This window comes from Rhea pennata, chromosome Z (assembly GCF_028389875.1).
Source record: "Rhea pennata isolate bPtePen1 chromosome Z, bPtePen1.pri, whole genome shotgun sequence".
NCBI lineage: Eukaryota > Metazoa > Chordata > Aves > Rheiformes > Rheidae > Rhea > Rhea pennata.
This window is the reverse complement of record NC_084702.1, coordinates 35,258,319-35,397,413: the sequence shown is the minus strand read 5'-3', so window position 1 is coordinate 35,397,413 and position 139,095 is coordinate 35,258,319. Positions and strand designations below refer to the sequence as shown.

At 36.7% G+C, this 139,095-nt stretch overlaps 3 protein-coding genes and 1 long non-coding RNA gene across 5 annotated transcripts; 3 read left to right on the top strand and 1 right to left on the bottom strand.

The window, feature by feature from the left end:
- The first annotated feature begins 29,310 nt into the window (after window positions 1-29,310).
- LOC134153554 (long-chain fatty acid transport protein 6-like) lies at window positions 29,311-47,009 on the top strand. Its single transcript, XM_062599832.1, has 10 exons — window positions 29,311-29,788; window positions 30,526-30,738; window positions 31,529-31,687; window positions 33,675-33,799; window positions 36,981-37,175; window positions 38,574-38,664; window positions 41,135-41,333; window positions 41,741-41,838; window positions 44,032-44,162; window positions 46,833-47,009. Exons 1-10 carry the CDS (start codon window positions 29,311-29,313, stop codon window positions 47,007-47,009), a joined length of 1,866 nt encoding a protein of 621 aa, XP_062455816.1.
- A 23,623-nt stretch (window positions 47,010-70,632) lies between these two features.
- Window positions 70,633-107,060, top strand: LOC134153359 (long-chain fatty acid transport protein 6-like). Its single transcript, XM_062599490.1, has 10 exons — window positions 70,633-71,113; window positions 78,023-78,229; window positions 80,398-80,556; window positions 81,569-81,693; window positions 91,865-92,059; window positions 100,592-100,682; window positions 102,241-102,439; window positions 103,045-103,142; window positions 104,600-104,730; window positions 106,817-107,060. Exons 1-10 carry the CDS (start codon window positions 70,633-70,635, stop codon window positions 106,991-106,993), a joined length of 1,863 nt encoding a protein of 620 aa, XP_062455474.1. The 3' UTR covers window positions 106,994-107,060.
- LOC134153360 (uncharacterized) lies at window positions 81,766-96,818 on the bottom strand. The gene is made up of 4 exons (XR_009961151.1): window positions 96,737-96,818; window positions 95,500-95,707; window positions 88,466-88,547; window positions 81,766-81,846 (listed from the first exon to the last, which is right to left on the bottom strand). It is a non-coding gene; the product is annotated as an uncharacterized LOC134153360 (long non-coding RNA).
- Window positions 107,061-122,527: 15,467 nt separating the features above from the next.
- On the top strand, window positions 122,528-137,811 carry ISOC1 (isochorismatase domain containing 1). Of its 2 annotated transcripts, none has more exons than XM_062599468.1 (5): window positions 122,528-122,836; window positions 131,331-131,450; window positions 131,605-131,808; window positions 132,219-132,335; window positions 136,317-137,811. In XM_062599468.1, the coding sequence occupies exons 1-5, from the start codon at window positions 122,528-122,530 to the stop codon at window positions 136,461-136,463; spliced, it is 897 nt and encodes a 298-aa protein (XP_062455452.1). In that variant the 3' UTR covers window positions 136,464-137,811. The 2 variants fall into 2 exon arrangements, with proteins under 2 accessions (XP_062455452.1, XP_062455453.1); XM_062599469.1 differs by having other exon boundaries at window positions 122,647-122,809.
- Window positions 137,812-139,095: the final 1,284 nt, after the last annotated feature.

The following is a 139,095-nucleotide window of genomic DNA, read 5'->3' as shown; positions in this document are numbered from 1 at the left end:
TCCACAATAAAGGATAGCTGTCATTGTTGCCTGATTACATGTATTCATAAATCTAATATTCTTGATAAAATCAACTGGAATTTTTTCTTACAGATGGCTCAGAGAAGCTGCAGCTCCTTAGAGAAGGTGAAAGTTGTGGCTCTAAGCCATCATCACACCCTTGTGAATCACAGTGTTTCAGCAGCTGAGCTAGTTTCCTACACAGTTTAATAACATATGATGGGTCATCAACATTGTAACAGCCTTGTCAAGCAAGCTGCCCTATGGATTTCATGGCTACTTGAAACTTTGACAGCTCTATGTAATTGCGTAGTCTCTGATCCTGTCTAATCTGTCACCAATCTAATGAAGAGACTCTAATTTCTGACTAGTCATGGATGGTTTCTCAATTCAGCTATCTAGTACAGCCACTTCTTTCCGTGTGGGAAACTCAGTGGATGCTGCTGAATATAATGTATTTTGGATACCTTCTCACCTTCTGATAACCGACTAGATTTTCTGATTCCTTGCTCAGTTGCAGTCTTCTGCTTATGGCTCCTTACCTGCAAGTCATGTGTCTGTTCCTAAGGTCTGAACAGGACTGGGAGTAAAGAGGCAGTGTGTATACATTGCCAGATGAAAGAAGATGAAAAGAAGGCATAGGAGACCTCAACATCTGGAATTTGTTTTTGTGATATTTGACTTCCCTGCATGCAACCATCCACCTGCAACAGAATTTTTCTGCTTGCTGATATCATGTATTTTAGGAAAATACTTTTTAGTTAGTGGTATTTATTTAATTACTGATCTGTTATTTTAGAATACAGAATCTCAAAAAGTTGGTTTTATTTCCTAGGGTGTTTCTAACAGTGAATTTCTAAGATAAATCAGAATTGGTAAAAGAATACCTGCTATAACTGTGTTCTTAGTTATTCTACTTGGCTCACAATTTGACAAGAACTCCATAGTAAATATACAGTGGAGATATCAGCAGGGACAGTCCCTGAAACCCAGGACCACACAGCAGCACAGGATTAGAAAAGAGGGAAGAAATGCTGAGAATCAAGCAAGCCCAAGGAAGCTATGCTGTGTAGCAGAAAAGAACAAGAGTGGGAGAAGAACAGGGAAAGTGTGATTAATATCATATGAAGCAGTACAATGTTCAGAGTAAACCAATTCTACCAAAGTAAATTTCTGGCAATGTATGCATAGTATGTTAGGTCTCATTTGCACATAATGAACTGCCTATGCACTCACTGCATAGCCAGGAATTGGGATAAATCAGATCAGATTTTCATTTGTCCAGGGGAGACTTGAAAATGGGTTCGTAAGGTGCTAAGAAGTCAAAAGATACTCAGCAGGTAAGAAGATTTGTGGGACTACTTGCCAAAGTACATTGTGGTTGCAATAAAGACATGTACCCTTGAGCATTTGAAGGTGAGATCTATTAGGGATTACTAACAGAGAAACTCATCAGATTCAGAAAATCACCTAAACTGAAAATAGTTATAGGCCGGGAAAGGGGTAATGCCATATATAATTACTCTCTTCCTACTCTTCTGTAGACCGCATATGGTTAATGTTTTACTTTATTTTTAATGAAACTCGCAAATTATATCTATTTATTCTGTCTCACGGGATAATATTTCTCAAGACTGAGTAAACAAATTAACATGGCAAAATACCAGATGCTCATCAGATGCCCAATTATTCTTGAACACAGAGATGTGCAAAGACATCATAATACATTAATAAAATATTTTGCATTGTCTGCTATTTCATCTTCCATTTCCCTATTTGAACTGTCAAGGTTTATGAGCAAACTCTCCCTGGCTGAAGTTCAAAAAATTTGCTCAGTGTAGCATGTGTAGACTAAGTGCATCTACACTGGCAGTGATCTGTTCATTAAGCAGAGTATATTCAGCATTGCTGTCCTTGTCTTGATTAAACATTCTCCTTCTGCCACGTAATCACAACAATTTTTAGAGAGTTCCAGCATTCAATCTTTTCTTTAAAGGTAGAAAAAGTTTGAACATTGTTTCAGGTGCAGCTACGGAAAAGTTTGCTTAGATTTCATCATTCCAAATCCTTCAGATTAATTTAGCCTCTCCCAGAAAGGCAGCTTTATTTTTGTGCATTATCTCAACTTCTCCTTTTCTATGAATATCAAATTCTTATTTATTTTGTCTGTAAAACAATATGGAAGAGAAAGGGTGTTCACAAATGGATCTACTTTACTCTTCCTCTCTAATGAGAGGAATACTCCTCCTCTGTCTATTGATGATTATTTTGATATACATTTCTCAGATAAGTGAAGTCCATTTCTTTAAAGTTCTTCAACATGTGCAGAGCCCCGTCTATATCACAGACAGGCCACACCACATAAAATATACCATCATCCACTTAGTTTGCTTATTTGCTTCCTCCTGTAAGTGCTCTATTTCTTTTCTGTTTCAATTTGATTGGATATTTTTTTTCCTCCACATTTTGCAGTAGCAGTGAAAGATTTGCCAGGCAATTGTATGAAGTGAGCAATAGATTTATTGATCAGTCCTAGGAATAACAGATCTGGGCACTGAGCCAGAATTTTCCACAGGCAATATCAGATGGACGCCGCCATCTCATGGTCATTGCTGGAGACAGAACACCAGGCCGAGTCTGAACATCACATCCTTAGTCTGAACCAGTACAATCACTCTCGTGTGTGCTAATTATCTAGTGCAGTGATCTTAAATGCATATATAGATAAAAACTTAAATGGTAGTCAAATCCCTTTTAATGATAGATGTGCATGCAGTATTTTAATGAAACCAGCCAAGAAGCTGGAATGCTCTCTGAATGTTACACATTTTCAAGGACATATTTTCATCCCAACTTGTTTCCAGGTATATAACTCACTGTAACTGAGAAGCTAAATATACAATGTCTGTTAGCACACAGCAGAAGTGAAATTCCAGAATCCTGGAATTTAATTAAAAAGGAAGGTGCCGCCTCTATATTTGTAATGAAGTGTACACCCTTACTTGGACTTCTCAGGAAAATCACCCTTTTTCTAAAAGAAAGAAACAATCCACAGACAGCATTTTCGAGCATTCTGACTATGCCAGTGTGTTCCTTACTGCTTGCACTGTGGCTCACACAGCTCTCCTGTTTTCATTCTGCTCCTCCACTGTGAAAGCCAGAACATGTGTGGCCACTCCTAGGGTGTGCTTGGCAAGCATCGGAGCACAGACGCCAAGCTCCGGAATGCATTTTTTCCAGCATTGATATGTGGGACTGTAGCTGTCTTCCTGGCTGGATTTCTTCTTGCTGCTGGCTGGCTCCACATTTGGCTGCTGAAACTACTGAAGGAGTTGCCAACAGGACTGGTGTGAGGATTAGTCTGGTTTAGCTGTCCTAACCTTCAGGATGCCATGATCCCTCAATTTCCTCGTCACGAAGAAAAGAAAATCTTTTTTATGTTTAAGAGCAAGTTTCTAGAAACATTTTTTCTTTCCAGAGATCCATTTTCAAGGGACTTTTGTGGTAAAGGAAGAGGAAGTGCCGTATTTATTTGAACTGTTAAAGCACATACAGCAAACAGACTCCAGTACAAATTCTGCCCATATTTTTGTGTAGGCCACAGATTTATCAAGTTCCTTCCCGGACTTGTTGATAGCGAAATGGGAGAACCACTATGTTGCTTTCCATAATTCTTCAACACTGGGTATCTTGAATATTTCTTAGTTGGCAAAAGACAAAATAACTTATTCACATCTCTTAAAAACTGTATGTAAGAAAATTAGACAGATTACATTGTCTAGATTATGGGTAAGGCAACAAAGAATATGGAGACAGTGACCTCTGTTGGCATTTTCAACAAAGGCACCAATCTAAACTTTTTTTTTCTGAATGTCTTATATCCATTGGAAGTAGGTGATAGACAGAATATCAAGCCCTGCTTGAGTTGCCAGATAAATATCATAACCCAAAAGCAGATTGAAGATGTTGGCAAGGATAGGAAAGTGACACTTCTCTTTCATTGAATTTTAGATGGCTGCCTGAAAAGAGTGTGTATGATGTACATCCTGAAAAGGGGTTAGTAGTCAGTGACCTCCCCATTGCCCCTGCGAGGTCTGAAAAGCATTGTAGCTCACTGAGGCACAAGATCTCACAGTGTTCCTTTAGAGAGGATGCAGTTCCACACTGCTTCAATTTAGGGCTGTGGTTACAAGCCACAAGAGAATCCATAATGGGTTCACTTGAATATCTCATTTTAGTTTCCAGCTAAGAAGTATCTTGTATACTACTTTCCATAAGAACAACCATTGCTGACCATAGACATGAGCTGCAGAGGTGAATACCCTTGGCTCTTGGTCTGCACTTAGTAAAGTTCTCACGCATTTGGTAGCTTCAGTCCTTCTTGGAGCACTGCCTGCGGTGGTGTTGCTCCACTCCCAATGTGAAACAGACTGTAATTTGCACAAACTGTTCCTCAATATTTTTCAGAAGAATACATGTTGGGAAATATTTCCATCAGTGGAAGTGCCTGGAAAAAAGAAGGGGAAAGAGATTAAGAAACCCAAATGCTCAAAAGAAAAAAGAGAAAGAAAAAAAAAAAAAGAAAAACAGGGAAAGAGATGGAGGAAACAGAGAAAAAGGAAATAGCAGAGACTGGAACAGAGAAGGCAGTATTTAGAGCCTACAAGTTTTAAATGTTTTAGGCTTATGTGCAAATTAGGCTGCGAGAACCTTTCAAAAATAGGGCCTGTGCTTTGGGCCCTACAGACCTTAAGACAGCACAAGAATGATGTACTACTTGACAAGCATTAGAGGGAAATGTAAATAGCTAGTGATTTTCCAGAGAAAATGGCAAGGGAAAATATTGAAAAGTATTAAAAAAGAGCTCTAAAATTCATGTAAGACTATAAATCTTCATCTATTTTTATTAAGATAAAAGATTGTTCCTAGGAAAAAGAAAGGCTCAACTGGGATAAACATTATAGAAAGATTTTTTTTCTTGTCTGGAGGGGAAAAGGAAAACAATTGAGTATTATTGACTAAAAAGGATTTTAAATAAGAAACTGAATGGAAAAAAATGAGGGAAGTCTCTTTGGCATGAGAAAGGGCTTCAATAATAGATTAAAAGAATGCAAGAAACTGTAAAGAAGACAGAGGTGACATTTTATTTTATGGGGCATTCATTGTCATGTCTTTGTGGCTGCGGGCATGAAAAGTGGGTGTATACTTTTGGATAAACATCAAAAGTCTGGGAAGTTCTATTGGATAATTCCAAATGCTGCTTATCCAAACCAGTCTGGTTTGGAGAGGATAGCTTTTCTCGCAGTTCATTTCTGTTTCTTGTTGCGGCCAAAAACAGGAAGCAGAGAGACAAAAAGGAAAAAAAAAGAAAAAAGAAGAAGAAGAAGAAGAAGGGATTACCAAATGTTTTAACAACCTAAGAAATTTGGGTTTGATTTGCCTTTTGAGGTAAAGGTTCAAATCAGTTCTTTCTCCAGGTTAGTCTGTTCAACCAAGATACAAACCTAGTGAATCTGCTGGCTGTTGATGAGAGTCTGCCTGGCTCAAGTGCTGCAGTAGCTGTTTTTGGTCCACAGTGCTTACAAATCATTGGCAAACAAAGAGTCATAGTAACTGTTCTTTTCATCAGATATATTTCACATATCTTCCCCGTAATCACAGTAAATATTCAAATAACTTATTAGGGCAAATGTCAATAAAATGCCATCCAGCCGCAGGCTGTGAATTTGTCACAAAACTGTCAAAAATCTTTCCACAGAGTTCAAATACTGTTTCTGTTTCTGTGATCTGGTGAAGGCTCTATGACCACAAACACAGGCAGAAAATTACTAGTCTGTTTTTAGTGTTACACTTGAATTTACCAAATAATTCTAGAGATATCCTTACAGATTTATAGATTTTCTAATTTAAAAGAAAAACATAACTACAAAATTAGCCCTGCTATTTATTGTCATGTGACCAATTGTATTGCAGTTAGCTAGTCAAAAATTAAAAAGCAGGTATACAGTTGCATAAATTACGAAAATTTTAAACACACGTACTCATATTTACAAAAGTAGTAAGAAGCTTTAAAAGAGGTTTTAAAATTTTCTGGCCCTCTTGCAGTTATGACAAGCAGAGGGAATACAGAGAGTGGAGAAAGGAAGAAAAGACAAGATGAAGATGCCAAGGAAAGGAATCAGACAAAAGTAGGTCAGTTTTCCTGACATCCTGATCATACGCTGCTCAACTCTACATGTAGAGAAGATAGATAAGCACAGCTTTGAGTATCTTTTTTCCTGTTGTCCAAAGAATAAGTGAACGGGAAAGTGGTAAAGAAACTTCCTCCAAAATAAGTATTAAGAAGCATGGAAGATGAAATGCACATGTCTGAGTCTTGCTAATTATAGCCTAACAGGAGATCTTTCTCCTTAAGTTACTGAATGTGTACTCTTAGTCCTCTCCTCTGAATTATCCGGGGAATATACAAAATGCCTCTCACTAGAGATCACTGATTAACTTGCAAAGAGCTTGATGTTGCATGATTCAAACTGACTCAAACCTTGTGTATACAGGCAAAAATATCTGACAGAGTTTACTGCTTTTTTTTTTTCTTTTTTTCTGTAACTGTAGCAAGCAAGCAAATCCACATCAGTTTGCTTATGCAATTGTAAGGACCGCAGCGAGCTCTTTGGAAACAATCCCTGGACATGCATGGTGTAACATGCCTGTTTGTTGCTGGGCTTTATGCAGTCTGGGCTCTCCTCCTGGAACACTAACAGTTGTGGTTAAATCTGGTAACTTTCAAGACTTCTTTTGTGATAATACATAACTCAAATGGTTTAAATGAACCCGTGACATTTTGAAACTGTGTGGTAGTAGTACTGCCAAGTATGGCAGTCCTCACTGTTATTAAAATGAATTAATGTACTTCAGGTGCATTGGCAATCACATAGACAAGCATCTTTGGATGAGTGGGAGGAAAGGCAGCCAGACACTTGCTTTATTGCTGCAGTGCTACAACAATTAAGCTTGAAAAGGAGGAGCAGGTAAATAGCCAATTAACCAGCTTACATTAAATTTGCTAGGGTTGCTTAACTTATTTAAATGTGATGCTGCTGGGATACATTATAGAATGTATAAGTAGGATGCCCAAAGTGATGTCAAAACTTCAAGGCTTCTGTGGCAAAGAAGGGAATTAACTGTGTGCTGTTGACATTTATGAAAAAGAATTGTAGCTGGCCTCTTTCATCTCTTACCTTAAATCAGAGGGTGCTCTTGTGGGATGAACCCATCAGCAAATGAACAATGAGTAATGACCATGACAAAACAAAAGATTGACAGCTAAGAATACCAAACATCTTGGAGAGAGCAGAGGGGATACTAGTAAACGGCCATTCATTCTTCCTAACCTAACTTCAAAAAGACTAGTAAAGTTTATTCTTCTCCATTCCTGGCCCTAGGAAGAAAAGAAATCTAAAGGCAAAGGGGACAGAAGGGCTGTCAATGCCTTGAGGCATGTTAATGCCTTCCCCAGCAGGGAGATGTGAGGGTGACATATGGAAGAAACACACTAAAACTACGGCAAGCCTAGAAATGGGTTGAGAGCTCACTTTTGTACAAAATTAAAACATGGTAGAGCAGAAGCAGTTAGTGTGGGTAACAACAGAGATTTGGTGGTGCATATTATTTAGCATGCACCAACAGCCGGGCTCCAGTGTTAGGCTGATCCAAAATCCATGCCCTGAGGTCTTCACTGCTATCACCTTACTAGCTAGTCAGGCTCACACAGGTATGCTAGCTTTTGCTACAGTCACACCTTCATTCTGTTGCCAGATATCCCTAGAAATCTCGTCTTTAATCACAACAGTCTTTACTATCTTTGTGCAAGTCACCCTGGAGCTGCACCCTGGAATACCAACTCAAGAAGTGCCCACACCATTTGGCTGCCATCTTTTTTTGCTGCTGCTGAATATCTAATGTTGAAAATCATCTCTCAGGACAGCCATTGAAAGAGGACAAGGATGAAGATAAAGTTTTGATCTTGAGAGAGGTATACAGTCCATTTTGAGCCGAGCAGGAAAAAGGATTGACACACCTGGAGGGAGGAGTCCCTCGCATAGTCATAGCCACGAAATGTGGTGGCACTAAGCTGCAGCCTGAAACAAAATTGCTTCTGTTTCCCTACAAGGCAGTCCAATATAATCCTGTTTGATTGAGACAGAGACATAGGCTGTGGCTACAATAGTTGACTTCTAATAGATTTTGTTTCAATCAAAATTTTGATGAAAGAGAGTACACAGAATTGCTGTGTTGAGTGCACGGCACTAAAGATTGTGAAGTAGTCAGAAAGAGGTGAAGAATCTGAACAGAAAGGTGACATCTGGTCTAAGGAGCACCTGACAAGCTACAAGTTAAAGGAACTGGCTCAACCAGAGGTGAACATCGCAGTGAGACTGATGTGAGAATTAAGGTATCAAAAAAAGTTAGTTTGAACCGGGATTACATGCACATACATGGCTGCATATACATGTACACACCTACAGAGTATAAACAGTACATTTCACTGTCGTATTAAGGAGGCTTAACATGACACCTAACTTTTAGATAACTAAGCTGAGATAAAACCCTTTGTGCTAAAAATGAAGAGAAATTCTAATAAACAAGGAAAACAAACAAGAACTCTTTATGTAGCCCAAATGAAAGCCAAGAACAACTCAAAAGTACAAAAATAAGTACACGTATAAATCTTTCTTTGCTTAGGGTTCTAATTTCTGCATCCTCACAGAACCTGAATATTAAATAGACTTCGAGCCACTAAGCACAATCTATGTATGTAAAGACAACATAGATTTTTCCTATTACAGATAATCAAATGTCACTCTGGTATGTATTTGTAATCATAATTTACAATAACAACTAAAATGATACAAATTTTTCTTTAAATAGATTGTGCTGTGTATGATACCTTCAAATGAAAGAAATAAAGTTCCTTTGAAAATTGCTTTTAAGAGAAAGTATCCATTATATTCAACAAGTTATGAAAAAATACCTCACTATATGTACATGTATTTATTTTCAATATAACACATTTCTCCTAAAAGACAATGTGCTTATTCATTGGGAACTGTATGCTGTACCAAAGCTTTTAAAATCTTGGACTAACGTCAGAGTGCATGACAAAACATAAGCATAAAGAAAATGATATCCTTCTATTTTATGCAAACAGGTCAACTTTTGAAAAAGCAGAAGAAATAATACACATTTTTCTGATATTCAAACAACTTGTCAAAAATTTTCATGCTGTTTTGAGTTCTGTTGAAACTGCATCACAACATTTACATCACACTTCAAAATTGTTAGCAGTACTGGTAGAAGGATGAAAGTCAACATGTATAGGAATACATGATTAAAATTAATAAAAAATTGTATTTATAGCTTATAGTCTTCTAACTTCAGTTAAAATGACTGCTGTAAGAGAGAGGTCAGAGTCTGCTGAAAGGAAATTCACTTGATGGTAACAGTTGCGACCATATGCTATTCATGTACACTATCACAAGACAGAAGATAAAATATCACTAAATAGAAATACAGAGATAGACTATATATATATATATAAATGTAAAATTAGACATGCTGAATTATTTGCCTGTTCTGCATACTACTGAATAAATGGTACCAGTATTCCTGCTGATACTATAACTGATACACAAAATCTGTAAGAATTCATATTTTCTTTCCAGAGTGTGAAGCATGGTGGGCTTTTAGAATACCTAATTCAGCTAGGTTTTACTTTTACTTTACTTTACTTTTACTTACACTTACCTTGAAAGTGCCTCAACACTGCATAATTACAGCTTGATGTGGCCCAAAATACATTACATCCTTACTTCCCTGAGTTGTGGACCAGATGGGATACATTCTCCTTAGGCATCCAGACAGTTTCTATTTAAAGGAAAATGTAACTATTTAAATTTTTTCACAGGACAGCAACTGTCTGATTTTAGTACTCAGTGTTCACAGGATACATTTTAGGCCAAGTCATAAATCTTAAATCATAATGCTATCTTTGGTATGAAGTTGTGAGTTTTTGTTTTAATTTCAGTTTTGTATTTTTTTCCCTTTTTTGCTAGCTCGGCTTGTTCACACAGAAAATTTTGTTCAAAAGAGTGTACTTTACATAGGATTTTCTACAAACTGCAGCCTCATAACCAAAATAGCTGTTAACTAAATTCTAAGGGAGATAAAGGTAGGTATTTCTCATAGCATTTTCTATATCATGTATGCTAGAAATAAACCTAAACTGCCATGACTGCATCTCTTTCTCTTCCTGGAAGTTTCCTACACTTAAAAGAGGAATGAGTCCTGGGAGCTAATTCAGAAGGATTTATATCAGCACAGTAACGGATTTCTGGGGGCGCTTTCAACTTCTGTTTGCAAATGGAATAGGGAATTTTAGGAAACCCGGTTGTCATTATTAGGCTGTTCATGGTGTCAAATTATTAGGGAAAATGTAAACAAAGGTAGTGAATTCATAACCACAAGCTGGACAAAGAAACCAATCTTTGTGTCTTTATTTTCACAGGTTATGCAAAACTGGAAAGTTTTTTTTCTTTCTTCTCCTTCAAACTAGGAGGCAAAACATTGTCCAGAATCAGTACTGCAATCTTTTGAGTCTGCCACTGTAGAATTAGAGCAAGGCAGGAAAGCCACCACACATTCTTCAAAACCATAAAGATTTAGGTCAAGGAAATAGTCTTAATCTGCCACCAGATGTCCCTAGAAAAGGCAAATGGCTGTTTTGTGCAAGCTTTGTGAGAAATCAAACCAATAATCAAAGTGTTTCTCTAATAGTTTTGGAGCATGCAGTTCAGTCTATTTCCAAATGCGTGTCCATGAAACTGATTTCCTCTTACAGTATTGACCATAATCTGATCATGCAGATTAAAACAAAGATGGACAGATAAAATGAATTTCGTTTATAATCTAAAATAATTACAGATTATAATAAGGAATATAGATTATAATAAGGTTGCATATAATCTACAAAGAATGTACAGATTATAGATCACAGATAATAAATAAGGATTTTTGTGATTAATCCTGAGGAAGACTATTTTGGTTTTTTTTCCAACTAGGTGAACAGGCAGCTGAACACAGATGGCTGATGGAGAGAAGTGAGAGTTATCTCACCTTTCCATTCCTGTATCTTTAATAGCCAGCAGCAAAGAAAAATGAGAACGCGAGATGCCAGATGTGTGTCCTAGCATGCTGACGTGAAGGAAACTTTACAAAGACTGTTGACATTCTGGCATTCAGGACATTGTTCTGACTGGGGTCTAAGTGGTGAAATGTCAACATTCTTTGCTTCCTCCTAGTAAAATATTTGCTATAAAGTGTAAATAAAGACTAGAGTTTTTCTTCACATTAACTTGCTGAAACATCTGGATTTGTGTTTACATTAGTCTGCACCACAGGCTTATCCTTCAAAGTAACCTGCTTTTATTTTCTGTTTTTTAATGGAACCTCTCAAACATACAATGTTTTTATAAGTAAGACAATATTGTTTGGCTACAGGAATAATCTTAAATATAATGTCAAAAAATGCTAGGAAAAGGCCTTTCTGAATCTGTAGGATGCTTTTGTGAAAGCAGGTGAAATATTGTATATTGTGGTATGTACAAAAGATGTTTACACTGTTTTTTATGGAGGAAGAACCTTTTGGCTACAGTTGCTTGACTCATGCAGCCTCAATCATATTAAACTATTATTTGTGAAAACATCTTTGGCATATATATCCAATCCTTGCTGTCTAATAATGACACTGTTGAAAAACTAATAGCTCTGTAACATATAATGCTGACTACGACCATGATTTAGAACTGTACAAAGTCTTCAGACTTCAGAAGGTGAGAAGTGATTGGGGCATATTTTTTAAATAAGCAGGAATTTCCAATTCTCCTAAATTTACAATGGGAGGAAAATATCATATGCTGAAATGATACAAAGAAGAGTGTGTAATGGTTAAAGCAAAAGTAACAAAGTAACAAAACAGCTCCTGGGATCCAAAATATACTGGTGCTCTCCAGAGGATAAAAGTGTTCACCAAAATGCAGACAGAAAACACAGTTCCAAGCATTAAGACAAGCTGTAAATATTAGTCATTTGGCCTCAGTAAATAAGAATAGGTTTCTATCTCCTTTTTTTCTACAGTCAATAATAGTCCTCTAACCTAGGCTGGCTGGTGGAAAAAATCCATACAAATATATCACATAATACACTAATGACACCATGTCTCTAAATCTCACAACACATTGACAGGAGTTTACAAACAGCAATTCTTTTTTATCCAATTAACATTACACCGAAATAACAGTAAGAGGCTTCATGAAACAACCATTTCATAACAGATAATCGGGACACAGTAAATCATAAAAGCTACCACTAGCAGATCAAAGGCTGCTTCCACTACAAGTAATACCCACAAATTCTACTCTGCTGGAGGACCAGTGATCATCCATGCCACAGCAGTTTGAAATATTTTTAATAAGTTTGTCAAGGATTCAAGTTCTGGTTTTAAATTTGCCCCAGAAGCCCTGTCCTTCAAAGTGTTAACCACCATGAGCCTTCAACGGTTCTGGGCCAAGTCAGCGCAGTCAGTATTTCACTTTGTAGGGTCAGGAACACGGACTGCCAAGCCTTTTCTACTTCTCTGTTGGCAGGTTGGTTATCATAATCAAATTGGTAGTGTCTGAGTTGAAAGTTTTTAGATCTATTTTCCTCCCATAATAAATGTACTTATCTATAGTCTATGATTTTACCTAGTCGTGCTTCTGTGAACTATGCATGTTATGCATGCACATGAACAAAGCAGAAACTAAACTTGCTAAACAGAAGCTCACACAAACTCTAGTGAAGTACTGCTACTAATTCACTATGAAATCAAGTAATTAAAAATAAAAACACCAATATGAGGTCATGCATGACTGAATTTAGAGCCTGCTTAATGTTGTGGTTTTGGAGCCACTATATGTATGTTGAACAAGAATGGGTTAGCCTGACATGAGAAAGAAGGACAAGCGTAAACCATATTTTCCAGTACACCAATATCCACCTATTGCTTTGATAAATTATTTCACGTAAAGCAAAATACAAACCAACCACTCTGAGCTACTGTAAATAACATAATGAAAACAAACAGCATGTTTCTGGACTGCTAATTCAAGCTGGATAAAATATGTCTAAAGCATTCAAGGTTTTAAGAGATAATGACTCTCCTACAAATTTTATCTGTGTTTTATCTTTCAATGCTTCTCTTTTAGTTATAACCAGTAAACTAGGGAATCAAAATACTTCTTTTACAATTATTTTGTACCAAAACCCGAGATAACCCAAAACAGAAACTCTAAAAAAGAAGCTTGAATTTCAGAGAATCCAAATGAAGTTTTAACAGATTTATGTTAGTAAATACTCTAGGAGTATTTTAAAAAGTCAAAGTTAAACAAAGAGAAAGACAACAACTGTTTCATATAAGAGTAAAATTGTGTCTGGTCATATGAAAGCTCTGCCCTGCCCAATGAACCTCTTCCTAACCTGAATGACACAACAGAAATATTGAAGGAATTTAAAACCTATGTTTCTACAAACTAAATAGTGACAAATTTGTTTCCATGTTTTTCATCTAATGCCTATCCTACTGGGTAACATTTTGCTATATAGCCATTATAAAGACCAGTGACATCACTGAACGAGAGGAAAGTCCTTTGTTACCTTCACTTCTACTAAATATATTTTGAGAGAATCAGTAAATAATTAAAATAATAAAGTGACAGAAATTCATAGCTAGTTTTAAATATGATAGCATGTGCTTAAATGGAATGATTATTTTGTTGTTTTATTCAGTGGTACTTCAACTGATATTTGAATTTGAGAAGTGAAGAAGCCACCTAATCTTAGTCCACACTGAACGTGTCCATAAGGGCTCAGACCTGTGGCTTTTATTTGAGCTTATTAAGTTCTGTTGTTACAGCAGATTTCTTATTCCCTAGGAAATTACGAAAAAGTGTTAACAAATTTTATGGCTGTCTAGCTCCAAATATTAGGACATGCAAATGCAGAAGAGTAGACACGTTTGAACTATCCACAGAATCATTTAGAAGCCATAATTTACTGCTTTATATAGATTTCCAGATCTTCTTTTAAGAAAAAGCTCATAATTTAGACATAATTACAGCTTCTCATACCATCTTCTTTCTCATCATGGACTGAAACAAGCCTCTGTTACTTGTCCTGGCACAAACTAAGCTTTGTCTCAAGCTGCTGCTGCTCACTGTCCTTCAGTTTGATCTAAATGTATCTTCAGAGTGAAACAAGCATCAAGAAAATCCCTTACATATAGCAAGGCTTGCACTGTCAGCAGCTCTAATGTTTTAATGTCAGAGCAACAAGGTATTACTGAATTTGTATCTTTTTATCATAAGGGATATACTTCTTGAGGCACTGGTTAATTTTATGTTAAAAATGATTAATTCTGGTATTAAATTTCAAGCTTATGTCAGCCACACTACTGAGCTTTTCACAGCTCTTGTTTTTCCTTTTACTACAAAAAACAAATTCTAGCACCTGTTCCTCTTTTCTTTTAATCTTCTAAGATGTGTTTTCAAGAAAGCAAAGAAGGATTTGCACAACTAAAATCTACGTATTGACAACTGAATTTCTGTGATTATAAAAGCTCTGGGTTAAAAGCTGTACGTTTGGCACATGTTTACATACAAGGTAGCATTATTGAAAATTGCTACTGGACAGGACCTTCCAAGACAGGATCTTCCAAGCCACCATCCAAAATAATTTAGAAAAGCCAAAATTTCCTCGGTGATTTTCAGCCTCACTCCAAGTTATATTTGCCTCCAGAATTAACTTAACGTAAAGCTATCAACTTATTTGAGCTTACTCTTTCTTAGCGTCTTTACATTTATTATAGCTTAATCCAACCAAATACTTTTCCTTCATGGCTAGGTTCTCTTGGTAAGTAAGGGCAAAAAGCCCTGTAATGGTGGGAAAAGAAGGTGATTACTAATCTGTTTGTTAAAACTTGGACCCTCATAACAAATTCATGCAATATTTAAACCAAAAAGTAAAACTGTATCTGTAATTCCTCTTTGAAATAAAATCTATTGAGAAGAAAAATATGCAATAGGAAAAACCTCTTCTAGTAAAGACAGTAGTATTATTGTTTTACTCACTTGCTGACTACAAATGGTCAGCTGACTACAAGTGTTTTTTTCTTCTCTATTCCTAAGATACTTTTTATGGCATTGCAATGCACTTAATGTACATGTGTATACATTTTTGTATAAAAATTAGCAATATGCTGCTGGGGTCTGTTGGTCTCTCTGTTTATTTTACATCTGTATATTTATATGAAAAATATTTTAGTTATTAAACTTCATGTCAATGAAAAATTAACTTCCCAACACATTTTTATACAGTAGATTTTATATTATTGTTATAGTTAGAAAAGTAGCTCTGTAAAAACGGTTCTGTTTATCAGCATACTGGTTCCTGTGTGTCTTCAAGTCAATGGGAAGATAAAGTAATGACTCTGTAGTTAGGGAAAATATTTGCAGACTTTACTCTAGTGACATTAGCATCTATTTTCCAGCTTTTAAAAATGCTTTAGCTTAAAAGAATTCCAGCTTAACATAAACCTACATTCGATTTATTAGCAGTACTCTAGTCGTCAATGAAAGACACTTAAGACCTTGATCAACTTGTTTCAAAGCCACTGAGATTCATTACATCTGCTAATTATGTAGCAGCAGAATAGGCTCCAGATTTTTAAAGGAAAGGATGTTAGGAGTTTATTTCTCTTCCTATGGAGAAGTCAACATGGCATGTGGGAGATATGCCATAGCAGGACATGCAGAGAGACTTTTCTGATTTTCCTGTCTTGATTTGAGGCAAACAAAAGGAATTCAAAATAAATCAGAGAAACCTCAGACTCAAACAAAGGGAAAAATGAGAACTGTTTGGATTCGGCTGTGCAGCAGGGTGCCAAAGGAAGAAAACTTCGCTGCCAGTCACAGTGAATGATAACTGGCTGTTGGCTTTACTTCTAGTCAGATACAAAGTTTTCAGGGAGTAGAAAGCAAATATAATTATTTTTTTCTGGCATATATATCTTTTTCTGCCATAACACATAACCAGTCTGAGCACCTACCTGAGCTAAATTATTAGTTACATGTAATGGAGTAGCTATTGTAGCAAAGAATGAGATTTTTGGCATGCATGATTGAGGGATTTGTATGGTCTTTGATACTCCTTAAGTTGCATTCCCTAGGAAAGCCACAGATCTTTTTTCTTGCTTAATTCTCATTTTGGCTTTTGTATATTGGTTTGTTTCTCCTTGTAATTGCCACCACATAACTGGTGAACATAACAAGCAAAACTTTCAAATATAGCCTTTCCTTGAATGCGTGTTTTCTTTCATACATGTGACTGCAGCTGCATGTTTTGGAAATGATCACAAAGGGTAAGTGACATATTTGTCATGTAGAGATACAGAGATGCAGCTATACGCATATGTATGTGTGGCTTTTCTACTCATGGTACTTAAAAACACCGTGTCAGAAATCACAGTTGAAGACCTTTTAATAGTTGCTGAGCATCCCAACTCTTTCAGGCTCTGCTCACGAAGACCAGTTAGGGCCAGTATTTTGGCCAAGTCCATGTCTGCCTTGGAGACCACAGAATGTGCTGAAGGCAGATAACTGTCTCTGCAACTTGCCGTTCTAGCTCTATCTCACTGGCTGACTGGCTCTCTTATTTTGATGCTTAAAGTGAAAAAGTTCATTCAGATTTTGCTGGAATATTGTTGCTGTCACTAGAACTGGAATAGAAAATAGGCCGAAGTAGACACAAAAAAATCACCAGTGGCAAAAGTAGAAATAGGTGATGCTAGGGCACTTGCAAACTACAGAGATTACAAAACTGCAAAAAAATAAAAAAGAAAAAGGGAGGGAAAAAAGATGTTAAGGAAAGTAGGGAGAACTGTATTTCTCATATTGTGCCGGCAGTAACTTACTTCACAGCTGTATGCAAAATCGGCATGCTTTATGCAATGCTTCACATGTGCTTCTGAACATCCAGGATATCCACTATAATACTGCTATTCAGAAAAGCGCTATGTTTAAACTAAAAAAGCATAGGGGTGAGCAGAGTCTCTTGCGACCAGTGCCGGCCAATCTCATTTTCGTGATGAGGCAACAGACAGTCTGTACTCTGAAAATGTACTGAAGGGGCCAAGGGAGAAAAAGTGGTTCAACCCATTTACAGTATATCCACACGGTCTCCAGCAGACAAACCGAGTCTCTCTGCCTGTGCTTCTATTCAACTGGATGCCAGCCAGCTCTGAAATGGAAACTGCTGTCAATACAGTGCTGCGCCCAAGCTAATAAGCCTTGCTGAGAGACTGACTTCAAGTTCAGAGCTGGATCACAACTGGCAGACAGAGCAAGTTTACATCTGTCTGCAAAAGACTGAGTAGACATAGCTTTAGGATAAAGGAAATCCGAGATTATACAAAACCGATGGATTAGGATTTTGCATAGCACAGCTCCCTCATGGCAGCTCCAGGTAGGGGGAGCACTACCCAGACGGACATAAACTCACCAAACCTTGCTAAGAACAAGACAGGCTTATAAAATCATTGGGAGAGCTGAACCGGGACTTCTCTAACTGCATCTGCTTCTACAGACCGATTGATTGTATCTATTTTGGGGACATATTTCCCTACTTAAAACAGATTTAGAATAGATACTAGAGTATATATTTAAGATGAATCTTTCAACCCGTTTTTATTATTTATACATTCCTGTGTGCATACGGTGCTCCTCAGATCATGCAGTTTATTTCCTAAACTATGAATATTTATTACAATACTATATTTATGAACAAACAACAATAAAATAAGAATACTAAACAAAATTCCATTGATTTCAAAAAATTATGAACAACTAATTTTATCTAAGCATGTTTTAAACCTTTTAAAAATCACATTAAAAGCAAAACATAATTGAAAAGTAAATGCAGTTATAGAAAAATGCCTGATCTTATTCTTGCCCCATATAAATTGCTTGTCTGTGCCTAACAGTGAATTGTCATGCCTGCTTTGAATGTTCTTCTCACTGCATTATTTTATTTAAGACTGTATTAAGAAGATTTTTTTCTCTGCATTTTTCATGCTGAAGTCTGTAGCTGTCTTATAAACTACACCTTTTCATCTCCAAGCACTTCACTTCTGAAGCATGTTCAGTGTGCTTGATAAGTATACAATCTCAATTTACCGTGCTGTTCACTTTCTTATAATCAGTTAGATGGTGAAATGGCAAATCAATCTCTCTTTTTTTTATTATTATTTTTTTTTCCATGGAGGAATCCAGTTGGTTCATGCAAAGGTCAATTTTTCCTTAAGGAAATAACAGAAATGCTACTGAGTGCCAGAAGGGAGAATATCAAATGATGGGTTGGAAGAAAGTTCTTTGAGGTCCAGAAAGACTGAAGAGAAATCCTTTCAAGCTCATCGTAGCTATGGGAGCAAGAGAAAACAGAAGTCAACTTTACATGTAGATCCTATGGGGGCAAGACATAGGATAAAGAAGAAAACAAGACTGTAGATTCTAAGTCTGTGAGCATTGTGTAGCTACGAGGTGTCTATAGATCTTTTTTTTTTTTTTTTTTTTTTTAATTTCTGCACTTTCTTATTCCAGAAACAATGGATTTTATTTTTGTATCTGATGCAGAACCATCTATTTCAAAGACGTACTGTTTTAGTCTAGAGTGAGTAAAGCACAACTAATATGGCACATCCAAATAGATCAATTTAAAGATCAGCACAGCTATAACTGATACCAGAAAGTGGAAAAAAAGGCTATGTAAGGAAATGTCCCAAAAGTTAAATGATACAATTTAGGTTTTTTAACATTAGAATTGATCCCATATTAATCAATATGGTAGTCTCCTCAACTTAGTTAAATGACTCAACAATAATGTCATAACTGTAGTGTTGTCTCTCTGGACAGTTTAGGGCTAATATTGCACATTATATGTCTATGGAAAACCAAGCTGTTCTTTCAGCCTTATTGATGACCCAAAGTAAAGACTCAATTTTTTACTGAAGTAAGGAAAACTAAAGTTTGGGTTGAATTAAATATCTGAGTTGTCTGAAGAGTTTATTCTAATAGTTTCATTTGGGGGTATGTAGAGTAAATAAATGGAAGAAAGGAAAGCAGCAAAGTTTTATGAATTTTGAGTACTTCCTAGACTCCTCCTTGGCTTCCAGGATAAAACAAAGTTTAAAACAAACTATTCACAGGGAAACCAACAACAGAAAAATCACACAGTGCTACTTCCATTATTAGAAGGTTTCAATTTATAGCCAATAAAAAGTTTCCAGATACTCCGCATTAAACTACTGGATGGTTCTACTAAGAACAGTATATAATGGCCAGCTTGTAGGAGCTGGGAAGAAGGCTTTTTGTACAGAAGATAGAAATAATTCTCTGGTATGCATTACTGACAACTTGTTCCAAGAGGGGGAAAAAAAAAAAAAAAAAAAAAAAAAAGAATCAATTTCTTTTTCTCTCCCTTTTCGTTCAGAATAATAATTATACATTAAATGTTGGGTTTTCTGTGTCTCTATCTTGTAGAATTTTGGATTATATTTTGCTTTATGTTTTCAAACTATCCTCTGCAGCCATAAGGACATGAAATTCACTTTTACAAAGTACTTAAAAAAGAATTGCTAGGCTCTAGTAGCTGGGACTTTAATAAAAACTCAAGCAACAAAGAAAGAAGTTTTTTTAAAAAATAGATGGGTAGATGGATATTGAGCTAGACAGATTATGTGTGGATTAACTGAAAATTTACAGATGATGGCACGTAATAATTGTTCTCTTCTTCATCATCCATCGTTTTGTTTACAGGTATTCATACATGTCCTCCTATCCAAAAAGAAATTACATTCAGTGGTTCATAGTTAGGGATTCATAAGCAGGGATTCAACATAAATTCTACAGTTATGATTGTATATATCTCTAACTGTAATCCCCCCAGGAATGCTACTGAGACACTAAAATTACATGCAATTTCTAAAGTACTGAAATCTTACTTTCTCCTTCTGTACTCCTGATAGACTGTGGATCTTGGAACACTGCTGTGCTTTTTTAGAAACTAGCACAATAATTCCATTGTCATACATACCTGGCATATTCTCTTTGTTCTCATTCGAAGAGGACTTACCATGTGGATAGACCCCTTAGTCTTTTCTAAATGTTCCAGACTATGCCTGCCATAGACTCTTGGTTGTGTCTGTTTTTCAGCATTAATGGATTATATATTTCAATCATCAGTGTGACTCGGGGCAAGAAGCACTTGATCTAGATTCATATTCAGCAGACCTATATGCTGGCAGCATTTGTCAGTATTTTACTCTCAGTTTGTCAGATTTTATTTCTAATGTGATGTTCAGTAATAGTTGACTACGTTTTTCACATGCATTGTTGTTACTAGCTGTCTGGCATGCACAGAATTGAACACAGTATTAAAGGAGGTAGGTATGTTTTCACTTTAAATAGGGTGTCACTTTTCTCAGCTGGAGATTTTAAAATTTTAAAGATGGAAGAACAATACTAAGTAAGGAGGCTGTCTTGTTAGTCCTTTGAAAATGCTCCTAAGCTTTAAAAACAAAGTAATACCATCCAGAATTCAGAAATAAATGGATAAATACCACAGAAATACCTTACTTCATGCACCTTAAGAGATTGACTTGTGAGGTTTTTCTGTACTGTGAGATTTAGAATGGGTATCAGAACACTATCCCCTCCTTCAGATCTGGCATTGTGTTCAACTGCTTTCTCTAATGATCTCACATTACTACATTGATGTTCAAATATGCTGTGATCTAATACATATAGCTCCATTGTGAGTATACATGATTCCGCAGTTTTTAGCTGAGGACTGAACTAACAAAACTTAGAAGGCTAGCAAATCACCCAGTCGAGCAAATGTGTTTCTTGCAGTGCTGGATAAATTCCAGGAAAGTAGTTTGATATAACAACAACAATCATAATACACAACCAAAAGCCTCACAATTTCACCCTAATACCTAAACTGCTTTTTTCAGAAACAGTGTCTTTTTCCTTGCAAGCAGACATACATATGTGACTAATGTGTGCTTTGAACGAGTGTAGCTCCAAATGGACACAGCACTGTGTATATTTTCACGTATGTACACACACACATTATTTTAGGGCCCAGGGCCATGTTTCAGTTTTCCCTCTCACAGTAATTTTAGCTGCAAACATATTAGAAAAGACAGTTCCAGGATTTTACAATATTCTGCATTCTCTGTTACTTACCTTTGTTCCTTTACTTGCAAAAAATCAGTAAGTCATCAGCTATCAGGTAAGACAATTTGCAGACCTAAAAATGGAAGGTTTATACATGAGATGCATTCCTATGCGTAGCGTTACGCAGTTTATTTTAACTGCTTGTGGTAACTGCCTGTGCTCTAATAAAAATCCCCAAGGATCTACTAAAATTCCCCAAGGATGTTATCTTTTTGAATACGAGGTGTTATAGTTAAAGTTATTATTTCTTAATTAACTGAAGGAAAAATGTGTTCATTACTTGTAAAACTGCTTATATCATACTCTGGAAGCTAAACAGCATGCAGAGCTGAAAAGCAAACCAGAATCAGAGAATGTTCTCATGCCCCACAAGTGGAAACACAAGAAGAGTAGTAAAAGCTGGGAAGCTGTTTGTGAAAATTAATGAAACACTGCCCTCTTCTGATTAAAGCTAATCTTGAAGTAAATGTTCTTGCAATGAAAGAAGAGAGATCTGTGAAAGAATAAATGGACTAAATGAATGTGTGGCTTGGCAGTTAGGTTAGTCTTCTGCAGCGGTAGTTAAGTATTGAACTGCCATAATTTCTGAGCGGCAAATACGTTGACCAACATCAAGGCAAGAGCTACAAATAGCTTCAGCAAAAGTAACATGTATCTGTGTATTTTTGGGATACTACTGTAATAAAAAGAAAGGTGGTGTGACATGTAGCTAGCAGATGGATGATTAGATGCAAACAGGAGGCAGCTATTCTCACAGGTGATTAAGCTGTGAAACTCCTTGCTGCTAGGTTTTGTGGATGCTAACTTTTCAAATATTCAAAAATGAGGAATCAGAGTTTCAGAAAGAAAATCACATTATACAGCTATTAAAGGTAAAGACACTTTCAGGAAGTTTCTGAGTTGCAGACTGCTGGGTAATTATTCTGCAGAAATACCATTATTTGTTTTCCTTTGTCTTATACTCTTCTCTACATATTCACTACTGGCAACTATTGGTGATTAATTTCTAGTATCTTCCAAACTCACCTTGCTGAAGTATCTCTTCTTTAATTGCAAAAAATGAGTTGCTAACTAGCTGCCTGTACACCTACAAGTTGAATAAAGTTCATAAATATGATATATTCCTACACAACCTTCTACGCACTGAAACTTCGGTCTGATTTAGTTTGACTGATTTTATGATAACTTCCTTACAGAGAGCATCTCCCTATATTTCACACCAGACTGACATGCAAGATGGCTTTAGCTGTGAAGAACCACATACACAGAAAATCCTAATGCTTTTTGGACCTGTCACAGAAAAGATTGGAAAATGAGGGTCTTACCCCTCACTGGGCATTGGCAGAACTAATGCTTTAGATGAGGCCTAATCCTTCTCCCATATCCTGCAACTTCTGTTGGACAGAAGAAAACTTCTCTTCCTAATTCTTTTCATTTTGACTCATTGGAAAGCTTTTGGGAGGACTGAGGAAATAACCCCCATGCTCCCATCCTGGAAAGATCCACAATTCTACTCATCTTTTATGTGCATCAAACAAAACAGAAATGAACACATAGGGAAACTCCTGCTTTCGCTCCACCATCATGCACTGACTCAGAAAAAAAGGAGGAATTCTGGCATGCAGAGTTGTGAGCCTGTCCTTAGGTACCCTGTTGTGAGTGAGAGCAGAATCCACATCACGGCAGTCTTAGAGTAGACTTCATATAAAAGCTTAGTTGCAAAGGAGCCAATGTAAGTGGAGTGGTTTGGATCACTTACAGTAACTGCTACACTCATTTATTAATATGACTTAAAAGGAAGAAATATTATCCTGCACTTAGCTACATTCTTCATAAGGGAGACATTTAAGAAGGTTTTGTATGTCATGTTAGAATGACAAGCTGCAAACTGTGAAAAGGATGATGTTCTGTGACCCAATATAGTCATGGTTAAAAAAACCCCATCAGTTAAGTTCTGCTTTTGTATCTTGGCTTGAGCTACTATGTTAACAGTCTACACTGGAATACTGAGCCATTAAATTATGGAACATATATGTGGCAGCCTAAAATATTCCATAAAATATTCCAATACCAGCAGCTGGGGGAGATGGGAAGACGAAAGAGTGGGGGAGTTTCCCATGATCATTTCTGAAGTACACCATGTAATTTAGCTGAATGTCATATTCTTTAAGGACATATCAGTTTCCAGATTCTTCATTCCTGGCTTAAAGAATATGTAGGCCTTCATCAAGTTCTGACCACTATTGGACATTTTGAGAAACTCGGAGGCCAAAACTCAGTGGAGTTTCATGGGGCCCAGATAAGCTGCTTGCACATATGGGGACTGCAAACGAAGACAAGTAGTAATTTGACCATTTTGCTCCAATTTCCTTTGTTTTCCCCAGACAAGAAAGCTTGACTTCATGAGCATTTTGTCAATGTTTTTTTCTCCTTCAGAACAGCAGTTTACTTGTTAAGTTGTAAATAATACAAAGCTTCCTCTCAACGCTACAAACCAGTTCTTGCTCCTGCTAGTTAGCTCTTATTAACCTTTCTGACTCTTGGCACCAAAAGGTCTTAACCTTCACCACTAGCCATTTGCTTCATGTTCTTTTTGCTCTCAAACAGACCATAAATATTTTCAACCAATCTACTTCACTGTCATGATCTCCATCATACTGCATCTTTAATCATTTCCTCCAACCAGGATGACAGCCTAATCCTTAGATGAATTGCCAGTGTGTGATATGCTCAGCCCAGAATTATGTCCTTCAAATACTATAGATAATTTGACAAAATTGGTATGTGAATGGAATAAGGTCTGTAAGCCAAAATCTGTTAATTGTTCAATAAAATAAGTTGTGTAAAAATAACGGCTTACGGCTTTTCTAAAAACCGAACACCATAATTATTTATTGTAAATTATTTATTAGGTGATCTTTTTCTATCACACTGGTACTGTATGACTTTTGTTCAACTCTGTCTTGCTACTTAGGGTTTTTTTAAGCCTATAAGCTAGTAGATCATAACCAACTTAATTTCCTTCTCTTTTAAAAATTAACTCTCATTATAGTCAGTAAACACCCTGAGTTCCAAAGTACAATATTCCAATTCTCTTTCACTCACATGCTCAAATACAGGTGCAAAGCAGAAGAAATAAAGGTCAGGAAACCTGGAACATGCAGGTGACAGACACAAGCCTTTAGCTGTATGTTCAGTCATACAGTCACCACTGAAACATCATACGGATGTGAAGCTTCAAGAGAACATCTTCTACTGGATAAAAGGAACGGATTTAAATTATCCATGCAACCTTCCTAGGAGTGATAAACAGAGCCAGGAAGGATTCAACCAAATACAGGATGCTGATCAAAATATACAGTCATTTGCTATAAGTGGTGGTAAGAAAATGCTTGTTTGGTGACATTATTTACCATTTAGATGCTGGAAAGAGCATTAGCAGTAAACTTAGGTTAATGTTTGCATTTCTTTGGTAGGTTATTTTCTTACTATATTCACACAAAACAATGTTCACAATGTGCATCTGAAGTCAGATTAGATTCCTTCCTTTATTTGTTTGTATTTATACATTTTTCTAAAGTTGATTTTGCCTTTCTGCCTCAATTAGATAAATATATTGAACAAATATATTATGTTTTTATTGATCAAACAGGACTTTGAGCTTCAAAACTGAACTGCTGCTGCCTAATCATTAGCTTGTTTTTAAGCACAGGCAGCATGTTGTTTAACTGAAAAATCTGACGGAATATTAGAAAGACAGAATATTAATATGTATTCTTAGTGAATGGTTGTTTTTACTGTATTTGGAAACTTGTACATTTGCTGTTCTTCATTATTCATGTGGTTGCCTAAATACTGAAAAACAGTTAATTTTACATTTCAACACCATTGACTACTTTCTGTCTTCTGTGTTTTTCTTCAAGCTCAAGCTCTAAATATCAAGAAATCATTAAGAATTTCAGTTTTCACAAAAAACATGTTTTCTGTCCTTGTGATTGCAGAGGAAAAGTTGAAAAAAAAGCAAAGAGGAACAAAGCAGAGAGAATAAGTAAACAGAACTCTAGGTTTCCATAACTCTTTACTTTGTAGACATCCCCCCAAAATAAGAGCCAAAAATAATAATGTGAGATTGAGGATCAATTTTCTTGAATTCAGTTATGATTTTGTTAGTAAAGTGCTGACTAAAATAGTGTAATAATAAAAATTTCACATTAGAGACTTTTTAGTGTAACTAAGGCTATTAACATGCTATTTCTACCTTGAAAACACAAATTTTCCACAGCAGAAATTTAAGCAGCTGGTTGGATCACTATCAATCAAAAGTCTATGTCCAGGACTCTTAGTCTAGTCCTTCTAATGTCATAGTAATATTAACTGTAAAGTCTTTACTTTACTTAATGTAAAGTAACATAAAGGGCAGAACTTGCAGAAAACTAGGACCTGCAGTTTACACCAGGGCCAACACACAAGACTGCTTACATCTCCTAGTAATTTGTGCAGGGCTGCCACCAGAACATTTTCTGGATGATCTTTAATACTTTTAACTGGTCTTAACGTTTTCTGTGGTTTTTTTTTTTCTTTCTATATGCCCCTAGCGTGTCAGAGCTACTCTGTATGTGCCCACTAAGCTATGCATGTGTAGCAGCTCTGTGTCTGAGGTGGCAGCTCTGTTGTTTTGTTTTCCCCTTTTCTAAGAAAATAATCCCGGCTTAGAGCCAAGAAAAGAGAAAGGGAGTTCAGTCTGAGAAGAGCTAGCAGCCAGTTTTCATTAAAATAATACTTTTTGGCATACAATTATTCTGGTCAGATAAGCAAATGAAGACTAAGGACTGGAAATACCAGATTGCCTATTAATTAATAAAAGGCTGAAGGAATTACTTGGTTATTTCATGCTAATTGCTCAAATGCCCTTTCCAAGACATCAGGGAAGACATCCCAGAGTGCACTGACTCATAGGAACAAATAGGTCTAATTCTGACCATGCAGAGAAACAAATCTAGATGCATGTGCAAGCAAAACTCCATTGCGTGAAACATGGTGAAAAGAATACAAAAGACATGAAGCATTCCAAATTTAAGGATATTTCTCTTAGACGGAGAGCCTTGTCAAAAAAACAAAACAAGCCGAAATTCAACAGTAGCTGGTATTTTAAGAAGAATACAAACCTTTTGCAAATCAAGGATGCATTTGATAAAACCATGAGTTTACTGAGCTGTTTGCAATTATGCCTAAATCTTAAGTTACTTGTCAGAGTGCATTAATAATTAAAACCATTTCTTTCCAATATGTACTTTGCTATGTGTTCGTCTAATTCAATAAAATACTTCACTGTCCCGAGCTGCTCCTTCTTTTGGACAGCAGATTAGATAGCTGTGCATGTACGTTTCTTGAATGTTTTGGGGAATCCAGCAGGCCAGTAATCAAAAGCAAGATATGCAATGTGCCAAGACATTACAATGAAAAGCAGGCATCAGGCTTGTCATTACTGGCACAGAGTAGATCATGGCTGTATGACTGTAGTTTCACTCAGAAAGAGGCATACTCTTTCCTAATATTCACTGCTTTCTTCTCCATTTATATATTTGACATTTCCCCTTTAATTTCTTCTGTTTAACTTAGATTTCATTTCTCTGTCCCATGAACAGTATTTTGCTTGAACTAATTCATGAGGACAGATTGGTGGGCCTCTCCATGCACATCCAGCTGTGAAAAGGGTGAACCTAAATTAATTCTGAAAGAACTTTGGAGACCAAAGGTTGCTTCATGTATTCTGGTCTAGTCTTTGTCTGTTTTATTAGACTACTAATTCTTACTTATATTCCATAGCTATATTTGGGAATAAAAGTCACGTAAGAATGTTACAGCAGGTCTATTATTTACTGAGTTTGCTTCTGATCTTGTCCAGAAGACAATTAAAGCTGTTTTAGTCTTGATTCATAATCCCTTTTATTTATTTTCTTCCAAAATTATGTCTGTGTGTATATTTATTATAAACTCTGCCATATACACATCACCTGAGGCTAAATTTACTCTTTGGAGCTATAGGGAATCTTGAACACCTGTACAAAATGGCAAAGGAAAACTAGGAACTCTTTACAAGCCTTAGTCAAGGAGAATTCAATAGCCATGAACAGCATGAGGTCTATTGCGAGTTCACTTGGCTAGAAAAATAAGCAACAAATATTTGCAAAAAGCCCAAAGGTTAATATGGGAGCCATAAAAATGAATGACATGGTGTTTTTAGGTTAATTTTGAGATAATTTCATTTTTTTTGTATTAAAGATACATGTTAGCCTGATATGTAACCTGACAAATCCCATAATAAAGAAGAATAATTAGGAAGCTTAAGGTTAACTAAAAGTTGGCAAAGTTGTCAGTTACAAATCAGAGATTTCAGAAACAAGTTTGTTTTTAATTTTTGTTAGAACTTCAAAATGTCTCACATGATATACTTTAACTTGTTTTGTATCTTTGTATGCAATTAATGCCACAGTGTTTTCATTTTTAAGGTGCTCTTTTACCTCTGCAACATTACAGCAGCTTTACAGTATATACAAGATTCTGGTTGCTGCAAAAAATCTACGAGATTGTATAGTCTTTAAATATTGTTAAAAATGTAAACTAGCTTGAGAATCTTACCCTTAAGTAAAACTTGTCAGTAAAATATTTCTAAACTACAGAGTGGAGGCCACATTATTTGGAAAAGCCTCACAGACTGCTAAAGTGTTCTGAATCCTACATTGACATATAAAAATGTTTTGAGTATTTGTTGTAATCATGGCTGAAACTTCAAAAAGGAGACTGGTGAGTGTTAGACATTTCAAATTGTAAGGGGCCTTATGTGATCTTTACGAGTCTCTTTCTAAATACTATTTGAAAACATGGCAACTGATGATTGAAATATTTTAATTAAGTTAGTAACTGCTTTGCTGTAAAGATATTCCTTCAAATCTTAGTATGTGCTTCTGTAGCAATAGATTAATGGTTTTGTTGTAGACTTCTGGGTAGTATGGTAAATAATAAAAATAAAAAATCAGCTATTCATTACTATTTACTACAAAGTTCAGAAAATTTTAAGGTGAAAATTGACTACTTTAGAAAATGCAGAAGGGTCATAGTGTATCATCTGAAATTTGAGGATGTTCAGCAGACTGTTCAAATCTTCAGTCTTTGGAAGATTAGATGGTGGCCTCAAATTCTACCCAGACCAAAAACAAAGGCAATAAAGAAGATAGTAAAAGTGAAGAGATAGTGATATATATCTATTTAGGAGAGTGATATAGATCTATTTAGATCTATAGATATATATTAAGATACTTAATGTCTATTTAGATATATATTAAAAGAGAAGATATTTTGTGTATCTTGCATACACAGTATACTTAATGTATTGTATACTGTATTTTTATAACATACATATAACATACATATCATATTACATGATTTAACTCTTTGTTTCCTTCTTTTTTTAGGATTTGCCCTGGTACAATAAGCAGTCTAGACAGAATCCTGATTCCAGGTTAAAAGATTATGTACAATTATTTTTCCTATGTTTATATCTTCTGTTGTTTGCTCTTCAGATATTTTTTAAATGTCTTAATTTCTCTTTTGTATTTAATTGTCACTATCTTACTCATTCTACTGTTACATTGGCTACTTTTTTTTTTTTTTTTTTTTTTTTTTTTAGTCTAAAGGAACTCCTCTGTATCAACTGTGCATTCTTCTTTACTCTTTTTTTTTCTTTTTTTACTGTTCCAGGCCTTTGTACTTTTGGTAAATCCAATATGTCAATTTAAAGAGTTCTCAAGGTAATTGGTTGAATTGCAATGAGATTTCTGTCTTTCAGTTTCTATATTCTTAAAAGTTGCTACCAATTATATAAATGCATTGTATTTTATACCCAATCAAATTTTTTCCCCCTAGCATGCTATACACGTGGCTTTCAACACTTGCTGGAGGAGCACTGGTGCTGTATGTCTCTCTGAGGATATTTTCCCCATATTTCTGGGAGGATCTGCTCTACTTCTTGAGACGGAAGAGGTTAAAAGCAATAATAAAGAAAAGGGCAAGCAATGGAATTCTCTCAATAATTGATCTTTTCATTCAGAGAGTGGAAAAGATTCCCCACAAGCCATTCATCATCTACGAAGGGAAGGTGCACACCTACCAAGATGTAGACAAGAGAAGTAACAGGCTAGCCCAGGTCTTCCTCCACCATGCAGCTCTGGAAAAGGGCGACACAGTGGCCCTGCTGATGGGCAATGAGCCCGACTTCATCCATGTGTGGTTTGGACTGGCCAAGCTGGGCTGTGTGGTGGCTTTCCTCAACTTCAATGTCCACTTCAGATCTCTCTTGCACTGTATTAATGAATGTGCAGCGAAAGCACTGGTGATAGCAGAAGGTAAGTCCCATGTCATGTTTGATTTACTACTGACTTCCCACTGCTTTATACTTTTCCTCTGAAATAGAAAACCAGAGCAGTTCAAAGCTTCAAGCGCTTCATATACATATACACATACTTTGGCCATAAAAGAGGGGAAAGTGATAGGTTTGTTTAAATTTTAATGGTATAAATACCAGAAATATGTGGAATTAACCAGCATAAAAAAGAAGCTTCAAACTGAAACACTCAAAGTACTGGCCAATGTACCAGCAGAAACAATCGTGCATCAGGAAGGGAACAGCCTGACGAGAAACTTCAGCAGAATCTCATTTCCACTTCTATTTACTGGCCTATGTAGATACAAGTCCACTGATTCCAAGAAGACTCACATTTCCTTTATAAGTGATCTTTTTAACTAACAGCTATAATTCATACATACAAACCTATGAGGGATCATTAGTTGGTATGTGTACGTATAAATGCTGTAACATAAAATAAAATACGATATTTTAGTATCATCAAGTGATAAGATCAGTTTTACCTATTGCAGTTAAAACCGAATGAGAAGGATAGAGAAATTAACCTTTGTGATTATCTTTTTCACTGTCCCTAGGATCTCACAGGTGGAGTTATCTTGATGTGTGGAGTGGTAGGTTCACTGTAGGCAGTGGAAAAGCACCTAACTCCAGTGCAAGTAATCAGGGCTGTAACTGAAATTATTTTAATACTAAGTACGTATTTCTTTAACTTGGCAGATCGTTTAGGATCGATAGAGAAGGAGTTTATTTTTCATCTCATGGACAATAATGTTACTATCTGGCTGATGAGCACCAGTTCTCCTTTCCAGCATGTTGGTACTATACTGGACAAACTAGATAAGGTCCCTGATGACCCTGTTCCATCTTGCCTTAGATCTGTGACTGACCAAGGAAACACAGCTGTGTATATCTTCACATCAGGAAGTACAGGTGAGTATGTGCGCTAAGAACATACTACTGAAACTACCTTAAAATTTATGTGGCATAAATTTGGCACCAAGACACAGAAAGACAAAAGTTGAATTTTTAACTCAAGACAGTAAGCTACACAAGAATTCATTTACTTAAAAGACATTTTTGCTGTGACATAACAAGGGCATAAATCCAGTTAGAGAACTTTTGCATAGGTATCCCTGGCTGAATTTAATTTCTTAAATATAATGCCAATAAAGTCAGTCTCTAGCAGTTTCTCAAACTTCATTATGTCAGAATTTCACAGATTATACTAAAAAGAGCTATAGTCAGCACAAGTGCTTGGGCCTTGGGGCAAAACTTTTCCTCAGTGACTGGCCCAAGCAATAAAGCTTCACACTACTTCACTGGGAAGGAAAGGGGAATTCCTTCTCCAACCAAGCCGAACAACTTTGTCAAAGCTATTCCTATTGCAAATAGCAGCTGAGCAGCACAACTCTTCACAACCTTTCCAGTTCTTGCTTTGCGAGGCAACACAGCATATGCAAGGGATCTGCATCCGCTTGCGATGTGTAGGGACTTTCCCTCCCAGACAAAGAGATATGACTAAACAGCCTTAAAGGTAAACAGACCAAAGAAGCTGATACACTAAGGAGACATATTCTTTATCTAAATACTGAAGTATGGGACTCATAAGACTCATAAGAAGGGATAATTCCACTTGTACATTCCAAAAAATTCTAGATAGCAGCAAAACTGTGAATGTACACAGCACATTTATAATTATTTCCTTTTCTCACTTTGACAGGCTTCCCCAAACCTGCTATCATCACCCATCGAAGAACCCTGTCTTCCTCTTCAGCCTTTGTCCAGTGTGGGGCAGTTTCTCAGGATATTATGTATCTCACTCTTCCTTTGTACCACATCAGTGCTTCTCTTCTCGGCATTGGTGGATGCATTGCATTAGGTAATATTTACTGTCTGGTGAAATGTCATTGACTTATGATGACCTCAGACGGTTTTGTTTCTTAAAAATCATTAAGGGAGTTGTGAAGGCAGGAAAGGCAAGGGTGACGAGAAAGAGAGAGAGAGAAAGGATGACTTGATCTAAAATTGCATGGTGCTTGCTGTATACTTTTTACTAAGTCTTCCATGTGAGTAAAATCACAAATGAAGATGCACTTCACACTGTATTCAAAAGATTAACAGGAAACACAATACAGACAAGACAAGAAATACAATATATTCAAGAAATGCAATGCAGAGATGCCTTGAATATATCCCTCTCATTCTATTGACATCCCAGTACATGTATAACTGCCAATGTTGTATCATTTTAATATTTGGTGAATAACTCTAATCATTATGTTTTGTAAGTAACAAATGAAGAATTAAATTTGTGGAACTAAAATACGTAAAAATGCAGTTGGCTCACAGTCATCAGCTTTCTTGGCTATAAAATTGTGACAAACACATAAAAAAAGGAAGGATGTGGTAAGTAAATCTTTCCTTAAAATAGCGTATATTTTTTCCTCAACTATACATTCCTATTAACTTCTAATATGAAATACAGTATCTTAAGCTTTGAGTTATTATTCTAAGTGGTACTTATTACAGTTTGAATATATTTTAATGAATATTTGTTTTCTGAAATGTTATCATAAATGTTTGTGCACCCATCTGTAGTAAGCATTTGCTATTTATCTAAATATTAATAAAATTTTTCCAGAAATTTTCTTCTATGCCTGCCACTTCCTCAGCTGGCAAATAGTGAAAAAACAGAGATCTTGGCTATATTATAAAAGGCAAAATCTCAAAATATGAAGCCAAAGCCATAGAAATTTTTAGGTATACACTCTAAACTTTGTGTGTTTATTTTTAGAGTTCCTTGGTTACTTGTATGACAACTAAATAAATTATGTCTCTTAAAATAAGAGATAAATACTAATTTTGCACCTAAGTATCCCCTCAGACACAGTATTTGAAAGAGGACATGATTATAACTCCAAATCATAAGTAACTAGGAACTGGGAAGCTTTATGTCTGTGTATAGGACCCACATAGGAAGGAATTTTGGAAAGGACGGAAAGAGGAAAAATAGGGAATGCTTGGTTAACAGCACTTAAAGAAAACTGTAGCAAAAGGATGGTACAGCAGACATGAGAGGGTCTAGGATGGGATAGCTTTTGGAATAGAGAGCACTGGACAAAAGGAACATCAGAACAACAGAAGCAAAAAGTTGAAGGTAAAGAGTTGACAAGAAACATGAAAATGAGTATTGAGACAGAAATAATAGAGGCTCTGAGCCAGTTTTCCTTCTACCTCTTCTTACAAAAAATCAGAAAACTGCCAGCTCCCTTCAAGCTCTCTCCCCCGCCCCTTCCCCAAGATTTACACTGGTAACAACCTTGAAAGAAACTTAATGGCTTTGAGTTATTCCTGAGAATTGCAGACCTCTAAAAGTTTATGACAGTTTCTCCTTTCCAAAACACGCCTAACTACAGATGTAATGATCTGTATAGCATATAATCCAGAAAAAAATATGGCCATAAGATTTCTTCTGTGGATTTACATACAAAAGAAAGAATAGGGTAGGATGCCTCCTAATATTTCAATTTAAACATGAAACAAGAGAACACTGAAGTAAAAATATTTTAAGCTGAAAAGTATCATTACAAATTTGAGTATGAAACTGTTAGGAGGGGAAATCAGATTCACACAATACAATTAATTCCTACTCCTTTTCATACTGTAAGTTTTTAGATTCTAGTCAGAAATCCAAGAAGAAGTGCTCCATTCTGCCAGGCCCATTTAACAAAAACACCTTGCTGCAAATGGCTTACTTTTTTCACATTAGCTGAATCAAGAGAATGTTGGGTTTTTTGTTAACAATAGTGGTAGAAGATAGATTTTAATGCTTATGTTTAATTTCCTTGTTTGTTTTCATCACCTAGGAGCAACTTGTGTTTTGAAGAAGAAATTTTCGGCAAGCCAGTTTTGGAATGACTGTAGAAAATATAATGTAACGATCTTTTTGTACATAGGGGAACTTTGTCGTTACCTTTGTAACCAGCCCAGTGTAAGTTCCTGTTATAACTGCAGTTTTAAAACATAGCAAATATTTTAAGTTATACAGATTTACCTATTTATTGGTGGTAGAGTCTTCTTATGCTTGACATTTTTTTTTCGGAGTATACAAATACGGGGTCTTGTGTTGCTTGCAAATATGATGGAATTACACAAGTATAAACCCGGCAGGACTGGACAGCTATGCTCATATACTATCTTTACGCCTTCTATAAAGCCAAGCTTGTCTGGCTTTTCATCTGAATGAAAATGATAATGGAAGGCAGGTCAGTAAGGAAAAAGTATAAGCAATAGAAGCTTTATCAAACTTGATGATAAAATGTGTGTAAGAACCAGATTAAATCATTAACCAAACACTGCACTGCAGTGTTCCAAACTAGTTACTTATTAAGAAAAGTTGTATCCAATATTTAATATCTGGTAAATAATCTTTGTATGGCTTTGTAAGTGTTGAATGAGTTGTTTATTTTTTCTGAAAAAGATAAATTTACTTTGCTCAAACAGCATCTTTTGCTTCTGTACTGCATATATGATGATAAACCCACCTTTATAAAGGCATGCCACTACTAGTGTGGTAAAACATCATGGTTGCCCCTGGGGTAACAGTACTGAAGGACATAGAGATCAATCTTGATCAGATTTAAGACAAAAGTGACATTTCACTGAGCACAGCATCAACAGAAAAGCAAGCATGTAAGCCTGAAAACATTTACTTGCAATACTTGTTTCTAGATAATGATGGAAAATTACTAAGATGGATTAATTCTCCTAGCATTATACTTGAGAGTTTGCAAGTTACTGAAGGGAGGTGACAAGAAAGATTCCTTCCTACCACAGAAAACATCATGGACAAGGTTCAAATGCTGTCCATCTGCACTGGTCAGAGATTGGCACGAGACCTAGCAACAAAGGCACAACTGAGTCCATTAGTTCATCTGAACAGATGAACTTGCTTTTGTGTGGTCCAGAGGTAGGCAAGAGGTCAAACAGAAAAAAGGCATCATCAGACCATGACCAAGCCAGGAAAACTGTTGGCCAGAACTCCAGCCTGTACAAACATTTTGTCAGTACATGGATCAAACAACAAAGGAATAATTAGCTAGGCCAAACTAGTTGTGTAAAGGTCTCTCCTGCAGGAACAGACAGGAAGAACTTTCTTTACTTGGCTCAATGACTGGAATTTAACAGAGAGGATATTGATATTTAACTGGCAACTGGTAAGAACTGAGGAAAACAGAAAGCTGTTGAGTTCAAAGTGTTGGGGATGCCAGCAAAAGTGAATCAGTGTAAAGGCAGAGTCCTATCAAAAGGATTATATATTATACTGATCCATAATGTAAAAGATCTATAGTGTATCAGGCAGATTCTTCTACAGTGAGACAAGCCTGTGCAGGCTAATAAACCAGGCAGGCACACTTCATCTGGCCTTCTCTGCTGTGGGATGCCAGAGCACAGCCCAGTCTTGGTGCTGCGCAAATCAGGGCTACCTAGATGAGGGACCATTGGAGTAAGCTCCAACTCACAGCCAGGGCACCAGCCCCTGCTTCACAGAGCATGAAATCAAACAAGAACACGGACTTGGGAATGAGGAAGCACTCCTGGGTTTCTTGACATAGACAGAGACTCCAGAATCCCCTCTGTGACTAACACGTATCTATAGGAAGGTTAACTGGCTTCCATGCACCTATCAGAACTGATAACTGTGAAATATGGTACTCCGTAAGAGCTATAACAACCAAAACAGAATATATGCTGAGGAACGTTTTTACAGGAACCACACAGGTTTTAAAATCAAGGTAATTTAAAATTCAGAGTGATGCAGGGAAGCCTGACAGACTCTGTTATACCAGGAACTAGACAAAGTAATTGTAATAGTTTTTGCTAGCTTTACAATCTCTTGAGCTCCTGACATTTACTCTGTCCAAGTTCTACAATTGTACAAGCTATTTTGGAAAAATAAACATTGTTTCATCTTGAAGCTTTGAAGTGTAGAAGAAGGGACAGAATCAGGTATGAAGTAACTATCCCAGATTGCCAACCATCTGGTTCATAATTGGGTTTGATCACATTGACATGTGCCATGCCATCCCTTTGGGTTAATTATCACAACCGCAAAAGAAAACAGGGCTGGTTAAGCAGAAGGGAAGTCTCTGTTCCTGTTTTTAACAAGTGAAGGTTAGCCTGCCTTACAGCTGAACTAGATCAAATGAAATTGTCTGTTAATTGTCTGTCTGACCCTATCAGAGAGAGCTCACAAAACAATTTTATGCAAAAATTTTTTTAAATATGAAAAAGTTATAATACTGATTCTATTAAAGTATTTTGACTTTCCATTTAGAAACCACTTTTATTTTATTTAGAAATCAACTTTATTATATAATTTTCAAAATTCAAAATCACACTGGAAGGGAAACAAAAGGCACTGATTTGTCCTGAAGAAACTGCTTTTCCCGATCTGATTTGTTTTTCACTTTCTGTTGTTCAGTCATGAAGGCAACTGAATCAATCAGTCCTACCTACCTCTCCAAAAAAGTAGTAGTTTTTCCATAGTCAGAGTCTTGACTCCACTTCTTACCTAGGGCTTAAACATGAGAGGTGCTGAGCAGCCTGGCTCAGGGCCAAAACTATTTGCCTAAGAAAGCCTCTGAGTGGTATGTCCTAATAGTTGACATGCAAAAATGACATGGTCACAACTACATTTTGACTATAAATCTGATAGGAGCTTTGCTGAATTTGGACTTCATCACATCTAGCACTGTCTATACGCTGTCACAAGTGTTTTCTAAGAAAGTATGTTACTTATGTAATTGGTTTGGAAAGCAATTCCCATTCTGTGGGAAATGGCACTATTTACAGTATATTTATTTACATTTCCAACACAAAATGATTCTTTTAAAATTCATAATAGAAATGTCTGGTGGAATTTGTAAGTGAAAATGCAAAGGAGAACTATAGGAATAAAGAGAAACTGTTCACACTTTATGAAAATCTTTCAACCTTAGACAAAACTCTGATAATTTTCTGATTTTTATAAAACTAATACCTTCCTCTAAGCATGTTTGTACAGCTGCATTTTCTAAAGGAAAACTCTTCTACTAGGAAATTTTAGATCAGCTCTACGTATTTAGACCCCTTATCTCAGTTGCAGAATATTTCTTTTTGGCTGTTCACAGAGAGAAGTGGACAGAGTTCACCAAGTGCGTATGGCTCTAGGAAATGGCATAAGACCTGCTATCTGGAAAGAATTCCTGATAAGGTTTGGCCCAATTAAAATATTTGAATTCTATGGATCCACAGAAGGAAATTCTTTTTTCTTAAATTATACAAATAAAATAGGAGCTGTGGGCCGTGCTGGTGTTTTCTCAAGGGTAAGTGTAACCAAGTCAACCAACCAAGCAACTCCCCTTCCTCCCCCAAAAGCAGGTCAAAAAATAAATAAGTAAAAAATTGTAAAGACAAGGAAAATGTGCAAGGTTTACGTAAAATAAACTGCATTTCATGGAAAGCCTTATTTTCACTACCTCCATTGACTCTGTTCATATATTGTGAAGCTAGAGTAGGTACACAGAAGTCCACAGAAGCTAAAACTACAGCACTCACTGAACAGAGATTTTTTTCCCGGAACATACAAAAAATAATCCCAATGTATAGAGGTGCCTATGCATAGGATCAATTAAAGATGGTTTTCACTTAAGTTTTTTTATCATCTTAACAACTCACAGATATTAAGTGATGAGGCAGAAATTAGTTTTCATTTGACTTCTGGTATTAGTCAGGAGATACACATTCTAGAACAAACTCTCGCACAAGTTTACTGTTTGATTGCATCTTGATTCATTAAAACTATCATCACACTTTCTTTTCTGAAATAAGCACAAGAATCAAACTCTCAAAATCTCATAATCTAAGAAAGATAAATATAAATCTCAAAATATCTGAAAAATAAATTTCAGATACATGAGTGATGTTGAAATTCTCATTTGAGATACACATCTTCCACTCATAAAAATGCCTTGACAGTCTCAAATGTTTTTCCTATTTGTACAGACTCTTTCTGAATCATGAAAATTAAACTACAATAAAATACTGTTCAAATGATACTAAAGATTCAGATCAGCTAACATCAAAACCAGATTAATGATTTCCAAATGATTTCTGCTTTTAATCTGAGACGCTGAAAATGCCTTCCCATGGCCATAATAATAACTCTGCAATGCTTTTGATCTTTTAGCAATCTTAACTATGTGGACAGGGGATGAAGGCCGGAAAGCCTAAATCAAACCATTGTGCTGTAAGTTTCCACTTCGATCTGACCGAAGTAATTTTGAAATGTCTGTAAATCTAATTTGGATTTTTTTCAGAGAATCTTCTTGATTTGCGTTCATGTAATTTTAAGCCATTATTTAGAAGAGAATGGTCGTTTTTAAGCAAAATCAATGATTTAATCAAAAACAGTGTCCTAATTTATTTTACATAGATAATGTGAATCAGAGTGTACTCTAAAACAGTGGATTTTGTTTCTTCTCTTTATCAAGAAAAGAAACAACAATTTCATCTGTGTATCTAACGTGACTTACCATGATACAAATTTTTTTCTGACAAACATCTGATTACTTCTCAGTAACAGTGTCAGTATATTTCAGGATGTTCCAAACCTTCCAAAAGTAATAAGGGATTATTCATTAATTTAAAGTAATTTTAATCAGACCAGCTGCAAACTGAGTAAGACTGTGGTGTTTTTAATGTATATGCATTCTTTTATTTAGTTCCTACATTCTTTTGAATTGTTGAAATATGATGTATGGAAACAGGAACTTATGAAAGATGAACATGGAAGGTGTAAGAAAGCACCAATAGGTAAGGAAAATTATTAGTTATCTATAAAATGCATTTTTTTACGTGGTAATATTTTGGGGTAGAGATCTCTGCTCTTTGTGAAATACAGAGCCTTGTGTTTTTTGACATATAATTAGAAGTCAAAAATTATACAGGAAAAACATCAGTCGACACAAATCAACAAATCTGTATCAAGAGATACAAATAATATAAAAAAATACAATAATGTAAGAATGTAGTTTATATTCAGGGCTCAGAATGATTTTGCTCCCGTCTGCAAAAACTTACATGTTCATGTTGCTGAACGAATAAATAAATAAATAAATTATCCTGGTGTTTCTGGGTTTTTTTTCCAAATAAAATGGGCAAGCAACTCCTATATAATACTGCATTTTGAGATCAGACATTTACAGATACTTTATAATCTCTAATTTAAAAGTTCAGAGAAAGTAAAATATGCCTTTTCAAAATCTGGAGGATATTTTTCAGATTTTCACATTTACCAGCTGAAGTAGATTTAACTATTTAGTGCCTAAAGTTACACAGAATCTCCAAATCTGACTTAAAATAGGACATTGAATCAAAGAGCTGAAGCTCTCAGATTGAAAATGGCATATCTTTATAGCTGAGTGCTGTATTTGATAAAAACCCAGATAACTTGCTTTCATAAAAGACACAGCAATGCAGTTTATTAAAGTTACCTTAAATGTGTTTGTGTGTGCATGTGTGCATGAGTGCATGCATCCATGTGTGACAAAGTTAACAGTTCTGGGAAAAAAATCTGTAACATCACTAGCTTTGGTAATGTAGATTTAACTGTCATTTAGATAAAGTTCCAGAAGTCAAAAAAGGGTCCTGAACCGCTGAGCTAAATAATATTTGCAATAGTAATATCAGACCTTAAAGAAACATTGGCATTGGCAACCAAAGTAATAATTATTATTAATTATATCTGAAAATGCATTATTTTCTGATAACATCTAAACTGAGAAAAAATGACTTTTTTCTTGAAAAAAGGATAGCTTTTTCAGTACTATTACATTAAAAACTGGACATAATTTCTTCCTTTCATAATTAGTTTCAAGCCGTAGCTAAAAAAAACTGTGCAAGTGTTTTTGATTTTTACATGTATTTTTTGAATAACTTTGAAGCCATCACTTGATGCAAAGTGTGACAGCAGTGACTGTAAATTCCCAAACTGAGACAAAGAATCATCATGTAAAAATGGCTGGAACGTTGTACAACTCTTTTTTTAATTCAACATTTTTAGATGGCTTTGTTCTTTATGTTATAAAGCATGCATTTTATTTGCAATGGTTTGAGCTCCTTTGAACTGTAATATGAGCATTCATTCTACTTCCCACAACTAGAGTTCAGAACAACAAAGGCGATTTCATATAAGAGACAGCTATGCAGCTATGAAGAAAACTATTTGTTTGAAAAACATCTCCATACATCTCTGGAAGGAAAAATAATAAAAACCTTTGGAAGCTGGAAATGTCTCTTAACCTCAGAAGCAGACTGGGAGATAAGCCAGTACCTACCATAGACATAGAATAATAAAAAATGCATTTACAAGGGGAGTTCTGAGTTAATTCCAGTGAAATCAATGGGATTTTTGTCCTTAATATAAATAACAATTGTACAGCCAGCCATAATGAGTGCTACCTAGTAGGAAAATCCTGCAGACTCCTGCAGAACATCCAGGATGTTCTGAGGAACAAGCACTGTCAGACTTCCCGTCATGGCCTCCAGTGTGTGTTCCCCTCACTAACACTGTGCAGAGAGCTATCTTTCAGAAAAATATAAAGCATACTAAGCCGGACACTGTGTTTTGCTCCCATGAATGTTGTTTGATTACCATCATCCTTTTCAAATGACAAAACAGTTGTCCTTTCCTGGGGCAAATGCTCTTTCAGGGTGAGAAAAGAACACCGGGCAAGCTATGAATAATAAAGTGGAGGAGTGGAAAAACTCTTTCAAGAATCTGGAGAGATTCTTGGAAAAAAAAAAACGCAAAACATATTGTAATACTGTTTCCCTATACTCCAGAATGAAGGACAAGCACTATCAGGGGAACAGGCTTCAGAAACTGAAACTGAAACCTTCTGGAAGAGCCCAAGTGGCAGAACCAGGCAATCCTGCACTCCATGTGAGACTTTTGGGATGACATACAATCCATTCAAGTGCAAACAGAGAAGGACAAACGGTGGAAAAAAATCTTACGGAAACTGCATTCGTAGTAAATGGACTGGCAGGCCCTAGGCCATCAAAGCTCTTCCCTAAGGTCTAGCTTTTCAGGACTGAAGGAAGCAGTATTATGTTCCCTCTTCCAGTCACTTCTTTCTGCTGCTCAGGAAATAGCTATGGAAATGTAGTAATAAGATGAGTAGAACAGATGTGGCTTTCCGAAAGATTTTCAATATGATACTTTATGTTCTAAATAGTTCATTGTTTATACACCTTTCCCCCCTCCTTTTATGGTCTGCAGGTGAACCTGGCCTTCTGGTTGTCAAGGTGACACAGGAAACCCCATTTTCTGGATATGCTGGAAATAAAGAAATCTCTGAGAAGAAACTCCTGCGTAATGTGTTTGTGAAAGGAGATGTATATTTTAACACAGGAGATCTCCTGGTGATGGACCAGAGTGGATTCCTTTACTTCAGTGACCGAGTGGGAGACACTTTTAGGTGAGATAAAGACTTAACAGTTAATCCAGTGAGATGGAAGGAAATCAGTTTTCCTTGAAGGAAATCACGCATACACAGGGCTGGATAGCAAAGCTCAGACTTGAACTTGATAAACACCTGTTTGGTTTTAATAGAACCATTAAGGATCTCCTCCAAGGTACATACCTTCAGATCCAGCCGAATAGTCATGGTGAACAATTTTTAAAATTTGAGTCAAATGGCACTTTCTTTTATTTTAAGGCTGGGGTTTCAAATGAGATATCACTAAATCAGAACTGTTTCTATCTGTCTACACTTTTCAGTTAACAGTCGTATACATTAGCAATAGTGCTCCACCACATACAACCATGTATAGAATAAAAAAAGTTAGCTAATATTTACATTATTTAAAAAAATATTTTCAACAGATGGAAAGGAGAAAACGTTGCCACTGTAGAAGTCTCTGAGATCATTGGGATGATGGATTTTGTTCAAGAAGTTAATGTTTACGGTGTAAGCGTAAAAAGTAAGAACCTCCTTATAGTTTGTGAACATTAAATGAAAATAGTAATTAATTTTCCTGCTCTATTTTTTTCTGTTCTTATATACAAATGCACATTTATATGTACAGAAATCAGTAGAGTCAAGTGGGAAATTCATGCTTTCTTATAGTGCTTTGAAATCTCTGTTTCAAAAAAATGGTGTATTTAATAAAGATGACATGCTGAAAGTTCATAATGAATAAAAGAAACACTTGGATGAAACAGAACTCATAACACAGATATGAGAAGTACAAAATTATAAACTACAGAAGACTTCTGTTAGAGTAGAGCCTTTAATCTGAAAAGGCTCCAGAAGTGTGGGTTAGCTGAGTGAACAGTAATGTGGATTGTGAACTGGCTGAAAGGCAGAGCTCAGAGGGTTGTCATCAGTGGCGCAGAGTCTAGTCGGAGGCCTGTGGCTAGTGGAGTTCCCCAGGGCTCAGTACTGAGTCCAGTCTTGTTCAACTTATTCATCAGTGACCTGGACGAAGGGGCAGAGTGCACCCTCAGCAAGTTTACTAATGATACCAAACTGTCATGAGTGGCTGTGGCTGACCCAAAGGCTGTGCTGCCATTCACAGGGACCTGGGCAAGCTGGAGAGTTGGGCGGAGAGGAACCTCATGAGGTTCAACAAGGGCAAGTGCAGGATTCTGCGTCTAGGGAAGAATGCACCAGTACAGGTTGGGTGTTGACCTGTTGGAAAGCAGCTCTGCAGAGAAGGATCTGGGAGTCCTGGTGGACAAGTTAAATATGAGCTAGCAATGTGCCCTTGTGGCCAGGAAAGCTAATGGTATGCTGGGATGTAGAAACTGAGAAGAGAACTAGACTTTACACTGCTGATCACAACCCTCTGAGCTCTGCCTTTCAGCCAATTCTCAAACCACATGAATAAGGGGAAAACAGTCCTCACTATTGAGAGCAACGGAGCGCTGGAAGAGGTTGCCCAGAGAGGTTGTGGAGTCTCCTTCTCTGGACATATTCAAAACCCACCTAGATGTGATCCTGTGCAATGTACTCTCGGTGACCCTGCTTGTGCAAGGAGTTTGGACTAGATGATGTCCAAAGGTCCCTTCCAACCTCAATCATTCTGTGATTCTGTGATTTGAAAGAGATGTCCTTCAAGTGGACACAAAATTGTAAGCTCACTTGGACAGTACATCCCATTCTAATCAACAACTGCAGCTGACAAGCTCTCTTGAATGGCTGCAGCTATTGGACTCTCAGGGCAGAGAGTAACACACACCACCAAAACAAAGCCCCTAGTCCTTAAAAATCACATTCACCCTTGGCCAATTTAAACTGCTTTAAGTATTAATATTACAACAGGATAATGTTTTGTATTTCTGAATCAACCTGAGTCTCAAACATTGCCAAATATATTACACACCAGTAGCTAAACAACTCCAAGTTAATTTCCGTTAAAAGGGAATGCCCACATTTTATCCTTTCTGTGCCTTGGTCACACCTCAAAGCTGCTTTCACCTTTTGGACAGATTTGAACCTGGCAGTTTACTTTTTCTAATTTAAATGTTTTGTCCATTGGAATTTTTACTTGTGCGTGAATAAGAGAAAGTAGCAACTGTGTTTGTTACATCTTTCCTAATAGGCTTTTATCTCTGTTTTCATGTAGAACATAATTTACTGCTTGTAATTTACTAGGAGGCACTTGGCACTATATTTGTCACTAATCTGTCCATGGAGTAGAGCAGAAGCCAATTATTCAGAACTGCTTATACAATGTACAGTAGTCATTAGACTTGATATATACTGGAGAGCACACTCACATGTTTACGTTCTGTGCTAGTCTTTGTGGAAATGTTTCCAGCTTTTTATTGACTAGTGATCACTCTGGTTTCAGTTGGCCACTATATTACCAATGGAATGATTAAACAAGGCAGGAAGGAAACTTAGCAACCAGCTTCAGCTCTACAGAATTCCTAAAAAAAAAAGATGTTGCTGACATTTTTCAATTGAGTAAAAAATCTGAAAGTAACTTTAAATTTTCCCCCCAAAATTATTTTGTATCATCTACTGAATGATGTCTGAGAGGGTAGGGCAGATACACAGGCTCAAAATCTTTGCTCTGACCAATACTAAATGCTCCCGAAAGTGGTAGAAGATACCTCTTTCATGTAGATAACTCATATTTGTGATACTACTTTCAATGCTTTTTTAGATTATGAAGGAAGAATAGGGATGGCAGCTGTTGTGCTTAAGCCTGACCAACCATTTGATGGAGAAAGACTTTACAAGCATGTTGTGGACTTCCTTCCAAGTTATGCCCAACCACGCTTTGTGAGAATCATGGTAAGACAAATCAGTTGTTTCCTGTTCATATTTATCTTTTGTCTGACCTGAAAATCGGTCTCTACAATCATGGAATGTAGAAATTAACTTAAAATAGTTTCAAGAAGTTAAATGCAAAAGTAATTTTAAGCTAGCATTCAGAAAAAATATTCTAAAGTAATTATTTGATGGATTAAAAATATATTTTGCTTTAGGAATCCATTTGTACCTAATACTCTTAGATGCACTTAATGACTTAGCAAAGTCATATTTTCTTTTAAAACTGATTACCTTTAAGTAGCTTGTTCCAGCCAATGAAAGGCAGAGCAGACACATGAGCAATATTATACATAACAGCATGCATCTGTAAAAAGATGATTCAATCCATTTAAAACCTTTTCCTAACACATTTGATCTTGAAGTGATTATTATTCATTATTACTGTCACAATATCAAAGAAATAGGTATAACTTTGCAATAAATAACAAGATAAATTAGAGGATCTCATAATCAAAGAACTAGAATGAGCCCATATGCTCTAGGGTATAAAGGCAGAACTGGGATACAATTCTTTTTCAAAGTGCGCTTTAAAAGTGCAAGGACTATATCCCTTGCATGCTCCCCACAGTATGAACTTGTGCAACAAGAGAGTATGAACTGCAAAGAGCAGGAAAGGGCCCTGTTTTATATCTTCTGAAAGTCTGCATACAGTTTGCTGCTGCCAGGCTATGCTAAGAGCCTTTCGACAATTCTGTCTCTTCCTTAAAATACATCTTGGGTCTGAAGGGTACAAGCTGGACTGAGAACAGGATGGGAATATAATACAGAGTGAGATAATGTAACACAGAAAGAGGTGAAAGAGAATATTATTGTTATACATATATTTGAAGAGATAATGTATTCCCTCGTTTAGAGGGAAGCGAGTATTGAAAGAGTTTTAAGAATTGAGAAAGGCTATTTTGTAACTAATGGAAATTACTGTACTAGGTAGAAGTATCTCCAAATACTATCTATGGTGCCTAAGGACAGCAGTGCCCTCTCCTGGGAAAAAAATTTGGAACAGAACTGTCTTTATGTTTCTCTCAGACACAGGAAAAAAGCTATGGGAGCTCCACTGCCTATGTATGTAGAACTGTTTAAACTTGCTTAAGCTTACATGTTCTCTGAGAAAAGCTTTTTTTAGCTAGTTGAAGGAAGTCAGATATTGCCAGTAATAGTTTATGGATATCTAAATATCAATAAAATCTGATTAAAAGAGATAAAATCAATTTTATAATAAAATCAAAAAGATTTTTAAAAATTATTACTTTAAAAAGCATCTTTCTAATTTGGCTTGAAGTCTTTATTAATTTTGTGAAAAATAGAGTGAATGAGTGAGCGAGCTGTTTTCAAATTCTCTGACTCACTCTAAAACCGAAGCAGACAACTAGAGAGTCATGCAGACAGTCAGGGTGCTTGGAGGTAGTAGATTTTTCCTAAACTTTTGCTAACCTGAAGGAAGAAATTATGAAGAGGTTTCTGAGAGCATTCAGGGAGTTATTACAGTTCTGCATTTTTATTCTGTCTTCTGCCCACCCCCCAACAGTATTTCTCTGTATAAAATTCTGATTTTGTACAAATAGCTTCAAGGAGTCACTTCAATAGAAAATCTCAGCAATCTCTACTTGTAATACACATTTGAAAATACTTAATACCTATTTTTATTAGACCTTTCATCTTAATCATTGCAAGTTTTTAAATAATTACCAAGAAAAGACGATGCTGGCTATTGAATTTGAAGCAAGCCCAGTTGGTAATGACAGAATCATATTACCATCTGGCAGCTATTCAGTGGTTGCATGAAATGACTTGGTGGTCTAAGTGTGGTTCCTATCATAAGTGCTGCCAAAAAGAGTGAATTAACTGGCAAACTTATTAGCAGGCTCTGCTTAGAAGCCAAAGATTAAATGATCTGAGACTTGGATATAGAGTGGCAGGGGGAAGAGGAAACTAATTAAATTACAGCTCAAGAGAAAAAACAAACAGAAACTGAAAAGTTGCCTGTTTCAGTTTGAAGAGCAAAAGGAAATTTTGGCTACATTGAAAAAAATGTACAAGTAAAAACAATGCTTAAGAATAACGCTTCTTTAACTTTCCCCGTAATATGAGCCACATTTTAATAGATTATTTTTTATAGTGCTCTCATACACTGACTATTGTGCACAGACCAATTGTTAATGAATTAGCAGTTGTAGAGCTTCTGTATAGCAACTGCAGCAACTGCTTACACAGAAAAATATCACAGGAAGGTATTTAATATATTGTATATATTTGTATTCAATGTCTCAAATGAAGTTTAGCAGCTGGAAACCAGAGAAGTGCCAGCACTATAAAATCAGCCAGCTCTCTGCAGACCACCACCAAGTGTTCCATAAGTTACAGGTTTTATGATCAGCTGCATTAATGAAAACTTGAAAAAATGCTTACTTTAAAATAGAAACTTGTGAACTTGAAAATGGCTCTGACATAGAGAATGAAATAAAAGCTACCTTTAGATTTAGATTCCACTGCATCTGTGAATCAGATCATTCTTTTTAACTCAAGCCATCCTATAGCAAAACTGTACAAACCATTTTCTTCAGTAATTGCACTATTTTTTTTCACTGATACAGGCAGAAATGTAATATTGGACTTAACTTATTTCTTTTTTAGGATATTATGCAAATTACTACAACTTTCAAACATCAGAAAATGCATCTGGTGAATGAAGGATTTAATCCAGAAATTATATCTGAACCTCTGTATTTCTTGCATGAACCTGCACATTCCTATATTCCTTTGACAAGAGAGATATACAGGAAGGTGGTTTCTGGTGAAATACGTTTATAAAGCATATATGTTAAAAATGTTCTACAACACAGAGATTAAATTTTAAATATACTCCTGCACTTATTTCAACATAAGTCTATACCATATTTGTTATAAAACCATAAAATAATCAAATTATTCTCACTGTGACTGTTTTTTCTTCATAACAAAAGAGAGCCACAATTGTTACGCATATTGTTTAAGCTGCACTCTATCTATTCCAATTACTTCTACTGCTTGCACATACAAATTTGTATCTTACATTTCTCAGTGATTCAAATTACTATTTTTGTCTAAGCCACCTGTAGCCTTAGTTGAATATCTGACTCCTCATTTAGCTCTTAATACTGGTTCTGCTTCTAGAATGCAGATATTTATAATAAAATTTTAGATGAATTAAGCCTTAGACATTAATAAAATATAAAACAGGCAATCTGAAACATCAGCAAAATACTGCATTAGCAATATGTGTAGACTTCTGTTCGATGTTTGTTAATCATAGTGTGTATATTTAATTGCAGCATTTTATGTTATGTGTAATTTCAGATTTTTATGGGAAATAAACATACAATGCTAAAATATTGTTGTAGTATAATTACAGGCATATTTCACAACTTCCACCAGAACTGACATAAGTTAAACTATTCACAAATCACAGACTCACAGAATGATTGAAGCTGGAAGGGACCTCTGGAGATCATCTAGTCCACCAGCCCTGCTCAAGCAGGGTCACCTAGAGCATGTTAGACAGGATCGCAATCAGATGGGTTTTGAATATGTCCAGAGAAGGAGACTCCACAACCTCTTTGGGCAACCTTCACAAAGATTCATCCACGTTAGCACATGACTTCTTCCTTTACTCACTGAATGTCATACTCCTGAAATGCAGTTCATGCGAAAGGAGAACAGAAAAGGCTATAATTTCTTGTCCTCCAGCTTTGGCTGAAAGTGAACATCTAGAATTTGTTAAAAGGTGCTATAAGGATTCCCTGGCAGAAGCAGATCAGAGACTACATTAGCATATCTCCTGGATATACTAAAATGTTTGATATGCACTTTAAATGTTTGTTTACATTTTAAAATCAAACAAGTCCATACTTATATAAAGAAAAACATATCTGTAAATATTCTTAAATTCACATTAGCTTTCTTTTCTCTGGATGAATAACATAGCTATCACACAAAGGTTATTCTTTCCCGTTCTTAGCCCATTTCAAAGGCTTGTATAGCTGGCCTTTTCCTGAACATAACATGAAGCTTATTCATTCCTAGGTTTCAATAGGTACTATTACTACACTGCTACTGTTAGTACTGCCATAATGCATTGAAACATGGTGACTGACCAGAATGTTATTGCTGCCTCTCCTACAAACACAGCAGAGACTCTGGTCCTGCCCTACAAGAGATGTTTCTTATCTAACATAAGAAACAATTTGACAAACAAGAAAACTGGCTCTGATCATAAAGGCCTGTGACCCATCCTGTTCCCCAGCAAAGTACTAGGCAGTGTACCTTTAAGGTCCATTATAGTGTCTCTGCCATTTCAGCCTCTGAGATGGACAGTGTTAGCACTGTGGGACAAGACCTGACACAGCAAGAGGGAATGGGCTGCCAGGAACCTAAAAACTGGTAATTAAAACAAGTTTTATAGAAAGTGGCAGCACCCTGCATATACGCATGGTTGTCTGAGATGAGACACACAAGGCTTCTGAGCTTGGAGATAAGCAGAGCTCCATGAGCAAAACAGTCTCAGAAGTCCTTACTTGTATGAATTCACAGTTTGTGGACCAAGAATATTGAGCACAATATGGGGTCAAGGAGGGCCCAAGGACCCCCAATAGGCTGGAATTTAATGTGTGACTATAAATCACCAAACACCTCCTATGACTGCAGTGGGAACCAATGAACTTAATTTGGCTTGCTGACAGCTCTCAATTCCTGGGCATCATAGTGTCCAGAAAAGATGGGATCACTTACTCACGCCTCTGAAATATACTGGTTCCTCCAACCACTTCTTCCATCGATCTTCTAACATATGATTTAATTTTATATACAAACCAAATATATATTTTTTTAGTTAAACAAATTGCAAACTTACACTGTCTAATGAAAAAAAGAAAACCTTTCCAGTAATGAAATGATAATGTAAACAGATATTGGCATAATGCTTAATACTAGTAGAGTGACACTTAAAAAGATGAAGTGTTATGTGACATCAAAGCACTTTATCGGAACTATAAAATCAATTGGAATAAAGTCTTTGCAAAGCATTACAAAAGATATAAGTTGTTATCAAGTCAATATATTCATATATCCTTGTTAAAAGGATGACATCAATTTCAAGCTCTCCACAGCAAAGACCATCTTTTTATTCTACTTTGCATTTGATCCCTCACAATAGCATTCAGTTTCACAAATAAATCTTTCATATGCTGGTAAACTACAGACTGCTTACTAATAACTTATTGTAATTTGCTGCAAAGTATTTAAAAGGAATGTCATTTCAAAAATAAAAGTCTAATCTACTGAATGGAAATAATATAGAAGTATTAAGGATTCACAAAACTACTCTGAAACTTCCTCTTAGCAGCCACATAGATATAGTGTGTAATTATATACTACTTGGGTAAGGAATTGCCTTTAACAGTGCTACCTGTATACTCAGTCATCTCAAGCACCACAAGATGGTAGCATTTCTGAACAACACTGCCACTTACTTTTCTCTCCAGCAAGTTTCAAACCACAGAATTTTCCAAAACAGCAATATTTAGATTTTTAATTTTATTTTAACATACTTACTCTTTTCAAACAATAAGCATAATATAACTTAATATATTGGACTATATTTACAGGCAGAAAAGTAAGTCTCACTTCACTCCCTCTGAAAGTGTTTATTCAGTGTGTCTTCTAAAAGCCCTGGAAAATAAATGACATCTGTTTTGTGTCCAGGTCAGTTCAATATTTTAATTAATTCTCCAGCTGAAGGAACAAAAGACATACTAATAAACCTCTGTCCACAGCAATGGAGGAGTTATCAGTATTTTGGAACACATAAGTGGAATGCAAAATAAATGGATAAACTGGATAACCAAGCTTGATAAACTGGAGAACCAAGGAGATGAAATTCAGCAAAAATGTGTAAAGAACTAAATGCAAGAAAGAGTCAATTATACCTATACAAAAAGGAAAATAACTAAGTAGCAATACTTTGAAGAGGAGAGTTTAAGCTCAAAATGATGAAAATTTCAGGACATTCCTTCAAAAGTAGGTACAAACAAACCAGGTCATTCATTCTTCATGGGGACCACAAAAAGCAAGCTGTAACCACAAACCATCAAGATTACCCTGCGTACTTAGCACTGTACCCAAATTAAGTCGACCTGCATGAGAGCTTGTTTCTTTTCCTCAAGGCTAACACAGTTACGCAGCTTCCAGAACAACTGAGAACAGAGAGACAGGGGCTCAGCGATGGCTGTACTCACCCGAGGGTAACCGAAAATGCTAACAGGTAACTCTCATGACCTACAACTGTTGACATACAGCCTGCCTAACTAAGCATGCAAGTTGCCTCTGAAAGCTCCTACCTCTTTCTACTAACGATAAAGCTTTCAAATCTGGGTGCTCTGAGCTGCACTTAAATTAGATTCCTACAAAAGACTGGAATAGATTTCTACAAAAGACTGGAAGTATGAAACCCCAAGCTAAGGGCAAAGATCTTTCAAAAGAACTTCATTTTCCCATGGATCTCCCTTCCGTCTCCCTCAGCCCTGTGAAGGCAGAGTATCAACACAAAGTTTCACAAGCAGCAGGGCTGAAGCTCAGAAGGGATCTCAAGGTAAAAAGTTCTGTGGTGTGGGCTCAATGCTGAACCATAGGCTGCTCTCAGAGTAAGAGAAGGGAACAAGGCAGTTTGGTATTATGAAACATTTTCTGACACTAAGTGTAAAAGTTCATAGGTTGCTGTGGACGCTGTGAAATATATGTTGTTGAGAGCTTTTAAAAAAACATGTCCCACGCTTTTGGCCAGGACATTTCCAATAGCTTGTTAGGGACCTACCTGAGAACATGATACTGTGACTGGAGCAGGCAGCCACCCTGTCACAAGGGCACAACAGGAGATCAGGGATGATCATACGGGTACCAGGAGTGGTCATGTCAATTGTTTTGGAACACCTTATCTGTTGGTGAGGTAAAAATTAGGAATATCTGGTTTACAGCTGATAGGCTTTTAAAATGAAGATATACTAGATGACTTCTCAGGTCCCCTTCCAGCCTTAAGCTCAGTAATTTTCATTCAAAAAGTAGGAGTTTTACCTCAGGACCAAAAGTAATTTGCTTTGTAGGCATCAATAAGGGCTAAGCGACCTACCAAAATCCAGGATTTGTGAGGTTATTCTGGTAAGAAAAGAAACAGATGGCAGAGTCATGTACTTTTCCATATGCTTTTATCTGCTTCACAGTTCAGAGTATTTATCAGTCACCTCTTCCAGTATCAACCTTTCTTTTTTTTTGTTTTTGTTTTTCCTTGAGTACTTTCCCTGATTGCATCGGACTTCAGCATCTTGTCTGTTTTTTTCGTTGTTTCTTTCTCATATTACCAAACATCTTGTTCAAAGCAATACCAGTAAACTCTCTTCATCTGTTACTTCAAATTTTCATTTGGATGCTTTTGCATTTGTTTTGGAAGAAGACATGTGCATTCGGTTTGGAAAATCGTATTACTTAAGAAACTTACTTTCATGAAATAATTAAAGGCATTGTACAACCATTTTAAGCTGAAAACAGCTGTTTAAATAAGATTCAAATCAAAAAATTAATTAAAATATTACGTTAAACATTTCTAGTACAGAAAAACTTTTAGACTGTAATTTTTTAATTATGTTGTAGAAACAACACTGACCTGTAGAATAAGACCCTTAAAGATACTGAGGGATTGAATACTTCGTACGCTGATCAAAGTACTTGAGACAATAGATAAAAGTTTTATAAAAGAAAAAATACACTTAGTACATTTAGGATTTCAACAATAAATAGAGAGTTCATTTCTTTTCTTAAAATCTGGAATGCTTTTAGCCGCAAGGATTCTAAGACTTTATTTGCTGACAATGCTGTCTTTCTTTTAAGATCTGAAGAAACCACATGAAACTTATATGCTTTTGCCATGTTACAGGTAAAGAGGACCTCTGAAGAGAAGTTCACAAGAAAATATGTTCATATATAAATGTATGTGCTAAAGCTGTATTTATACAGAAGTGTATGTACATACACTGAGAAAGCCTTTGATTATTAAGCTTATGTAGTAGTAAAAGGGACAGAAAGGCATGTATCCACTTGCAGGATGCAAATTATTTAGCAAAGACATACCTCTAGTCATCTTTGTCAACAAATTTTTTGAGATTAGTCAGAGAATTTGCTATTGCCACTGACCTAATACAGCTCTCAAGCGCTCATCAAACTGCAGAGTCCATTCCCCTCATCAACACTTCCAACCATCAAGGCTCCTGCCTATGCCAGGGTCATGCACATAATAGTCCTGCAGTCTCTAGAGGATGCTCCCAGCCTGTGCTGATGTGCAACAAAACAAATTCATCATTCTACTGATCATGTGCATGATTTAACTTGTGCAAGAACCTTCTCTACCTATGAATAAATCTGTACTTACAAAAATGAATCAAGTTGGAAAATAGGCTAAATACTCAAAATGTTTCCTGGCAGACTGGAGAAGAGAGTACATAAGGGAGGGGAGGGAAGGCATTAAAAAAAGAAAAGGTTTTGCAAGAATTAAAATTAGAACTTTTAAAACCCAAATCTTTGGGCTCTCATATTTGTACAGAGCCAAGGTGTCCACAATCATACCATCTGAAAGCCCAGACTCTTCAAGAACCTGCAGCTTCACAGCTGTGCAGCACAGGAACCTGCAAGCCTGGGAAGTCCAGAAACCTGGAAAGCTGCTAGTCTGTTCAAGGGACGCTAGGAAATATGTGAGCTCTGAAACTTGAGCAAACAAACTGGCAGGAAAGCAGGCTGACCTCATTAAAAGTTCAGGGGGGGCTGAAGGATTGTACAGCATTGTGATTCACATTCTATACACTGATTTTAGAAAATAATAATGTTTCTATGCATCTTTACTAATTTTCTCTTAGGCTTAAAAGCACTTACTTTTCTTAGTTTGCTCCCAGAGGGCTAGAGAGAAGTATAAAAGTTTTAACATGAGTTTGACATCTTGCACCATTTTCTACAAATGGGAGTTTTAATTAAAAGAACACTTACAGAAACCATCATTCTATATACTTAATTACCATTGGCAAAAATTCTGGCAAGTAACACAAATGACTCCGGTTTAGGTCAACAACAACATAAATACAAAGAGGAAGGAAAACATAAAAGTCATTAGCAAAGGAAAGGACAAACTAAAGATTTTCTTTCCACCTTTGTTCAAAACAGTTTTGTAAATGATAGTTTGTAATAGGTAAATTAAGCACTTTTTACTACCTGCACCATGCTTAAACTTTGAAAGTCAACACCAAGAGACAGTAACGTTTACTGCAAATATGCTACTATTCTTCAAAAAGGCAAACATGGCAGAGAGGAAGAGGGGCAGGCAAAGCTCAGTCCAAGTAATTCTGAGCTATCGATGAGTCCTCCTGCAATAAAGCAACATGAGAGCAGAATTTGGTATTTAAACATATTGAAATTGGACAAAAGAGTGAAAATAAAAATTCAAAGATGAGGGATCCTTACTTGCAGAAAAGATAGGCTAATGCCAAGCAGACATAAAGTAAAATCTTTCAAAGTAAATTGCTTATATTGCTTATTTTCCTGTTGCTTCTATTCAGGAATCATATTTATATTATTTTCCAAGGTCCCACAGAAAAACCACAGTTCTAAGAGGCCTCATGTTAGAGTCACAGAAATAAGATAAAATGTGAGTTTTAAATTGTTTATTGTTTCCTAGGATCTGGAGTTAAACAATAAACCTCTCAAGATTTTAAAAAATGTGATAGTATTTTAAACACCACAATGTGTTTACTACTGGAGAATGCCTGCTTAAATATGTCTGATTTAATATACACGTTTCCTTGAATTTTATCAAATTCATTAAAGCTCATCAAAATTTTCTTTGGAAAGCCTTTACTGAGTGTATTAACTAAACAGTGCTGGAATGCTGTATTTTAAGTAACAGCCTGCATGTATAGCTGTCTTTAAATCTCTAAAATCATCCTAGATTTTAGAGAGATGAATTAAGAGGAAAGTTTATAAATAAATGTATTGCCTTTTTAGCCACAAAACTCTGATAACAACATGGCTCCTACTACGTGTTGTTTCACAGATACTGAAATACATATTTATCCTTCATATAGGATATACCAAATTTTCCAACAGTTATTTATGAGCAATGCAGGTGCTAGGTTAAGAATTTCTTCCAGAATGACTGAGTTAATTTTGATTTTTTCTAGTCAATTATTATAATACAACTACAGTGTGAAGTTATTGGCCTATTTTAGTAACAGATAAAGGAAATACATTTTATACTGCATGTATCTTAGAGTGCATTCATTCCTGTGTAGGGCAACAGTTACAGATCTTAATGTAAAAATACTGAAGAAATCTTTTCAAAGACTAAATAAACTATTAGATCATGTTCTCTGACAGGCAGAATGTACTTTACAAATAAACTCACGCATAGGCTGCTTCTTGCTCCAAGACACAAAAATTATGCTAGAGTGCGCAATACTTTGAACTTTAAATAACAAACAGAATTACATATAATTAGTAGATCAGGATTGCCTCTGTTTAAAAAACGCCTGTTCAAAGTAGGAAATATAAAAATGTCATCTATTCCCACTGTGTACATATGCTTACTTTCTACAAACTTTTTTATGCCTATTAAGTAGACATCTGTGTTGACACATAAATACTCACAATGCATATACATTTTATGGGTATTTTGATATCGAAAGAAGCCTTATCCAAACCGCCATGTAGATTTACTTATGGATTTAAAGACAAAGAAACAGAGCTAAAACTGTAACATTGATCTACTTACCTCAGTAAATAGAAAATTAGGGAAATATGCAAACAAAAATCTATACGTAACAATAAACAATGAGCCCTAGCCTCCTTCTTGAGAAGTTAAGTAGTTGGTATTACAAGGATATACTAAGGACAAATAGACCGATAATCTTAACACAAGTACTGTTTTCATTGTAAAATAGACATCCTGCAGTATGCCTTGAGGACTGAGCCTTTTTTGACCTTAGCATTCAAGCTCAGAAACAATGTTTAATTTCAGTTGTAGCAGTACCCCACCACCTTGCAGTGATCTCTGAAGCAGAACAACAAAGACAAAATACCAAAGCGATTAAGGACATTCAGAGATAGAGATGCATCTCCAGCCTCACAGTGCTGATTTGTGAGACAGTTAGAAGGATAAAGATGCATGGGAAGATTGCACGTGTCTGCTTCTGCACGTTAGAGGCAGTAAATACACATTTGGGGTCTGCCTGTCACGAGGAGGAATCAAAAAAAAAGGTATTTTCCAGCAGATCTTTATTTTAATTCTTGTCCACAAGCCCTATCAAATGGCTTTTCTATATATGGGATAGATTCAATGCCAATGGAAAGCAATATTTAGCAATTACCACTGAAAAGATTATATAAATCACTCTGTTGAAATACAGTTAAAAAGTAATAGACTCCCAACTGTGAAATAGAGATGTCTATTAAGTGGTTGTTTTTTAACTTCCGATTACATTGTTTACCCAGATCTCTCATACTATTTTTCTGCTCTGTTTCTAAAGCTTCAAGGAGATGATTCTTGGAAGAAACTTGGACTAAAACGCAACATTAATACACCACTGCACTCCTGCATTTCTGACAAAGCAAAGAGTATGTACCCAGGCTTGCTGAGGCAACGTAGAGCTGCGGGGGCGAGGAGAGGAACGGAACGGAACAAGATAAAAGTGCAGCATGTCATTAGCCTCTGCACCCTTCTTGCTATTGCTGAGGTGGCCTTTCCCCCCACCTTCTTCCACTGTACTCCTTCCCCCACCTCCTCCCTCTTCCCTTCCCGCCCCCATTGCTAGAAGGCTTGGGCAAAAGCTCGCTGTTTTCTTGGGGTGGTATTTTTCACTTTAAGCTGTTTAAAGAGGATGGTGCCTGAGGCAAGTGATTTATTGCCATGCCTAAGCTAGTGCTGCCTAGATGGATTGCCACAGTCACTGCTACCACAACAGGAAACTCCCTCTTCTGTAAGCTGTGTTTTTGTTCCACCAACTAAGCAATTTTCTGCTTTGTTTACTCTGAAAGCTAATCAGGCACAAACCCCTGGATCTCCTGCTGGTAGCAACTGCAAAAGCTCAGCTCAGCTTCCCAAGCTGTTATTTCGCAGCTATCATGGTTCACAGGCAGACTGAAAGGTAGCAGATATATAACCACAAAGACTCTAATCAGACACATGGCTGGCTGGTTATCTTTGTATATCTTTGTACTTCCAGCTGATCAGTGGAGAGCCTCCTGAATCCCTTCTGCTTTTGGTCATAAACAGTGTCAACTATATCACGTCACAAAGAATTCTCAGTGTTATCACCAAAGTGGCACCTTTGATGTAGTAGACAGCATGCTAGCTGAGAAGATACAAAATGAGATCATCTCAAAATGTATTAATGCTTTACTGGCCACTAATACTTATTCTGTAAGAAGGACTCTGAACAATGTAAGTTGAGATAGGAGTATCAAGTTGTGATTACTAACATTATTGAAAAATCAGGCCATTTATTAAGAAGTTATTCAAATAGTGTACAATACTGTATAAAAGGATGCTAATGTACAATACTGTAAGTCCCTTTAAAAAAGTTTGGCCCCTGCACACAGGAATATCCTTGAAAATTACATTTTCATCACCCTGGCATGAAAGCTACATTTTGCAACAAGATCATTCCTACAGATATAAAAAGTTATTAAACTAAATCCAGCTGAAGATTTTGGCAAGAAAATGCCTTTGAGAAACAACAGCGTAGTTACTTGCTCACATAATGCTGATTTTTTGTAAGTGTCTATACTTGTCTTGTTGTTACCATTTTTTTCTTTTATTGCCAACCTAGCATTTGGAGATACCTACATGTTTACCTCCCCATTCATAAGATAACTGCTTAAGAACACAGACAGACCCCAAGCAGCTGGAAACCGAAAATGGTTAATTTGTGTGAAATATTCATGGCCTACAGCTTAGAAACACTATGAAGTAACACACATACACATACAAAAATATTTTCTGAGCATACAGTAATGACTAGATCAAATCAATGCAAAGTTAGTGTCACATTAAATTATCTGATTTGAGTCATCTTGTTTCTCTTTAGCCTCATGAGCTTTATCAATCAAGGTGGTTGCGTATGACAGAACTCATTTACATTTCATATGAGAGCTTGCATAAATGAACATGAAAGATTACTTTTTCCAGAAAAACTTCTCAGAAAACTAGTAAACACTTTTGGCTTCAGCTGGAATCAGCAGGTGCTGGAGCTTCTTAGGACTTTCAAGAATCAAGGCCTGGGTGATGTTAAGTCAGGCAAAGCCTAACTGGCTGTTAGGCCCTGCAGCATTAACTAGCCTTAATGGCCCTAGCATGCCTCACCTGGACCCCCGGCTCGCTCACTTGCTCACACCCACACCCACCCACTGGCCCTGGAGCTCTATTTAAGCTCAGGAAGTGCACTCCATTGTCCTTTCTCCTGGGTGGGCCTTATTATATCCTTGTCTCTAATCCTACCTTCAGCCTCCTCTCCTGACTGGACACCCTGGATGTGATTCGCTCCTTTGCATTGTCTGGGACTGTTGATGGACAGTCTGGGACTGTTGATGCTCCTGGACTCTGCTGTGTTTACGTGCTGTGGGGCTGTCCCCTCGTCAGGGAGGGCACTACCTGTGTTGGGGGTGCCCTGGCACTTGGTTTGTTCCACCTGCCTTGTTCAGTAGCTCTGCTCGCGCTGGCAATGTGCAATTCAACTAAAGAAATATAAGTAAGTAGTTTTCTTCTTTGGTTGTCTCAGAGTAAATGTGTTTGTGGAAGAGGGGAATAAAAATGGAGAAACCCAATGAGGATGTCAAAGGAAGTTTGGAATTATGGTGTGCCAGAAGCTTACCTGTAAAAAACACATCTTCTTAATATAGAAGACTACAAGAGAAATCACATTTTACAATCATGTTTCTTACAATCACATTTTAGGTAGAGGATGCTTGAGGAATGAGTGTTGCATGGATTAAAATAACTAGTTATAAGGATTCACAAGAAATGGCCTGTGCATGTGTAGAAAGCTACAGGTATCTTTGCATTACTTAAAAGTCCAAATACTACTTAAAATTCTTTTCTCCTCTGGCTCACTGTATCATGTCTCTCTGGCTTCTGAGGGATTTGTTTCTCCTCTTCATTTCCAGAAAACAAAAGGGCATGTGAGGAGAGGAAAATTGAAATATTGAGCGTAATTTTTTTGCCATTAAATTAATGCAAACCAGGATTTTATCACACAATGCAGTTATACCATGATGACAAAGTACTTCTGAAAATGGTGTTCCACATAAGATGCAAGTGATCTCTATTGAAAAAAAAAAAAAAAAAAAAAAGGTGTTGACAGATTCAGAATTGGGAGTTTATGCACAGGAAAGTACTACTACCAAGAAGAGCCCACAGCGGGGAGGAAAAAAGAATTAAGCTAACATTAAGAATAACAACTTGATTTCAGATAAAATTTCTTCTGCAACCAATTCAAGTACAAAATAATGAAAGAACAAATAAATGACAGATGTTCTTTGGCATATTGTTTAACTCATGATGGAAACATGAAACCTGGGAAAATAAAGGCAAGTTGAAAACTATCTTGGGCATGCCTGAAGGCTCAGGAGGCAAACACCCTGTTCTAGTCCTTTGAAGGATAATTCCAACAGCACTTTCACCTAGAAATTCAACAGGATAAAGACTGAATGCTTCAAACTAGTAGCTATTCAAAATGCCCTGATTAGGATTATGTATGTCTCTTAAACTTTGGTTTTATTAGCAAGTATCCAAAAAGCATAAAAGCAATGGAAGTGCTAAGCATCTAGCTGTGAGATGGTTTCTTAAAGTTAGAATTTGTCGTATTTACTCATTGTTACAGCTTTTGCTCATGATCTTCAGGTCTCAGATGTGCTCCTCAGCATTTTGACACAGGCCAATGTGTCAGAAAACTTGCCTAGTGATCTTGGAAGACTTTTCCTGCTAGACTCCTATGTTATCTTATTCTAAGACAAGTAAGATCAAATAAAAGTATGTTTTGACACCTCCTAAAAGGTATAAGGATACTAGACTGTTAGTAGTCTAGAAGAGCAATTATAAGGATAGCCAAAAATGAAAGGGAGTGCAATGCTTGTATAAAGTTCCTTGAAACTGTCTAAAACTCAAGCCAAGTTTCATTAACAATCAACAAATATTTGAAGGATCCAAAACAGCACAGGTACAATCTGTTTTTGTATTCAGTTCATTTTCTTTTTGGCTTTCCCCATGCTTTAAAGATTCGGTTTTCTTGCATACCTTACATCTGGGACTGTATTCCTCAGAATATTCTTTAGTCTATCCCTTTCTATAGGGGTTACATTCAGATTCAAATCTTCAGCTCAAAGTTAATGGACTCTTAAGAAGTGCTTTTGATCTTTCCCTACAAATGATTACCTGTCCTCAAGAGTCAAGGTAGAGGTCCCTTTTACAGATCAGGTACTATTTCCTATATTTGGTTAATGAATTGTGTGGGGAATAACACCAGAAACAATTTGCCTGATCCTATCAAGGTAAAATGTGAAACTCTTCCATGCTATTAATATTATTTCATCTCAAATGCATAAACTAACAAGTAAATGCAGAAAAAAAGTGGGTTTTGTGCATGTGGATTGTTATCAGTTCTTCATTCAGATTACTTCTGGAGGATAGTGAAGTTGAACCTACTGTCTATATTCTGTATTTGAGGGATTCAAGAAACACAATTGTGAGCGTCATTCCTTCAGCCAACAAAAGTGTTCAAGGAGCAAGAAAATCTGAATAGTAGACCTTGATTCCCTAGGAGATTATAGCTAAATTTTACTAGAATATGAATAAATTGTTATAAAATATAGGCAAATCTCCCAGTATGAATACAGCTTATAGTAGAAAAACTGTAACTTATTACTAAAGCTTATTCTAGGGAAATTAGTACACAATAAATAAGATGCTTTTTTTTTATTGTCTACCCTATCAATGGTAAGGCTCTCTGTTAAAACAATTACATCCACCAGAGACAATACTTCCCTACATCCTAGAAAAGCTGATATTATGGCATGTCAACACTACAGACATCTGAGTAACTTGAGCATCCTAAAATATTACAAAAATGATTTTTCATTTCTCATGGATTTGAGGCCTAAATGCTTTGCAATGATTGAAACCTCCCATTATATCTTACCTCTGCCACTGTAACAGCACTAGTCTTGACCTCCTCAGGTCCCCGTGATACTTTTAATGTGAGTATCCTGCTCATATTTCCCAAATTCTCACATTTCCTTATTTAATGAGTTAATGTTTTTACCTGGCCCTGCTTAATATTCCAGTAATTTAGCTTAAGAAATACTACATATGAAACTTGACTAGAAAATTAAGATAGTCTTGTGTTGCTGAATTGATTAATACTGCTTAATCATGAAGGAGAAAATGGTTTTAGTTGTAAATGGAGTAAATGTCATTCAGAAGGGCTGGAGAAGAAAACACTGACCTCCTCAATTCTACTTCTACTCAGAAAACAAGTGTGCTCTTCTTCCATTCTTATATCCACAAAGTCACAATATCTGTACTTCATTCCACAGCAACTTATAAAGTGACATATAATGCTGCAAGTGCTGTAACTGTTCAGGAAGTAAGGAATAACAATATGGTGCCATTTTCTTTCCCTGAGTACACTACTTAATTTAAGAAATTCTATAGCAAGGATTGTATAGTCCCTATAAAGTATGTATGTGTATAAGAATGGTCAGAGCATGAACAGACTTTATCGCACATTAGAACACATTATATGCCATAAATCAAAATGCTATAGCAGGTAGAGAGTCACTACAGAATCTCCCAGTTCTCTTCCCTACTGCTACATGCATTCCCAATCTTCTATAGCAAAGGCAAACTGAGATGTAAATTTTGCCTCCATGTTGCCAGCTGATCCTGGGCTTCTGCGATTCTCTTCTACCTGGGGTCTACAAAACTTTAGACTAACAGAGTAATGTCACCTAATATATCAGTGTGTCTCTCACCGACTTGACCATGAAACCTTTTGAGGTGTTTTTTTTTTTTTTTTTCCACACTAATAAAAGGTGCCGCTTTCATCTGTTCTCAAACTCTGACTAACGCAATTGTATTAAACTGAGAGCAAGTATTTCATGGCTGCTATTAACTTGAAATTTACTATTTGTGTTTCAGATTAAAGAAACATTTAAAGAAAGGCTTGTGAACTTGATTATCTCTCTATTCCAACTATATCTTGTCTACTAAAATGCCTATACAAATCTTACCTCACTGAAAAGACATCTTTACAGATATTTCCTTGTAATGTTTGTTATGTTGGACAGCAATGTTGGATTCTGCTTTAATCCTGTCTTTGGACTGTAAATTCTTTCTAAGGCCTTTTTGGTCTTCAAGTGATATAGCAATTACAGGATGAACAGTAAGTATGAGTATAAAAACCTCCAAAACCCCAAATATGCATGCATTCTCTAATGATCTTACGTAATTCTCACTTAATGTTTTTTTACTATGACAAGTCTTAAATTTTCTGACAAATCTTACAGAAAAAAATTGCTTATGGATCCTTTTCTGTTGTAAAAATGTCTTATACTAATATTGAAGCTTTTATACTTTTTATAGTGTATCACCACATGGCCAGGATCAACTTTCTATCCATTTTGTATAACTTTAAAGAAATTTTAGTGCAAATTTGAATAGCTGTGCATGACACCATTCTATTTCAAGAAGTATGAGCCAGGTTTTCCAAATCTTCAATATGCTTTAGAGTTGTTATAATGTAATTTTTGATTAACAGAAAAGCTGCATTCCAGTGCCTAGCAGTCTTTCACCAACCATGTCTAATTTGCATTTCTATTTCCATCTGAAATGCAAAGGTACAACAGGAAAGAGTCAAATAGTGCAGCATAAAGCTTTGCAAATCAACAGATGTGCTGTTGAAAATGTTTAAGTGTCAGACATCAAAAATTTCTTTTAGGGAAAAGCCAAAACACACATAAAATGAAATAGCGCACAATCCTGGTGACTCAAACTGTGCGTATTTTGCTAGGATACATACAGTCCTAGTAGGACCTGTTCAGATAAAACTCTAAAAGAATCTCTCTATCATTATTCAGCCACTCATTACAAACTTGCTTATTTTTTTGTTTTGTTTTAAATCCTAGGACTTTACTAGATATAAATTGTAGATATGTAAGACATGATTATTTTACTTTAATAGGAAGGTAATTGATTAGTGATGTGAGGAATTGAAAACTGCATTTGCAAGGACTATATATTTTTATATGAAATGTGTATATTATGTATGTACATTTTTTCAAAATAGAAAAAGATTCAACAGATCCTAAGAGAATTCTCTAGTGGTGGACAATCTGTAAGACTATATCCATACTGTGAAGCTGTTTTCTTCCCTCCCTCTGTTTCACCTTTAATCATATTTTACAAGAAAAATTTTCCATCAGAAAAATTAAAGTATTTTGTATTTCTTTATTGGGTCATACCATACTCTTGAGCATCAAAATGTTTTCTGTTGGAGAGAAATTAAGCAGAATAATTATAGCATAATAAATAATTCAGGGCTCAGTGATTTGTCTGTGCTATGAGTTCTACATAATCCAGCATAAATATATTCCAGCTCATTAAATTTTACAAGGAACTGATTAATGGATAAATTTCTTATTGCACTTTTGGGCTTATTTACTTAAAAGTATATATCATTATATTTAAAGTTTTCTTAGAGTTAAACTTGAAGGTTTTTGTGTAATATGAATTTACCACCTGCAAGCATGCTATGTAAATTTTAATTTCATAATAGCATATGATTTTTTCCCAGAGGACTATGGCTTTATTCAATTCATCTAGTAGCTGATATTCACTTACCAATAATTCAGCATTTTGTGTTTCACATTGATCAACATATGCAGTAAACTTAATGAACTAGCTAATACTAGCAGGAAAAAAAATTATTGATTTCTTCATGAGCCTTTCTAATGTATGCTATTTATGTCAGAAAACATTAATAAGTGTTCATATTTTTCCTTTGGGTGAAAAGGCTGAACTCTCCTTCAGGTAGAGAGTCAAGGTACAGAACATGAGATTCAGCCCCCCTAAATTTAAGGGCTAGTTTCAGCCACCTAAACTTGGGCATTTAATGCCTATTTGGGATGCCAGAGGTATCAGACTAGTAAATATGACACACAAGCTACTACCTTCTGGGGAGTCACCTGAAGATCAGGAATCTATCTCCAAGGCACCCAGAATGATGCAAGATGTCTATTTGTGGTTAACTGATTCAAGCCCTGGCTACACGCTTATAGTCATGTCATAGTGGAGATCTAGTCAGGACAGTCAAGGAAGCATTCCACCTCATCCTAAATTAGACATCAGTATTTGGTCAAATAAATGACTTCAAATTCTCTTGACCATAAGTGATCTTCATTAATCATAATTGAAGCTTATACTAAATACTTGTGTGTGGACAATCCACCTACCTCGTAGACACTAAAAGTTAGGGAAAACTGAATCCCACAAGGAAAAATTGCTTAAATGTGTTCACTAATCTTTAAGAGCTAAACTGCTCACCATTCCATTTAGCATCATATATAAAATATGGCTCCTGGTGTCTTCATCTACAGTTGTGTGAGTAGCCACCAAACCTAAGAGTCTGAAGGTCTAATGTTAGGCATACAGCATGGCTAAATCACCCCAGGTTTGAAGAGGGTATAAATGGTTATGCCAATATCACATGGCATTTCTGTGGCACAGGCAGGGATCAAATCCAATTCCAGTATTAGTTTATCTATATTGCAACCATTTTATTTTTTTACTGAAATCTGCTGTCTCAGCTTACCAAGTCTCTCAAAAAATGAGAACTACTGAAAGCCAATTAATACACTATACAAATTCTCCCTTTTCCTTGTGTGTGGGGGGGGGGAAAGAAATTAATGCTTACTTTTTACAAAGCCAAACTTGGATAATGAGTACAGAGGACTGAAGTAGTTGCTGTGTACAGTTGAGAGGAACAGATGACAGACAACAAAACCACAGTTCTCCCTTAAAACTAAGTACTTCAGAGTATCAGACTTTATACTGGGATCTGGTTCATCATTTCTTTGGGACTGGCACTGATAACATCTGAAGTACAACATTCCTCTCTGTTCTTATGACTAAAGTGTTTGTCGATTTGCTAGTCATTAGTCATCTTAACGCAATCTTCTGCTTACTTGCCTGTCTGATTTCTAGCTCAGCACAGTACAGTTAAAATGCATCTTTCTCATCCAATGTCTATTCCATTGTTTGTATTTGTCTTGCTTTCGTGCTCTATTGGTTATCCATTACCGATTGCGTTTTCCTTACATTCTCATCTGTATACCTCAAACTTTTCACAATTCTCATCTGTATACCCAGAACTTCATGTTTTTGTTCTCATTCCTTGTGGTGATTCTGCACTACACCATAGAATGTCTCCCTTCTCCTTTCTGCCTTCTTCAAGGTAATCCTTGCAAATGTAATTATTTTTCAGACTCCCTCCATCTTTCAAAGTAACATTTAAGTATACATCTTATATAAAGTATATGTTCCTTTCCATTGTGTATTATTTGTACATATTCATAGTTAAATATGTGAATCTCTAAAGAAAAAAACTTTACAATTTTTATATTTAGCTACAGATTACTGTAGCATTTAATTTATTAAATTATTTAGATATTTTTAAGTGAAAATGCTGGCACAGGAAGTTGCATTCACCTGAGACAAAGTTAAAAATCTGTCTCCCCATGGAAGGTCTTGAAGTGATAGACTAGCGAAAAAAAACAAATCCTGCTGTTTTATAAATTTACACTTCATATACTTATAAATGTATGCGATATATAACAAAGAAGCAGATACTTCTATTACACCTTACAATTACATAAACTCCAATACATCAATATAGAAACAGCAGCAGACTGCCACCATCCCCTTTGAGAAGCTATCAAACGTATTTGTAATCTAATCTTGCATTATTTCATTTGCTTGAATTTGTTTCCAACAGGTGTCCAGACAGGACCCATACAACAATGCTATGTCTGTACTTTTTTTCATGAAATCAGGCCTCAGTCTCGGTGGTTAAGATAGAACACAACACTACAGCCAGCTGAGAACATAGCACAGCTTTCTGCTCTTCTCTCTTCTTTCACAGCATAGCCTAACAAGTTAGCCTAGAATTAAAAAACTTTACTGTAAAGTCAGTCAAAACCAGAGTTTTGAGCTGAAGTGACTGGCTTATTAGTGGAGCTGAACGAAGTAAGGTTGCTCATTATTTTACACAGTTTGACAGTTGTGCAATGGAATAAAGGAGAAGGGGTTAGGAGCACTCTCAGGGTTGAAAAGCAGTTTAAGAGGGTACTGCTTAATACTTCTCACCTACCTATTGGTGCATCTCAGCTCACTTTTCACCCTGATATTGTTGTTCCATTCTCAGTGCATATGGGAACTCAGGTAAGACTGTTCTTACAATCACTGGGTTTCAAGGCAAGAGCTAAAAAGTCTTCTCAAATCACATTAGTAAGTAGGAATATGAAGCTGAGCTCTGGCCCAAGTCAAACATACACTGCAGACATCTAATAGTAGATGAGAACATACTTTCTTACTTGAAAATATTCCTGTCATTGATACAACAATCTGTATTTTTCAAACAGATTTTCAATAAATCTGCCACCAGTAGGTGCAGTAATATGACTGTAGACACAGGACCTTTACAAAGGTGTTTGTTTTCTGCCAGTGTTTGCCAGTATTTGGGCAACTCTTGGGATACTGCTGGAGCATAAGAACATTTTTATAGCGTGTTACAATTTTGATACCTAAGCCTTTGATTAATAAGTTGCTACATTCTAGAAAGCTGTTCATGTTACAGGATTCAACTGTATTTAATATTACTAAAACTGAGGTTTTTTTTTTTTCTTAAATAAAATGCTTAGCCCCGGCTTCAATCCAATTCTCTCATCTTCCAAACTTGACAAACTGTTAAAAAGAAATAGTCTCATATTCACATGCAATGGACTTTCTGAAACATCTGTGAATAGTGAAAATATTCTAAGGTCTATGCTATGTAATATAAATAAGTAATCAAAAATTAAATACCTGACTGTCATTTTGTATGCTTCTCCATCCTCTGCCCTTCAAATCCTGTCTGTGTGAAAGTGTTGTGCACTGTAAACAAAAACAGAAAGCAGTTTCCTTTCTATTCAACAACATTCAGAAAACTGAATATTTGTTAGATGAAATCTTCACTTGTATCCTCTTTTCATTCCGTTTTTTTTTCCCTTAGGAATTTGAACAAATCGGATAATTTGAGGTAATCTCAAATTTATCTTTTCAGTGTTTTAAATGCACTTAGTAGTTTTGGACAATCTGAAGGGGATATTTACCCTTTATATCCACCTGCAAGCTTCACTTTTTATTGAAAAGACAGTGGCAATTGTTGGTGTTGCAGGAATAAAAGTATGAGTCAGATGTGCCTTAAAACCACTACAAAAATACCATCACCTTACCTATAAAAAACCCAGCTTAGTACCACCCTCACCATTAAACAGCCCTTCTCTATGTTTCATAAATTATGAAGCTCATAGAGCTTTTCTCCCCAAGAAATTGATGATTCACACCCTGAAAAGCAGAATCTGAGGAAAAAGAAAGGATAGAACTACTTTTAGAAGAAAAAAAACACGCACATACAACTCTGCAATTCCAGCAAACTTACCTATAGAAGAAAAAAATGTCAAAATAAGTTATTTTTTTAAATACATTTTTAAAAATTTGCTTCATATTTGCACAAACACAATTTTCATCTTTCACTATATTTCACTCAATGGACAGAACAAAATTTCCATTATTCCATGTGTTCCCTCTCAGCTTCACAGGCACAAAAAGCAGAATGAACTCTACCTTTTCTACTAAGATTAGTGGGGGATTGGTTGCTAATCTACATCTAGAAGCAGACGAAATCAAGTCTTTCCCCTTAAAGAAAAGTATCCACTCTCAGATTGCATAATATGGAACATCCACCAAAAAGCCTCATGAATATATTGACGATTCATTGGTTTAGTTGTTGTTCCTTTATAACTGTTCTTTCAAACAAATTTTACATCAAATTAAGGAAGGCACTATGCATTGTGATTTCGAGTGACCTTTTTATAAGCTTTTGTATTTACAGAACAGAAATCCGTATCATTTACTAAGGAAGGGATAGTCTTGTTGTAATACTCCGATAATTTGAGGAATTTGTTTGCAATTTTTGAATTGCATCTCTTGGGTTCTTAATCAGTTCTTCTTTTGCTATTACCTTATTTTGCAATTATTTTGGACTAATAGGAGAGCAATGGCATGTGTGATATGCTGCAACCTTGTTGCCATCCTCTTATGAGAATGCAGGTTTGCTCCTTAAAAGAGTCCTTTGTGCTATAGTCTAATCAGTACAGGCCTTTCTGGGCTTGCCAGAAACTGCACATTCCTCAATTTGATTGCCTGGGAACCATATCCTTTCACACAGCTCGTCTTTTCAGGACTTTTTTGTTATTTTCTCATGCATATGCATTTCCATTCATACTTCATTCACATCAATTTTACTACTTTTGTCACAAGTCTCTAAAAGAGACTGAGGAGATCCTTGGACACAAAGAAGACAACTTGAGCAAAAAAGGATAACATGCTGACAGGACTTCACAGCTGAGGTGACCTGGGCTAGCTGAGAAACCCTCAAAGGTTAGGAAAAAAAAATGTTGGAAAACCTCTCTAGTTCAAAGTAAAGTATAAATACTGGAAGGTTCTGGAAAAATTCATGTAGTTCATTTATTGTATGTAATGTTTAAATGCTATAACTGTCATGTATTTATAATATCTGAACATTCAAAACTGATATGCAAACTGTCTCTGCCTTCACTAGAAAAGCAATATAGTATAGCCTGGTTTACAGGCTGGAAGAGTGACTGATATTTGGAGTTGGAGAGAAACTGTAGACTAGTAGGAGTAGTAAACTGGAGATTTAGCAGAATAACAGACAGCGCTACTGGTCTGGATGAATGGCATACCAGATGAGTGCTTTGGAGAAGGAAAGATCAGCCCTGTTATGCACTGAGTGGAGGCACAAGTACTCGTTGCAAGAAAAAAGAACTGGAAATCATGAGATGTCTAGAAGCAGGAAGGCAGGATTCTAGAAAGAAATACCCTGAGTGATGGGTTCCTCTTCCTGGTCAGGCTTTGCTGGGCTCAGGGTTTCTACTGACAGATGTGCTAGAGAAGAGGCTTAGCATATTCTTTTAGATATGGGATTCATAGAATCAGTAAGGTTGGAAGGGACCTCTGGAGATCATCTAGTCCAACCTTCCTGCTCAGCAGGGTCACCTACAGCATGTTAGACAGGGTTGCATCCAGGCAGGTCTTGAATACCTCCAGAAAAGGAGACTCCACAACCTTTCTGGGCAACTTGGTCCAGGGCTCTGTCACTCTCACAGGGAAGAAATTCCTCCTCACATTCCAGCCGAACTTCCTGTGCTTCAATTTCTGCCCATTGCCTCTTGTCCTGTCACATGGGATAACTGAAAAGAGTTTGTCCCTGTCCCCTTGACAACCTCCCTTCAGGTACTTGTACACATTGATAAGATCCCCCCTCAGTCTTCTCTTCCCAGGCTGAAGAGGCCCAGCTCTCACAGCCGTTCCTCATAGGGCAGGTGCTCCAGCCCTCTGATCATCTTTGTAGCCCTACGCTGGACTCTCTCCAGTAGCTCCATGTCTCTCTTGGACTGGGGAGCCCAGAACTGGATGCAGTACTCGAGATGAGGCCTCCCCAGGGCTGAGTAGAGGGGCAGGATCACCTCCCTCGACCTGCTGGCAACACTCTTCCTAATGCACCCCAGGAGACCATTGGCCTTCCTGGCCACAAGGGCACATTGCTGGCTCATGGTCAACTTGTCATCCACCAGCACTCCCAGGTCTTTCTCTGCAGAGCTGCTCTCCAGCAGGTCAGTCCCCAGCTTGTACTGGTGCCTAAGGTTATTCCTCCCTAGGTGCAGGACTCTGCAGTTGCCCTTGTTGAACCTCATGAGGTTCCTCTCCCATAACTCTATTCATAAAATCAAAGAGAGAGTCCTGAAGAAGTATCTGAGATATAAAGATCTTTGGCCGGAGAAAGAAGACATCCCTTGACAGACTTCCAAGTGCAGAAATTACATGGCAGGTTGGTTTGGTACCAGAAGACAACAGGGCTGCACTGTTGAGCATTCAGATTTTAAAATTTTTTAAAAATCTCTTTTGGGAAGAAGAAAATTCAAAATCAAGTGTAAGTTGTATTGACAAGACGTACATTCTTGTTGGTACTGAAATAATACTCAGGAATGCCAGTTCTTGACTGTCTTGTTTTGGTGTAATATTGGCAACAGGCAGAGCTGCAATGCAAACAGTTAGGTAAGGTGTAGAAAGTGCAGAGGTGTTCGTAATGTGAACTGCCAGTCCTTAAGAAATACAGAACTGACCTCAAAAAGTCAAAATTATACAAGAAAACATGCCTATATCCTGTAAATGGATACATTTGCTACAGTCTATGCTTTTAAAATAAGGAAGTAGTAGAGTCACGCTTTCAAGTTTTTTTTTTTGTGACAAATGTGGGGGGCAGAGAAGCCGCCACTGGTGAACACGACCTCAGCCTCTTACGGCCCGCGTAGCTCCAGGCTCTGCCGCACTAGGACACACCAACGCCACATGTCGCACAACTCACCGAGGGCCACCGCAGCGGGCGCCTGGGCCCGAGCGGTACGTGGATGCCCTCGGGGAGACGGAGGGGAGCAGCAGCGGGGCCAACGCGGCGTCCAGGCACCGGCTGCCCGTGGCCGGAGGTTTCCCCTTCGGCACCTGCCCAGCAGGTGGGCCGTGGGGCGGCAGGAAAAGCGGCATGCCGGCCGGCTCCCGGGCGGCCTGAAGGCGTGGGCGCTGCGAACACGTCTGCCGCAGCCCGCCGAGGCGCGCGCGGCCCTCGCGGCGGAGCCGTTACGGATAACGGACGGCGCCGCCGCCCTGCCCGGGAGCCACCCACGCTGCCGGGGGGAGGGGCGGGGTGAACCGCGGAGGCAGGAGCGAGCGCCTTATGCAAGCGGCTCAGGGAGGAGCCGCTGCCGCCGCCGCCGCCGCCTGTCCCGCGGCTCGCGGCGGCCCGTGAGTGCCGAGGGAGGGTGCGGGGGGCGCTGCGGCCCCGCCCCCGCGCCGGAGAGGGCCGGCGGCCTCCGCCCCTGCGCACCTGTCGCCGGCGGCGGGAGCGGCCGCGGCGCCTCAGCGGCTGCTTGGCGCTGCCCGCGGCCCCGCCGCCGGGCACGGCGTGCCGCCGCCGCCCCCATGCTGCCCGCCTGGGTGCCGGGCGCCGCCGCCGGCGTCGTGTCGCTGCACCTCATCCAGAGGCTGCTGTTCCCTTACTTCTGGGCCGACCTGCGGTACCTGCTGAAGGTGCTCCAGTACGGGCTGCGGGTGGAGGCCTACCGGCTGCGGGGGCAGATCGTCACCGTGCTGGACAGGTTTGTGACACTGGCCGAGAGGCAGCCCCACAAGCCCTTCCTCATCTGCGACGGCAAGGTGCACACCTACCGGGACGTGGACAGGAGGAGCAACAGGGTGGCCCAGGTCTTCCTGCAGCACGGCGCCCTGCGCAAGGGTGACACGGCCGCCCTGCTGATGGGCAACGAGCCCGACTTCATCCACGTGTGGTTCGGACTGGCCAAGCTGGGCTGCGTGGTGGCTTTCCTCAACTTCAATGTCCGCTCCAGGTCTCTCCTGCACTGCCTCAGTAGCTGCGAGCCCAAGATACTGGTTGTTGGAGCAGGTAGAGTATATGCCCGACTTGCACGCCCAAAGCTTTTATCGTCCGTCTCTCCAGTTTATGCCTCTCCAGCTGCTTCACTGAAAACCTGATTTCGCCAGGTGTTCATAGAATCAAAGAAATCTGAGGCTGGAAAAAGCCCCAGGAGATCATAAAGCCTAAACCTCTCGCACGTGAGACTCAAGAATCTAGTATCCCTATCCCCAGGGAACAGGTATTTAACCTGTTCTTAAAAAAATGTACATTGCAGGAACATTTATAGCACGTAACTGCAGCTTTTTACAAGTGTTTAATCACTTCAGTAGTTGCTTAGTATGTCTCAGGGAAAGTTAAAATGGAATATTAGGAATCATTTCCCATTCCTAAAGTTTAAATAGCTAACTTTGATCTTATTGAATCGTGTTCTTTTTTTTTGGTACTGTACCACCATCCTCTTGGTGATCAAGAACACTGTGAGCTAGGAGGCTTAAGCTGCAGGTTGTACAATTTTTGCTGCATCACTTTTTGAGGTACGATTGTCTTCCACAAGTTACAGCTTCAGATTTCTCTTTTATAGGCGTAGCACGTAAGAGGTTGATTTATAATAACCAACTTACTGCTAGCATTGGATTGTGGAAGAATTACTTTGCTTTGATTGAGTAGAAAGTAATAGTATGCTTTGTATTAATATCCAACTTATCACACTAAGTGCTTCAAAGGAACTTAAAAATCTTGACCCCTAGGTATTTTGAACGTTGTATATTGTAATTAGTTTTTAATTACCACAAGGCAATTAATACAGCCTTCTTCTGAGTGAGATAATTACACCTTTTTTCTTCTTTTGGTACTGTCCCCCCCCCCCTTTCTTTCCCCCAAAATGTTTCTGCTCATTACAAATGGCATACCTTTATCCAAATAGGCTTGGTGCTACTTAAACTTGTGTTTTCTTCCACACCTTTTTCAGTTTTTCATGTTGCCTCTTGCAAGATCTCTCTCATTTTGTGGACTTTTCTTTGAACTCTTTGGTTTTGTTTTGTATCTGCATATTTTTCTGAGGTTGTGGTTTGGTAACCCAGTCCAATTACTACAATCTTGTTTTTCCTCCAGCACTTGCAGTCAGATCTTGTTCTGGTCTGACAATTCTGATATTTTCTTTGCTTTTTCTAACCTTACATTGGGATATTCTACTGGTCATTAAATTTTAGGGTTTGGTTATGACTTAGGTATTCCACAAAGTCTCTGCAATTGAATATTTGCAGAGCAACTTGCAAAAAGCAACTTGCTTTCTTCCTTCTGATTCAAACACAAGCTATAAAGCAAATACAGACTGTCTGATTTGCCAATATTTAGACTTTCCTTTCATCTTCCTTTCTAGTATTTCCATTTGGCTTTGTGATAGAGGCAATTTTGCTTTAGCCCCTTCCAGTTTATGCTACAGTCTCAGAGCATTTCAACTGTTTTGGGATTTTTTAGCTCTTGGTTTAATTTCTAGTGTAACATTTTCACTCTTCCATTCCCAGGAACACAATCTATCATCTCCCCCCCTCTCCCTGTTCTGGGAAATCTTTTTTGAAAGAGATTCAAAAGTTAGAGTTTAGGACCGCATCTTTAATAAGACAACAGTTAACTAACATGCAAGTAAACGAGAAACTTGTGAAAGAGAAGTAAGAGGCTGTACGCCTTTTCTCTATCAAGCTGTCAACATTAACTTACTCCTACAGCAAATGCTTCCCAACTGGAACAGTCTGGCCTGTTTAAAAGGTGTTTGTTCATACTATGTTTGTTACCAGATTCTGCCACCTTTATTCATTTTAAAACTACTAGATAAACTGAAGATAAGGTACTGCCTAATAGCAGCCTTTAAGATGTCAAAACATTGCATCCTTCCCAGGGTATTCTTCTAGTCACTGGAGTTCTGCTTGAACAAGAAAGCACACTTTGCTTTCACACAACTACTGCTCAAAAGACAATGACTACTGAACAATGCTTATAATCCCACCAGAGAGATGCAAGTGGAATTTTCTAGTGCGTTTATGCTGTGTAATGTGCACTGCTACAGCTCTTAGCAGGACGTCTTGGGTTGCCATCATGAGTAATGATTCAGGGGTTCAGTAGTGAAAGGGTTGCATTACTAAACTCCATGAGTTTGGTGTACATCAGTGTTCATTGCAAAGAGAGTGTACAGAATTCTATCTCACAGCTGTTCAATGTGTATCACTTTGCTGGACAGGATCCCTTACTCTCAAGGCATCAGCAGTGCCTACAAGCCATCTGGCCCAAAGAAAAATCACTATTGCTTTCTGCCACTGCTGTGTGTATTCTGAACTTTTCATCATGTGAACTCTGAAGCAGGATTTATCTTGGCAGGAGTGAAGTTCAGCAAGAAGGGAGTTTACATCCCAGAGAAAGAAAGTAAACAAAATCTTTCTTGGTATTTGTGATTTAGGATCATACGGTGTGATATATAGTTAGCAGAATCATCACTCATATGTTAATCACTGGTTGTATGAAAAATGAATGGATGAAAACTATTAAGACTTTGCCAGAAACTTCATCTTTCCTTAACTATGTGGAGTAAATGATCAAATCTATCTGTAAACATCCAGGGCAAGGGAATAGTGAAAGACCTGCAGAAGACACTCCTAACTGCTCTATTTGATGCTGTCTCTCTTTAATTAGTTGCTTGCTTCTCTTTTAGTTTGTAACTCTATCACAGATATCCTTTGATTGGAAAACAGTGCCAGCTGTCTGTGATTTCCAAGCTTGCTTGTGTTTACTATCTTTACTGCCTTCCATGGCATTTCAAGATGCCACTCTGATCCTAAGTCACACTTGAGTTGTAAAGATTTCTGTTGTTGTTTCCTTAGTGAGAAAAGGAGGCTCAGGGGACTGACTTTAGGGAGTCACTGGGGAATTGGGTGCAGATACCAACTATCTTCTGATGTCAGACAGTGTGGGAAGGGATTTAGACTTGCCATAGCTTACAGAGCATATCAACCAGGGAACACATCAAATTTGTGTAAGAACAATTTCATACAGTTTTTTTTTTTGAGTAACTTTCTGTGCAGTACAAGTTGATCCCATAATCTGATTTATTCCTTTCATCAGTGCAGAACTGTGTCTGCTTGCCAATAGGCTGCATTGTTTCTTTGTTAGAAAATAACATAAAAAACCTTCTGTGCAACTTGAAGCCCAGGACAGCAGTTTAAAGCCAAAAACGTATTTTGTCTGCTTTCTCAAAAGATATAACTGACTTACGTATTCATGTGACTATAATGTAAAATACTGTTTCACCAACAATCTATTAAATGATGAGATGCTTTAAAGGCAAGAGGAAGAAAAAATGTTGGGAGAAGAATTTTCATTTCCAGGAATTAATGTGGTATTTTTTAAGTAGAAGCCAACTGATTAGCAAAAGGTGAATATTCATATATAAATACAATGTAAGCAGCACACAGAACTGCTGGTTACATTGCCAAACTTGGGATAAATGGTCATTTCTTCCAAAGCAAATAAACCAAAACCTAAATGTAAGTTTATAGTTTAAAAAGCAAAGCTATACCTGTGATGAACTGCAAGCCTGAAGTATCTAGATTGCTCACTATATGGTGACCTACATCTACCAGGCACTTCTAGAAATAATTGAACTATAGTTTCTCTATGTATTCCTGACACGTGGACAGGACCATATGTAAAGTCCAACAAGCTTTTTACAACATCTGGTACAGAAATTTTTTGTTCATGGAACAACACATTAGCTGGTTATCATCAGACTTATTCTTTGGAAATATATTAGTACAACTGAGAGTTATCTTCAAACGCTCCATATTCATGCATGTTCCAGAAGCGATTTCAAGCTTCTGGCTCTTTGAATACAGCTCTTTTAAATTACTCCTCCCTCCTCTCCCCCTTTTTTTTTCTTCAGGTAATCACTTATTGTTTCTGCTGTTCTCTACTATCTAACCAGAAATCTCTTTCTAGATAACATATAATTACAAATGTCCATATATTGTTCTAAGTGCCAAATTGCTGCACACAAGAGAAAAAAATCTATTGTATAATCAGTTCATAGAACCGATGTTCAATACTACTTTAAAAAGTGCCCATGTATGACAACAAAAACCTTAGATTATATGAGTAAAATTATAGAAATAGTAAATGTTTCAGTCTGCTAAAAGGGAGCTGGGTCCTGCTTTCACCCTTGAATCTTAATTTGTTAGGTCCATATAATTGAAGGAAGAACAATGTCAACTAATAATTTCAAAGTGGAATACTTAAATAGGCTTTGTTGTAATCTAACTACTAAAGTCCACTTACTTTTGATAGACTTTCAGTTCATGTTACTCGGATACATAAAGAATTCAGTGCACATTTTGTTTGGAAGTACTGCACAGTTAAAAAAAAATCAGAAATACATGTCAATTTTGTCATGTTGTGTAGCCATCAACAAAAACTTCTTCAGTAGAGAAATCAACAGTTAGTAGGTAATACAACTTCGTTTTCATAACTTTCAGAAACATACTCAACAGATCAATTTAAGATACTGAAAGTAGGACTGAATCTATGGAAAATAAGGAGATTCAGTAATGGCCCCTTTGGTATCTGCAGTCTGCATGTCACCAAACAATGGCGATAGTCTGCTGGTTTTTGCCATGCCTTTTTCAAGAGACTAGTTTGCAGGTAAACAATAAGCAAACTTTCAAATAGAATTACATTTTACTTACAGTAAACATGATAATCTTATATAGTGACATTTATTGGTCAGTTTTTCTCAGTATTTGTACATCACACTGAATATCTGGTAAAGATGCAACACACAGGATGGCCAGCTGGGTCTTAGTCGGAGGATAACTCGCTGTTGGAGAAACTAAGAAATTGTTCTTGTTAGGAAATCATCTTTGATATTCCTTTCTGCTATAATTCATGGATTTGCTAGTGCACCAATAAACAGTGAAAGTTTTAGCATATTTGAGAGCAGAAATGCAGCTCCAGCCACTTCAAACGCATTTTTCTGTTGCTAGGTTCTCACCCAACTTGTACCAAACAATTAGGGTGTTTGGAAGACGTGCTTAAGAAGACAGAAATCAATATCTGAAGCTGAATAGTATAGTGTGATGTGTTACACTAGATTTGTTAATAGCTATTTTTCATTAGAAATAGTACTGTTGTATTTTCATATTTACGATGATGAAAATATGCCCTAATTTTGTATTATGGCAATAAAGCAGAACACCAGTGAAACCTGCATTTTCAGTGCATCGTGTTTCTTGCAGTAAACACTTGTGTCCTGAGGATTATTTTTAATTCTCAGTATTTTGTCTGTTATTACTATGTTTAGTGGAAGTGTACTCTAATATTTCACACAGGAGGCTGTCTTTTATATTTCTCCAGTTCTTTGGGCGATTTCTTCCTGAAATCATTTTGCTGAGCAAAGAAGTTAGGACCGAAAAACGTAAATGTCACACTCCATCAGATATATTTGCTAAATCTTGTATAGAACACTGCAAAAATTCATAGAATATACAGAACTTGTTCTCTGTGGGCTTCAGGCTTGGAGAATGTTTGTTTTGTCAGAGACTATAGACACTCTCTCTATTAGAATAATGGAAATTAATATGTTATTAAAACATATACAGTAGTCTGTCACTAGAAAAGCATTTTCTGGAAGATTAAAAATCTTTGCTTATTTTGTTGCAAAATATATGCAAGGGTTTTTTATTAGTATCTGTATCTGGAGAAAAGCGTTCGAGGTGGAAGTTCAAATGCTGGCTCTGGCAATGCCTCATTATGAGGTTCTGGGCAAGTCATTTCAACTTTGTTTTTCCGTTTATAAAAACTGAGATAACTTAAATTTATACCCACAGGGCTATTTACAAGATTAATTACATAGGCTGTGATCCAGCAAAGCACTTAAGTATAAATGTATCTTTAAGTATATGAATGGTTCTATTGACAACAATATAAGTATTCCTGTTCTTGAGAATTTTGCTGGATTAGTACTTTAATGTCTGTATAGTGTTCTGAGAATGTGACAGATTGTAAAATTGCTAAAAAATATAAATAACCAAATGCATTACTTAGGCATTGGCCTCTATTTCTATATTTTCTTACTATTTAATCTGGCACTTTCTCATTTTTTCTTTCCTGCTTACTTGTGCTACTGCTTTTATTTTATAAAATTGAATTTGTATTTACCTTCAGGAAAAGCTAATAGAAGGAATCGCTTTCAGTGAATGTACGTGTGATTCTAAGAAAATAAAATTTTCTGAGACACCTAAAATCAGATTTGCTGAGGTATCTAAAACACTTGAAGAACTACATAAGTACCTATATGTTTTTTCAGAAGCATCTGAATAAGCAGATGCTTGTACCGTATTTTCATTCTGTGAAATTCGGGTACCTACATATAGATATGATAGGGTGGACTTTTTTTTTTTTTTTTTTAATGAGTCACTTCTGTGCTTTTGGAAAAAATCCTGCTTGATGATAGATTGCTGCTGAGGGCATCCAAGGAAACCTGTGTTATAATTACTAGCTATGTATATATTTGCCCTGCATCATTAACCGATGCATTAACTGATTTCTTGATCATTTATTTGAAGTTGAAGCCTAATTATGCTGTATTCTGGTCGTGGAAATGATCAAACGTTATCCAAAATAAGGTGGAAACCAGAAGATAGTAATCGAGGCTCACCATTTTCTCTTGATGGCTTGTTGATGTTTAGATCACGTGTGGTCAGCAGTATTTGTGCCAAATTACATGCTGTTTTCAATGAATTCCCATTTCAGTTGATCATCATTTATTGTATTCATTTATGCCATTATTTCACTTTCTATTATAAAGATTAAAACTGTAATGGAAAAAATACTAAATTTGAATTTAGTTTTGTGAAGATGTTAGATAAATAACATTATTTTATGTTGAATTTCAAGATTTGCTTGGGACTCTAGAAGAAATTCTTCCTTATCTCCAAGAAGATGTTAGTGTTTGGATAATGACCAAAGATTCCACTTTGCCAAGTGTGCATACCCTTTTAGACAAAATAGAGGCTGCATCTGAAGACCCTGTTCCAGCTGATCGACGCTCGGCAAACAACCTCAAGTCATCTGTTCTCTACATATTTACTTCAGGGACAACAGGTACAGGTCTCAATATTTCCCTAAAGCTTTCTCGAGAAACCTTTTTTTTTTTTTTTTTTTTTTTTTTAAGCTGTTCAAATCTTTGTATAATTTCATATCCAGAAGCATTATGGTTGGAAATAAGTGTGCTTCTTATCAGTGATTAGATATTGTTTTATAAGCTTATCTTCCTTTTTTTCTTGCCAAATTGTGCAAATACTCTGACAGAAGTTTTATCCCCTCTTATTACTTAACAACTAAGGTAGTTATAAAATGTTTTGCTTATTCTGGGAATTTACGACTGTAGTAATATTATTTCATGATCACAAAATACTATATTAGTTATAATGTATCTAGAATATTACAGCTAGTATTATATCTAGAACATTAGAAAGCCATTTTATAATAAGCAAATATATATTTAGCTGTTTTTCATTAAATCATCTTGTATGCAGGTCACTGTAGAGACAGAAAATAGGATTAAGTTATTAGCCTTTTAGTTTAGAAACAGATGGCTGAATTTATTACTAGTGCCTCCAGCATTTAAGAAGCTAAGACTTTTTAAAAACTGATCACTGACATGAAAAGCAGCATGATGTTGTTAAGATAAGCAGATTGGCATTCTCATTCAGTTGAACACTGCAGTTTTAGCCATAAGAAGATTTAAAATCAAGATGAATTTTATGGCTTGATTTCCCCACACAAATAGTTAGGTGTTTGTTTTGGATTCTGGGAAATAATGTGAGAAATAAAAATGTAGGTCTAGAATAAAGAAAAAAATTAAAAAGTATAAATATCATTCAGAGATCAGGTATGTTTGAAATACTACTAATACGTACCTGGTTGAGTTTGCTGGTAAAAGTAAAGAGTTCTAGCTTAACAATATTATAGAATCTTCCAGGGAAGCTGCAGACTTGTTCTTGTAACTCCATTCGGAATCTCTGTGTAAGGTCTCTGTGAATTTTTGTCATATAGAATTTAAAATATTTCTGAATAGTTGTATGTATAACATTAGTTTACATTGCATTTCTGATGTGTACCATGTACTTAGAAAAATAAGGGTTGTTTAGTCTGAAGAGTATGGAGTATGTGGTTTTAATCTAAAGTAATTCAGCATTTTCACGCTTTCTGATAATGCAAGAACATAGTGTTGCTCGTAAAATTAATGACTGGTAACCTTCGTTAAAATAAAATAGTATCTTGCTAAGTCTGTAGTTAGCTGTTTGTAAAGGCAGAAGAAAAAAAACTCAAGGCCTTCTTGACAACACCTCTTGTTTTAAGTGGTTCATTGACAGCGTAGGCTTACTTCCTCTTCTCATCAGTATGATGGGTTATGGAATTCATCAATTCTGTCTTCATTCAGTCTACCTTTTTTTTTTTTTTTTTTTTTTTTTGGTAAAAGTTCCTTGTGTTCCTTATCAGAAACAAGCCTGGATTTTGTGCATGTGTGCATATGTGTCTAGAACAGGTATGAAGCAAGAACACTGCCCCTAATCCAAATAATGAGTACCAGAGAGTAGCCTGAGGAGAGCTTTTAGCCCTAGCATGTGGGTATTCGTGTCACTGAACAGAAATTCTGTGCTGACCTGTAGGATCTCACTGAGAAGAGCCTGATTAGACTGAACTCTTAGCATCTTTTGCTGAAAATGCTTAATTTTGCATAGCCTTCACAGTGTTCTAACTCAAATAGTTAGACTTGAGAGGAACACACTTTTAAATAAACAACCATTAATTGATGTACCTGGTATAGATCCCATACATTTCCTAGGTATATTTTGCTTACTCACTGTGGTTCTTGCCTAGAATGCCACTTCATGCTGAAGAACTCCCTGTGTACCTTAAATGCTTTTTGCTCTAAACTGATTCTATGTAATTTGTCAGTGCTGTAGCCATGGAGTTTCCTCATGTTTCCTCCTACCTGAATTGACTTGACATCTGATTAAATGACTAATAAATGGCTACAAACTGGCTTATTTATCTTCATGTATATGGAGCAAACACGTACAGTATGATATTAAGCACCCAGTTGTCTGTTTAGCTAAATAGATGGCTGAAAATTTGGCTATGAAAGGAAGTATTGATTCTGTTGTAATTGTATAGACCTCCCAGAGGGAGGAGAAAAAAAAAAAAAGGAATTTTGACTTCTTTTTAACATATGCTTTGTATGTACTTCTGTGTTCTCCTTATAGGTCTTCCAAAGGCTGCAGTCATCAGTCACATGCAGGTTCTAAAAGGAGCTGCTGGGCTGTGGGCTTTTGGTGCTACTGCAGGAGACATCATTTATATTACTCTGCCACTTTATCACAGTGCAGCATCTCTCCTTGGAATTGGGGGATGCATTGAATTAGGTAAGGCTCGTTTAATTTAATTGTATTGTTAATAGAGAATTGATCATTTAAAAATGGATTAAAACACAGTTAGGTTCACTGCCTTTAAGGGAAATAATGCTTTGCCTAAACTGAATGGAAATTCTTTTCTGAGTAGTTCTATAGTTCCATATTTTTGGGGTAGAGGGATGTGTTGTAACAGAAAAGAATCTCTTTAACCAACTCTTTTGTGGATATTGAAAAAGGATTACTTACAGTTATTTCTGTCAAGATTTTTTGGTTTTACATTCGGGAGAAAATGTAGGCAGATATATAGTATTTGATAGTGTGTAGCACATTAGTGTGTGTACAGACTGAGTATTGTACATTGGAATAGAGTTAACGTGCTTAGGTAAACTCAAAGACTGAAAAATATATATATATATAGCAAATATATTCAGTTTTGTGATATATCATTACACAAAAGAATAACTTTTGATTTTCATTTTAGTTGTATTCTGTTTTGACATGGACTATAAAATAAGTATTTTACTGAGACAATGTAGGTGTCCTCAATGACTCTCTTAGGAAAGATTTATTTGGAATTTAATGACAAATATTTCCTATTTTCTGAAGCATCAAGCCAGAGCAAGAGAGAAGATCAGATGCATAGGATTATGTCTGAATTTGCTGAAAAATGAGGTTTCAGTGATCACCAAACTATTTACTAATTCAGCCTGAATTTGCTGAATATTTGCTGAACCTTTTTGGATAACCTCACAACACTAACAAAGGAAAGCTGTCTTTTTCCTTTTACCCCTGTCTGTCAGTTGGTTTACTAACTCAGGGAGGAGATTGGGTTCATGTTCCTTCTTTGTCTATCAGGGTTTGAACATGCATCTTCTAATAAGACAGCTTACCTACCAAATTACATGACTACATGAGGGTAGTCTTGGTTCCTCTCGTGTTCTGTTTTGTAGAAATAATGAATGAATCTAGCTAAGCTGCCATGTGGAGAAAATACTTCATTTCCTTTTCTACTGTTTCCATAAAGGTGCAACTTGTGTACTAAGAAAGAAGTTTTCAGCTAGTCAGTTCTGGAATGACTGCAGAAAGTACAATGTGACTGTCATTCAGTACATTGGAGAACTTTGCCGTTACCTTTGCAGCCAGCCAGCGGTAAGCAGAATAAAAATGATGGCTATCCAGCTCTAAGTTCTTTGTACATTTATTCTTCTTGCTGTATTTGTGGTAAAAAGGGAAATAAAACTACTGAGCTTGTCCCTCAGCTCTTCTTATGTGAGGTTCCTCAAGTAGTTGGTTGTCTGGAGACTGTAAAAAAAACAAGTGGTTGTAATTAGGAATAACACATTAGAGGAAAAAATTTACAGTGAGACTGAAAACTGAATCAGTATCATTTGCTAGAAAAGAAATACAGCTTCAAGTTTTGCAAAGTGAGTTCAGAACACCCGGATTACTGAAAAATGCCTTTTCGGAGTTTTAAAGACTTTGCTTCTTGCTACATAAATGAATGAGAAGTCTCAAGTTTTACAGGTCATGTTTTAACACTATTTTGGCTTGTGAGACATGTTTCAATTTAGACCATATTTTAAAATTTCAAAGAGGTTTGATCCAGGTCAGCAGCCCAGAAGAAAAAAAGTTAATTGTTCCAGTTAGAAAGCTGTTCCAGACAATAAGGCTAATTTTGTTAAAAAGCCATTCCTGCCTGAATCTCTTAGCCCTAACTTCAAAGTACTTTTTTCGCTATGGCAGTCCTCAGTGTTGTCTATCGACAGTGTATCAAGTACTAAATATGTCGAACTTGTTGTAAATGCCATTAATAACTGACTCAGGTTAATTGAATTAACTCACAGTCTGGCTATTTTATTATATGCTCATGTATCTACTCACTAGCGATAGAGGGAGCCCAAGATGTTTAGGCTGAGTTAAGTGCCTAAAATTTGATGGAATTAATTCAAGTCTTAGTATAAAATAATATAGCTAGAATGGATCAAGACCAAAACCTTTTGAATAGCAAACACAACTTAATTTCTGTCCTCAAGTGCTTGGTTTAACTGTGTCAACATGAATTTGAAATAAATATTCTCAGTTCAGTGGAAACTAAAATTCATCTTGTTAATTCTAGTGACTGCTATTCATCTGTTTTATCCATCCTTTGCAGATTGTACTGTTGTGTTTCAATAATAAGCCCTAAATATAAAATCATGAATCATCTTACTTGGTAAAGCATTTTAATGCTTTTATCACAACAGTAAATTATTATCACAAACAGCTTTTATTTTTAACGCTGGATAAAACTAACTGCTTGCAAGTACCTGTATTACATTAAGCAAAAAGAACTGTATCTGCTTTTAATTTAAGACATTGTTTAGGAAAACACAAAGAGGTTTGTAAAAATGTACAGAAGTTAGATGCATTGCACCTAATCTGTTTGCACATTCTCCCTTTACCTCTGTAAATTATAATAATTATATTTTGGATTTCAAATATGTAAGCAGGGGATTATTTCCTTTTCGGTGAATTTTATTCAAATGACTCCTGTTTCAGGAAGTGATGGCAATAATTCAAATTAATGAAACTGAAAATTCTTTTTTAATTCAAGTCTTATTTTATGATTTTCCAGAATGATAACCTCCTTCTTCAGCACCATTTAATCAATTACAAAAGAATGCAAATCAGCCTGGTTTTCCAGTGGAATAAAAATTTGTATTTAACATCTTTAGTTTACAAATTGAAATCTAATGGGAAAACCTAGTGTTCAGAAAACACTATCTTTTTTTTTTTCTTCTGAAAATATTCAGAAGTATATTTAGATAGTGTAGAGGTAGACTCAGAGTTCTTACACCACTGTCTATGCTTGCCTCCCAGCAAAGAGAATATTTCTGGATTAAAGAGCATGAAGAGACTTCATGTCTGATGTCCCAGTAACCACCACTGACTGTGATGTGAATTCTGAATAGTGTATTCTCTCTGTCTGTCTGTCTGTCTCTCTCTGTCTCTCTCTCTTTTTTTTTTTAACTTTATGTAAATATAAAGTTATAGTATATGGGAAGAATCAAGCTCAAAACAATGAGGAAAATCAAAACATATGGAGAGGCCAGCTTTTGCATATGGTAATTTTTCTTCACTGTAGGCTAATGTGATTTCCCCAAAGCCTTTCCCCTTCTATCCAACACCTCCCAGCTTTTGCTGTTTGCAGCCTCAGGTATTAATTGTTTGCCTTTTCTGTCCTATAAATGTACAGTTAGACATGGAATTTTGTTTTATAGTATGTTATCCAATTCAGTGTCTTAAAACAAGGTTAATATACCTCATTTTCTAACATAAAGTCTTTCTTTCATTTCTAGATCTGTCCCAAATCATAATAAAGTTAAAGGAGTTTTGACCTTTGTGAATCATGTTATTTGTGCTATCATTAAATAATCCTCCTATTTGTTAATACAAGCTTGCCTGTGAGACTGGCTCTTTGCCTATGAGGCTACTTTTCTACTTTTTTACTGGTCAGCTAAAGGGAAACCTGATGTTTTTTCTGGGAGAAAAAAAATCAATTTTAAAGCTTATTAGATTAAACTTAGAAAAATAGTAATTATTTGTCATATTAGAACTGGAAGAGAAACATGTTCACACAAATAAATAAAAAAGATTCTAAATATATTATACAATCCACTATTATTTTCCAAGAAAGTGAAATAATCTGTCAACTTATCTCTTTTTAAGTTTCATTAACTTTTGCAAGCTGACAGTATATGTATTCTTTCTAAAGATCTGGCTAATATGAGTTTTAAAACTCTATAACGATACTATGTGGGCTGAAGGGGCAGTGTTCTCAAGATTGGTGTTCTATAAAGCCCTTTTAAAGAGCACATATTAATTGCCTAAAGTGCTTCATTTATTTCTTCAACACTAGTACTAAATTTGATATAAATTGTGTATTTGTAAAGAGTTCGTTTTGGACTTGTAAGCAGAAAAAGCTGTTATAAATGAAGTGCTTTTTCCTTTCCTGCTTATAGATACACTGTAATACTAAAAGCCATTTAGCTCTTTTCCACAATATCTTTCTGACCTGTCACCTACCAGTTCACTGGTATGTCTGTCTTATTCCTTGTGCAAAGAAAACAATATGCAAGATCTATCAGGAAGTTCTGTGGCTGAGGTATTGACACAAGAGAGGCCCACACTGGCCCTCCATTATGTGAAATTATTGTCACGATGCTTCTCATTTTATACATATCAGACAGAACTCTTGTCAGGTCTCTGTGGTAGCATATAGATGCTCTTCTTGGCTTTCCTTATTAGTTCTGTTTTGTTTCATCTTTCAGCCTCCCACTCACATCTGCAACAGCTCTTGAAGACTCTTTTGCAGTGGAATTTCTCTGCAATCTGCTCTGCATCCAGTTTGCTTTAGTAACAAACGTGTGGTCTGGAAAGACCGCTCATTAGAAAAGGAAGCCTTGTCAGCAGCTCTCCCCATTCTGTGCTTTATTTTTCCTCAAGTGCAAGTACAAAGGCCTTGAAGTGTGTAATGTGTGTAGCTTTTGCTGGGCTACTAAATAAGGGAGTAGTCCTCATGACTACCTCCCTCCAAAATTTTTTTGCTCTCTTTTCAGCTTAATGAGTATGAAATACATCAGTAGCTAGAAAGCTGTCTAATATATTAGCATGGCTACTCCTATGAAAGAGGATATTCAGAAAATTAATTACTTGGTCTTGTGGGTTGCCATTGCTCAAAGTCTTTATTGAAAGTGCTGTAAGAAATTTCAGAAGAAAGTATGACATAGAATAGCTCTGTTTCCTCTTTAAACATAGGCCTTGGAAATACTTTTATTTCTGGATATATTTTCCTTGGAGCATTTCTGCATGTTTAACACTGAAGTGTATACATAATCATCCTAACGGACTTGCAGCTTTGTTTCAAATTTGAAGTGATGAGTTATTAAAATAATAAAATGATTCTGGAAGCTTTTGGAAAGATATGAATGGTAATGCAGTATCCCTTTTGTGCTTTTCTGTAAAGGAGATGTGGATCCTGAAATAATTTACAGATACAGGTTAGAAATTGATTCTCTAGATCATTGTGTTCTGTCTACTACTCTCATATCTTGCTATATGTTGTGACATCAATTGTATATTTTATGATCCCTTGTATGAATTTGGTAAAGTCTGTATTAAAACTAGAGTTTACTTCTACTTATATTGAAAGTCTATTTCACAAGCCATTAAATGATTGCTTAGAAATGTTCTTTCAATATCTATCCTGTTTTATTTTCGTTTGGTATTGAGCAGGTGTTATGCTTTGGCATCAGTAACTTTATTTCGTTAAGCTGAAACAAGCCAATCTCTACTACATCTAGTTTGGCTGAGGTTCCTTTGGATGGGATTAAGCTCTCTGAAGTGTCTTTAGAAAAGATGCTTAAGGATTTATTTTTTTAAAACTCTTTTGCTTAGAACAATAGATTTGATTTAGAACAATAGATTTAGAAGGGGAAAAGAAGGAAATTGGTGCTGTTAGGATCAGCAAGCAAGATGAACACTTATTTACCTGCTGTTGACTCAAGTGCTGTGGGAAGAGAGGAAGAATGGGGCAAATATTTGTTAGATAGCTCTATCTTCCATATGGAAACTTATTTATTTAAGGAAGAGAATTTGATAGAGTGAGGAAAGAAAGGAAAAATGAGTCAACAGGCACCACTCTACAATGCTGGATTTACTTGGTATTCCATAATATTCCCTGTTAGAGGTATGCTTTTGTTCAATTTATATTCGATGCTAGATATTGTTCTTTCTCTTATCGTTGACAGGTGGAAATTTGACAGGGCCTTAGCAAATTTTCAGCATAAACATTTTGCTAAATACCCTGAAGCAGTAATGTATCACAGCTACGTAAGAAAAGTGCCTCAAAAGAAAATACACGTTATTTTAGTACAAGGTAATAACTCTTAATGGAGTTTGAAAACACAGATAGACTTTTAGATTAAGAATGTATTCAGCACACCTGATGAGAAGCTAAGAAACAGACCTAAAGATTGGAAGCATACATTTCCCCCCAAAACTATATCAGTTGAGCTAATAAAAGATACTATGTATTACAAAAAAAGCTTTGCCTATGTGATAGCCTTAAACTGCCGTATCTACAACAGGATTATTGACAAAAAAAGGGATTTAGAAACAGTCTATAATCCTGTCCATTCTGCCTTTTGCCTTCTGATATTTTAAGTCCAATGGCCTTACTTCCCTTGGTCACTGTCCACAGGATGATTATGTGTCTCTTCTGGTTTTTCTTACCAATAACCTTTATCTTTCTAAAAAGGTCTGCTGTAATGCTCCTAGTTGCCTTGTCCTTAGGGAGCACTGGTTTTGCAAATCCAAACCAGCACTGAAGGCTAGTTAGTAAATTAGCTAGTAATTTTGGCACGGTGGCTTAAGAGTTTTTTGAGTCTTTATGGGTGGTCTTTGACCAATTCTTAATGTTCGAGTTTATTTTTCTAGATATTTGTCTTTTGAGATTGAACTGCTGCAATCAGGCAGAAAATGTCCCAGTACTGAGGCCAAGAAATAGCATTCATACTTTTACAAGGTGAAGTTCCATATTGTTCTCAGGATATGTAGGAATGCAAGGAATATTCTGTGCCTGTTTTAATTCTCTGAATTGACCTTTGGAAAGTTTTGTGTATTATATTTTTACTTGTAGGCTCTTGAGACAGTCACCAAATGTACAAGGATATCCTTTGTATTTCTAGGTGGAACAGGGACAGAAGTGATTTTTTATGTTGGTAGATAATCTCTAAGGTAATAGAAGTAAAGTAAAAAAAAAAAGTAAAAATAAAGAAAACATTTTCTATCAGAAAAGCTAAATGAAGAATACACTATTAGAACCTAATCCTGTTAGATTATCTGAAGAATCATTAATGAAAGAGTGCTGAGCAATGCTACATAGTAAACAACCCAGTTCTGCACTGGAAGGAAGCATCCTGCTCCTCTTTAAAATAAACCTAGAATTCATGTTCCTTTCTTATGTTGCCTGTCTTTTTAATACCCTTCATATTTCCCTTTCATTTTTAAATCTTTGTATGTATTTCTCTCAAAAAAGAACTACTTGCAGTTCATAGTGGGGTATTACTGTAAAGTGAATGTAAGCATGTATCCTGAAGAATTTATGTCTGTCAGTATAATGGCAGTAGGATAGCTCTCATCTCATGCTCACTGTACTAATTACCTGATGCACCCTTTTTTTTTTTTCTTTTTTCTTTTTACCTTTAGCAGGGCTTATGAGTCAATAGGGAATTGGTGAATGTAATGTTACATATACTTGTAAATTCTTGAATGTGTATTTACGTAGTCTGTACTTATTTTATATTTAATGGATGTTTGCATTTCTCAGGCCCTGAGATTGCTCTTAGTTCATCAAGGTCATAAAAAAGGAAACATTTCAAATCTCCTTTGCTTAAAGTTGCCTTTGCTTCTCTCCCACTCAGCATTGCCTGCTGCAGAAATGGACGACGAATCTGTTTTCTTGGATTCTTTTAAAGCAACTGCTGAATACATTTTTATAAAGCTGCAGTCATGAATCTTTCCCACACCCAGTTAATTTACTGTTGATGGCACTTTAAAAAGCATTTCATTTATAAATGACTTAATCATGTATATTTTACTCAGTTTATAAAGGACATTTAAGAAGGAAAGACTGGCAGATGAAAAATCCCAGCTATGTGGTATTTAGTGTAATAAGGCAGATCTTGACTTGTCAATTAATTACTATACAAATGAAACAACCACCAAAAATGGAGAAATAATGTGTCAAAATTGATTTATGATGTATGCAGACATTTGGTATGTGGTTCAAAGAGCTTGGCTGAATGCACTGTAGAAAAGTCCAGCTACAAGATAAGAACAATGCTGGTTTATTAATGCTTTCAAAAGGTATTGTTTTTACCTTTGCTCTTAAAAATAACTGAATATAGATTGAATTCCGATTTTGCATCAGTGTCACTCCATGAGGAAAGAAAATCACAGTGCTGGAAAATAAATAGTTAGAAAGTTATTAAAACTATAGAAAGTACATTAAAGTCAGAAAATATTCTAACTGTTATTCTAAAATCAGTTTATAAATACTGCCTTTCTGATCACCCAGAAATGCAAAGCATGAATAAGTTATTCCAAGACATAACTTATTTGAACTGATCTGTGATAGTTGTCCAAAGCAAGGCACAGCACTAAGTCTCTGTAAGTAGTGTGCTTTGAGGGAATTTAGCTCTCAGTGAAGGAAGTGTTAACCAGGTACTACACGACAGCAGACTAAGAATGTGCACGCAGACAGTTACTGCAGACCAGCTGATGCACCGTAACTGGCTGATCTGCTAGAACTTGTTCAGGTGTCAGGAATGGTACTGGGATTACTGAGTTTACCTCCCAGCAAGGGTGGGTACTACGTGGCTTCTTGCAGCCTCTCCTAATCCTACAGTTCTGTGCACCATAACAATTGGAAGCTAACTTTTGGTTATATCTGAATACGGCAAAAATTGAAGCATGACTGTTCGGTGCCGTAATCCATTTAAAGCATACGTGCCTGTGTATTTAGTTTATTTAGATTTTCATACATACCATACAACACCCTAATTGTGCACCTCTCTACCATATTTCTAGAATTTGTTGGCTTTATCATCCTTCACTTCTCTTATTTATTACATTTTTATTCAGAGACTAAGCTTTCTGCAAGAGTGACCATGGATACCTATATGTGTGCACTAAATTTGGACTCTGGCATTAATCTGGACAGTAATACAGGCAATGAATATTAAAAGATTAAATCATGAAAAATATGTTGTTGAAAGGATTATACACATTTTATTGAAAGTGGTTCACTTCCCATAGCAAGTTAGTTATGCATAAAGCTGACAGGAATTAATGTCATATATTAGTTTTATATAAACTTAGGTAAAAATATGTAAGAAAAAAAGAGCTGTATGAATTTAGTTACATGTAAAACTAAGGTGAATCATTAAATGTTTAAAGTTTCCCTCATTTATAATCATTCTTTTTATACTTTCTAAACATTTAACAATAAGGAGATTATATTGTGTAGGTTTTCCATTTTTATAGTTGAAAGACTGCTAAAATGTGTGACAATTTTAAGGCTTTTTCTCTGGAAAGCTCTGCAGTACTCCTCAGTGACTCTTGCATCAACAGATGGGTAATCTGCGATAAAGATGACTAAATCACGAGTATTACAGTTGCAGCATTGCAGTCCAATAGGAAATTTAGCTCAGTGGTGAATGATGTGTGAATAAGTGAATTACTGTCCTCTGTTTTAAGAAAACTTGCTTTCTGCAGTCAGGTTTTGATGACTTCATACACCTTCTTTGTACTTCTGCAAAAGGACTGAGCCTTAGGAGAGTATCTCCTGAAGTGCAGTAGCCATGCCTTGTATTTGCGATAGGTATTATTGTTGCAACCAGGAATACTGGCCAGAGTGTCAGAGATAGTTTGCCTCTTTTCCTCTAGAGAAACCTTTAGCATTACTTTATGCTTTACTAATATAAACCAGTTGGAATAAAATCAGGAACTGAAGTAGTTGACCCTATAAACAATGCTATATTTGTCTTTTTGGGGGGAAAAGAAAAGCAGAATGTAGATCATTGTTTTCTAGTTCTCTTCTAGTGTCTCTTCAGCAGACTTTTAACAATACTCCAATACAATGTGCTACTTGTTCCTCTTTCATTATTATTAGACTGGAACCTACTGGAACCTTTAACAATACATTTTTTTTTTAACAATACAGGTATTGTTATAAATATAGAAGCAAACTCTCCTGTTTATTAACTTGATCTCTAAAGAGTTTGAGTGTTCCTAGCCTGATGAATGACCCACTCAAGTAGTGTGTATACATACACATATATTTGTCTCTGTTCATTGGGGAAAAAAAAGTTTCTGTGAAAGGATCTCTTGTGCTGTTTTTTATACGTTAGAGTAGGCTGTGCATTTGAATAATTCAGTGACCTCAGCAAGGGGTAACTGCAGTTCGCTTACTGACATATTAATTTCAATTTAGTAATGAAACTGAAAGGAAGATATCACACATCACAGCTTACGACAGTGGACAGTTTTCTGGGAAAAGTCAAAAACTTTCTTGACAAAATTCAAAGTAGGACCGAAACATTTTCTCTTAAACATGTATATATATTGTACATTGACAGTTGAATGATCTGTGAATGTCTAAAGTAATAAGCATTATTTCAGACATACAAAAGTCTTCACTGTTGCATTGTGATACTTCATTAGAAGTTGAAAAATCAAACTACTCAAAAAATTACCCCTCTAGGCCATTTTAGAAGTTACTGGCCACATCCATCTGCAGTTTCCTTGCCCTTTGTAATGCAGCTTATGTTAATGATGATTTGGCAGGATATTAATGAACTATGTGATTACCTGTTTAGAAATGACTGTTGAAGCTAAAGTAAGATAGGAGGGGAGAAAGAAAAGGAGAAGAATTGGGTTGATGCGAAAGAGTAATTTAACAGAATGTAAGTGGCAGAGGGAAGCTTGCTAGTGATGCAGTTTGGGGATAATACAGCAGGATCATTCTATGCAAGTTCCTAATCTGCTAAGAGCTATCTGTGTATAGTGAAATATGTGATTTCATTGCTGTATCATTCGAGAAAGGCTTTGAAACTCAATAAAGGATTTTTTCTTCCTCCTGTGAGTTACTGATTTTGAAGAGGGAAAAAGAGAACTTGCTTTCATGATTTAGAGTGGGAACCTGAAATGTCACTCTGTGCACCTTTTGTGACAGAAGTGACAATTTACCATCTTCATGAAAACCTCCCTAAATTTACCCAAGATATAAGCCTCTGAGGAGCAGTACTTTCTGTGTACTCAGTAGGCACTTCCTTGTTTGTAACCAATCTAAAGATACAAGAAAGTAACTATTAATCTCTGCTGACTTTAATCTCTCAACAGAAACAATACCTGCCTTCCTCTGTTCTTTCATTTTTTTTTTTTTAATTGTGCCAGGTGGAAAAAAAGTGACAGGAAAAACCTTTTAAAATATGGAAGCACTTATATAAATTAATGTAGTCATTATTCAGGCAGTATTTTCCCTGTGGAGTAAAATATTGGCATACACATAATAGGTTTTTGATTGCAAAGTTTGCTACATTGTAGTTGTAGCCTAGCTATGCCAGCTTTTTTAACTTCTGAACTGTTGTTGTTTTTCTTTTATTTTTTTATACTCAATTTATTTAAGCAAGTACATTTCCTCCATAATGCTTTCAACAGTCAAATACAGGTATCAGAATATTTATGTTTCTTTCTTTCTTTCTTTCTTTTTTAACAGAAGGAGGGAGAAAAAAATCACAAAGTCCGCCTAGCAGTTGGAAATGGAGTAAGAAATGATGTATGGAGAGAATTTTTAGACCGTTTTGGTGCTGTTAAGATCTGTGAGTTTTATGGTGCTACAGAAGGAAACATTTGTTTCATGAACCACACAGGAAAAATTGGATCCGTGGGGCGTACCAATTTCTTTTATAAGGTGACTATTTAATTCTATTTTACTTTGGAGGGAGTGCTGAAGGTAAATGTTTTTCTCAGTTTGACTATAGGTTATGGGGCTGCAGTCATAAGTCCATGGCAAATTTTCTAATTTACCTATTGCAAATTTAATTGACTCCGTAAAAATCTTGGAAGCGGCCAAAGTATTGCAGGTAGTGCTTGTTGCCAAAACAAGTCATATGTTCAGCAGGAACACTGAGATCTTTCTTAGAATTCAAGAGAGTCAAAGAAGTCTTCTGAGAGTTTTGAGCTGACTCGGAGTATCAGTCCAAATAGTTACCATATTAAAAGATAATAGAGGAAGTTAGATTTGTTTTGATACCTAAGAATTTATGATCGGTGAAATACACATACGAGTCCCATGTCCTGATTTAGTGTTCCACAGATTGTTTACAGCTGTTTTCAAAGGTTATATTTGTATTACATACTATTATGTAAACATAAATAAGAATTAATAGTAATAAAATAAGAGCAGAAACCTTTAAGAGATATCTTATACCTATCTATGTACAGTTAAGTACTGGTAACTCCAGTCTGTTTTGTTATTCCTAAATTTCAAAGATAAGTTAGATATAATCACTATTATTTATGTAAGATACACAGTATTTTCCAGTTGTATTAATTTTAAAAATTCCATGCCCCTTTATCTAACAAGTCTGCTATATTTAGTTCGCTCTAGTTTATTAAAAATAAAATATATGTGTATTTCCGCTATTTATTCATAGCCTCTATTTTGTATTTCATTAGCTTTGACAATGCAGGTTACATGTTTTAAGGAAAAGCAGTAACTGTTATTTATATCACTCATGCAGTCTTCTCCTCCCTCCCTCAAAATAAATGAGGAAGAATTGTGTGAGGGTCAGCTTACAACTTTTGTCTCCACATGTGCTTTTATTCCAGCTAGAAATTCACAGCAAGATTTTTCACTTTGGGTCCTATTAATACCATCCCTTAAATGAGGGTCAGTAAGTAACATATGTTCCAAGCTATAGTTAATGAAGTAAAAGAAGTCTTATTAAGACTTTCAAGCAAGGTGACTGCTTATTTAACTTGTTGCTTATGCCCATTTTTGCTCCTCTTAAAATAAACAGGGCTATATCTGCAGCCTATAATTTGCAAAAGGAATTGAGATACCTATTGATGAACACAAGTCCTATTGATATAAGTGGCATTTGTGCTCTTCTGAGGCAAACTGGTAGTAATATGTTCCGGCAAAACTGTTTTCACAGAAAGATGTTAAAATATTATTTGGAAAGACATCTGTTCAGGATAAGGTCCGATGAAGTGCAAATAAGTTTTTAGACAGCATAGCTTCAGGGTCCACAACTGCAATACTACATAGACTACTTTATAATTCAGAGCCCAGAGGAATTCCCAAATCTTCCCTTCAGGGATAGGAACCTGGGAGCCTCAAGACTCAGCAGGGAGGAACCTGGAAACACTCAGAAAGAGACCACAAGAGATAACTTGTGTTTTGGAAATCCTTCAGAGCTCTGCATACTAAGCAGATTTACTCTGCTTATTTTCTTAGTTGTATGTGATGTATATTCTGTAATAGGCCCAGTGGGTGTCTTGTTCTGATGCCTGTGAGGACCTCCAGAAAGGTGCAGATCCACTACACATAACCAGGTATCTAGAATTTAGGGAGTAGTGGCAGAATCAGGAACCTTAGAGCTTGTGGTCACATTTGTTTCAGGGTTTTCTAAGCCATATACTCTTAATTATTATTTTTTTTTCCTTAGAAATCTTATAAAATTTTACTTTTGTTCCAAACCTAAGAAAGCCTGTTTTCAGAATTTCACAACTTTTGACAGATTTTTGTCATAAGTAATTAATCTTCTGGAAATGCCATGTATAGGTTACAGCAGATAAAGGTTAGAAGTTATCTATTCATTGATTTATTTTTCTATATTTTAAACAACTTAATGTGTGAAGTGTGATATTTTGCATATTGGCATTTCATATATCAAAAAATGCTGTTTGTATTTCCAAAAGGCAGATTAATATTTTTCCTTGCACATGAAATGTGCTACCTGTTCTTCTTTCATTATTATTAGACTGGAACCTACTTAGATTTGAGTTAGTCACTGCAAATGAGGAGAAAAAAAATAGCTCCTGTAAACTGCAATTAAAAAATAAATGCAGTTGTTACTGTATACTTGACCCCACTAGACATTTATGCTATAATTTATATATTATTCCAAGTTGGAACTATTTTAGTCTGTGGAAACATCAATATAGTCTGCTAAGATAATTATGGATTGTCCCCCTGCTTACTCAGTACAAATATGGAAAGACCATAAGATATTTTATGAACCGGAAAAAGCCATTCATTGCATTTGGCTTGGCTTTGAAATCAGTTTATATTCTTTTTCAATACTCTTTTCTCCAGAAATAAATCTACCGTAAGAATTCAGCAGTTATTTCTGTACTTTCTGTTTGAAAGAAACTAAACCGCATATTTGTAAGCAGGCTAAATATTTAGCTATTATCATTCTCCACAGGGGCCTGTGGTATATACTGGCTCCCAACCCCGAGACCAGTGTATATAAATGGCATTCTGTGTCTGTAGAGTCTGAGAGGAGAGTAAATGTTGTCACTGGAAACCAGATCCAGTGTGGAGACAAACTGCCTCCTTCTCATTACATGGGCATAGTGTGTCTAGCCACGTTGCTGGGCGGATTGTATGACCTGTTTCATATGGGAATAGATCTGTCTCAAATATCTTCCAAATGGAGGAGTTTTCAAGTACTTCTCCAAAGCTCCATCAGGGCTTTTTTCATATGTTTTGAGGCAGAACATTTAGGGCTGCCTGACCTGTCTCACTTTGAAAGAATCCTTGTTAGTGAAACAACATGGCATATTAATATTTGTTTATATCACAGTAGTTACACAAGTCCTAATAAAAATCCTCCAAGGAAAGAATCTCTTAACTGCTGGGGCTCTGATGCTATCGCCTATGCGGCCTCGCTGGAATGACAGTTCCTTCAGTCTGCTCCTTGCCACTTTCCAGTTTGCAGGAGCAGCCAGCTCCCCCATATGTTGAAACAGAGTAGTGTCCACATGAACGTGGGTTTGGCTAGATTTAGTGCAGTTTCAGAAAAGAAAAGCCTAGAAGCAGTTGAGAGAGAGTAAAGGAATGTTAAAAGTATCGTATGATATACTTTTTGCTATGTTCACATTGATACAGAGATACATATTTGAACAAATAGTAAAGTTTGGGTACCTTCCTTTGTGTGTGTCTTTGATTACTCTGCAGTTGACTGCTGTGACACAAACCGGCCCTGTATTATAATGCTTTCGATAACTTAGTTTGGACTGAGTTCAGGCCTTTCTTTTTTTTTAAAAAAATACATTTTACAGGTTTCAATCATCGGATAATATATTTGGAAATATAGTCATTGTGTTTGTTTTACTCACTCTGAATGACATCGACTGAAGATCTAGCAGTATGTAAAGGAGAACAGCTTTCTTTCTGTTTCTCTGACCCTTGAATGATCTGAAGTTGGCAAGGGAGACTGTCTACAGCTGGAAACCAGAGAATGGCACAGGAGAAGGGCCAGGCACCCAATTCCTAAGTGTTTCTGTCAGTGTAGTTGTTTGAGGGAGCGGAGAAAGTTACTGAAATCTGAGAAGAGAAAAAAGAACTGCTGTAACTATTTTTGAAACCTTATCCCCTTGATATGTGGATCGATGTGAAGAGACATCCTTAGATGTACTCTCTGGGGATTTCCTAACACCTGTTTCTTGAACTAGGAAGAGAAAGAAAGAAAACCGAGAAAGGGGAAAAAAGAGTTGTGTGATCATGTATGTGACATAGCAAAGGAGACAGAGGAAACATACTCTCTTTCTGTTGGCGCACTTACTCAATCACAATAAAGTAAATGCGGTATAAAGCTCCATACATATAGATATTGAGACTATCTAGAAAAACAGGAGGTAGGTTCAAAGATAAGATTTCTAGTGGGGGGGGGGAGGAGAATAGGAAGGCATTTTGCCCACAGGCAATGGCACAGTTACTAAAGGTGAAATGCAGGTAAAATTATAGCTGCACTGGAAAAGACAAACTGAGCTCCCAGAATGATGAACAGGAGTTTTCTGTCATTAACTACCAGAAAAGGGGGAGAGGGGAATGAACACTGAAGATCAATATCAATGTTCTCTGTAACACATTATTTTTGTAATTAATTTGGAAGACACAATAACAGGTGCAACCCACAAAAGGTAATGACAAAATGAAAATGAGAGAATTTATGGTGATAATGATGATCTCAGTATGATTACTTCTAGTTAGTGGGAACAAATTGGTGACTGTGAAGCATCACCATTATATACGAATAAATCCTTCAATAAGGATATCCATGTAGACTTGATGAACAGAACAGCAGAAAACTCTGAACAGTTTTTTAGCTGTATCTCTTGAAATGTTTTACAAAGAAGATAGTGTATAGATTAACATAATAATATGGTACATTACTGTTTAACATTTATACTTGACATTCATATATACATAGTTAATACGATTAATACACACCTTGTATAATATATATTATACATATATATGTACATATACATATATGTTTTTATATGTGTGTATATATATATACATATAAAAATATGATAGGGAGAAAGCTGTAAGACTTATAGTAGTACTTACGAAATAGGTATGTCCCTGTCTTGCACTTAAAATATATTCTGTGTGACAACGGAGAAAATGTAATGGAAGAGTGGAACTGATGAGATCCAAGGAAGCTTGTAGTAAGGGCTAAAAATAGTCTATGATGAGTCCTCCTGAAAAAAAAAGGCATGTAACAAATCCATGTTCCAAACTTTATTTATAAATAATATTCTTTATTATTTTAAACCTAAATATCCCCAGTATTGCAGGAATCAAAATCTTGCATACTCAGAACTGAATGGATTGGAATCAGCTGTGAGCTGAAAAATGTTTAAGTCCTATCTTACGGAAAATGGAAATATAACAAATTAAAATTCATTTTAACAGATAAAACTTTTCTTTCTGCACAACAATGCAGAATTGGTGTGTTATGCACTTGTTCATACAGTCAGAGAACTTAAATGGCAGAAGAGATATATTTTAGCATAGAAATAAAATTTGAGGTCAACTATAGCCAAATCTTGAGACTCTGGAAAACTCTATTCACAGGAAAAACATTGAGATGTGTTAATCCAAGCAATGAAAGCACTTAAGTTCAGGGGCCAAAGGACAGCAAAGACTAAAACATAGTATCTGAAAACTAGTTTTGTTGCTGCTCTTCTTGAGCTTCTAGTTTTGAGCTACAATAATCTCGAGTACTTCAAGTATATTCCCAGATACCTTTTTATAATACCATGTAGTGGTTCAGTTAATATCAAGCATAGTTTAAAAAGCTTTTTGCTTGGTTTTGCTTACTTTAGCTACCAAACTACGCAGAGGACCTCCACATCTAGTCCTTAAGCATAAATAAAACAATACAAGTGTATTTTTAAAACATGGTTAAGATATGATGTTGCTGTGCTCCAGATTTTTTTGTTTTCTAACATTTCACTTTTTCAAGATGGTTGCACGTAAGTCTGATAATTCTAACACTTTATTTTATAAACAGGTATTCTCACAGAGAATTCAACACTGTATCATCTTTAAAACAAATAAGTAACTAAATAAAACATAGTAGCCTATGATCTTTCTGTGATCATGCATTATAAGTTTAAACTTTAAGAATTTCAAAACAATATTGGAACTCACTTATTTCCAATCAAACTATTTAAAAAATAAAAAGCTTTATGTGGTGTCATTATTAGGTAAGATCCAAGCAGTACAGTAGTAGACTGTTGCAGTTTAGTTTATTGCAAGTTTCAACTAGTCAAATGGTGATTTTTGTTTGATACATTTATATTGTGCTTTAGGGAATAAAGTATAGACAAAAATAGATGAACACTATATGCAGTATGCTGTGAGAATAATATGGTAGTGCTTCGATAGTTCAGGCCCTCTTTTTTAATAATTGTAGATAATGAGATAAAACAGATGTATACCTGTAGCTAGAGTAAATACTTTGCTCCAGTGCTCACATTTTCTAGTATTCAACATGAAAAGAAAACTGTTTGCATAGAAGCAGTTGTTTGCATGAAATATATATTAGCATCCAGTTTCATTGTACAGGTCTGATGCAACATGTGCTGTTTTCTTCGTATTTTACTTGCATATTTGCATGACTATTATTTCAAAGAGCTAACTGAAACTGGCATGGTTAATACTAAAGTTGCAGGCACTAAAAGCTGTAAACAGAAAAATAAATAGCAAAACTTTCAGCAGTCTTTGTTACATGATCTCACATACCAAATTAAAGCTTCTAAGTATTTAAAACAACTTATAATGTATCATGCAGACTAATACATTGGCAAAATACAGCTATTAAGCTTTGAAGCAATGAACAGACAAAAATGGAACTGAACAGGGCACTCACGTTCTAATCAAAAATATCAGAATAATATTTCATTTTATACAATTTCTTTGTTACTGCTTGTGTTTTTCACTACATTTGGTCTGTCATATAAAATCTATCAAAGTAGTAAGTATCAGTGTGTAAAAACAAAGTCAAAAAGAATATAAATTAAGTGGATACAGACCCAAAGAAAAGAAAACCCTTCCATTTATTATGAATACCTCCCACACTGTTTTATGAAAAATAGTATAGTAAGTTCTAATTAAAATAAACTCTTTAGGTTTCAAATTCATGACTTTGCTAAACGTTAGAGTCTGTAGTTATGAAAAAAATCCCCTTTGCTTGATCAGAAAAGTGTGTCTGATTCTTGGATCATGACTTGAATTTTCACACTACAACCTTGCCTCTTTGACCAACAGTTAAAAATATCTTTTTGTTTCAGACTTTGGGGAGAAGTGAGATATAGTGGTGAATTTTGACAAGGCTCAATAGATCAAGTTTGTCTGTATGAGGCTGAATCTGCATGCTTACTCTTTGGCTTCAGGAGCTATTTATTCAGATATCCTTGAGAACAAAGTGATGTGATACAACTGCAGCAAGATTTAAAATTAGGATAAAATCATTATACAACTCTTCATCCTAATTAATTGCAGGAAGGTGAAGAGTTTTATGTTTTTGGCATCCTACCCGTTATTTTAGTCACCTTCACAACACCATCCTTCAATTACATTTCATTTCTTGCTAGTAAAAAGTATACGTGTACAGTGACAGATTTTTATTTGATTTTTTTTTTCTATTTGTCATGCCAAGATTTGTCCAGAAGATAATTATATATTCTTGGTTAGTCTAGTCATGAAATACAGTGTTGATACAATTATTTACAAAAAGAGAAATCGGAAGATTCCAGAGTTGGGCAGATTGAATCCTCTGGAAAATAACTGCAAACACAGTGGTCTATATAGTATCAGAGATAGGTCTCTTAGGTCTAACTTGGATTTATACTACAGTGGAAAAATAAATGGGAATCAGACCCTGCATATTTAGAGAAGTATTGTGATACCTAGTGTTGATACGAGTATGTTGCTTTCTCCGTCAGCTTACACAATGCCACATCCTTGGTGAGCCTTATAGCAGAGGAGGCTAGTCGTGTAACTCACGCAGGAGGTCAGCCAGGTCCGCAGTGTCTGCGCTCACAGGTTCACCGTATTTCAAAAGCAGGCAGGACTAACCCGACGTATCTGTGGAATGTGCGCAGCTACGTAACCACATCAGATGACCTGGGAATACGTATCTCTCTGGTGGCACTGATGGTAGCGTTCTCCAGGATACAGCAATCTCGGAAAGCCAGAAGGAAGGACTGAGGCTAGTTAAGCAAAAATAAAGCACAATAGGGAGCAGCTTTTCCTCAGTAAGGAGGTGGTCACTGTTAACTTGTGTGTTGTGTTAGGAACCAGAAAGCCCTGAGAATTCTTAGCAAATCCAGATTGCTGCTTAGCAAATCCTTCTTGCAGAGTTGCTTCCAACATAAGGCTCTGGCAGTTAGGTAAAACTAAGCCTCATCAGGTGTAGTGAAACAGGATACCAGATTACATTGCTGCTGGAACCCAGAGATTTTTTTTTCCCCCCAATATTCTGTAGTGGTGCTTCTAAACACAGCTTCAGTAACAAGCAACCTCACTGAAACAGTAAGGCTGACCTTTTAGGTTACAAATTGACATTCCTGAGTAGTCACAGGAGCTGTGCTGATGAAAATTAGAAGAGAATCTGATTCCAGGAGTAGCTTTGGGTCCCACAACTCAATTGTGTGAAAATGAACAAAATTACAGATCTGTGTTTTCACCAAGTGTGTTTGAACATTACAAGATTATTAAAACGTTCTGATGTTACCTTTCTCCAGCAAATTTCTAAGTTTACATAGAGAGTATTTTGCAGTTTTAAATGAAACTGAATTCAATATTTTGATGAGCAAGATTGCAGTAGAAAAAAATGGTTTTCTTGCTTATATATACTGCCGCCAGATGTCACTGTGTATATTAAAAACTGATGAGCCTTTTCTCCTTTTTTAGCTTTTCTTCCCATTTGATTTAATCAAGTATGATTTCCAAAAAGATGAACCCATTAGAAATAAGCATGGTTGGTGTGAGAAAGTTAAGAAAGGTAAGTGTGCATTACAATAATGGCCTTTTGCTTTTAATACAAGTATGCTAGGAACTTTTGGTTAAAGGAGCCTTCCTATTGCATTACTGTACTATGCCAACATCAGCTTTTACTCTTGGCTGCTACAAAAGCTGTGTGTTTCTTGATCTAAGGCAGAGCAGCATTAAGCATGGCTATGCTGAAATCAAAAGAACTTATGAGATACTTGAATATATTCACAGAAGAGTAATGTACAAAAGTGATGACATGGTATCATCTCTGAATAGGAGATACGGGTTTTTTAAAGAAGGTTAACACATTGAGATGGTTGTCTAAAAGATCCACAAAAAAATTAGTGGATCAGATCAAATTCTTTTTAGGTGAGAGATTAACTGTTTATTTATGAAATACATATAACAAAAATAAGTAACTTGATTATAACTATTTTCAAAACACTTATATTGGGTATCTCTTGATTATACATGTTTTCAGGTTTACCGGATACTAAAGTATCTCTGTTGTACTGTAGGAAGGTGCTAGCTGTCATTTATGCCAGGAAGCTGAAGTGGGACAATTTCATATTGAAGATCAGGTGCATAGTTTTAACAGGGAGCTGAAGCAGATTTTTCAAAGTAGGTTGTGGATTCTCTAGCAGGTTTTAACCAACCTAGGCACCCTTCAGGGGAATATGGTCCCCAAAATGTTTAAGTGGGTGAAATTTTATAGGAGGAGATTTGCAAGGATGGCGGACTTACCTGAGAAGGGCACACATGCCCAAAATTTTGTCTAATTTTTTTCCAGTTTTAACAGTCAGTCTAATAAAAGCTATTTTTTTTTTAACAAAGACTTTGCCTTACTCATGTCCTATATCCTTAGATCATCATGGCTACAGTGGCACTATCGCTGAACTAAGTTCTCTCATCTTAGGCACTACTGATTTATGGAAACATGGCACAACTCTTTTATGAGCAGATGATCTTAAATTATTTGTGAAAATTCCTTTGTATGTATATTTTTATTTGTAAATATATTTATACTTACTTCTGAAAGTAAGTATAGAAACTAAGTAGGGACTTTACTTTTTAAGTAGGGATGCTTTTTGGACACTTACCTTAAAAAACAAAGAAACAAACAGACAACACACTAGCCTCTTTGAATTCAGAAGGAAGCAGCTGAAGTGGAGATTCACTATCACAGTCAGTAAGGAGTGGGGAATGAGGCATAATATTCACTTGGAGCATGCACTTTGTGAGAATAATGAATGTACCAGTGAACTGACAAGACGATGGATGATAATTCTGAGACAACACTGAGTCATCAAAAATAAATACAAAATGCTGTTTTTTTGAATTGGCAATATTGCTCTTTGTTTTTATGGTCACTTTGCACATAGAAGTGACTGCACAAGTTGCAAAGCAATAGAAACAGGTAAGTTGCTGTGATAGGGTCACACATACTGAAAGAACCCTGCTAAACATGGCTCATGGTCTTTTATATGTAGCGAATTAACATTAAGGTAAAGCTCAGGAAATATACAATGGTATCTTATGTTTACATTCATTTCAACTCCTCTGTGTAGGTGAGGCTGGTCTTCTCATTTCCAAAGTGAATGCAAAGAATCCCTTCTTCGGTTATGCTGGCAATAAGAGAGACACAGAAAAGAAATTACTGTGTGATGTGTTTAAGAAGGGAGATCTTTATTTTAATACTGGGGATCTAATGGTTCAAGACCAAGAGAATTTCCTTTATTTTTGGGACAGGATTGGAGACACCTTCAGGTATAATAATTGTTTCTTATTACATTTCCTCATTAAAAAGCATTGACATACAGAATGGAGTAATACTGCTTTATTTGTTTTCAGCCATGAGAGTTAGATTTATAACTATCTTGATACAGTTTATAATAACTTTGAAGTGGATGATAGAGGCTTAATTTTGTAAATAATACACCTGCAGAGATGGCTATTGAATTTTCAGAAGGTTTTGTAGGAATTTTGAACATTCCTTCCAATGAGTATACTAATAAATGATAGATTTGTTTCGAGGAAGGACAGTTGGATACCAAATTAGAGAAAAATGTGTCAAATACTGAAGAGTGATCACACTTGACATGTTTAGATCTGTATCAAAATTTTGAAAACCATTATTTGAGATTATGATAACCTTTCATTGTCCTTTAAAGTGGCAATATCTAATATTGAATCCCATTTCAATGACAAACACTGTCTTTTGATGATCAGACCACTAAACAAAGGTGACAAGTTGGAACAAATATAAGGAGTTATTAATCTAAAATGAATGGAGTTCCTAAGAAAAAATATATTTTTAAGAGTAGACATCCATATGGTTGCATGCAATTAAATTATTTTTTCACATGCTTTAGATGGAAAGGGGAGAATGTTGCAACCACTGAAGTTTCTGATGTGATTGTTATGTTGGATTTCATACAAGAAGCAAATGTGTATGGTGTATCTGTGCCAGGTAAGAGAAGCATTAGCTGTGTGGTCTTTTCTCAAGGTTTTGTTATTAACCCTCGTAACTTTTATTTCATGTTATAAACCTATGAATCATTCCTGATCGAGTTAGCTTTTAATACCTAGCTGAAATATAACTGCAGATAATAAAAATACCAACATATTGTGAATGAGCCAGTGAATCATGCCTTTTGATGTATTCTTTTGAAAAGCTATTTTTCCATGAATTTGTGATAGCTACGTAATTTAATTTAAAGCATTATTAAATTCACATCCGTGGAAAATCCACATATTCATGTGTCAGAATAAAATCATGTCAACAAGGTAAGAATTAGAGTTACTATAAAGAAAAGAATATTCATTGCTAAATGAAGCAATTCTGCTGTCTTAATTCACTTCAACTGAGCCTAATAAACCATCTACAAACAAAAATTTTCAAAAATCAAGGACTAGATGAGAAAGAAAAGAAGAAAAATAAACTATATACTAAGAAAGAAAATAATCTAATTTCTTTTTAATATTTCTTTTTGTAGTTAATTGTCATGCAGAAATCTAGGCCTGATTTTCATTCATGCTAAATCCTCTTTAGAATATTCTTGAATCATAAAAGTTTTAAATTTGATAAACCTGTCGTTTACCTCTATTTGAAACCAGCACACAAGAAAAATCATAATAAAGAAGAGTAACTGAGAAGTAAACTCAGAATTAAAACATGAGGGCTTCTCACTTTTATACAACATTTACCTGCAGATTCTTACCTTTATAAAGAAATAACTGAATCAGTTTATGTGACACTGTTTGGTAATTGTAATTAAACACTCACAGAACAAATTTCACCACCAAAGTTGTAGCATTACCAGAAAAGGACTGTAAGGAGGCAATGGTAGAATGTCTCTGTTATGGCTAGCTGATGGTTAAAATGAGCAGTTGATTGCTGGTTTATTGTTTTTATAATATTTTGCTCGTTTCAGTCTTTCCCATAGACCCAAAGTGCTATCTCCCTTCCCAAACAAACCAGTTAGAACTTCGTGCTTTTGACCACTCTCTCAGCCAAAAACATTCAGATGCACAGCCTTTAGAGAAGATACTGTCAAGAGAGGAAAAACTAAAACTGATGAAAAGACGTAACTGACAAATCTAGGAAAGAGGTTCAGTGCTCTGTTTTTGAGAGAGAGGGATGATATTTATATTTATCAACATGTATTGATTAATATTGAACATAGATAGATGGTACTGCATTCATATTTACCTGCCTAACTTTTTTATGGTATTATTTCTTAACTGTAAGAGCTCAATACCATATAAGACATAAATATGATTTTCTTGTGTTACTGAAATTCAGAAAATGATATATTATTGTCAGTTTATTTACGTGCTGTAGTTCTTCTTTAACTGCAAGGTTAATAACAAAAATCTAAATTTTATTAACCTTTAAAATTGTATGTCTCCCTTCCATTCCTCCAGCTCATGAAGGAAAAGCAGGAATGGTCTCTCTGATTTTAAAAGCGAATACAACATTGGACTTGGAGCAAATGTATACACAAGTTGTGACCTATCTACCAAGTTATGCCTGTCCTCTTTTCTTAAGAGTTCAGGTAAACTGCATTACAGCATCATGCATATAAACATCTACATCGTGTAAACACAGCAATGGTTAAATGAATACAAGTCAGTATGGCAAACAGAAAGAAAGTGCTTGCTTACAGATCACGTAATTTAGTTTTTTAGTATTTTTTTTAACTGGTCCTCTTTACTATCTTCATTAATGAGCTTTTGGAAGAGGAATTACATAAACACTTAATGAAATTTGCAGATTATGTTAAACTGGGAGGAATTGCATATATCAGTAAGGATGGAGATCATACAAAAGGATTTAGGGAGATTAGAAGCACAAACAAAAAGATTCAGATTAGTAAAATGAGAACCAGTGCATCTGGAAAAAATAATCTAAAATCCATTTTAGTTATTGGAAATGAGACAGCAGAGAAGTAAAGCTAAAGCAGGAAACACACTGATAATGTACAACAAATGAGATGTTATTTGCCGTATAGTAAAGCTGCAAAAAGGTTAAAGCATTCAAAAAGGTACCATACTTACCGGTCCTGAATTAAAAGTCTTTATTATTGCCATCATCATTATCATCAGAGTGCCTACCATCCCTAATCGTGTACTAGTACCTTGCTGCAGTTGCTGTCCCATTTGGAATAAAAAATTAGTCCCTCCGTCAAAGAGTTCATAATTTAAATGTAGTATAAGAGACTATATATGGCTAGGAAAAAAAAAAAAAAGGAAAGGTATAGAAAACACACAACATTGCTTATCAGCATCTTAACAGAAGTTAAGTGTTTTGGAAACATGACAAAGGCAAGCAGCAAAATATTTCTAAAGATGTTTATGAAGGAAGTTTCTTAAGTCTGAGGGGAAGATGAGAAAAAATAGATGGTTGGTTGACTATTTTGAAATGTTTCTGTATGGATGTACAGGACAGCCTTTATCACAGAGATGCTGTGCAGAAGGAATCTAAATCTTTGATGTATCTGGAACTTGGCTTCGACCAAATTAGATTTGAATTAAAATGCCCACATTACAGATGAGTAAATGGTGGTATGATTCTCATTAACCAGGAAAGGAGGTAGTGGGTGGAACTTCAAGGAGAAAAAAAGAAATTAAAAACCCATTGATGTTGATCTGATATGTAATCATACACTGGAATATGTCAGATAGTTTTTCAGATCAACCAAAGCAGGTAGATCTGGATTAGATACAGCTCTGTGAATTATTGGAGGGAATACTTTATTTTCTGTTTGCAGAGTATAAACATACTTGTAAATGTAAAGGCAGAAGAGCAGAAGACAGAGAGAGGTCATAAAGTATGTGGGAGAGGACAGGAGGATAGAGGAGAAGAATCAGAAGGCAACAAACTCAGAAGTTCAGGGAGCATGGCTGAAAAATAACTCAAGGAGATAAGCAATGCTTGCACTAATATTTCCTAAGAAAGAGGTCACTAGGAATTTTGCAGGAATATGTAAGAAAAAATAGAGTGCAATGGCAGAGACTCAACTGGGATCAGCTAGAATGACAATGGAGTTGTTGAATTCAAGACTGACTGTAAATCATATACTCAGTGATGTTTAAGGTGAAAATAAAAAAAGTGTTCACTGGGGAGGTTAGTGGTGTCTGTAGCAGAAATTTTTGATGGAAAATCTTATCTGTTTTGAATGTAGAAAGACCAGGCCAGTGTGGGAGTGTAAGAAGAAATGAGTAGGGAGATAGAGTGGAATTACTGAAGAAATGGATGTGTTAGAAAAACAAGGCAGATGGAAGTTGTCTTTTGTTGTGACGGGATACAAGAAAAAGGAGGTGCACTAGACAGCAATGAAAGGAAAGGGGAAGGAAAGCAAGGAATTTTATATTGTTCAGTGCAACTGGAAAGCAAGATGAAGTTTAGAAAAAAACTAAATAGCAAAAAAAAAAATCTCACTGGAGATGCCTCCCACTCCTTTTCTTAAGGGACACACTGATATTAAAAATAAACTTGAACAAAACATTACAAAAGGTGTGATGAGAGTAAATAGAATTACTCATATATCAAGTAAGACTTCTTAAAATAAATGTGAATGTGAGCAAAAGAAAAGGAGCTCAGTATATGTACTGAATAATAAATCTTTCTTTCTTCCATAGGAAAAAATGGAAATGACCGGAACTTTCAAACAACAGAAATTTCGTTTGGTGGATGAAGGTTTTAATCCATGTACAATCACTGATCCACTATATTTTTTAGATAGCTCTAAGGAAGCATATGTCTTGTTAACCAAAGAAATACATGAGAGGATCTTATCCGGACAAATGAAACTTTAATTAACCTAATGCTAGGTTATTAAGAGACAGTCTATATGAGCTACTTTGCAAGAAGTGATAAAATTAATCACCAGTATTTATATGTAGTTATTCAAAATAACATTTTATATATTTGATACGTAAAAGCAGGTATCTCTTGCATCTTTCCTCATTTTATCATTATTGCTCACTAATTATTTTCTACCTCTTGAGACCAATTATAACCAAATGACCTGAGATCTATTTTACCTTAATTTTGGAATTTAAATGCTCTGAGTCTGTTGGTTTTTCTTAGTACTAAATAAAAGTGAGGGATATGTGAAATGATATGTAGAAGAAAAGGACTGAAAAATGAGAAATATGTGGTGATGAAGGTTATTATTTTGAGAGAGAGAAAATATACCCTAAACATCTATTCTACTGTAGTTTCCACTTTATATATATATATATATATATATATATCCTTTTGAATATATGTTTGAATATATGTTAAGAAATAAAGACTTAATAAGCGGTTGGAAGAAAAAACAATCCTTATGCGGAAGACTTTGATGGAACGTAACAGGAAAGCAAATGAAACAAAAAATGCCCTCCAAATAAACCTGAAACTAAAAGGTTTATACCAACATAGCTCCTTAGAATTTTTATCAAAATCCATGCTCTTTCTTTTATTTGTATACTGGCTGTTTAGATTGTCAGATTCTGAGGACAGGCCATACTTTATAATTTGTTAGTACTAGACCAGCAATAGGCAGAGACAATGTGCATGCTTAATGGAGAAATAGCTCTTACAGCATAAAAAGAATGACTAAATAATATTAGCACTTTATACCATACGTATTGACTAGCAAATGGCTTCCTCATTCTTGTTAACCGTTAGGGATTATTATTTTATGAGTACTAAAATGTAGCAGAAATTTCAAAATTCTAAATCATGTTCTATTATACTACTTTTTAACAGTTTTCAAATAAAGTATAAAATTATTTAAAAGAAATTCTACAGTGTCTTGGTTTGATTTGGGTCTGATTTTATAAAGTCTGTTCTCTGTTTTGTTCTGATACATTGCTCCTGCAGCAAAATTACAGGGACAACGCTCTCCTCTAATGGATTGTGATGCCGGCATTTATTAGTTACCCTAACAGCCGGAAGCAAAAACATAGAGTACTAAGGGAGATTCTGTTCAGTGCTGGACATCAGAGGTCTCTTTTCCAGCCTGACTGTGGAATGAAAATGCCCTATCATAAAAGATTAAGATGTAATTATTTTAAATTGTATTTTTTTTTTCAAATTTGGTTTTAAACAAGATGTTAGAATTTTATTGAAGTCTTAATATTCTGGTTATCATTATCATTGGATTTCCTTATAAATGCCAACCAAAGATGCAGTAAAAATTATACAAAGAGCTATAGCTTGTGTATGTTTCTGAATACCATTTGCTTCATGGGATTGTCAGTACAAACACGCGATCTGGCAATTTTGCAATTGACAAAGTAATTTTATGGTGGATATTGACAGAAAAGCTTAAGAAACGCATGTATGTAATATGGAAAGGAGAGGACTGCTATGTAAGGATGGAAGGGGCTGCTACAGTCTAGCACCTCCTGAGCAGCCCCATTTTTTATAAGTTTCTTTTTTTAGTTCTCAAAACTGTTGCCTGTAACAGAAAACTCTTCACTTTGCTACTAATTCAGTTAGTTCTGAATACCATTACTCTGTTCCAGTCATGGCTGTCTTTTTGTAGTCATGGACGGCAAATTTAAGAATCAAGTATTTATAATACGCACAACTGTAAATTAGCTTATAATTTTGAGCAAAGGATTGGTTGCTTAAATCAAACACCATTTTACCTCTTATGCCCATCTTACCTTAATTGTACATTGACAATACTTCAGGATCCATTTTTATTTATTACAATATTTATTTATATTCATTCCTTTTTTATCTATTCTTTGTTTATAAAAAAAATACACAGCCCCAATGGCAAACAACGTATTTTTACTAACTTTTGAAAAATTATAGTGCGATCTTCAGCAGCACATGCAGCTTGTAATAGGACATTACAATAATGTAACAATACTCTTGTAATAGAACATCAATGTAATGAAATTAAATGCTTATTGCTACCATTTTTAATTCAATTTTGGTATCAGATTTACCACTTAAAATTTTGCTTTACAAAATTTGATCCTATTCTGGGCGTTAATGAGTAAGTACTACCACTTAGATACAACAGGAAAGGAAAAGAAAATATGAAGACGAAAGACATGGAGGTGTAAAAAATAATTCCCGTACAAAACTATGGAACTAAAAAGATATTTGGGAGCATCACTACTCAGTGGCTTATGCTTTCGAGTATCTAAGATGGCAAAGAATGTTTCCACATGGGGAGGCTGCAGGAAGAGGGAGGAAAGAGTATTAGAGGAAGAAAAATGCATCCGTGCCAGCTTTCGTGCTTTAGCCACTACTAGGGCAGCTGGTTGGTGATTCCCAGCTCTACAGTGTATTATAGCAGCAGTAGCAGACTCTCATAGCTTAGGTGGCTTGAGGAGCCTCTATATGTGTCACAGCAGCAGCTCCCCTCTCTTCCTTAGCATAACCTTGACAGTCTGCCTATTTTCAAGGGCTACTAAGAGTTCTGTCCCATCTCCAGAGGTAGGATGGTTGCGATGTTAATATAAAACAGGAAAAGATACAGAGCTGTAGGCTCTGTTTTTCCTAAAGGAAAACCAGTGTATTATTTGTAGTTCAGTAATTCTTTCTTTTAGCAAGTAGGTTACGTGCTAGCAGATGAACTGAAGCATATTACAGCAAATTGCCACATTTCCCAAGGAGATGTAAACTGTTAAACTGTCACTGAAGTTAGGCTGAACGATAATGATGTTTATGCAGAACACTAGAAAGGCCTTTACTTTCAGAACAAAACACTTGAAATATTTGTACCAACCCATTCTTTCCCTACCTTCATGCCCAGATCAACATGCAGAATGGGCTGAGGCCTTGAGTGTTGCTGCAAAACTGCACACCAATATTTGCCCTGGAAATTTCATTTTGTGTAGCATTAGTGAAAGAAGCTGCTGAAGAGCTGCCTTCCTAACCTCACATACGAGAGAGAGACAGAGAGACAGAGACAGAGAGACAGAGAGACAGAGAGAGAGAGAGAGAGAGAGAGAGAGAGAGAATACTAGAATAAACAAACATAACAAACATAATCTCCCATCAGAAAACTACTGACTGTCTTTTTGAGTTCTTGGGCTGTGAAAATTCTTCAAAAAAATCCCGAATCAAAACATTAGCTATGAAAATTTGATCTGTACCTCAGATTTCATAAGTGGATCCTGATCTCCGTAATAGCCCAAATCAAACTCGGATATACAAAGAGACTATCATTTTGGAAATGCCTGGATTACGTTCCAAAGGCCTATCACATTTTGAAGCTCTGCTGCTTAGAATGCTTCCTGTTATAAATACCATTAGCATCTTTTTATGTACTTGTAGGCACATTCACATCCTGTAACAAATGAGATCTAGGTTCCTCCTTTATTTGATGCCATTAAATGGCTTAATTAGGAGCAAGTGTTCCTCATCTTTGAGGCTAATTAGCTGAAGGAAACAGAGCTGCTACGAGCATTGTTTCAGGGCCTAATTCAAGAGCTCAGATGCTTAGTGCAATTCACAGCTCTCCCTCTGGGTGGTTTGACAGCTCCTTACAAAATATAAGAGGAAGGTTATATGCCTGAGAATAGCAGCCACAAAAGCCAGCTCAGAGAGTGTGAACCGCCTAGATCTACTAGTAGGGAATAGTGAGGAGAGGATTATGTCTTAAATCCTACTCCTGCCAGCAGTTAGGAATCTAATTCTAGTTTGCTGGGAGGATGCAGATTGAAATTAAAAAATAATTTCTTGCAAGTGTTTGTAATTTTATAAATTGTTGGCAAAATGATGGCCACACACATTCAGCCCATTCTCTATCCAAGCATTCAATTAGAATTATAAATAAGAGGTAGGAAACTATTTATTGATGATATATGAAAGCACTATAATCTGTCATACACCGCTGTCGTAACAAAGCCATATCCCCTAGTAAGATGTTTAAAACCTCTTTGTAGCATAAGCAAAAAGATTCCATTTCTATTTTGCTGGCCAAATCCAATTTCTGTGAAGAGCTTACATCTATCCAAATACTTGTAATCTGCCACTAACAAACTGGTTTTGTTGGGATACTCTTATGTTCAAAAAAACATTAAGCGTGACTCACCATTGTCTAAGTCCATTATTATACTAGGATATCTCTGCTACAATGACAAATCCCCGTGCCATTTGTCAGGTATATTCTGAAAGAGCTTCAGGCAGTAAGAGCTCTCCAGACATACAGATTATTTTTAAAGACCTTTTGGCTTCCTCTTATGTTATGTAAGCCTAAATTTCATTAGAGAAATGTATCATACTAGAAAGCAAAGTATCATCAAAACAATAGCCTGAGATGCCTCACTCCGTTGAGTCATCTCATAATAAATGAAAATCAACCTTCCCTAACGAAAAACATAGAATCACAGAATCAGTCAGGTTGGAAGGGACCTCTGGAGATCATCTAGTCCAACCTCCCTGCTCAGCAGGGTCACCTACAGCACGTTAGACAGGGTTGCATCCAGGCGGGCCTTGAAGATCTCCAGAGAAGGAGACTCCACAACCTCTCTGGGCAACCTGGTCCAGGGCTCCCAGGCTCACAGAGAAGAAATTCCCCCTCACGTTCAGGCGGAACTGCCTGTGCTTCAATTTCTGCCCATTGCCTCCTCTCCTGTCACACGGGACAACTGAAAAGAGTTTGTCCCTGTCCCCTTGACACCCTCCCAGTGTCAATGTTTACACACATCAATAAGATCCCCCCTCAGTCTTCTCTTCCCAGGCTGAAGAGGCCCAGCTCTCACAGCTGTTCCTCATAGGGCAGGTGCTCCAGCCCTCTGATCATCTTTGTAGCCCTAGCCTTTCTAGAGCAATCACTCCTTCTGCATCCCATGAACCATAATATTTCACCTTTTTTCACTAGCGTTGTTTCTCTGTTTAATAAAGCTATTATGTATTTTCAGTACAAAAGTCTGCAAAGTCTTGAAATCATACAGAGTGAAATCAATTGAAGTATTACACTAAATAGCACATGGTCTGCTGAATTTAGTATATTAAAATGAGTATGACTCATTTTATGACGCTGTTGAAAAACAGTACTGTTTAATTTTTTCTTAAACTGCAAGAGAATTATATATTTGCTGTGACATTAAGACTAGAGTCACCCAGAAATAGAGTTCTTTGAAAAATATGGCCAGTTTTCAGAACTGTAAAGTTTTTTTCCTTTTACTACAAGTTTTTCCTCACAACAAGAATGTGTAGTACAACTGCTAATTCACACATCTGACAACTTCAGTGGTAGCTGAGTTATTCTCACTGTAAGTTCTCACAGAGAACAGGCCATTACCCCTAGCAATCTGGATGGCTCAAGGCCATAATTCTGCTGTCAGTATTGGAGTTCTGCTTTCCCTTTCCTTTTCTAAATCCCAGATAACGTATACGCTCATTCTGCTTGATGTAACTCCCAAGGATTATAAGAAAAGAAAAAAGGGGGAGATTTCAATTACTGAAATTCTCAGTAACACTGCTGAAGTCATTCAGTTGAACTCACTTAAACCACACAAGGAATCATTTTGGTCCCATATATCCTAATGCATCATTCTGTATTTACAAAGCCTTTTTCAAATACTGATTTTTAAGCTCTGACTTTCAACAACTATATATTCTACAGTGCACCTCTGAACAGTCAGTCACACAAACCCTACTCCTAGTGGTAAAAGCCCTGAAACCAAAAACTCTCAGAAAAATTTTAAAAAACACCTCTTTTTTTGCTTCTGTATTTTTTTGTCTTTTGCTTTACAAAATGGATGCTACTTACAGCACTAAAGCCCATCTCATGAAATAGATTTTTATACTTATCAATGTCTCAGATACATTTGTGTATTTATTTGCAAAAATAGGTCAATTGCCACTCAGCCCTGCTGTCATGAATAAAATGTTAATTATGGAGGTGTTGCCAGACCTGGAGTGATTATAAGACTTTTCATTCTGTTCCCTCAAAGATTCTGACAAAGACTCCGGTTAAAAGCATCTCTGCTTTAGATCTCTTTTCTCCTACATTTTCTTTCTCCATTAAAAAAAAAAGTAAATCTTTCAGAAAAAAGACGGCAAGGGATAATTCTTTATTCATTACAAAACACTCACAGATTACGGATTCATGGAATTAAACCTATGAATCTCATGAGGAATGAAAACTACATTTCCTTCAATAGCAGTTAACGCAGAGGTTTGTCAGGCAGATGTTCCAAATGATAGTAATCAAGTTAGAAAGCTTTGAAAGAGCTCTTGCATTTGTAAATTACATCCTCTAAATAAAATATTTAGAACAGGGAAACTGAGGACTAGGGTGACTGATTTAAAAATAGATACAATGGAGATTAATGCTGATAGTTAAGGAGTCGCCAAAAATATTTTTCTCCTAAAAATCTCAGTTGGTTTCCTCATGTTACTGTTTGTTGATAAACCTGGTAAGACTAGAACTATATTCTGATGTAGGTCAGAAAGCATGTCAAAGAAGAAAGCATTTCAAAAGAAAATGCAAGGGTAAAACGTGATAAAACAAACCTTGTAGATTCTGCTGTCTAGTCACATGGGGAAAAGTGCAGAGAGAGCAATAATTTGGATGCAGCTATATGAAGACTCAGAGTTTAGCTGAGAACAGTCTACTTGTATTTTGAAAGGCTGAAGGCTGACTTGTTCCTCTTACTCTATCTGCCAGAGCTGCACTTCATGCTTCATGCTACAAGGTTACAGACCTTTGTTGAAATCCTGCACGCACCAAAAGGCTCTGTTACCTTCCTGCCTCCCAGGGGTTTGGAGGCCTGTGCTCAAGGCCAGCTCTGGAGCAGCCGCGTGGCCTCACATCAGGTTGCTGGGGGTTGTCTCTGCTTTGCTTGGGAGCTGTATTTAAGCGCAAGCCCTTGAGTGAGCTACGCTGCTGTTGCTGGACTGCTCTCCTCTTGCTTGGCTACCGTGGGGCTACGTCCCTGCTGGAGAGAACGGTTGTCTCTACCTGCCTCGCCATCACCCTTGATTGCCAGCTTGCTTTCCCTAGTGGAACAGCCCACTCATATAGAATTTGCCTTCAGGCAAATTCAGTCATTTCTAGGATCATGAGATAGACAGGTCAAAGGGTTTTGCAATCCACAAGGGCAGATGCATTAGACAGAGAGAAAAAAAAACAGTTGCAATTCCTTCAGGCCTCTTTTAATTTAAATATTGCCATTGGCTGAATTTAATGGCTTCAAGTAGCTGACTAAGACTTGTCACTAAGTCACTAAGACCAATTATAAAAAACTGGAGAGACAAAAGACAGTTATTGCAAACTCAGTTCTGTACTCAGAAGGTGACCACAGGGATGATTTCAATTTATCTTTGATAGCTGAAAAAGTGTTTCATCATTTTAACTGTTGAAAAGCATCAAATGCTTTCCTTGTTTAACAGTAAATGTAAACTACTGCCTTACTTACTTACTATAGAAAGGCCATGCAGTTTATAATCAGAGACAAAATACACCTTAAAACAATGAAATAGAGATCACACAAGAAAATCAGTAGCTTTTGTGATTCTACGTGCATAAAATCACAGACTCACAGAATAGTTGAGGCTGGAAGCAACATCTAGAGATTATCTAGTTCAACCTTTCTTCTCAAAGCATGGCCAACTAAAGCAGGTTGCTCAGCACATTTTCCAGTTACTAAGAACAAAACAGGCAGTATAATTTGAAGATCTGAGTTACTCTTATTTGTGGAAGTGTTATGTCCTATAACAAGGGGCTAAGTGTCATTTTTAAATATACAATGTCTTGAATCCATTTCACAGGAAAACACATCTTTCAGTGCAGAAAAGGCTACCACAGTGTACAGAACGGGAGAGTTTGGTCCTTACACTAAGAACTAGTCTTCTCGCCATAACTGTTCTTTTCCACCTCTAAAGGTGTCCAGAGGAACCTTCTTCCTGAGGGAGTTCATTCCTCTAGGATGATGCTTTAGCACCCCAGCCAGAGACCTATGAACTTGCATACTGCTTACAATCAAGGCTCTCCACAGAAACAACTATTCAGAAAATCTTGCTGATCCTACCACAGTTATAATCAATGTCTATACATGTAATAGTATATCAAGTGTATATTATCAGATATTAGTACATAAATATACACATATATATGTATGCACATATATATATTTCGTCTGTTGTGCAAAAAGAGAAAAGCACAATTGTTGACAAAAAAGACAGGATCCTAAAGCATGAAGTCAATGAAAACGAGAATAACAGCAGACCTGATAACAAAACTGAAAAGCAAACTGAACAATCCACTGGCTTGTGAACAAACAGCTCATTTACAGGGGTAAAAGTATTAGAAGTTTTACAAAATTAGTTATTTGAGGAATCTAGGTTTCTCCGATGGTTCCCTCAGAGTCTGTCCATCTAATTAGACAAACTAGAACAATCGGTAACTGCTAATAGCATGAATGAAGGGAAATAGGTATCATTTTAGACATGTGACAACATTAAAAGATACTGCCTGCTGGGCAGCACAAGGACTTCTAAATTTCAGCACAAAAGATTTGCTGAGATCATGGAAACTCAACAGAGTCACCAGAACGCTGCTGTTTATTTCTGCCTGATAAAGAAAATAAAAAATAAACGAAGCAACCTCAGAAGATATGATGGGATTCAGGAAATTAGAAGAGTTTTGCTGAACTGGGAAGAAATTACACAATCCAGTAAGAGACTAGCAGAGAAAATGCATTCAGGAATACCTTGTGATTAAGGCTTATTTGATCCAAAAATGCGCAAGTCACCAAGGAAGTAAAATAAACTGAGGGTCAAACAAAAGGCACAGTAGAGCCAACACTAAAAACTGTGCTTGCACTATGGCAAATCATGTCCTATGTGATCAAAGATTCCTTATTCAAAGAAAAAATTCAGAACAAACTCAGGGAAAAAAAAAAAAAAACTCAAAAACCCACCTTCCAGGACATAAAGATGATGCAAGGCTAACTGCAGAAGCAGCAGATCACTTGTATCATAATGGAAATGTCATAAGCTTTCAGATCCATCAACAAGCAGTTGACAAAACAGATTCCAACAAGCATGTCTTATTATCTCTATCAGTCATTAACTTAGAAAATATGTTTGCTTTTCTTTGTAAGTGAAAGAAGTAAAACTAAATTGGAATTTGAAATAGGTAACTGTAATACTTGTAATTTCAAATAGGATTACCGGGGGGGCGGGGGGGGGAGGGGAGGGGAGAAGCAGAATTTGATGCTACTGAAGTATATATGGAGTAATCCTTACTTATGGCATTATCCTAGAAATGCAACCTTGTTGTGAAGAATATTAGCCAGCATGTACACAGGAAGGGAAGAAAGTCCTCTTCTATTTGGTGACATTCTGTCTGACTGGCAAAACATATAGTTTTTGTACATTTGCTTTTTTATTTTTTGGTAATAAACTTGTCTCAAAAAGAAGCTTGACTGAAATTTTGGACAACTAGCAGGTGTCCAAAATGAAGAATTGGTTAATCCAAATGATTCTTCAACCTTCAACCAACAACAAATAGCAGTAAAACCTGATCTTGAAGAAGAAATAATTCCTGAATTTTGTCAACCATGTTCATTGTGTTCTATGATTTAAAGGAAGGTAAAGGATAGTCCAACCATTAGGAATGTGCATTAATAGAATGACTGTAGTACATTTAATGCCAGTAGTGAAGGATGTAGTTATCCATACTGGTGGGAATGCGAGTGGCATCATTAACATTTCACATATCACACTGAAAACAATCATACGGTCATCGACTGAGTAATGCTTTTTATAAGAACAACCATATTTTTATCAAATGTTTTGTCACATTTATTTTGTCACACATTTTTGTCATATTTACTATTCTGCTCCAGCTATAATTATATCCAAAAGCAATTTAGGATATAAAAAACAGCCTGAGTAACATGTGTCAAATTGATTATTTACTCTGACACTTTAAAACACCTATCAAGCTGCAAAATCAGGTTAGAGTCGTCCCTGTAATGCACTTTTTTTCTTTGTTGTGGTATTACTATGTAATGGCAATCTTAATAGAGAAATAAAATAGTCCGAAAATTCTTTACGAAAGGGCCTATCCTGCTTCCAGTCACAATCTCCTTCCATTCCTACAACACTGCCTATACCATTTAGAGAGCTGCAAATACTTACGTACAAGCTCTGGGCAGTGCAGATAACCAGTGGAGAATGCATATGACCACAGAAGAAGCAAAGCTAAAGACATTATCAGGATTAAATCATCTCCAAAGCTTGCAAGGAAATAAAACTGAAGAGGTGGAGAGCAATTCCAGGAGCTCTTTGCCAATCGGATCTATTTCCATCTACATTGCTGCAAAAATATGTCTCTTCTTTGAACATATAGAATCAACATAGTTTAAGCTAATTAACTTAGGTGTTAGCAGCCAAAGCTTACATCCATGCTACATTTGAGCTGCCTGATCTCAGGGTTAATGTGAAATCTGGAACTCCCCAAAGGCTTAACCGTGCCATACCCAAATTACCATTACTAAAAATTACAGCAGGAATACAGACGTCTCTTGGAAAGGATCTTGTGCTGTTCAGTCTTCTCAACGTTATTAGCACAGCGCTGCTGCAAGGGCAGATGAGATAAATGGAAGCGGCTGGCCCGGGCCAGGCCACGCTGCAGTTGGCAGCAGTCTACAGTATGAAGCATGTGCCTGCAAAGTTCTCCTCCCTACAATGCCAGGAGAGTTACTGCAGAACCAGCACAAGGGACACCCTGTCAGATACGTAACACGGAGAGCTAGTACATTCGGCCGTAAGCCCTGTTTCAAGGCTAGTTTAAAACACAATGCAGACCTAGCCAGATATATTAAAGTCAGCCAGGGATCAGTTGGGACTGCAAAGTGGGCACTGCAAAATCAAGCCATTTGGGCCGAGCCGTGTGAAAATGTGGTTACATTGCTAGAACAAGGTAGCTAAATAAAGGTTTGCAGGCATCAGATGGGAGGTCTAACATGGATTGTTGTGGCAATGCTGCCATTTGAGCAACGATCTTCACTGTTCAAAATAACGTGTGACACGACCTCATATGAAATAAAAGCAGTAATTTGGCCATGCAATGAAAATAATTCTGAAATATCGCAGGGTAATTGAGTAACATTCACACAACAGAAAGTCTTGAAACTGCCTATTGCCCTCTATTTATGCATGTTAATTTAAGTATAGTAGTGTAAGAGCCCCCTTTTCCTTGACTGCACTTCTATATTGGCTATATTGTGTGAATTTCAGGTAGATGAGATGCCAAAAGGAATAATTTTGAACTTCAAGGAAAGAACTGTCAGCTGTCCTTGATTTTAAAGCTACCTCCTCACTTTGGGCTTCCAGAGTTCAAAATTGTTTACTACAGGACAATACCTCATCATTCACCGATGCTATGTTAGCATCGCCAAAGCAGTAGCTTTATCTGGGGCTTATTTTTTTAACATGACACTACTGTAAGTTTCAACAGAATATTATGTGGAGTGTAAAATTTCAGCAGATTTAATATTCCCCTTTGTTCTAAAAAACAAAGCACAACATTTCAGACAGCCTGAATTTAATATGTAATATAAAATAGGAAGTGTAGTTCAAAAACTTTAAATTCAGAAACTCATAGACCTTCATCTGAAAGTCACAGTTCTGAACTGGGTTTGTCTTACAAAAACGTAGTTTTATTTTTTTCTTTACTTGTTAAGAAGTTTACATTTTAATGCCCTGATTTCTAATCTTCAATTTGAAACTTAATGGTTCTACTTTGTAAGTGGACAGAGCACGAGCTTCCATCTTTATCACCTTGTCCACCCTAGCTCTTGATGGAAGTGCTCTTTAACTGCTCGAAAAGAAAAAAAAAATGCTTTCCAAAGGCTAAAATCAGATGACTTTGTGCAGTTCAGCTGGAGGAGAAAAGGTCTCATGGCAGAGCTTTGTGTCTGTGTAGAATGCCAGCAGAGTCTTAACTTGTTAGGAGAACTTGATATAGGCAGAAGTATTTCAGAATCAGGATAAGAAAATTTGGTCTTCAATTAAAATCTTTGATATTCCAATAGTTTTTAATGAATTTCTTTATTGTGCTGATGTCCCATCCAAAAGGCATATTTGCTATGATTGCCCTGCATTTTTATGACTTTGGCATATACTGAGCTTGTATGTATAAGGTTTGCAGCATCTTAAAAAATAGGGTAGAGATTAGCGTGTGCGACTTCCTCATGGAAGATACAATTCTCTGAAACGTGTACGAGCACTGATTACACATTACTTGCTACATGAAGTGCCAAAGAGATGTGTTACAACTTCTCTTACAATTCTGCTGTTCAAACTGGGTACAAATTATATCTTTGCTTTAGCCCCAAACAATGTCACTCATTGGACATTTTCCCTATGCAGTGCTTCATATATTCCCTACTCCTTCTGCCAATCAAAAGCAAAGATGTTATTAGAAAGAAGCTAGATTTTCTAGGCAGGTTACACCTCACATTCATGACGGTGCCTTATAAGTTAATGAAAAGCAATCTGCTCTGCCACTGTCACAGGAAATGTATAAATAAAAGGCACATGAAGAGTCAATGAATCCAGCCAGTTTGGAATGTATTTCTTCCCAGGTTTTGGTGATACTTTGAAAATGAGCACAAGTTGCTCATTTGTAGTAGAAAGTGAGATTTGTTGCACATAGTGAGAAAATCATTATAACATTTGCTTCTGTCAGAAGTGTATTCTACTATATATATTATAGTAGAAGCATAGTCTAAGTTCAGAAGGCTACTCAAGAAGTATTTAAAGTGCTTCCAATTCAAAAAAAAAAAAAAATTACATGTGCAAATACTGATGCTGGCTTTGCTAGGAGAAGAGAATGATTTTGAAATGCTAAGAAAAAAAAATATCCTGGGTGATACAGTAAGAGTCAAGATGCATATAAAGGCTGAGGTTAGGTGTCACTCGGTAGAGTCACACGAGTTATGAGGCTAAAAAAAAAGCTGCTATCAACTTTTGCTTTCCTGTGTGTGCTGGAATCAGGCAGTTGTGCCTCACGCGTGTCTTTTCCTGCCACTCCTCTGGTGACACCTTGCATCAGGGAGGGAAGACCGGCCCTCTCTGTATATGTCTGAGTCCAGCTTCCTCTTGATTTGAGATAGGAAGGAGGACAACAGTTAGCTGCAGTGGAGGACACCCTCCTCACACAGATCTCAGATGAATCTAGGCGTTATTTCCTTACAGTTGCATAAACCTAACTCTGTTAGCAACAATGTTTTGTTATTCAAGTAAGTTTGAATCTTGCCAACATTACCAAAATATTGGTTATGTATTCTGCATAATAACTGAATAATTTGTATTCAAATATATTCATTGTAGACAGCAATTGCTAAAAAGTAAGAACTTACTATGGCATATTATTAAAAATAACCTTATTCTGCAAAATGGAAAAAAAAGCAGCAGATATAAGACACCATTAATCAATAAAACCACTACTTGTGCTATGTTTTAAAAATATATTGAATTTTAGAATGGCACTCAATTAAAATAAAGTACGAATTAAGAACTAGAAACCAATTTAAGTAACAGAGAATAAACTGAATTCACTGAGTACTGAATTTGTCACCTTTTCATTTGGAAAACTGGAACTGATTCAAGTCAGCTAATGACTGGGCTATAAAACTGTTCACCCTGTGTGCCTCTACAGTAATAGCGTTAAGTGACTGGCTGTATTCATAAATTAAATCAGCAGAACAGTAAGCATGGACAAATAATTAAAGTAAGTTCTGAACCCTGGCTGCTGGATATTTTTATGGCTGGCAGACAAGGTGGAATAAAGTTGCATATACTTCACAAAAAGCTCTTGTATCTGTCTTTTTGGAAGTGAAAATTTCTGTTTTCTTCAACTAAATATTTTCACGTACAGGATTGGATCAAATGTTTAAATAGAACCAGATGGAATGGACCTCTAGCATTTTCCCTGTTTAAAAAGATACTTTTTACCAAAGAAATGTGTTCAGTTTGACTGACAATATCTGCTTTGGAAAGCAGGTGCAAACTCCATATAAACCTACTGAATTCACTGGCAGCAAATGAAGGCAGAATCAATGGATATTTTGGATTTGCAATTGAATCTTTTTAAACCTTAGTTCATATAATTTCTGCCTAAAAACACTGCCATGCAATTTGCATGCTTTTCCTGTAATATGCAAAAGCCATAGTAGACTTTTTTCTTGGATACCGTGTAAAATGATCACTTCAGGCAGCTTTAGTGTCTGGCAAATACATTGGTATGGAAATATGTAACTGTGAAGGCCTACTTAGGCTTGCATTTTTTAAACAATTCATATAGGTGGTGTATTTTCTGAAAAAAAAATATAGTGAAAATATAAAATTGCCATTCTCTTTGAAACCCACAGATTTCCAACACCAATAAAGTGTGTGAACAATTCTGAGCTTCAGCACATAGACATTTAACCAGGTGGACAGCTGTGATCCATCCATCCACTTTATGGTGGTGCTGTTGCACCGGGTAATGCCTAAAAACATCCACTTGAAATTGGGAGATGTCATAATTGAGGGAAATTTCCTTTCTAGCAAGGGCAACATGTTGCCCAGATGCTCTTCCCCAAACACGGTGGACTGCAACAGAAAATCTAAATAACAGCAAAAAGCTGGGCAGTCTCTCTAACTGCTCTTTGGGGGGGGGGGGTGAGTCCTTACTCTGTCAAAAAAAAATCCAAAACTGGCTGATAAATCCGGAAATTTTGCAGTGACCGCAAGGCTGGAAAGGACTGGACGTGCAGAGACCTGCCTGCTCCTCGCTCACCTGTGAGCCTAACCGCCGACTCACTGCCTCGCTGCGCAGCGGCTCGGGGACGTCCAGCGTCTCAGAAACCGGCATTTCTGAAGGAAAGGTTGTGTGAAACTCAACAGCTGCCTCCCGCGGCGCGGGAGCGAGGGGCCGCTCCGAGCCGGGCCAGGGCCGGGCCAGGGCCAGGGCCGGGCCGGGGCCGAACCGCCCCTCTCCTCGCGCCCCGCCAACAGGTCTCCGTCCGTCAGGCCCGTGGTGCGGACCCCCCCACCGCCCCCGGGGCAGAGACTCGGGCGAGCGGCTCCCCCTCACCCTCCCCGCTTCCTCCTCCTCCTCCTCCTGTCCCCGCCGCCGGGGGAGGAAGAGCGGCGGCGGCGGCGGGCGAGGCGCTGCCCGCCCGGCGAGGGCGCCCCAGCGGGCGGGCGGGCGGGCGCGGCGAGCGGCGCGGCCGGCGGGGCAGGGCCCGGCCCCACGGCGAGGAGGAGGAGGAGCCGCAGCGGGGATTGGGGGCCGCCGGCGCCGCCCGCCTGGCTGGGGGGGAGGAGGCGGCGGCGGCGGCGGGAGGAGGAGCGGCGGCGCCGGCTGCAGCGAGCTGCCCCTGAACATGGCGGCGGCGGAGGCGGCAGCGGCTCCTCCGGCCGGCGGCGGGGGCTGCTCGCCGGCGGGCGGCGGCGGCTCCGTGCCGGTGCTGTTCTGCTTCTCCGTGTTCGCGCGTCCCTCCAGCGTGCCGCACGGCTCCGGCTACGAGCTGCTCATCCAGAAGTTCCTCAGCCTCTACGGGGACCAGATCGACATGCACCGCAAGTTCGTGGTGCAGCTCTTCGCCGAGGAGTGGAGCCAGTACATAGACCTGCCCAAGGGCTTCCTGGTCAGCGAGCGCTGCAAGGTGCGCCTGGTGCCGCTGCAGGTGCAGGTGAGAGCCGGCCCGCCGCCGCTCGCACAGGTGGCCGCGGCCCCCGCGCCCCGCGCCGGCGACGAGCGAGCCCCCGCGGGGCTGGCGCGCCGCGCCCCGCCGCCGGGGGCGCGGACGGGCGCCTCTCGGGGGCCCGCGGCGCCTCTCGGGGGCCCGCGGCGCCTCTCGGGGCTGGCGCGTCGGGAGCGAGCGCTCGCTCCGCGCCGCGCCGCGCCGCGGGCCGGCGGCTGGTGCGCTGGCGGCGGGAGCCAGCGCTGCCCCGCGCGAGCGGCTGCCGCCGTGTTACCCGCCCTGAAGCAGGGACGGCGCGGAGCGGCCGGGAGCTCGCTGCCGCCGGCTCAGGCGTCGCCCTTCGGGGAGGGCTCTGCCGGGGCGATTCCTGCGCCGGTTGTAGGTTCCGCAAGGGCTCGCACAAGAGAAGCTCCTCGTGATTTACGGATTCTTAACTCGCTAGTTTTATTGCCGTAAACCGGGAAACCAGACCGCCAGACAGATACGGTACGTGTGTTTCATACCGAAATACCTCTCTGTGCACGCTGGAGGTTCCTGCCGGTGATGCTGGGATAGTTGCACTCAGAACAAAATTGCTGTCTCTTTCCCTTTTCCAACTTTCAAGACTTTTTTTTTCCTTTCAATTACAAAGTTAGCATTTTAATTGAGACTGTCGTAAGAATTAAGTCAGAAATTTTACTTTGTCAAGCCGAAATTATTAGTGTTAGAAAGGCAGTGTCATAAACCCTGAAATATTGCTAGCCTCCTCTTTATGCTTCTAGAGAAGGTGTAGTTTGTGCTGTTTGCATACTTTGCTCAGTCATAGTGTCTTGAACTCAAACTGTCAAGATGGCTTTTTCACTTACACCGTATATCAAAGACCCCTTTGAATTTTTTTTTTCATTAACCATATATAGGGAAAGAATGATTAGGAACATCAAAGTCAAGTAGTAACTTATTTCGTCATTTATTATTCATTTTGTCATTGCTCACGGATTGTATTTAGCCTACAGCTTTTCTGCTTTTGTATGCATCTTTTTGAAAGCAGAGTAGATTGGGGGCCAGCCAGAGAAACTGGGAAGGGTGGTCCTCCCAATTTGCAAAAACAGTTGGTTTCAGTGGTGTAATAAGTAAATTAAGTATTCCAAACACAGAGCTTAAAGAATCTGATGCAGGTCAGAATTTTGTTTCTTATTTCTGTATCCAGATCGTTGTTCTGCAAAGACTCTTTTGCAGATTGCTTTCTGCATTGAAAGAAAGTGCACCCCAAGCATTTGTAGCAGGATGTCCATCTTGGTGTTAAAGATCAGTATTGGGACATTGAATGATACCTCGTTCTCTGAGCGCAAACACACTAACGCAACCTTAATTGAATGCAGGGATTGAGGATGAACGACTTAATATATAAACTGTCTAATCGATTAGCTGCTTTCACTGATCCTACTACAATCCAATGACAATGGCAACTGTTGATATCAAAAGGGTAGTACTTATATGTTATTTTAGTTGCCTCTTTGATGTGCTTCAGCAGCTGAGAATGAGGTGGAGACATGGTAATGATGTCAGTCAGCTCTCCTTGAGCCATCAGCAGGTGCTTGGAGATCTCTTGATTTGAGAACACTTGGTCTAATACAGTCACAGCTGTACTTTTAAAGACCTTTTAGATTCTACAAGATATATGGGGCTTACTGATGGGAAGAGTATATGTTCTTTCTATACCTTAATTCATGCATTGCCGCTAAGGTTTGCCTCTTTTTACTGACGCTTTTTTTGTGCAGTTATGCATCGCACAGGTTCGTCAACTCTGAATGCGGTGACGTGGTGTAGTCAATTGAGATACCTTTTGAACATCTTTTGAAAGGCACAGATGTGATTTGATTTGCATATTTATAAAATATTTCTTTTAGAAATAAGATGCAGCATCAATATTTCTGGACAAATAGGGTATTTTTTCTGCTTTTTAATTTAATAATTTAAATGATTTATTTAATAAAATATGTATGTGTATTTAACTATGTATTGTGTACATGTAATGTGTACATTGTATATGTAATGTGTATTTAACAACTTAACCCATAGGACTGTAGTGTTCATGAGCTAGAACAATATTCTGCCATTTGGATTCCTTTTCTATGTGGACTTGCATATGGAGGGGTATAAATTTTGTTGCAATAGCTCAAGAAATATCAGCATCAAATGATGTTTGACTGGAATATTCCAATTTCCTGTCTCTACAGTGCAGGGAGGTTGTAATCTCACTGAGAAATCACCATATGTTCCCCTCTGAAAGCTACTTTGCACAGTTCAGTTTAAAGCTTGATCTATATAGGGATACTTGTACTAGACGTTTTTACTAGAGTGATATTTGGGCATTTGTGCTGTGCTCAGATATGTACATTTGTTTACTTTTACTGGCTCAAAACAGCAACTCAAAGTTTTAATTGCTATCCAGTGTTACACAGACTGATGAGGTTGTAATAAACCCTGATGTTCTGTTTGGCTGCTAATCTTAAAACTTCTGAACCATATACTTGCAACAAAGAGGCAAATTTTCTTTGGCATGCTAGTTGGTGAGGCGAGTATTTGCTTTTTGCTTGAGGGACTGGGTATTAGAAGAAGGGAGCTGTTTACTTTTCATGGAGTTTGCATGTATTAAAGCTTTTAACAGAATAATGTTTATACTCTGGAAAAAATAAAGGACTGCTTTATGCTCTTTTAAATCTAAATACTACTAATTCTAAATGCTGTTAAATAGTACTGCTAAAAATATTATGTTTTGCTGTAATTACTGTAGCCTCCTTTAGAGAACAAGAACAGTATGGAAAAAACACATCGGAGATTTCAGAAGAAAAGACAAATATGCTTGTTATGGCCATGTGATAGAGGAGTTCTAGCAGCGTTCAAATATATGGCAGGCAGGAAGAGGGTATTTCACTGTAATTTGCGTAACTTCAAGGTCTCTTCTCTTTAGTAGTAGTTGTTTATAAATAAACCTGTGATCTTAAGATGCTTTGGCTAGAAATTGAAATTATTTTAAAAATTACTTAAGGTACCTCTACACAGGTTCTTTTTAATGCAGCTTTAATGTCTGATGCACATGTTACCTGCTTGGAAAAGCATCTTGGAGAATTATACTTAATTACTGCTGAAAGATAAGTTAAATAAAATTAAAATCACTGTATAAGCAGTTTTATTTTATTTTAGCACTTATTTAGTATTGCTGCATTCAAATGCTTCTGAAATACAGATAACACTAATTCAGAAACCTAAGGCCTCTTTCCAAAGACCAGGAAAAGCCAAAGTACAGATTGCAGTATACTGGTCAAGTGTGGTTTACATGGGTGAGTTGCATTACTAGAATTTTTTTAAAGGCAGTTGTAAATTCTGATATATTGTTGCTGCAATTAAATATAGTGTTTCCAAAAGCAGTGCCTGAAAACTTGGAGGGGGAGAGGGAAGAAAGGTCTGGAAAAAATTGGAAGACATTATTTCAAATCCAGGCTCCTTACTACTGTATATTTAATCTGCAGTATTTTGATCATTTCTGACTTTTCATGAAGAATCTAGTATTATCTTAATACAAACATGATGTGCTTAATCTAACTAAATCTGTACTTTTAAATGCTGGTTTGCCTCTAAGTTTGCATTTTGACTTATCATAAAAGAAATATCTTCCTAAGTTGAAACACTTGTAATCTGTTTTCCTGTGAATTACATCAAACTGGATTGCTTCAATTTTTCATCATTCAAAAGGAGAAAAACAAAGAAAAATCAAATTTTATGGGTCTCCTTCTAGACATAAAGGAGCAGGAAGCACGATACTTGACTACTTTTCATTGCTGTCTTTTTACTTTCTTTGAAATATCAAGGCTGTAAGATTCTCCATTCTGCCATTTTAGTGGGTAACCTTGGCAAGAGGTTAGTAAGGTGACTAGTGATGTCGCATGAGACTATTTCTCAGCTTCAACTTTCATCCATCACGTAGCAAGGGGAAAATTGCATTTTGTATGTGTAATGGTTTCCTGAAGTTTGAATAGGGAAAGTACAGATAAAGAACCAGCATATATGAATATTTTCTGTCAAATTAATTCTGTAATTACAGTCCTTCATCACAGTCACATTTGTATAATTAATCGGCAGAAACGAAATAGAACTGGGGGAAAAAAAAAAAAAAAGAAAAGAGAACAGCTATCCTTTCCTACCTAGGCCTTTTCTAGAGTAGGATTTAAAGCTGTATGTAACTTGTGACAGCATACCTTTAAATCCTGGTCTGGACAAGGTCCTAGAGATGGCTACTTTAGCTGGGTAAAAAAGCTGCATCACATTGCCTTATCTGACATACCTCTTCCAGTTTTGCTGCCGACTGCTTCCAACTGGAATTCCTGAAAGGCCTAATTAGAGGGATGGAGGGGGCATGAACCAAAACAGATGAAAAAGGTGTGTGTATATATAAGCAATTTGGGAGTATTTTATATTATTAATTAAACTTGATTAACAGCATGGTAGCTGAGTAGATGTTATATTCAGGATGGATTTTGGCAGCTCCCAAGCGACTGTTGTGGCTCCCAATCCTTACTTGCCCAGCCAGCCTTTTGTCTTGAAATAAAATTGAACCCATGCTTGCGTGTCAGCCAATAGTTGTGGTTTGCCTCTATCCCAAGCTTACTTGCTGGATTTCGTGCTGGCCTAGTGGAGGTTTTCCCAGTCTGCTGCTGGGGCAGCAGTGTTTTTTGCCATCAGTGATTTGTGAGATGAAGGTATGTCAAGGCCTAGACTTTGTATGGCCATAAAAGACAGAACAGCAAAGACCCCTCTTGAGGGAAAGTGAACAGTTGAATTACATGACACACGTGAAAAATGATAAATAGACGCTTTTCTTTATATGTAGCCAGTAATTCTTATGAGATTATTTATGGAATCCTTTATTCACCATTTATGAAACTAATTTTAAATTACTTTTTGTTGCATTCTTTACTTTTCCAAATGTATTATTTCAAATAATAGAATGACACCAGCAAGTGTTAATTTTGATCTTGCCATCTATTTCTTCTTACTCTAGCACTGTGCTGCATGACTTTTATTGCAGACTTCAAGTTAGTAAGAAAGAAATATAAACAGGAATACAGAGAAATATTTGTTAGACTTCATGAAAATTCTTCTGTAGAAAATCTGTCAGTCCAACTTTAATGAATATAATGAATAAATGAAATAATGAATAAAACTGTCCCGGATATTAAATTGAGACACGTAATTTAAGATCATGCTAAACCAACTTGATAATAGAGCGTGGCAGATACAAGGCTTTTGCTCCTACTTCCTATGACATATGTCACAAATAGGATTATAGATTCAATGGAAGTCTGTAACAATGATGCTCACTAGTTAGAGTGCTAATCAGAATTATATTTAGTGTTTCATGTCAAAATGGAAGAATGTTGAATTAGTCTCTGTAAGCTCTGCTCTGAGTCTGATATTTGTTAAGTATGCAATCGTACAATTCACTATTGAAATTTAGGGCAAGTGCTGGTTTTCCAGAAGGTGCCAAGCTGGGAGGAGCTGCAGACGTTTGAGAGAATAGAATTCAAAATGGAAACAGTTCGAAATGGAAACTATACAGATCTACACTAAGGTAGAAATAATCGACTGCACAAATAAAAGCTGAGGAAGTGTTCAAGTAAAGATTTTGAGGTTGTAACGGACCTCAGGAGTCAAGCTATCATCAGTTATGACGAGCAAATAGCACACTGGACAGTGCAAATTGAATAGAGCCTGCAAAGCATGTGGATTGATCAATGTTCTCTGAAGCTTTACTAGTACAAAGTATGGACAGAGAAGTTCTGTGGTAGTAGTACTGGGTGACCCACTTCTGGTTGCAAGTTGAAAAGGAACCCAAGAAAAGCAATGGAAATGATCAGAGAGGAAGGAGGAAAGATTGAAAATATTAAATATGCCTTAAAGAAAAAAAATAAAGGCTAAAGGGAGACCTAATGTGAGTCTTGAAATATGTAAAAGGGGGCTATGCATGGTTATTACCCTATGGAAGAGGAAGGTGATGCGCTTGTTTTTTAAATCCACTGTAGATAGAAGTGGAAATAATCTTGAATTGCAGCAAAGGAGCTATGGGTAAGAGAAGGCACTGAGGTAAAGATCGCAGGGCTGTAGGATGGGTTGTATAGGTGCAGTGTGAATTATGTATCACTAGTGATTTTTAAAAATGAGGCAGCCCAGACATCTTGAAGAATACTTGTGTTTAGTGTATCTTTCCATATAAGCATGAAGTAGACTAAAGTAGCCTCTTGAAAATCTTTCTAGTGTATTCATACTTGATTCTCTGCTAAGGATGCTAGTGTTTTCTGTTGTATTGGGTGGGAAGGTGTGTATTAAGGCAGTAGATTGACTCTATATAGATCACTCTGCAGTCCCATGATGGTTTGTAGTTCAGAAAATTTTTTAAAAAAATTAAGTAGGGGATTGATTTATGGAAGAAAGTAATGGTTTTTGCTTGTCATATAAGTGCCAAGACAAAATGACACATTTCCTGAGTAGGAGACACATTTATAAATATTGTCTATTCCAATCACTATTTTTGCTGCTGAACGAAGTTAAATGTCATGGTTGAATATTCTGATAGTAGTAAGTGCCAGAGTTAAAATGGATTATGATAGGTGCTCACTGTGGTGTTTAATTGCAATTGTGTTCGAGCGTGTAGCTGGAGGGGGTTCAAGAATGAAGCAGTTATTCAGTATTTATTTTTAATTTCAAAACGTTCTTGGTCTCAGCCTAATTTATTGTGTAGTGTACAATCACAGAGGTGATGGGATGTCTTGGAGTCATCTGCCTCAGTCTCTGTTCAAAGCCAACAGTGAATCAAATCGGCTCTGGCATTGTCTAGCCAAATCTCGAAAACCTACAAGGATGGAGATACCGCTACTCTAGGTACCCTATTTCAGGGCTGCTCTACCCTCCTAGTGAAAAGGATTTCCCTGGTGCCTGTTCTGATCCTCTTCTTGTTTCCATTGACCCCAGTAGATCCATCCCCAGTAGAACATCTGCTTTACAAACTTCACCGAATTTACCTTCCTGTCTGCTTGTGATAATAGTATTGGCATTTCACAAATGAGAGCTTGAAGAATGACGGTTGTGGACATTCACAATTTTGTTAATAATGGTGTCTGAGATGCAGGAATTTGCCATTTACAGTTGCACCCATTTAAACAAAAGTATAACTTCTAGAGAATCCTATAGATGCACATAACTTTCTCTGCAGTTCGAGCAGTCCATTCCATTTGGCTTAGCATGGCTCTTACTGCATTTGAAGTTGAGATTAAGAGTGATTTACTTGGAGGCATATGATGAATTAATGAAAGATTTAGGAATAGAATTTAAGGAATCCCAATTCCCTGTTCTTTCTGGGTATACTATTTTACTGGTAAAGTAATTTTGTCTTAGTTTAAAACATCTCAACCTCAATTTCCAGAAAATGAGATGTATATAATTAATGGCTACTTGCCAAAAGCAGTTTAGTCAACTTGATTTATCACTCTGGTGAAAAGCTCCTCAGTGGATGTAGATTCTCCTGATTTCCCTGATCACTAAAGGATAGTATGTATCTGCTTTCTTTCCTTTAGTCTTCCGCTTAGCTTTTACCTTTTGCTTCTACAGATAATGCAACTAATTTCATATAAATACAAAGCACTCTTTCAAACTGTGCAGAAATACAGTTCTTGGTTCACTTTTTTCTTACTCCCCTCCCACTCCATTCTGTAGCTTGTACAAAAGGGAAACTATGGAGGATAATCTTTATCATTAATATGTATTGAGTTCAGTTTGTGGTAGTAGTGCTGGCAGGCTTCTCTGCTTTTGTTTTAGCCTTTGGAATTTCATCAGTCTTGAGCTAAAAGATTCTCCTAGGGAAAAGAAACTGAACACCCAATGAAATTATTGAAAATAGTTCTATATAAAATACTTAAAGCATGTATAAAGTGGAAGTCTCTCTCTCTCTCTCTCTCTCTCTCTCTCTCTCTCTCTCTCTCTCGTTAAAGACTTTGATTTATCCTGATTTTGTGTCACTAAGAGTTGCAGATTTTAAAATGAATTTGAGGAATGTAATCGAGTTGTCACTGAAATTTTTTTTTTACAGTACTTCAAGATTTATTTTTAAAAAGCATCTTTAAGATACTGCAGAATGCACCCCCGTCCCACCCCCCCTTCAAAGTCTGAAAATTTCCATATATGTTTAAATTGACTTGCATATGTCTCCTGGGAGACACTGTGATTACCTATTGATAACTGTAAAACACTGCTCAGTATCAAGGCAATGCATTTGATTGTAGAAGTATACCAAAATCAGTCTGGAGAAGCCTTTCTCCCATCTGTTTCTGACTTAAAGTAAAATTAAATAAATCCATTACCTGACAGAGGCTTTGCAAACTCTCTCATTCTTCTGCTTTTCTGAAAATGTCCTTGTTGCCATTAAAAACATTCTCTTCACTTTGTTTTTCAGATGACTACTTTGGGCAACCTGACGCCCTCAAGCACTGTGTTTTTCTGTTGTGATATGCAAGAAAGGTTCAGACCTGCCATCAAATACTTTGGTGATATCATCAGTGTAGGTCAACGACTGGTATGTTTATTGCTTTTTTTTTTTTTGTGCAGCAAATTTTGATCACACATATAAATTAATATCTTATACAATCTGTTACTGCTTGTTTGGTTTCAAATAATAACTGTGCCTATGCTTTTATCTCTTTTTTTTGTGCACTTTTTTTCTCTCTCAGCTTCAAGGTGCACGGCTCTTAGGAATTCCAGTTATTGTAACTGAACAGTATCCCAAAGGTCTTGGCAGCACTGTACAAGAAATTGATTTAACGGGAGCCAAACTTGTACTTCCGAAAACAAAATTTTCAATGGTATTGCCAGAAGTAGAAGCAGCATTAGCAGAAATTCCTGGAGTCCGCAGTGTTGTCTTGTTTGGAGTAGAAGTATGTGCCTTGCCATTCTGTACTATTTTGTGATACTATATGTTGGCCAACAATAATATTAAGCATTGATTTCTGTTATAGGAAAGTAGATTTGTATTGCACAGATATCTTCTACAGGTTAAAGTATTCTTTATTGTGTTATTTATTTTTAAGATTACTCATAAAATGTGAAATTAGGTATTTATGAACTATAGGCTGTTGTCTCAAATTCAGCTGGCATTTAAAACCCATGCTGAGGTTACTAATGATGTCATGGATGGAAAAAATATGTTTTAACCCTAATTAATTATGTACTCTAATTTGGGATTGTGCTACTTATGTTTTATAATTACGGCTTGTCGTTGTCATTCCCCCCCCCTTTTTTTTCTCCCTCCCTCCTCATCTCCCCCCTTCCCCCTTTTTCCTGGCAGACTCATGTCTGCATCCAGCAAACAGCACTGGAATTGATTGGCAGAGGTTTGGAAGTTCATATTGTAGCTGATGCCACCTCATCAAGAAGCATGATGGACAGAATGTTTGCTCTTGAGGTAGTGTTTCTTAATCAAGTCTTTCTCTGCTTTGGATCTGTGTGTTAATTTACATGTTTATAATAAACTTAAAAAGGGAATTCTAAGGTCAGTGACAAGAGGAGAAATGTAGGCTTGAGAAGAGGTGAATGCTGTGGTTCTCAGAATAGCTTGCAGTTTAGAGAAAGCTTAATGATTTATCTTTCCTACTTAATTTATGATTTAATATGTAGAACCCTGTTCTGATTTGTTTTATGCAATCTAGGTTATTCTAACAATTAGCTTTTTATTTATTTTTTTTATTTTTTAAAGGATTTTTATCTGTGTAAAAGACTAAAAAATTCTACAAAGCCTCTGTTCTGAATAGTATTTGTTCTGTTCTACTATCTAAATTCCTTGAAGTATAATGTGATATTGCAAGTGATTTTGTTCAAAGCTCCATTTTGAATGTCTGTTCCTCCCTCTTTTCTTTATTAGTGCAAATTAAAGCTTAATTTCCAGAATCTTTAATTATATTAAATACTTCCCTCCCACCGCAAGTTTAGGCTAACTAAATGTTGCAAAAGTAGAGATAAATATAATAAAAAATTTTAAAAGCATATATAACTTTGTGGAAGCAAATTCATGCAGAGGATTTTACGGCAGTGTACTCTTACTTACCTTCAGGCATCATTGTTGTAAATGTAATTGATATATAAATCAAGTATTGCAGTTTTTGTCATAGTTTCTAAGAATTATTTGGAAATTAAAACCAACAGTAACGAAAATTATCTTATGATATTTTCATAGAATCAGTTTCTTCTGACCCTAATGAATAGGACATGGGCTAAAGGAAAATCATTAGCCTGTAGCATTTGATAAAATCCATGACTAATCCCACAAAGTATTATGATGTACGTGAAGTGCGAGAATGATTGAGATCATGGACTTCCCAAGTCAACGCAGTATAGTAGTAGACAAAATAAGTACAGGAGAACAAAACTGAAATGTTTACCTTGTTCTGTTTGTGTTTTTATGTCTGATTATCACCTATATTGTGTCTGCAAGCACAGAAATCAGTTTAGAGCTTGAAGTACTAAATAACTACCTTTGCAGAGTTTGGTTTTTTTTCCCTCTAGTCAAAAAAGATATTGATCTTAAACATAGTCACAAAAACTGTAATCTGGCAGCTTAGTCAAGGCTGGAAGAAGGTAAGAGTGTTCCTGATTTACCCACTTCCTTAAAAATGTATCACCACGGTCAAACATCATTGGAGAATCCTGATTTAGACTAAATGTACAGCTATACTGACAGTTTCTAATCATATTCTTATCATTTGTGTGTCTGGTGATGGCTTTCATGAGCTTACTGCATACCTGTTGAACTGAGGTTAAAGCTCACTGGGCTGTAGTTCCCTGGATCCTTCTTACGTTTTTTTTAAAGATGGATGTAATATTTGCCTTTTTCCAGTAATGAGGATCCTCCCCTGATCACAGTGAGCTTTCAAGGCTGGAAGAGAATGACCTTGCAGTGATTACAACCAGCTGCCTCAGCATTCTTGGATGCATCCTGTCTGGTTCCACATTTGCCCCCAATCCTCCATATTTTCCTTCAAGTAGCATGTCTTTGGCTAAAATACTGCAGAAGCATGCAAGGAAAAAGTCAGTGTTCCTTTTTAACAAAATCTGAAAAACTCCTTCCATGTTTTGAAACAGCCTTAGGCTGAAGGCATAATTTTCTCAGACATAATTTAGCTTAAGATTGTAGCAGTTCTTTAAATTGTGTATGCAAACTCAGATCTGCTGTTTGTCAAGTGTTCAAAAGTCCAGAGTTCAGCATCCAGATGCGTCACAGACCTTGAGCATTGCTTTGGGCAGATCACCTCAGAATCTGATTTGAACAGTGCTATCCTCATGAAATGCAGACAAACTCATTGATTTTTTTTTTGATACATGTGCTTATTGTACTGGTGAAGAACATTTATATCTGAACAGGTATGTTAGGAAGTACAGTTTAATTGATAGCCAAAGCTTTCAGGTTTGCCTGAAACTGCAGACTCTGTCTCTGTAGTGTGCTTAAAAACAACAGCAGACAAAAACTTGCAAAAAAAAAAAAAAAAAAAAAAAAAAAAAAAAAAAAAAAAAAAAAAAAGGAAGAGAAAACCCAACTTTTTTAAAGATAATTCAATCCAGTTGGTCAGGGCTGTAGGCATTCTGGATCTCTGCCTTATCTGATAACTTGTCTTTTACCACTGGTTGGTCTTGGATAGAGCCAACTCTGTTCCTGTTGGATTTCTTTACTGCTGTACACTTGTTCCAATTGTTTCCTGCTATGTAGACAACACTGTATTTGTTCCCTGTATCTAAAAGAGGATATACTAAGAAAACTTGCACTGAAGAAGATCCTCTGGTATGCTTAGTATTTGTATCTCTTCGTGTCTAGTAATTGCAGAACTATATAAATTACACTTCTTCTTAAAGTAGAGTATGAGTCAGTGCCAGCATTTTGATATGGTAAGTTTTACTTCTAGATAAAAGACATATTACCGCTAAAAAAGAAAATACAATTTTAAGAAATTGACATTTCTTAGAAGGCAGTGTTCTTTAACAGCATCTGCTTTTATTCTCATCTGTAATAGTTAAAGCAAAATTCTGTATTACTGGAGAAGATCAACTTAACAATGTTGTATTTCATTTTGATTTTCATTTTTTTTCTTTTTGTATACTTCAAATTTCACTGTACAGAGTAGGAAAGCCAGGAAAATTGCTTTGTTTCAACTTAAGAAAATTTTAAAGCTTACTGCCATCATCAGATTCAGGACGTATGAACTTGAATAAACCTAGTTTGGTTACTTTATCATTACATAGACTGTAGTGGTTCCATAAAACTAATAATCTCTCATCAATTACTGTGTAATTGAACAATTAAGCAGCAGTGAGCTCCATATGCCCTAGAAAGTTTGGAGCGTGTCTTTCCTTTAGTATTTGCAACGGAAGCCAATCTGAGGAAGTGCATGTTGCTGTATTTTCTGCCTCTTGCCCTCTCTTGGCTCATTCAGGACACTATAATTGCATTAAACGTGGTGGAACATACAGCTGGTAGAGGACAACGAAGGGAAAACTGGATCCTTGAAGAGTTTTACTGATTAAGCATCGGTGTGGTTGCTGGGAAGCTGATGGGAGAGATCAGCCTTTACTTTAGGATAACTCTGCTATATGAGCAGCAACTTAACAGTTAACAGTTAGTATATAGGCAGTAGTTTTAACAGTCTGAAAACTTAGCAATGTGTGATATGGCTTGAGCTACGCAAAGCTCTGCTTAATTATACACTTATGAAATAAGGTCTAGTAGACCTTTCAGTTTGCTTTTTTGATGTTGAGCATGATCTGTAGTTTTTAAGAACCACCAACTCTGGAGCTACTTTGACTGAAACGAGATGTTAGTTAAAAGTAGCTGTTGGAATATTATGATACGATGTCTGTAGAAGAGTTCGCTCTCCCTCTCCTGAGATTATTGGTACTAGTGTGCTGTATGAATCCAAAGACCAAAATACTAGTACGTAACAAGCTCTGAAAAAGAAATTGTTACAATCATTTCTTGCTTAAAGCCTTCATTTTGGACTTGGCTTTTTTCTTTTTCCTCAGGTCTTTCAGATCTCCTGTAAGAGAGTGAAGAAAGCTATCCTCAAGAGTGTTTAGGGGAAAAGGGATACTATTAGAAGAGGGAGTGGGCCTTCTGAAAGCTTATGTGTTAAATTTGACTCGGGGAAAGGACTTACTCTAACTATGAGGCCTATTCTGTAATCCAGGACAGACCTTTTCCCCCCATGAGGTCTAATAAAGTAGAATAGTTTCTATTTTAGTTTTATCAATTGCATTGTTAACAAATGCTGGAGTGGAAATGGTGATAGTTTTACTAATAGGAGATCTCTTAAAAAATAATGACTTTTTCCCCCCTCAGATTATATACTCATTCACACTTACAAGTATCTCACATTTTTCTTTCTGTTCTTTTCTCTTGCAGCGTCTTGCTCGTACTGGAATTATAGTTACTACTAGTGAGGCTATATTGCTGCAGCTGGTAGCTGATAAAGAACATCCGAAATTCAAAGAAATCCAAAATCTCATTAAGGCAAGCGCCCCTGAGTCGGGGCTCCTTTCCAAAGTTTAAAGAGGATATGATGGAAGAGAAATATATCGTGTCCTTTAAGGATGAAGGAAAGCTGTAAGCGCACATGCACACGTTCTTTCACACAAAGTCTGGCAGAAATGTAAAATTAAAAATTGACATATTTGTTCTTGCCTTAGCAAAAATGGTTTGGTTATACTTCTCAGTGCCGGTGTATTCTGTTCAGTCACAGCTGTCAAAGGCTATTGATACCATAGAAACCTTTTGTTGTCAGATTTCCTATTTATTAAAAAAAAAAAAAAAAAAAGTTAACAGGTGCCTGCTAGTCTCTATACCCACTGATTGTAACGGCTCCAAAAAGTGCATATTTCTGTGAAACTTCTTCATTGTGCCCTTTGTAAAAGTGTATTGTGGTATTATGTTTTACTTTTGTATTAATAGAAGATAATTGCATATTGGATAACTGTGATGTGATAATCTCTAATGATCTACATAAATGAAACTATTTTAATAGAGCAGAATTTAAAAATAAGATATGAACTGTATGCATTTTTGTTCTCTAAAGTAAAATTTAAATGCTTTGCTTCTTCAGTAGGCAAGATGCATAGATCAGACAGCAGTTGATGTTTGATTGCTTTAGATAGCTGGAGCTTGCGTCATGATTTTCAGGTATGCTGAACTTCTGACTTCCCAACCCTCCTAATTTAACAGTACACTTTAATAATAATAATAATAAAAATATTTAATGTGATCTATACAAAGAATTGATGTAAAGTCATTCAGAACTAGGAGAAGTTTACCAAAGATTTAAATAAATTGCCAACTCTAAACAATTAAAGAGCAAAACCTTTTCAGCTCTTAATACTACATCTGGTACTATATTTTGATTTACTTTTTTTTTTTTTTTTTTTCCCTCCCCCATGGTTAGATTTAATAATCTTCATCTGATTTCCGTCATGGTCAAGCAAGCTCTGAAATAAACCTCAGCTTTTCTAGGTAGGTGCATAGTCTTGTAGGCTGCAGCGGGGTGGAGGTCGAACAGAATCTGGCTAAAAAGCGTTGTTCAGAAAAATAGCATCTGTAACTTGTTGATATATATTTTCTATCTAGAACCAAACTTTTAACACGTGACTGTTCATAAAGGCACTTTCTTCATGTCCTAATGGCTTAAAAATGTTATGTAAAGTTTACAGTGCAACTGTGACATTTATTTTTTTAAGAGAAATTCTAGATGATGTCATATTGAACACTGATCTCTTTGGTAGAAAACTAATTACAGTACATATATTGTTTTAAATTGCTTATTTTCCCCACAAGATGGCTCTAAAGGAATTGTTTTGGAGAGTTATAACCTTTATATGTTCAAAGCAAATAAAATGTTAACATTTACTGTCTCTCTTATGCTTGTGATATTTATTGAAAAGCAAATCCTGAAAACTTTGTTTACCGGAGACCTTATTCTGTTTTGTGGGACTGTGAAATTTCTATAGATGCCATGGGAATTTTGTGTAAAGATCAAGAATGCATAATATCCAATAATTCTTTTATAACTTGTTATAGTGTCATTTAGTGCTCTAGAATTTTGGGAATTGACATCATGCTTCAAGTTAGAGGCAGGGAAGAGAGTTAAGTTGAAGAACCCCATTGTCCTATATCACTGACCTACTTTTACCTTCTTTTCTGGTGTATTAATCGTGTTGCCTAGCAGTGTAAAGTCTACTTATATAAATCAACAGCTGTGCACAAAAATACCATGAATTTCTTATGAAATATTGCTTTTTTTATGTGTTGATGTTAACTAGGATTAGTAACAGAAGGAAAAATGCTAACTTTTTTTTTTTCCTTTTTACATGCACTTATATTTAGGAAAAATACTTCCTTAATACCAAATACATAATTTTTGAGACATGGTAAGAAGTTACTGTTTTTATGCAGATACCAGCTGAAGGAGACATTTCCTTACAAGTGTTGCTTTCCACAGACTCCTTTCCTAAGGTTTTTACTGCAAGAAGGATCATTTAGGGACAAGGTGATGCTAGAGAAGTCTTCTAAACAAGTTGATATTCCCTGTGATGATTGTACTAGTATTTATTTGCTGTTTGCATAACCTTGGAAAAATAGTTTTTTTCAAGGTCCTCAATTTGTGATTTTTTTTTCATGAGCTTAAGGGGGGGGGGGAAATAAACCCTAAGTTGTATGCCATAAAACTGAGCTCTTTAGATATGAATTAAAGGACAGAATGAGTGAAGTCTTTTTCCTTTCATGTATCACATGCATTAATCAGCATCACATAGATCATTCAAGTGAGATTCCAAGAACATTTATTTAAAAAGGAAAATGAGAAAATGATGGCCATATTTCATTTCCCAGGAGAGAATTTTCCTTGTTTCCTCATGCTTTTACTCAACTGCATTTTCTATTCTCTGGAAAGTGGGTTGTATTGTGGAGCAGATTATCAAAAATGAGTATGAGAAAAGGTATGTAGGCCTATCTCAGACAGTATTGCTTACCAAAAGCGCTTGTTTTCAGCAGAAGTTGTGGTGCACGTAATCTCTGGAGATTAACAGTAATCTTTCACTGAATGCAGATGACATTTGACTTTATGTTGGCATGAGAACATAGAAAACTAGTTCTCATTTTTAAGTTGACTTTGCTTTCTTCCCATCCCAACAGA

Excerpts from the sequence above, each read along its gene's own strand:
- LOC134153554 (XM_062599832.1), top strand. The coding sequence starts at position 29,311 with ATGCTATACACGTGGCTTTCAACACTTGCTGGAGGAGCACTGGTGCTG. Across the intron at positions 30,739-31,528 it reads CTTCACATCAGGAAGTACAG|GCTTCCCCAAACCTGCTATC; the intron begins GTGAGTATGTGC and ends TCACTTTGACAG. Across the intron at positions 41,839-44,031 it reads TTACGGTGTAAGCGTAAAAA|ATTATGAAGGAAGAATAGGG; the intron begins GTAAGAACCTCC and ends ATGCTTTTTTAG.
- LOC134153359 (XM_062599490.1), top strand. The coding sequence starts at position 70,633 with ATGCTGCCCGCCTGGGTGCCGGGCGCCGCCGCCGGCGTCGTGTCGCTG. Across the intron at positions 102,440-103,044 it reads AGGATTGGAGACACCTTCAG|ATGGAAAGGGGAGAATGTTG; the intron begins GTATAATAATTG and ends CACATGCTTTAG. Across the intron at positions 104,731-106,816 it reads CTCTTTTCTTAAGAGTTCAG|GAAAAAATGGAAATGACCGG; the intron begins GTAAACTGCATT and ends TTTCTTCCATAG.
- ISOC1 (XM_062599468.1), top strand. The coding sequence starts at position 122,528 with ATGGCGGCGGCGGAGGCGGCAGCGGCTCCTCCGGCCGGCGGCGGGGGC. Across the intron at positions 131,451-131,604 it reads TCAGTGTAGGTCAACGACTG|CTTCAAGGTGCACGGCTCTT; the intron begins GTATGTTTATTG and ends TTTCTCTCTCAG. Across the intron at positions 132,336-136,316 it reads ACAGAATGTTTGCTCTTGAG|CGTCTTGCTCGTACTGGAAT; the intron begins GTAGTGTTTCTT and ends TTTCTCTTGCAG.